We start from the raw sequence: 144,179 nt of genomic DNA, 5'->3' as shown, positions 1-144,179 counted from the left end.
TTGCATGGCACACAAGTATTTTATAGACTGTGTCACATCCCCATCCTTTCCTGGTTCTTTTCAATACTTCTGCTGGCTGTTAAACTGCATATAATGAATCTGCATATGCACACCCAGCTAGAAACTATTGAAAACTATTGAAAAGTATTTTCTAACTTCTGATATAGAATGATAGTAATATTAGTTTAGATTAATATTTCTGACTACTTAACCTTTATATACTTCTATTAACTTATGTTTTTCCTAATTTTTTCCATAGGAATTTACTTGCAATATGAATGACATATTAAAAATTAAAAATACAGCATTTTACAAGTTTCATATGTGACTATATTATTTTATTCATCTCTGGTAAAACAGATACATGAACCCCCACAGCATGAATGCCTATTAGAACACCACAGAAAAACACATATCCACAGGCTTCTCTTCTTAAATCTATAAGCAGCACTTTGAACTAATTGGCCTATTAAACTATTTAGTCTCCATAGACAGAACAGATCATTTAAGGTGTGTCCTAGTATCTCAAATAGGTTCTGACTTCGTTTTTTATTAGTAACTTTGTTTTTAAATGTTAATCAAAGAAAGGCTTTATAACTTTGCTAATGCTCAATAACAAGATGCCCATACAATTAGAAGTTTCACCCAATACCCAACCTAGATATACCAACTCTCTTTCACTGGTGGAGACAGCAGAAAATCTGCCTCCATGTTACCCCCCTCTCTCCTCTCCTAGCTCCTCCTCTCCTTCTCATCCTCTTCTTCTCCTTACTCCTCCCAAATTTGCACCTTCTACATATCACCCTTCCTGTTAAAATAAAACTCTTCTCTCAAAATACAATTAGGGTATAACTATACCAATTTGTATCAGTAAGATACAAGATAGACCTAATACCCAGTCTATCATTTTGTTAACTAAACAGAACCTCTGTCATGTCTCCTAACTAAAAGACTTAGATCTGAACCTGGCTTTTTTTTTTATTGGCTTTAGAATGAATGTCAGCTGAAAACCATCCTCTCAAGTCTTTTCTCTCAAAGTAAATAGCCAGGATTGGCTATAAGACTATAAGTCTTCAACCCTGTCAGAAATCCAGAATGACCGAATTAACTGAAATTATGGGAAGTACAAAGCATAGTTTCTGAAACTTAGCCAATTTATAGAGGCCACTGAACACATGGACAGTCCCTATACTACAAAATGTTGGAGCATCTGATCTTCAACCTTCTGGCCCAGGATCATCTGACAGACCTAGTAATGCAGAATTATTAAAGGCTGATTACTCTGTCTTGGAAGATATAATCAGTCGACTATTCCGCAAGTATGTCCTTTTCTGGACAGTAATTTGTCTGTAGATGGAAAAAGGCAATTCTTGTGTAGTGGCTGTCTCACCACAACTGGGGTAACTCCAAAGATGCTCAATTTCTTCTTAGAATCCAAGACAGGAAGCTGTCAGGAGCAGACAGCTCTCTAATCAAAATGGACATTAATACAGAAATGTTTATAACGTCAATTCTGTGGACTTCTGATATTTTGAAAACCAACTATCCATGTAAGGCAATATGGACTGTTGTATGTTAGCTCCTCTAACCTATTTCTAAATAAAATATAGAAAACACCCTAACAATAAACTCAGAGCCATGAATTTGCTATAGTCCCTTAACTCACAAGCTAACCATCTCAAATCAGTTAAAAAAGTTAAAGGACTGAGTCTAAGCCTTGTATTCCTAAATGTGTTATATAGGCACAATGCCTACGAAAGTAACAATATCCATCTCACTTTTATGTCAATAAGAAATTCATACCTGTTGGGGGCCGACTTTTAGCAGAAAGCAGCTATCAGCTTTGCAGCCATCTTGAGCCATATATTCTGACATGAGACTTGTATTACAATAGCCTACAACAGCTGAACATACTCTGATAACATCTTGCTTCAGATACCCAGGACTTTCCTTGGGTGTGTGAGATTAAAGGTGTGTAACTATTAAAGGTGTGTGAGATTAAAGGTGTGTGACTTAAGAGTGTGACTTAGAGATCAGATTTAGAGACAAGACCTAAGGGCATGATTAAAGGTGTGACTTAGAGGCATGGCTTAGAAGTTAGACATATAAAGGCTAGAGGCAGACAGAAGACAGATCAAAGAATCAGACAGTAGAGAGAATGAGACACTTTAGCAGACACTTCAGAGAGTACAACTTGAAGTAGAAATTAGGCATTAGGTAGCAGGCACTTGGAAGAGAACTTGGAAGAAGTAACTTGGAACTTGGAGGAACTAGGGAATAGGAATTTAGGACTTGGGACTTGGACTAAGAAGAAAGAGTGAAGAATAAATGGGATTGAATCACACTCTGTCTGGTCTCCATTTTTCGAGTCCATCCTCACTCTCTTGCTGAACCCTGACCCAAGGACTGGAGCGGCAGCTTGGGCTGGGATACAGTGGCTGCCCAAACACCATGCAGCCGGGGCCTCAACATTTTGCTCGGGCCTTGACACGTACCAATGAAAACCTTAACTTTGAAATCAAAGTAAATTTTGTACCATTTAAGAAATTATGACTTCATCTTAATAACAATTATACATATTTCTACCAATAGGTTATGGCTATGCAATAAATCCTAGATATTCCTCCCTGTTCCAATAAAACCACTACTTTTCCCTAGAAAGACAGCCCAATATTAACCACCTCAGTCCCCAAGCCCAGGGAATAGGGGCACTGACATTTCATTAACCTTTTCAAGCTGATCACAGGCATTGAGGTATTAGAAGAGGGGTGGGTGGAAGTGTAAATTGATAAGCCTCTGATGTTTGTGTCTTCACTGCATCCCGCTGAAATTCCAGGATATCAGAGGTTCTAGCAGGTCTGCTCAGTATGCTTGTTGAGTAGATACACCAAGGCTGTGTATTCTGCAATATACAATTCTCAAAACAAATTTTAGTATCAAGGTAATTTTTTGTTTGAATTCTGGAATCTAGTCTTCTGGCAGTCTTCCTCTGTCATGTCTAATTCATATAATTCTGGGAGTTTCTATGAGGGTGTGCTCCCACCCTCCTCCCATTTCCACCTCCCTGCTCTCAAATTCCCCAACACTAGGGAATCCAAACTTTCAGGCACCAAGACTGTCCACTTCCACTGATGCCTGACAAGGCCACCCTCAACTACCTATACAGGTGGAGCCATGAGTCCCTCCCTTTGTGTTCTTGGGCTGGAGGTTGTAGAATGGCTATTCCAGCTTGTTTCTTAGGATCATTTGCTTGAAAAATTGTTTTCCTGCCTTTTACTCTAAAGTAGTGTCTGTGTCTGTCACTGAGGTGGGTTTCCTGTATGCAGCAAAATGCTGGGTCCTGTTTATACACCAGGTCTGTTAGCCTATGGCTTTTTATTGAGTCCATAGATGTTAAGAGATATTAAGGAACAGATTGTTGCTTCTTGTTATTTTTGTTATTAGAGGTGGACTTATCTTTGTGTGGCTATCTTCTTTTGGATTTGTTGGAAGAGGATTGCTTTCTTGCTCTTTCTAGGGTATAATTTCCCTCCTTGTATTGGAGCTTTCCTGAGATTATCCTTTGTAATGCTGGGTTTGTAGAAAGATATTGTCTAAATTTGGTTTTGTCATGGAATATCTTGGTTTCTACATCTATGGTAATTGAGAATATTGCTGGGTATAGTAGCCTGGGCTGGCATTTGTATTCTCTTAGATGTCTATATGACATCTGTCCAGGATCTTCTCGCTGTTATAGTATCTGGTGAGAAGTCTGGTATAATTCTGATAGGTCTGCCTTTATATGTTACTTGGCCTTTTCCCCTTACTGCATTTAATATTCTTTATATGTTTTGTGCATTTTGGTGTTTTGATTATTATGCAACAGGAGGTATTTCTTTTCTGGTCTAGTCTATTTGGTGTTCTGTAGGTTTCTTTTATGTTTGTGGGCATCTTGTTCTTTAGGTTAGGTAAGTTTTCTTTTATAATTTTGTTGAAGATTTTTACTGGCCCTTTAACTTGGGAGTCTTCACCCTCATTTATACCTATTATCCTTAGGTTTGGCCTTCTCATTATGTCCTGGATTTCATGGATGTTATGGGTTAGGAGCTTTTTGCCTTTTGCATTTTCTTTGACAGTTGTGTCAGTGTTTTCCATGGTATTTTCTGCACATGAGATTATCTCTTCTATCTCTTGTATTCTGTTGGTGATGCTTGCATCTATGACTCCTGATTCCTTTCCTAGGTTTTCTATCTCCAGGGTAATCTCCCTTTGCGATTTCTTTATTGTTTCTACTTCCATTTTTAGATCCTGGATGGTTTTTTTAAATTCCTTCACCTGTTTGGTTGTGTTTTCTTGACATTCTTTAAGGGATTTTTGTGTTTTCTCTTTGAGGGCTTCTACCTGTTTACCTGTGTTCTACTCAAATTCTTTGAGACTATTATTTATGTCCTTCTTAAAGTCCTTTATTATCACCATAAGAAGTGATTTTAACTCTGAATACTGTTTTTCTGGTGTGATGGGGTGTTCAAGGCTCGTTATGGTGGGAGAACTGGGTTCTGATGATGCCAAGTAACTTAGGTTTCTGTTGCTTACATTCTTGCACTTGCCTTTCACCATCTTGTTAACTCTAGTGCAACCTGCACTCACTGTCTCTGATGGAACCTGCCTTTCTAGTTATCTTCTTGTGTCAGAACTCCTCAGGGTTCAGCTGTCTCTGTGATCCTGTGATCCTGAGCTCCAGCTACTCTAAGTACAGTGGCTTCTCTAGGATTTCTCAGGATATGGTGTCTCCACGGTAGCATACCAGCTTGGTGTCTGCTGCTTTGTTGGCAGTGTCTCCTCTAGGATGTTTCAGGATAAGGTGTCTTCACGGGAGCAGACTAGCTAGGTGTCCATCTGCTCTGAGTGTAGTGGCTCCTCTAGGATGTCTCAGGATATGGTGTCTGCTGCTCTAAGTGCAGTGGTTCCTCTAGGATGTCTCAGGATATGGGTGCCCGCTGCTGTGAGTGCAGTGGCTCCTCTAGGATGTTTCGAGATATGGTTTCTTCATGGAAGCAGACCAGCTAGGTGTCTGCCCCAGCCACAAGGACCAGACAAGGGGCAGAAGGGGAATGGTATTTTGCAGGGGCAGGGTTTGGATGCCTGGTGGGTCCTGAGTGCCCCCTGCTCCCAGTTGTAGCTCTGGGGCATAGGGCAGTGGGCAACTATTCTTACCTGCAGCTCTGAATACAGTGGCACCTCTAGGAAGTCTCGGGATACCAACAAACACATTTTAAAGCCCTGGATATTATCCCAAGGATATATAACAAACTAGAAAGTTTCTATTTACAGATATCACTATTCATTATGTGAGTAAATAAACAATTAATTTAAATTTATTATATGTTGCTAGGGTAGAAAATAAATTCTCTGAATAATATTTTATTTTCCATTTGATGTCTAATGTATTTTTTCCTAAACTTGTATGTGAGAGAAAAGAGTTTTTTAATTGGACAAAAAGGGGGAAATGTTGTGGATAGCCCTAGCCTCTTGTCATGGTAATTCCACTCCTGGGAGGGGCTGCAAAGGAGGAGTGAATCTTGTGAACCTTCTGTCCAATTGAATTTGTTAAATAAAGGCTAAAGCCAGTGATTGGGCAGTAGAAGAGGAGTGGGAGGAGCCAGAGGTAGGGGAGGAGCAAGAAGAGCCATTGGAGTAGTGGGCAGTTGGGGGAAGGACAGAAGATGAAGAAGATCATGATCTAGGAAACTGCAAGTTTGTAAGAGATCTCATAGCTGGGGAATAGAGTAGTTCAATGGTAAATCTGCCTAATCTAGGCTTGCAGCATACATTTGTAATTAATTGAGTTGTGTCTTCCTTGACTGGACTTCAATGGGTCGGAGATTTACCGCAACACTTGTAAACTAGTAGTATGTCTGAAAACAGCTCTGCGACTCTTAGAAAAAAAAATCTGTACTAGTTTGCTATTAACTTTAAAGTAATTCATATCTTAAATTATAAACTCACCTCAGTAGTATATGTGAAATGGTTTTGAAACCATAGAAACAGGTGAAAAACCATAGATGGCATTATCACTGGTACTTACCTGGTTACTGGTCTGTGTACTGGAGGCTGTTTGAGAAGATCTATGGATCTCTTGCACTGAAGGAACAGCCACAGAGTTGTGCTTTCTGAAGGGGAGGGGCAGTCAATCTTCCCTGGTGATGCTGCTCTGGAGTAGGCCAGTGCAAGCACGCAATGGTCAGCATGGTGGATAGGAGCCTAGGCCAGAGCTACCAAGCAGGAAGTGACTGTTATAGGCTTAGGCAGCTTCCAGCAATGAAAGCTTTGGGAAAGAACTCTCTTTCCCAAAAGTATTATAGCTGTTTTATGAAAGATGCTCCCAGAGGATCTTTAATAAAATAACTTTTTGCCTTTATTTCTTGTGGGCAGGATCTTAAATACATTTAGGGGTGGGTTGTGATGCTTTTCCTACATGACTGAGTATTATGGGCCTCTCCATGGGGTGCCATGGTCACATGACAGGAAATTGGTAGCTGAAACACCTACCATCTTCAGGTATGAGAGTACTGGGGTTTCTGAACTCACTTGACTTTAGCAAGTTTCCTGGCACAGTCCACTGCCCCATAACTGGTTGTTACTAACAATTGTTTTTTGCGTAGTTTGGTAGCTATTATGGTAAGATGTTTAGCAAGTTTCCTGGCACAGTCCACTGCCCCATAACTGGTTGTTACTAACAATTGTTTTTTGCGTAGTTTGGTAGCTATTATGGTAAGATGTTTAGCAAGTTTCCTGGCACAGTCCACTGCCCCATAACTGGTTGTTACTAACAATTGTTTTTTGCATAGTTTGGTAGCTATTATGGTAAGATGTGCATCTTCTGAAACTATTTTCCAGGCATGTATAAAGTACAGTAGGAACATAGTTAGAGTTTCCTCTGTGAACCTCTGAGACAGTCCTTCATCTGAAGGAGAGCACTTCTTGAATACTGCACAAGTAGAGGGATGAGGAGCTGATTCAGCTCCACCAAGCTACTCTTTCCAACATATCCATGTGTAGGTGCAGCTTACTGAGTGCATCCTCAATTATACAACTACTTTGTGTCTCTATTAGCTAAGGTTTCTGTTTCTGTGATAAAACACCATCTCCAAATCAACTTGGAGAGGAATTTATTCAGCTTGAGCGAATTCTCAGGTCATACTCTACCACTGAGGAAATCAAGGCAGGAACCTAGAGGTAGGAGATGATGCAAAGGCCATGGAGGAATGCTCCTTATTGGCTTACTTCCCTTGGCTTGATTAGCATGCTTTCTTATAGGAACCAGGGCCATCAGCCCAAGGAGCACTGCCCACAGCAAGCTGAGCCCTAAGACATCAATCTAGAAAATTTAGCTCATGCTTTTCCCAGTGGATCATTTGGTAGAACATTTTTTTCGCAATCAAAGCTTCCTTTTTTCAAATGACTCAAGCTTATATCAAATTGATGTAAAACTAGCCAGTATAGTGTCACTTAACAATAACAGAAATGGATATTAGGAATGTCTAAACACCTTAGCAGGCACTCAATAATTTTATAGAACAGTTAAATAAGTATTTCCTGTGTATAAAAACTCATCCTATTAAGGTGAGGAGACAGGAAACAATTGAGAATCTCCTAATTAAAATAAAATAAACATTGAGAGTATTTATACTATTATAAATAGTATAATAATAACTAATAAGGTAATTTATACTATTATAAATAGTATAATAATAACTAATAAGGTAAGGGCATGCCCAGCTGTTAATATGCAAACAAGTATTTTGCCCATGAGCAAAATCTACTGTGGGTAAAGATTTGGAGGAATCTATTATGATATAAAATACAATCATGTATTTGCTTTCTAATTGCATACCCACTTTCTTGATGGAGCCTTATAGCCATTTGGATGTAATTTACAAAACAGATAATAATCTAAACATCTGAGTATCCTTTACACTCATTCCATTGAAGAAGAGCTGTAAAACAGGCATAGGACCCTACATTTGGGGTTTTAATTATTAATAAAGCAAACCTTTTTAGTAGACTTGAAATAAAATGGTTTCATTCTTCATCAAACTCCATACTTTGAGTGTCAGTGACTCATAAACTTCTGTTAAACCAATGCTGTTATGGTTGTTAACATAAGCAGGGGTATTATTGCTTACTAGAGGATAGGCAGTTTAATGGTGGCTACACCACTTAATAACAATTCCTCCTCTCACCAGCTATTATTAATTGCCAATAGTTTCTCAGGTACTGGTGGGTTTCTAACAGCCTGTTCCCCTTTGTGATTAATCCAAGACTGATGGGTTCTATCTTCTGCAAGTCATTAGCCTACCACCAGTTCAGGAGGACAAGAGGAAGACAGTGTTTCTAAGCCCCATCTTTAGGGCTCTAACATTCTTTCTCCTCCTCTTTCCTATGATGCTCCTGGAGTCTCAGGGAGGGGTGATCTAGATTTCTAATTGAGAATTCAAAAATCAATGATTCTACTCAAAGCAGTTTGTCCAGTTATGAACCTCTGTATTAACTATATTAACAAAAGTAAGATTCTCTGTCTGAGATTGAGAGCAGAACTTATCTATAGAATAAACACAAAAATTTAGAAGGCATTTTGACAGCATGTCCATTTAGCAGAACAATGATAGGTTTTGCCCTAGGGATTACAACTTCCCAAGCCCTGGACCTTTGATCAATCTTACAGTCCCAGGCAAGAATTTTATCTTATGGATCAAACCTCAAATCTAATCACAAAGGAGTTGGCTATTCCCATTCCTACATGTCACTATTGGACCAATGGTTGTATCTTGCCTGTGTAGCTGGTATTTGATTTCATAAAGTTTATAGTAAAACAGTTTTAGTAAGAAAAATTTAACTGCTAAACTATGTGGAATATTTGAGAGTGTGAGCAGTAGATTGTTAAATCATTACTTCATCAGTTTAAACAAAATTCTTCCTATAACTGGCACATCCATATTCACTGGAAACAGCACAGCTGTTTGGCACAGTTCCAGCTGAGCCCAATGCTGCAATTACAGTCACACTGTCTCTCACTTTTGGGTTTTGGTCTCTGCATGTAGCATTCTTGGGGACTTTCTGCATTATGATTCATTTTATGCCTTTTCCAGAGACAAATTATGTCTGAGTCTTTTTAGAAAAGCTCCAAACTTAACTTTATCTGACTCTGTTTGAAAGGCTTCTTTATGCCCTGGAGATCATGATAAGCATAGATAATGAGACCCAACTCCAGGAATCTTCTTGGGGTGTCCACCAAACAGTGTATCTAGTGCAGGATAAACAGAGACAATTGACAAACTATGACTGGCCAGGGGAATTGGTTATGGATCCAAGGCCTCCCTTTCCAATATTCTTAGAGCTCTATGAAAATGTAGGTTAAAAAAGAGGGCTGTTGTAGTAATAAAAGAACTCAGTAAATAAGATAGAATGACTAAAATAAACTTTTCCTACTTTATAGTATAGTTGATTAAACAATATATTTAAAAGAGTTAGGAATTTGTTGAGGGTAATATTTATAATGGTGGCACCCAATCTGGCTTGTAGTTACTGGTCGCCATTTTCCCGACTAGGCAAGTCCTGAGGTCACAAGCAGCCCCGTGTTCTTGCTGCTGCTTGTCTCAGGCTGCCAGCTCAGGCAGGCCAGAAGCACTGGCACTGCCACCCATGAGACGCTATTGTGGGAGGTGGCTCTGCCAATCTCCCATACTATCTCTACAAGGCTTGGCTAAGCCCAGACTATCCCACCATCAATGCAGTACCCAGTAGAAATGAGACTCTAATGCTTAATATTATCCAAAGGCTTTATATAATTAGAAATGCTCAATAAACAAGATGCCCATATAATTGGGGTTGTAAACCAGTATCTAACCTTATGATATAAATCGTTACCCAGGACCATCCTGGATACAAGCCTGATTCTCCATGGCTCCTACCTTTCCATCTTTTGCTAGCTCCTCCTCCTCCTGCTCCTCCTCTCCTCTTACTTCTCCTTCTGACTCCTCACTCTGCCGCCTACCTCTCATACAGCCCAATCTCTGAGCTTTATACAAATGTAATGGGATGATATCCCACTACAGGAATTAATATTTGCTATTCATAAAAACACACCAATTCAGATATTTTCTGACTGTCTGGAGTTTAAACTTCAAATACTTCCAGCCTAAAAGCAGACTTTCATATATTGAATATGTTTACTTTGGAGAAGACATTCTTTAGATTTTTTAAATTGGAGTTATAAGGCTGATAATAAAAATAAAATCTGTTCTATTTGTACTTAATAATTGTGACTGAACTTGTTACCTGGACATGTAATGAAAAATCAACACAGAATCTGTACTTCTTAGATAATCATTAGTCTGTGTTCTGTGAAAGCTGTATAAATAATGATGTAATCTGATCGCTAGTCAGTCAGAGTTACAAGAGTCTCCTGACCACCACACCTATATCACTCCACTCTTACTGTCTCCTTATCTGCTATCTCAGGCTACCCTGTCAATGGGCCAGTGCTGGTCCCCCAGCTTTTAACTTCCTAACATAATACATATTTTCACTCACCTAGTTTAACAGATATAAAACTGTAGAGAATTTTATTTTTTTCCCTTCTGGGTGATAAAGACTAGTTCTAATTAATCCCACTTTTTGTCTTGCAGGCAGGAGACAACTCTGAAAAATGGCCCCAGAGACTCACATGCCAGACCCCATGTGCCTCATTGAGAATGTGAAAGGGCAACTGAGAGCCAATCAGAAAGCTCTGGAGATCCTGTCCACCATCACACAGCCTGTGGTGGTGGTGGCAATTGTGGGCCTCTATCGCACAGGCAAATCCTACCTGATGAACAGGCTGGCTGGGAAGAGAACAGGTGAGTGCCACCAACAAAGCTATACTGGGTCCCCTTTGTCTGTCACATCTTCAGCTTCTAGCATGAGAGTGTGAAGAACATAATATGTTGAGTTGTTTGTTTATTTGTTGTTTGTCTTTGAGACAGAGTCCTACAATCTTTGAACTCATGATCTTCTTGCTTCAGCCTCCACAGTGCCCGGGCTATTGGCATGCACCATCACAAGTGCCTCATAGTTTTCCTATTAAAAATATAAATCATTCCATTTCTAGATGAAAGCAGTAATATAAATTGCTAATTTATATACTAATAAACTTTAACACATTATTAAGATGTTTATATAAACTGGTATTTAAATGTAAAAGTTATAATCTACATTGTGTGAAGTTGTTTTTTGTATTATTTTAAAATATCTAACATAAAATTTACAACTATTGTCAAATACACAGTTTTGCCATAGTAAGTAAATTTATATTTTTGTGTAACTATCACCCCCATCTCTCTCTAGAACTATCTCATTTACCCCAGAGAAATGGAATCCATCAGTTGCCCAACTCCTACCATTATCTGAAATTCTGTGTTTATAAATTTAACTGCAATGGAAAAAAAAACCAAACAAGTGAAATCATTGTACGTGTCTCTTTGTAACTAGCTTCTTTCACTTAGCACAATAGTGTCAAGATTTAACATTACTAGAACATGTATCACGTTTTCTTCCTTTGTAGGGCTCAGTAATCATATGGGTATAATGATTTTGTTATCCATATATCTATACACAAAAACTTTCAGCTGCTATAACTAATGCTAATATGAACTTGGATGTAAAATCTTTTTGAGTTAATGCAATTATTTTATGTTGTATTCTGCTTAATGCTGTGATCAAATACCTGAGTGAAACAACTGTAGAAAGAAAGACTTAGCCGGGCGCGGTGGCGCACGCCTGTAGTCCCAGCTACTCGGGAGGCTGAGACAGGAGGATCGCTTGAGTCCAGGAGTTCTGGGCTGTAGTGCGCTATGCCGATCGGGTGTCCGCACTAAGTTCGGCATCAATATGGTGACCTCCCGGGAGCGGGGGACCACCAGGTTGCCTAAGGAGGGGTGAACAGGCTCAGGTCGGAAAGAAAGACTTATATTGACTCACAATTAAAGGGCTATCAGTTCATTACAGCAAGGAAGACTCGACACACTAGCTTCACCCATGGTGGCTGAAGCTTATTGGATTGTTTACATCACATCCAGGCAACAAGAAGTACAAAACCCAAGTTAGGGTCACTATTAGCCATCAAAGATCTTCTTCATCCAGCCTACCTCTGTTGTGGGAAATATTAAAAAAATGCAATTCACACTATGCTGGCAGGCCCCAGTGGGCTGGCCAGCCAGGCACTGGCTGGACTGTTCTCATCTTGTGGAGACTCTCTGACTCAGAGCTCCGAAATCTCTTCACCTAGCTTGCTAAGTTTCCAATGATGTATCACTACCACCCCAACACCATGCTTCCCATGGCCTTTTGGGGGTGTACTTTTTGCACCCATCCTTTGCCACCATACTTTTCTTTCTGGAACCCAGTTGAGCCACCTCATGAAGGAAAACACCACACAAACTTTGTTCAAAATCAATGGTAACTAAGTTGCTGGGCACAGCAACTTACTAATCTTGCTCATTAATCTTGTAAGCCATATGAAATCTAAATCGTCTGGTGGCAAATCCTGGCACTATCTAAACTGGGGGACACTTGTAGCTATATCTTTTCCTCTTGCTGTCCCTGTCTTAAAGCCTGTATCTTTCTCTTGCCTCTTCTCTTCCTTTCTCTGACCAGAAGTCCCATCTACTTCTCTAGTGATTAGTTTTTTTTTTTATTCATTAGAAGGGTCACATGAAATCCTGAGTCCTTGATTCACTCCTCATCCCAACCAGACTCTCTTAGAGCAGCTGAATTAACATCAAAATATAACAGCATCAGGGATATCCACAATATACTTCTGCCAGCAAATCTTCACTTTCTAAAGGTCCATACTTCCAAAAATTGGTGCTACCCACTGGGGACCAAGTATTAAAACATATGAACATATGGGAGACATTTAACACACAAACTACAACATTATGTGTCTAGGCCCTACTGGCTCATGGCTATCTCAGAATGAAAAATCCATTGACTTAAATTTCAAAAGTTCTCATAGTCTAAACTTCTTATAGCATATAAAAGTTTAATGTTTTTTCTGAGATTCAAGGCAAACTTTTAGTTGTGATCCCCAGGGAAATTAAAACACTAGTTACATGCTTCTAATATGTGACAGCACAAAATAAACATTCTCATTCTGAAGAGATAAATAGGTCAGAAGAAGAGACTATACCAAAATAAGAATAAAGCCCAGGCAAAAACCAGGCTGAACTCCACACCCAACATCAGAACAGGTGGAGGCTTCATAACCATATAGTTCATGTCAGGCTGGTTCCAGTCAGTGTTGATAGCTTTTCTCAGGGGATGCCACACAGTCCAGGTATCTCCTGCATCCTGGGTCTCTACTGCAACTTATGTTTTACTTTCATTGCATTCCTTACAGGAAATCAACTGTTTCTGCCACCTTGATGCAAGGCTTGATGAATGTGTGCCTCATGCATGATATATGACTGTTGAAATTTTGGTTGCAATTATTTGCCCTGGCCTTTAGTGTGCTAACTTTATATCAATATCTTGAAATACCTGCTACTAACTATATTCCTCTCTTCTATGCTTTGCAGGCTTCTCTCTGGGCTCCACTGTGCAGTCTCACACCAAAGGCATCTGGATGTGGTGTATGCCTCATCCCAGGAAAGCAGACCACACCCTAGTTCTGCTTGACACTGAGGGCCTGGGAGATGTGGAGAAAGTAAGAATAGAGGGGTCACTTTGCAGATTATCTCCTGATCTCTTGTATTAGATAGATTTTAATTCCATTTTATTTTTATTTACCTGATGGGGGCCTAAGTTTAGCTACCAGAGTTGAGGAAAAAATTTTACAAGATGGATCACAGATGAGTTACATACACATTGTTTACAAGACAAACAACAAGTGGCAAGTGGCACTACTAAGAATCATTATTAACAAACATGCATAAAATTACCTATATCTTTGCATAGTTTTATTTGAATTTGGATGTCTTGAATAGGTCATAAATATTGCATAAGATTTTCTAATTGTTCTAGAAACATTCTAGGTGATCATACTTTGTTACAGATGACCTGAAAAGTTACATAAAGCAAACATACCCATTTATGTTCTGACTTGCAGAGTGACAACCAGAATGACTGCTGGATCTTTGCCCTGACTATACTTCTAAGCAGTACCTTTGTCTACAACAGCATGGGAGCCATCAACCAGCAGGCCATGGACCAGCTACAGTATCCTTTTTTAGCACAGAGCATAAACACACACACACACACACACACACACACACACACAAGAAGAGGGGCATGCTAAGGACCATGTCATACACCCACCAATCAGTTGATAACTGGGTCAGAAGAAAGCAACCCAGGGTATGGGAGGGAATAGATGAGATCAGAGTGAGAATTTGGAGCCTGTTCATCTCCTCTTCCTTAGCTTCTTAGATATGTGACAGAGCTGACAGACCGGATCAGAACAGCATCCTCACCTCATAGTAATGACGTTGAGGCTTCAGCTGAGTTTGTGAGCTTCTTCCCTGACTTCGTGTGGACTCTGAGGGATGTGACCATAAGCCTGGAAGCAGATGGACAAACGCTCACAGCAGATGAGTACCTCGAGAATTCCCTGAAGCTCAAGCAAGGTACCTGAATTGTTTATTGGAAAATAGGCAGGATAATATCAGACATTTTTCATGTTTTAATATTCCCTCTTTTACTTTTTGTTTCTAGATTATTTCTAAATATAGTTCCTGGTATCTGTCTCAATATGTTAATTTCAATTATAGTGTTCCCTGATGTGGGAGGCAAATCCATTCTGTTCTGTGGGTTTTGATCTCTTTCTTAGGTCATGTAGAGATGCACACTGCCAAAAACTTGGAGTAGAAGGAACTTTTATTGGGAGAAACCCATAAGTTACACATGAACATAATTCTAGCTCTTTGGCTATAGCTCCTGGTCCATTTATCTGTCTATCTATCTATTTTTCTATATTTATATCTATATACCTATATATCTGTATCTGTATCTCTCTCTCTCTCTCTCTCTCTCTATATATATATATATATATATAGTGCCAGTGAAGAAGATAAAAATTACAACCTGCCTCGACTCTGTATTCGAAAGTTCTCTCTCTATATATATATGTTCATATCCATATCTATATATTTACTTTCACTAGGTGCCAGTGAAGAAGATAAAAATTACAACCTGCCTCGACTCTGTATTCGAAAGTTCTTCCCCAAGAAGAAATGTTTTGTCTTCTATCCACCCACTGACTGGAAGAAGCTCTCTGAGCTGGAGAGCCTGCATGACGATGAGTTGGATTCTGACTTTGTGAAACAGGCAGAAGATTTCCGTTCCTTCATCTTCAGCTCTTCTAAGGTTAAAACTCTGCCAGGAGGCATCAAGGTCAATGGAGCTCGTGAGTTTCCTGTTCAGTTCTTACTGAAAGCTTTAGAGAGAATTTTACACTGTTTGGTGGTAAATAACAACCACCTGCTTTTTTTTTTTTTTTTTTTTTTTTTTTTTTGTCTTTCGAGACAGGGTTTCTCTGTGTAGCCATGGCTGTCCTGGAACTCACTCTGTAGACCAGGCTGGCCTCCAACTCAGAAATCCACCTGCCTCTGTCTCCCAAGTGCTGGGATTAAAGGTGTGCGCCACCACTGCCCAGCCACCTGCTTCATTTTTGACAGTTCCCCCCCCCCAAATTCCAGATATCCTCAAGTAATACTTAAATTTTGATGTAAAAAATTCACTATTTTTAAAAAGTTTATTTATATCAAAGCAAAGAGATTCTATCCATATCATTTCCTTACTAATCTAGACTTACACTGCTCAATTAGCAAACAAAGACACATATATGACTATTTTGTTTAAATGTAAGTTGATCTTAAAGGATATAGATTCAATGCACATGCCCATATTTTGAAAGCTAACTAGCTATATAAGGCTAATACCTATGGATACGGAGAGTCACAGATTTAAAACATTTTATTTGCCTTAATGTTCCTCTGGAAAATACTGAGGTTGGCAAAGTTGGAAGTATGAAATTGCTAACAGGCTTCTGGTTAACATTTGTGCTATTGAAGGGTATACTGATTGTGGATATGCTCAGAACTACAAAATATGGATGCTACGTCACTCTAAATGAAATATCATTACCTGTTTTTTAAATGTAGGACTAGCGAAACTGGTGCTCACATACATCAATGCCATCAGAAGTGGGTATCTGCCCTGCATGGAAAACGCAGTCCTGGCCTTGGCCAAGATAGAGAACTCAGCAGCATTACAAAAGGCCATCATCCACTATGACCAGCAGATGAGCCAGAGTGTGCAGCTCCCCACAGAGACCCTCCAGGAGCTGCTGGACCTGCATAGGACCTGTGAGAGAGAGGCCATGGAAATTTTCCTTAGGACTTCCTTTAAAGATGAAGATCATTCATTTAAAAAAGATTTACTGGTAAATTTATGGCAAGTTTAAATAGATAGGGACTGTGAAATTCAGAAATCTATGAGGAAATGCTGGGCATTTATTTTGAGAAGCACTTGCTAATAGATGGTGACAGTCATCTGTTGATAATTGTTACAAAGGCCTTTCTCATTATGGACTCAAATTTCAAAGTTTTTGAAATATACAAATTTATAGTCTCATTGTAATTACACAGATGTAAGAGTTGATTGGAGGTCCCAAGTTCATGTCTCCTGTCATCATACTGGTTTACTGTCAAACTAAACAAAAGTAAAGAAACCTGGCCAGAAAGACACTGTATCACACATATTCCCTTTACAGTGATGACAGAATTGCTTTGAATTGAACCCATTTCAATCATGTGTTGTAAAAATAGCTGTGACAATGCTTAATAGCTTTCAGACAAAGAAAAGGCTTCATGAGAGAGTCCAGGGTGAGAGGAAGGATGAGGCTTTTCATAGAGAATTACTTCAGGTTCTGGGATAAAAGTGAGATTCTTGTTACTCTATTTTGCTCCCCGTTTTTGGATTAAAGGCTCAACTAGATAAGAAGTGGACTGGCATCTGTAATGAGAATATGAAAGTGTCATCTGCTCGTTGCTCAGAGTTACTTCGAGGTATCTTCAGCCCTCTGGAAGAAGCAGTGACAAAGGGCGCTTATTCTCAGCCAGGAGGATATCTTCTCTTTGTTGAGAAGAGAGACGAGCTGAAGAAAAGGTATCTTCAGGAACCCAAGAAGGGGATACAGGTAAACAAGCTTTATTTATCAATGCTGACAGGCTACTGGCTTTTTGGCTTGAAACACCTTTGTGACCAGATGGACTCATGGATATTGGGTTTTATATGAGCATCACTCAACAAATTACCAAGGGAGTCTATTAATGATACCAGATATGTACACGTGCTTATCAGAGGCAGTGCATTCAAATAACATGAATTATGAGGTAACTCACTCTGGGTTATAGCTGGATATTTGTTTTGCAGAGTACAGAAGTGCAATGGTGGTTGCTTAAGTAGAAATGATACTTTATGTTTAGGCTTCAAGCTAGCTTTAACAGAAACAGGATATAAGAATGCAAACAAGGTCATCTCTTCTTCTTGTCAGGTGTTACCCCTGCCTTCAATTCACTCCTTTCTTCCTCTGTTTAGAGTCTTCGAATTTGCCTTCCTCATGTCATCATTCTTGAGCATCTTTAAGCCACATAGAGCCACAGTTCTAGTGTCTCCAATAATGGACATCATTCTCCATTTGAATGGCAGCAACTCTCTGTTTCCATGTCTCTATAATTTCTTACAAGATCCAGAAAGTTTGATGATTGCTTTGGTGGCAGATGTGACAAGGAGACTTGAGCTCCAACACTGAAGGAGGGCAGAGACAGACAGAAATAAACACTTGCACCATTTCCTTCTATTAACCTGTGTTTTTGGGACCCTAAGGCTGAAGAGATTCTGCAGGCATACTTGCAGTCCAATGCAGCTATGGCTGAGGCACTTCTACACAGAGACCAGGCTCTCACAGTAATGCAAAAGGAGCTTGAAGGTGAGAATTGACCCAGGAAACTCTGTGTACTCTCTCTTAAAATTTTCAACATTCTCCACTAAATCAGTTATCATTAAATCAGAACAAGAAGACCAAGGTTGTCATGACTTCTGCAGCCATTGCTGAGCTTGGCAGATGCACTCATCAACACCATGGTTTACTCAAAGAACAAACAGTCCTGTTATGATTCCCTCTATAAAGTCCCACAGCTTGCTTTTCAGAAGTCACCATTAATCTCAAGGAGAGAGATTATAGTGAAAAGGTACTTACTTTTCTTCCTTTTTCCTCTTCAGTGGAACAAGCAAAAGCTGAGTCTGCACAGGCTACTGTAAAAATGTTGGAGGAAATGGAAAAGAAGCATGCACAGATGATGAAGGAGAAAGAAAGGTGTCATCAGGAACGAGTAAGGCAGTTGACTGAGACGATGGAGAGGGAGAGAGCTCAGTTAGTGGAGGAGCAAGAGAGGATTCTGACCCTTAAACTGCAGGTATTGAACTGTCTATCTCAGCTTCATCACCCACTGTCCTTAGCTGAAGGCACAGTGTAGGGCTAAATTTCACAGAACATCATAATCTCCTTTAATTTAATGAACTATTAATCCAAATTCAATCCACTTCATTAATCATTGCAGAAACTCATCCTGCCTGGACCATTAAAACATCTAAGATCTTGCAATTCTGTAGGGCTGTTTATCTGAGGGACTCAAGGCTTTCTTGTCTTTGCCTTGATAGTAATGATAGTGGCTTCCCTTGTCAGCTGTTGTACCAAGGACAGGTTCAGGTTGACTTTTCTTTCCTTCTTCTGTCCTTCCTTCCTTCCTTCCTTCCTTCCTTCCTTCCTTCCTTCCTTCTGTTCTCCCTCCCTCCCTCTCTCTCTCCCTGCCTCCCTCTCTGTCTCTCTCTTTCTTTATTCTTTGATTTTTTTTTACAGTCCAGACTTTACCATCCTCCCAGTCCACCCTTCAACTGTTTCACATCTGATACCTCCTCCTTCCTTCTCAAAGAGAGTGTCCCCAAGCCCACCCCACCAGACCACACCACTCCCTGGTCTCTCAAGGGTTAGGTAAATCTTCTCTGACTGAGTCCAGACGAGGCATTCCTCTGCTGTATATGTGTTGGGGACCTCATATCAGCTGGTGTATACTTCCTGCTTGATGGCTCAGTGTCTGAGAGATCACAGGGGGGCCAGGTTAGTTGAGACTGCTGGTCTTTCTATAGGGTCACCCTCCTTCTCAGCTTCTTCCAGTTTTTCTCTAATTCAACTACAGGGGTGACCAGCTTCTGTCCATTGATTGGGTATTGGTTGTCATTGACTTTTCTAATGTTAATGTTCCCCCAGGTAAAAGTAAACCTCTGAATAGACTAATATAGTCTGGTTAATTGCAATACTGGGTTGTCAATATTTAGGCCAGCAAATTCCCCTTTATTCTCTCTCTCTCTCTCTCTCTCTCTCTCTCTCTCTCTCTCTCTCTCTCTCTCTCCATGTGTGTTAAATAATGGAGCCTATAAAAGGGAGTTCTAGATAAAAGACTGCAAGTTACAATGACCACAGCCTATCTCAGAAGGCCAACATTAAGAACAACATTCATCTTGTTATTCTTGCAGCTTTATTACTCAATTTTCTTCTTAGGAACAGGAACAACTGCTCAAAGAGGGGTTGAAAGAGGAGAGTAGAATGCTGCAAAATGAGATTCAGCTTATGGAGAAAAGAAACAAGGAAAAAGGTACTTTGTCTACATCTTATCATAATTCATGAATCCACAGAGTTTTCTCCTCTATAGGTGTGCTAGGGCATAGATTCAAGAGCAACTTGAGGGCATCAGGTGATTGTCAATAAATAACCTCTTGATGCTTGCATATCTTGTTATACACCAAGTTTATAAAGATGAAACCCAGGTAAGAAGAAAAAGAAAATGTATTACTATACACAGAACCTTCAGTGAAACTTCATCCCAAGTTGAAATGCACTTTTAATTTTATATGTGAGATGCCATTTAAGATAGGCAGTTGCCTGCCAGAGTCTGGCCTACTGCCTTATACATACCATATTCTAGACATCTTCAGACCAGAGTTTTTCCTCAGAACCTTGGGATGTAACTGGTGTGTTTTACAGAATAAGATGGGACTGAACAATGTCTTTGGGTGCAGCTCAGGATTACACCTACTCTGTCATCAATGGTTATAAGATAGATGTCCTCATCTTCTACCAGTTAGGACAGTAAGCTGGCTTTGATTATAGACTATATAAATTCTCAGTTGGGTTAAGACTATATGGTATGTAGCCAGTAATCCACTGCCAGAAGTATTTCTACATCTGGGGAGCAGTAAAAGTGTTAGTAGCCAAGGATTAGCATCTACTGAATAAAAAAGCCCTTTGGCTAAGTACCATCTCTTTCTGTTGTTTAATATATAGTAATAGTCAAAGAACAAGCAAGGCAATAAACAAAGTCCTGTGATATATACATATGTACATACATACATACATATCTATAACTATATATGTCTATCTATCTATCTATCTATCTATCTATCTATCTATCTATCTATAGAGAGCAAAGGTAGTCTACAGTTTATGTAAGCATTCTTTTTTTTCCAACAATGATAATTTTAATCATCTGTTCTGTACCAAGGGTGAATTAGGTTCTTAGTGAGCATAACAAAAAAACCATACAATCATTCCCCTTCCCAAGGTCACAGGGAGTACAGTGATGACCAAATGCAAGGGAGGCTCACAAGGTGTCTAGTATGGCCCAGTGTGATTCTTAAGACAGCATTTATAGAGTTTATAAATATCCTTTCTATTTGAGCTATGTAATTTTCTTTTACTTGGATATTTTATTTATTTACATTACAGATGTCATCCCCTTTCTCCATTCTCTGCCCTCCAGAAGCTCCCTATCATATTCCCTTCCCCCTTTTTGCTTTTATACTATTTTAATTACATGCAAGTATTAAGGTCAGTTCTAGGTTGAGGAACTAGCAATATAATATATGCACATAGTCAAAGAACAAACAAGGCAATAAACAACGTTCTGTGATCACTCCCATGATCACTGTTTCTAAGGGCTTATAAGGATCATCAAAATACCTGAGCCTACTTCCCTGTCCTAGCCCAAAGTCATTTTCATGCCTGATGCCTACTTCTTTGTTCTCGCCTAAGATTTAGATTCCTTCCTGAAATTACTTCTTTGTTCTAGCCTAAGATTTAGATTTCTGCCTGAAATTACTTTGTTGTTCTAGCCTAATATCAGATAACTGCCTGAAGCCCATTTCCTTGACCCTGGCCAATGTCAGATCCCTGCCAAGTAGCCCCAAAAGCTCTCCACATCTCCCCATTTTGTATTTCATAAACAAGACTGAGCCTATCTTAGGTGGTTTTGCCAAAATGTCTTCCTTACCAATTGTGGAATATGCATTATCAACAGCAATGCACTTCTGTCTTAGGTTGGTAAGGCTGTATGCAGAATCTTACTCATTGTTGGCTTGCCAGCATGTTAAATTAATAACTCTGTTTAGGGGTCCATTTTCAGTTTCAAGTCATGTATTTGGCTGCCAACATGTTGATGTTGTTAAAGACAAGCTTTAACAGGACAGGCAGAAATAAAAGTATTCCCAGGACAAAAAAGGGCTAGCATGATCAAGCTATCTATGCCATTCTTGAAACTTGACCAATGTGTAAATACTGACCTCATGTCATGGATAAATTTATCAGCATTATCTGCTGCATCAACACTCAGGATAGCAGCATTCTTTAAATTCATAATCTCACTATGCAAAGTTAAAAAATCCAGAGAGGTGTTAGAATTATGCCAAATACCCTGCAAGTGACTTTATACTTTTTCCTAATAATGACTATTATTGTAAATTTTAGAAATAACATAACTCCGTTGGTATTTGACATGACACTCAAGATGGTTCCTTACTCTTAAACTCTGAGCCACCCTCCAATAATTTGCATAAGACACAGAGCATCAATCTGATGTTCCAAATGCCTATCTAAATCCTCTTGTATAATCAACACATTAGTAACTTTTTTTTTTTGCTAAATGAATAACCAAGGTAGCTGTCTTAATCATGTAAGCATGCTTGAGTAAGGCATAAATGCAGTCAACAGGCAACAGCAGTGGGACTATTTGGGTAAAAAAATGAAGGTGATAGAATTTCCTCTATGAAATAGCAATAGTGGTAGAAAGGAGCTGGCACAGTAATACTACATTAATTATATCATTAATTTTCCTTCTCAATGATACATAAAAAAGCTGAATCTGCCAAGGCTGCTGTGAAAATGTTGGAGGATATGTACAAGATGGACCAGAACAAAATGGCACAGAAAGAAGAAAATCATCAGGAACACATGAAGCAATTAACTGAGGAGAAGAAAGCGTCTCCTGAGCACCAGGTATTCCATCCCACAATATTCACAACAGGATAGGCAGAGAACACATAAAAATTAACACAGTATGCTGACTCCATGTCTCAAAGTAGGCTGATGTTGAATAATCTATTCGGTATCTCCAGTGAGATAGTAGGGTGGTTATTGCTCTACACGCTTGTCTTAGGATTTCTATTGATGTGATAAAACACCATGACCAGGAGCAGCTTGAAGAAACAGGGTTTATTTCAGCTTACAACTCTCACACCACACTCTATTATGAAGGGAAGTTAGGAAAGGAACTTGAAGAGTTAAGAACCTGGCAGCAGGAACCGAAACTGAGACCATGAAAAAGCTTTACTTACTGCCTTTCTCCATGGCTTGCTCAACCTTTCTTTCTTTCTTTTTAAAATTTTATTGGATATTTCATTTATTTACATTTCAAATGTTATCCCCTTTCCCAATTTTTTTCTCTGGAAACCCTTTATTCCACTCACCCTTCCTCTGCTTCTATGAGGGTGCACACCTACCCACCCACTCCTGCCTCCTCACCCTGGCATTCCCCTACACTGGGTCATGGAGCCTTCTCAAGGGCCTCTCCTACCATTGATGTCCAACAAGGCCATCCTCTGCTACATATGCATTAACCTGCTTTCTTAGACACTCCAGGACCACTTGTGCATCAACTGCTAATTAAGAAAACAAGCTTACTCATAGGTAATCATACATAGGTATTTGCTCAATTGTGGTTCCCTCTTCTCAGCTAACTCTAGCTTGTGACAGGTTGACAAGACAAACAAACAAACAATAGCAGGGCAATGAATCAGCTGAAAAACTGGGCTTAGGTGACCCAGGAATGGTGAGTAGGGGGTTCTCCTGTGAAGAGATGCTCACCTGTGCTTGGAAGCTTAATTTTGTCTTGTGGTTTGACTCTGCTTCTCAAGCTTCCAGAATACTTTGTTGACTATACTGTATACCCATGGAAAGACTGGAAGCCAAAACATATGTGCATTGCTTAGTGCTGCCTTAGGACACAAGGACAGAAAAAGCTTTCTGATGCTCTCAGCCTGTAGGTGTCCTTAAACATGTCTTTCACTGAGATGAAAGCAATAAACAATTAACTGTGATTCAGACATGGAACCATTATATCTTGATAGAGATCTCAATCATTCCTCTGTCAACTCTTTTCTGTCCACCTAGAAACAAAATAAACACGTGTATTGTAGTGAGAAATATTTAAAAAAAGCAATCCAAAGCTAATCTAAACCGGGGCCTCTTGTTAGCTACATATTGTCCTTCAAACTCTCCCCATCTAAAAGGAAGACAACTTTTTCTGCCTCTCCTCTTCCCCTCCCCAACCTGGAAATCTTGCCTACTCCTTGCTCATTGATTGGCTCATAGAAATCTTTATTCACTAGGGGAAGGTTCACAAGAAGTCACCTGAGTATGTGATTCACTCCTCATCCCAAGCAGCCTCTCTTGGGGAAGTAGAATCAGCATCAAAATACAAACAGTACCAGGGCTATTTCTCAAGTGATTTGGACAAAATCTATATATAAATATATCCTAAAAGCAAATAATTACAATTTTATAAATTCAGTTTAATCAATATCTGCCTCAAGAAGTAGGCAGCTTCCATTCTTCAGCTCTCTGCCTCAGAGAAGCCATCTTGCCTCTTTTCACAGCAGGGCACCTCAGAGCTCTCTTTCTTTGTTTCAAGGTTCCAGAACTTGAGTCATGTGACTCTGCTTCACTCGCCAAACCTCCAAATTTCTAACTACATTTCTAACTCAAAGAATCTTAAATTTCTAGCGGATTGTAGCCTGCCACATTGGACGTCATCTGTAGTGTGAAATATTAAAAAAGCAATCCACACTAACTTTGGCTACTTTCTGGCCTCGGTGGTCTCCCCACCTCCATGGCTAGCCCCATGTAGTGATCACCCATCTTGTGGTTCTGTTGTCAACTTGTGGAAACTCTCCGACCCAGAGCTCTGAAATCTCTCCACTCAGCTTGTTAAGTTCTCACTGGTGTGTTGCTGCCACACCAGCTCCATGCTTCCAAATTCCCACAGCCTTTTGGGGTGCACTTCTTGCAAACCCAGGCTTTGCTGCCATACCTTTCTCTCTGGAACCCAGTTGAGTCGCCACAATAAGGAAAATACCACTTGAACTTAGTTCAGAATCGACAGGTAACTCAATTGCTGGGTGCAGCAACTAGCATCCTAATTTTGTAAGCTGTCCTAAATATAACTCCTCTGATGAGGAATCTTGGTGGATCTGCCATCTAAACTGGGGGCCTCTTGTTAGCTACATATTGTCTTCCAAGCTCTCCACACCCAAAGCAAGACACCTTTTTCTGCCTCTCCTCTTCCTCTCTTCAACCTGGAAATTCTGCCTATTTTTGACCCAGTGATTGGTTCGTAGAAATCTTTATTCATTAGGGGACAGTTCACAGGAAGTCACCTGAGTACATGTTTCATTCCACATCCCAGGCAGCCCCTCTTTGGGAAGTAGAATTAGCATCAGCATCAGGTCTTCCACAACAGTGTCTCTTGATTAAGTCAAGCTATGCTTTCTCTGAGCTAGTATGGCAGTCTGTTCTGTACTATTGTGAGCTCCACTCATCCTTTCCCCTTGTGCTAGAGATCAATCACAGGATCTTGGGATGCAAATAATCTATCAAAAATAATCCCCCAACCTCTTCCTTGTTATCTCTTATTCCTTATTTTAGTCATTCTCCTCCATGCCAGCATGACTGGGGTCCCCATCTTTGTACTGTTTCAAAGTCACCAACTGACTCCAGTCTGCCTTATTCTCACCAAGGCCAACTCTAGCTACACGTCTCAGTTATCTCCGGATGTTATGGCAAAATACCATAGACTGGGTGGGGGTTAAATGTTCTTCATGTACCTCAGCTGGGCAAGTAGTTCATGATCAAGGTCTCATGAGAGTCAGTGTCTGGTTAGGGCACCCATCTTGGTCCACAAACTGCTGTGTTCTTCCCGTGTCTTCATGTGGTGCTTCAGAAAGCTCTGGTCTCTTTGTTTTCATATAAGGATACTGATCATCAGAACTCCTCCCATTCAATGTCATCTAAGGCTGGTGATCTGGGAAGGGCTCCCATCCACACTGAGTATCAGGGCTGCAGTATAGAAATTGCAAGGTATAATCTGTACATTACTGTCTGTAAGCAGGTGAGATAAAGTGAAATATAAGGCTTGAGCCTGTGATTGGGCAATGAAAAAGAGTGCAGGGCTAAAAGTTTTAAAGAGGTGACAAAATGACAGAGAGAAGGGAGAAAGATGGAGGAAGAAGATGAACTAGATCCACGTGGCCTGAAATAGTCACAGGTAGCTATGGATATCATGGATGATCAATAGAATAATATAGGGCATATTTGTTCAATTATAGGTGGGCAGCTTATATCTTTATAATCGAGTTTTGAGTTCTTTGTATGGGCATTTTGGAGGTTGATAATTTACTCTTATAAATCTGACTGATAAATTACAAATCTGTGGAGTCTTACTTATAAGGGCCTAGGGATTTAGAGCCAGCAGCCAGCAATCTAGTCAGGTAAGGAACAGGGGAAAGATGGCATGGGAAATGTGAGTGGTCAACAGCAGGACCATGGCTTACAGCTCCCAATGGGGGAGGGAAGAGCACATTGCTGGAGAGTAGCCAGTGTTAGCATAGATTGTTTTTTAATAATTACATGCAACAATAATCATCCAATATAGTCTCTACAATTTCACTATCAAATATTCCCTTTCCCTATTTAATGCTTTTTATGTGCACATATACATCCATATGCATATATTTAGTAGAAAAAGACTGAAAATACAACAAACAAGCTCACAAATGTATATTTTATTTTATAGTTATATACAATGTGTATTCACATATATATTTAAGGCATCACTGTTTTATGGCAGTGAGACTTTATGGCACAAGACAAGGATTTGCCTCTATTTTGTTCAAGACTAGATTCTGAACACCTAGAACTGTGCCCTGCATATGGCATTTCTTTCTCTCTCTCTCTCTCTCTCTCTCTCTCTCTCTCTCTCTCTCTCTCTCTCTCTCTCTTGCTCTCTCTCCTCTCTCTCCTCTCTCTCTTTCTCTCTCTCTCTCTCTCTTTTTCTCTCTTTTCTCTCTCTTTCCATTCTCCACCTCCCCCCTTTTTTTTTAGCCTTCCCTCTCAGAATGAAACAGGGCATATTTTTTATGGTGCCTAGAAGTAAGATGGAATTAATTTGATTCTCAACAAATCCTAGACATTAAACATATGCAGTCTTAAGTTGATGTGGGTCTCAAGGGTCAGGTCATCCTGCAAAGTTTAGAGATAGTGAAACTGGCCTGTGAATTGCAGGGACTTTCCATTTCCAGCTCTAGTGTCCTGGTTTGTCTGAGTAACAGCTACTGAATCACTCAGGAAAGCCAGTTGGAGTCATTCTGAATGCCCCCACCCCCACAAGCACATTTTAAACTTGTCAGTTGTTGAATATGCTACTTTCTGTCAGTTTAACTTCCATATCATCTTTACTCAATTTATCCTGTTTGTCTCTCAAACTCTTTAGCTTCTTTCTTAATTCATGTGTATTATACACATATATGCGGGCACATACATGTGTAGATTTTGGGTGTCCTCTTCATCAGTCTCTGCCTTATTCCCTTGAGGCAGGGTTTCTCACTAAAATTGGAATTAGGCTGGCATCTACCAAGCATCAGCCTCCTCCTGTCTCTAACCCATTATAGTTCTACATCTAGTGCATTTTAACTAGGTTCTGAGATTTTTAGTTCCTCTTGAATCCTCTCATTCCGTGAGCTATCTCATGATCTTTAACTCATTTTTCCTTTGACTTATACCTGACCACTTTCTTTTTTACTCCACTATAATCATATATATATATATATATATATATATATATATATATATATATGAGAGATAGCATTTATTTATGCACATGCAAAAATTACATATTGTCTTCTTTTTACTATATACCATGCGACATTTTTAACTAACTTGCCATAGACTGCTGTTTGTATTCCTGTACCAATTCTTTCTTTCTCTGGAATAGAATGCCTAGCTCAGCATTTTCAAAGAATGACTGTCTATGAGACCTAATTCTTGCAAATGGTTTATGAGTAGAAATGTGTGAAGAAAAATTCACCCAAGATCTGCCCTTCATGGGAGGAGACATGGACTATTTCCCTTTCTCTTCATCTTATGGATGGAATGCATATGATGTGGCTTATCCTCAACCATGGGGTAGCAGGAAAAAAGAGAGCTAATCAAAATTAAAATAGTAAGATTTCCCTATGGTGAAGCAGATTAAGTACTCTTCTTCTTGAGCCCCTGAAGAGGCAAATGGACTATCAAATGTACACAGTGTCCTGCAGGTAGTTCTACTGACCAACAGCAAGCCAGATCTTAGTTGGCAAATGTTCCCAGTTTATTTTGAAATTCTACATTGACTTTGACCATGGCATTATGATCACCAAACATGTAATAAAAAAGCAATTCAAGACTAGATGGAATTGGCTTATGTGTCTCTTATATGATATACAGTGAACCAAATTTCTCCAAGAAACACATGTGTTAAAAAAGCCTTTACATTCTGAAAACGTTTCAAGGTTTACAATCTGACTGCAGATAAACAGTTTCCATGGATATTATAGTAGATAGTCAAAGCACCTCCATGACTGGGCAATAAAGAGGCCTAGCAACTTTTCTCTCAAAAAAATTGTCATATGTAACTTTTATGAAGAAAAGGAATTTTTGACAGGTAAGTTTGTATAGTAGATAAGTATAGTAAAAATAAATGATTCTTCAAATCAGACTTCTCCATGCATGGACTGTAAAGTCTCTAACAAGTCATTTAGCCTATTGCTATACTGCTTTTTACCACCTACAATAAAGAGGCAGTTAAAAAAAAATTAATCTTGGGGCTTGAGAGATGGGTCAGTAGTTAAGAACACTGACTGCTCTTCCAGAGGTTCTGAGTTAAATTCCCAGCAACCACATAGTGGCTCACAATCATCTGTGATGGAATCTGATGTCCTCATCTGGTGTGTCTGCAGATAGCTACAGTATACTCACATATATAAAATAGATAAATCTTTTAAAAATTTAATCTTTAGGTTCCTTCTCAGGATCAGTAAAATAATGAATAGCAAAAAGGCATTTACATACAGATACACTCATTAGCTAGAATATTGTAGAAAAATGGGTCACTGAAGACTTGGGTATGGACTGAAGATTTGGTTATATAAAGCTTAGCACACATGTGGTATTCATGTGCTGTGATATGTTTGAACATTTATAACTATTTCAAGATGATGCCATCTTGGACTTTTAAGGTGAGGTTTTCATCCAGTAACAAGTGTCTATATCAGAAAGATGCAGAGAGAAAATTAACACACAAAAATAAAACCCAGGAAAATGGAGCTGGTAATGTCAATACTAATAGTAAATAGTAAAGAGAGGAGAAGAGATACAATAAACCTGAAGTTGAAGGGACCTCAAAGCATGAAGAGGTAACACATATGATTTTGTATGTGATTGATAGGAGAAAGGAAATTTCTGTATTTCAAGCCACTTGATTGGGCACTTTGTTGAGGTAGACCTAGAAATTAATAGATTTAACCACTGAAGTATGGAATGGTGCCAACATGAACTCTTAGACCCATAGAAGTAACTAGAAGTTATTAATGGTCAGAAACTACAAAAATTGTAAGAGGCACAGTAGAAAGTTGTTTTAAAGGAAAGGTTGGTAAAAATGCGGACACTAAATATTCTGTTGAGGGCTCAGAAGGAAGTGAAGAGGATGTCATAGGAAGCACCTATTATCCTAAGGAATACATACACTATCACTAATTAAATGGAAATGGAAAAGGGGATGGAAAAAAAGACTTTTGTGAAGGTACAGAAGAGAGTGAGGAGCAGGTGACTAGAATTGGCAAAGAGTCTTTTTATGCAGTAGTAAAAAACTTGGCTGAGTTGATTTGACATTTATGTAGGAGAGACATTTGCAAAGGATGAACTTTGATTTTAGCTGGGGTGACTTGAAGGAGAAGTCTGGCTTCTCCTTGCTGCTTAGAGGAAATGTGATGGGGACGAAATTAAATAGGAACCAGTAGGATACTTTTGACCTGCCCATACAGATTACAAAGGGTGCCACAGTGAGGAAATTCCTCTTGGGAAAGGGACAATGCAGAGAAAACCAAGTATATGGATAGAGAAACTTGTGTTGAGAGGTTGGGCATGTGATACATAGATTCTCTCGGAGAATTCCTCACAAGACCAAAGCAAAGGTGGGATAGTCATAAAAAGTCAGTGGTACATCTTCTTTGGGTTATGGTATAGATCCTTAGTGTGTACACTAAGGAAACATTGCATCAGCAGGATTTGAGATGATGGTTTAGATTTATTCAGATTTGAAATTTATGCATTCATGTTTATGTTAAAAAATGGAGCCAATGCCACTACTAGTTAGCAGTAGATACTCTGTGTATTTGAGGCAAATATGAACATCACATGTCCAAAATGCACCATTCAACAGAAATCCAGCTACTTCCATTCATGAAGTCTAAAATGGCGTCAGTGGATCACTCATTCCAACCTAGACTATGCTGTACGAAATAAAAGAGTGACTACCTTTCTGTCTTACAAATATGGGTTCCCATCCTAGACCAGAACACAGTTTCCCATGATGTCATCTTCAGATACATTTTTCAAAGAAATTGCATAATTAAATTATACATGTTAAAAGGAAACCATGTTGGACTTCTTTCTTTTGGGCATGTTTTTCTAATTGACTAATGTCAATTAGCAGAAGCAGAAGCCCAAGGAAATTTAAAAAAATACAGAAGTCAGAGAAAAAGGACAGGAAGTGTCAGTGAAATGACAAATACCAAGAGAAGCCCAACTCAGCTGGAACTCAGTAACAAGCATTCACTCCCATAGAGAACACATTCCCATAGAGCACACATTCCCATAGAGCACACTGCCCTGCCCTCTTACTGAACAGTTGGTTGGTTGATTCTATACAAGGAACAAGAAAGTATTCTTGTTTTAATGTGAAGTTTGTGTCATTGTGATTTGATGGAGGCCAAGGAAACCAGCCCAGGGTCACAAGCAGGAAGCTGTGATTTGCATGCCTTGAGTAAATACCATTCGAAATTCCTTCTGAATGAATGATTGGTCTGACAGCCTCTTTGGTTTGACAGATTGCCATGGCACCAGGAACTATGAAGGCCCCCATGTGTCTGGTAGAAAATAAGAACAAGCAGCTGTTGGTGAATCCAAGAGCCATCCGTATTCTTAACAATATTTCTCAGCCTGTGGTGGTAGTGGCCATTGTGGGGATGTACCGCACAGGAAAATCCTACCTAATGAACTGCCTGGCTGGACAGAACCATGGTGAGTGTGGTCATGGATAGAGGCCAATGCTTCATCTCTTTATGATTCAGTTTCTTATTAGTGATAGAGCCACATATGGAAAAACTAGCCCATCTTCTTAACCTTGAGTTAATCACAGGCATCCAATTATTTTTCTTGTTAGACTTCTGTTAATGAAATAGTTCAGGCTATTCCTCAGGATCCTACACCATTTGTTTTAACCTTTTTTTTTTAACCTGACTTCTGTAGCTGCATCTTTTCTATACTAAAAGATGCTTTAGTTTCTGTGTGGAACATGTCTATCACAGTAAGGTGACTATTTTTTTTTATCTAGAATGCAAGTATCCTTCTGGACTCAACATTGCACCATGAATATCCCATACCTCATTTACCAATTTTTAAAGTAAAATGCTATTCTTTCAGTTTCTTGTCTACTCCCTCATACCTTTATATGTTTCAAGTCTCTCCATCTTCTATTTTATTTGAAAATTTAATATAGCCATTTATTTACAGATACATTTCTTTTTTGAGTCTGGTTTCAAGTATCTCAGGGTAGCCTAGAACTCACTATGTAACTGAAAAATGATGTTGAATTGATTCTCCTGTCTCGACACTTTCTCAGTCTTTAAAGCCTGTTTCTTCAGACTTATTCTTGTCATCGAAGCCTTCACTTCATTTGACTCAGAAGATGATCTTTTATTTCCGCCTTGTACCCTTCCTTGGCATTGTCCATATGGCTGACTTCTTGGTTCCTGAAATAGATGTTAAATGATGCTAAATGCTTATGATGACATTGAGACAACACTATTTTAATTTTCAGGATGTTATGCCATGCTGAAATTATGATTTGAAGTTCCATAGTTGCCTGGTATGTGTGTGTATACATATACATATACATATACATATACATATACATATACATATACATATACATATACATATACATATACATATACATATGTGTGTGTATATGTGTGTATATATATATATATATCAGGAGAAATATATATGTGTATATATACACACACACATATATATATACATATATATGTATATATACACACATATAATTTATATATATATATATATATTTCTCATCTTCCCTTCAGGCTTCCCTCTGGGATCCACGGTACAGTCTCAAACCAAGGGCATCTGGATGTGGTGTGTGCCTCACCCAACAAAGTCACGTCACACCCTGATCCTTCTAGACACTGAGGGTCTTGGGGATGTAGAAAAGGTGAGTCAACAAGTGACAGATGAGGTTACTCTTGATTTCTCCTTGTAATTTAATAATCCCTTTCAATTCAATGTATAAGATGTAATCTCACTGTCTAGAAACAAAAATATAGAATATATCTTGAACTTGATACTTTTAACCACACTTCTATGAACAACAACAAAAAACCCCATCAAATATGGTGGTCTGTTAGATAAAGCATTTAATTCTTTTAAAGTGAATAATTAGGCTCTACTGAACCAATAGTGTTTTAGCAGCACAGTTTTCATCCCTTAGAATTAGCCCCAAGATAGTGGTAAAAAATAGGAAAGAGTCTGTTCTGAATACAGTTCCCATAGACCTATGTACCCAGTACTCTTCATCTACTACTGGTCTACAGAGTGAGTTCCAGGACAGCCAGGGCTATACAGAGAAACCCTGTCTCAAAAAACCAAAATAAATAAATAAATAAATAAATAAATAAATAAATAAATAAATATTGGCCATCTTCATTACATTCAGGTGAGAATAAGGACAGCAAAAAATATCTAGTTGACATAAATAACTGCTTGTTGTCTTTAGTTGGATATAATTGGAGACCCCAGTTGTGTCAAGCATATGGACAAGAGTCAAATATATGCTGACTGAATAAATGTATCACCCGCCACTGAATATCTAACTTTGTTCTAGAGACCATGTTTGGTTTTACAATAGGCAGTGTGTTAATCCATGTCATTGTAAAATTAAAGAATAAGAAAGAAAACAATTTAAAGAAAATATCATTAAATTTCTATTATCATAAAAATATAACAACAGTAACAACAAATCCTAATGTAATAATTAAAGGTGAAATGTGTGTTCATGTCCTTACAACTTGTTCCTCTGCAGAACTAATAGACTACCTGAAATAATAGGTGAAGACTCAAGTGTACAGTGATCAGGATGAGCTTTAAATGAGAGTTAAGGAAAGAGCTAGCTCACAAGACCCTTACCCATGTGCCTTTTAGGGTGACCCTAAGAATGATGCCTGGATCTTCGCTTTGGCTGTGCTTCTGAGCAGCACTTTTGTCTACAACAGCACGAGCACCATCAACAACGATGCCCTGGAGAAGCTGCAGTATCCTTCAAAGAGCCAAGTTTCCATCTTCTACTGAGCCACATTGGGGAATGAGAGTTTGGTGTGGCTGAGTTGCTACTGGTGGATCAGATAGAACAGAAAAACAAAATAAAATGTTTATGTTTAGTTTTTCAATAAAGGAATTGTGAATTGTGATTTCTTTTCCTTAGCTGGGTCCTGGTTATGTGACGAAACTCACAGAGCTCATCAGAGCAAAGTCCTCCCCAAGAACTGATGGGATAGAAGATGCTAGAGAGTTTGTGGGCTTCTTTCCAGACTTTGTCTGGACTGTACGGGACTTCACTCTGGACCTGAAGTTAGACGGTTGCTGCATCACAGAAGATCAGTACCTGGAGAACGCCTTGAAGCTGGTTCCAGGTATCAGAGCTTGAACAGGGTACAGAGTATCTTAATACAGGGGGGTGGGCACTGAGTATTACTGTCATGTCTGGAATAACCTTGGCATTTAAGGCTAGACTGAAGTCTGTAGAAGTGAGTACTGGGAGTTGGGTGAAAATGCTTAAGGTTAGGAGTTTAATCTCAAGAAGATCAGTCAACTTATACTTTACCCATCATGTACCTTAGCATCAAATGAGAAGAGAGGAAATGTTTTGAAGACCAAGCACTCTTCCCTGCTCCATTGGCTCCTCCTGCTTTTGTTGCTGAAAACTAGATTCCTATTTGTTACACCCAATATCTCAACAAAATGCTGCCTGTTAAAATAATCTATTTCACTTACTAAGTCTAATTGTTCCAAAGTAGAAATACAACTTTCTCAAACTCGTATTGCTATATTCTTCATAAAATTGTTTTATTTTTTTAAATACATGCAAAGAAAACCATCTCCTCAACTTATACCTTTTTATCTTTTCAACGTATCTAAAACCCATCGGAACAGCACGTTACCATCTCCATTATGGCTTCCTCCTCAACACAGGTTTTTGTTATAATTTCAAGCAATAGTTTCAATGTGTTTTACGCATCACAGCTATGTCACTGGTGAAACTTTCAAAGAAATACCAATTCTGTTTCACTTCTTCATTGTTTTCCAATCCTTTAGTTAGCAAACATATTGAAGCTGTTGTTTGAGGATAAGCAGGACCAACTGTTGTCCATTTCTATAAAGTCCTGATCTCAGAGTTTGAAGGGAAGTGGTTCATCTTCATATTAGTCTTAAAAGTAGTGGTGACATTGAGATTGTTCTTTGCACCCTTGTACTACAAAATAGCTTCCTATTTAAAACTCATTATCATAGTGGTACTGTCATGAACAGTACACTGTTCATGTACATGTACATATACATGTCATTGTACTCTTCCCAATCTTTCCCTCCTATCAACTTCTACATAAAACTGAGAATAATATAGATTTAAATTTAAATTTCACTTTTCAAGCAACAAGGCACTAATTCAGTAACCATCTGATTAAAAAAAGCCACTTACAGCTAGTGGTGGTGGTGCACACCTTTAATCTCAGCACTTGGGAGGCAGAGGCAGGCGGATTTCTGAGTTCGAGGCCAGCCTGGTCTACAAAGTGAGTTCCAGGACAGCCAGGACTACACAGAGAAACCCTGTCTTGAAAAACCAAAAGAAAAAAAAAGCCACTTACTACCCCAAACCACATCCGGGCTTAGAATGCTTAAAATTAGCACTAATTTTAGCCTCAGATACCTGCATAGATATTTCTTTGGTTCAAGTCTAATTTGCAAAGAAATATGGGTCATCAATTTTAAAAGGTGTAAATGTTATTCTAAAACATTGCATATGATAACATTCAAAAATAAATAAAAATACCCATATCCAGCAGTGCATGGCCAACATAAAATGAACTCTTGGAAGTTTTGGAAGTCTTTTTTTTGAGGGGCGGGGAGGAAAGTTTATTTCAGCTTACAACTCTCAAGTCACTATCATTGAGCAAAATCAGAGCAAAAACTCACACAGAAACCTGGAGGCAGGAACTGAGCAGAGGCCATGGAGGAGTCCTTAAGAAGTTGCTTCTCATGGTCTGCTTAACCTGCTTTCTTTCTTTCTTTCTAAAAAATTTTTATTTAATATTTTGTTTACATTTAAGATTCCTTCCCCTTTCCCCATTTCCCCTCCCTAGAAAACCCCTGTCCCATGCCCCCCTTTCCTTTTTGCTTTTATACAATTTTTAAAAATGTTAATCAAAGGATTTATAAGTTTGGTAATGCTCAATCAGAAGTGTAACCAATACCCAACCTAGATATAAAAACTATCTTTAACTGGTGAAGACATGTGAACATCTGCCTCCATGTCCCCCCCTTCTCTCTCTTTCCCTCTCTCTCATCACCTAGCTTTTTCTCTCTTTCATCTTCTCTCCTTACTCCATCACTTCCTCTCAATACTCCTTCCCACTTAGCTCCTCCTACATATCACTCTTCCTGTTAGAGTAAAACTTTTCTCTCAAAATACAATTAGAGCATACTTATTCCTAATTGTACCAGTGAGGTACAAGATAGTCCTAATACCCAGTCCATCATTTTGTTGACTAACCAGGACCTCTGTCATCTCTTGTAACTAAAACACTTACTTTTGATCTTGGCTTTTTTTTTTTTTTTTTTTTTTTTTTTTTTTTTTTTGGCTTTAGAATGAATGTCAGCTGAAAACTATCTACTCAGATCTTTTCTCTCAAAGTAAATAGCCAGGATTGGCTATGAGATTATAGGTCTTCAACCCCGTCAGAAATCCAGAATGACTGAGTTAACTGAAGTTATGGGAAGCACTAAACATAGCTTCTAATTTATAGAGACTGCTGAACACCTGAAAAGCCCCTATACTACCAAACGTTGGAGCATCAAATCTTCAGCCTTCTGGGCCAGAGTCATCTGACAGACCTTAGTGATGCAGGATTATTAAGGGCTGATTACTCTGTCTAGGCAGATATAATCAGTCGACTATTCTGCATGTGTGTCCTTTTCTGGACAGTGATTTGTCTGTAGATGGAAAGAGGCAATTCTTGCCTAGTGGCTGTTACCACACAACTGGAGTAACTCCAAGGATGCTCAATTTCTTCTTAGAATCCACGACAGGAAGCTGTCAGGAGCAGACAGGTCTCTAATCAGAATGGACATTAATATATAAATATTTGTAGCATCAATTCTATGGACTTCTGATGTTTTGAAAACCAACTATCCATGTAAGGTAACCTGGACTGTTGTCTGTTCACTCCTCTCAGCTATTTCTAAATAAAATATGGGAAACCTCCTAACAATAAACTCAAAGCTATGAATTTGCTATAGTCCCTTAACTCATAGGTTAACCGTCCCAAATCAGTTAAAAAAGTTAAAGAATGACTGGGTCTAGGCCTTGTATTCCTAAAGGTGTTATACAGGCACAATGCCCATGAGAGTATCAGTATTCATTTCACTTTTATATTAATAGGAAGCTCATACCAATGAAAACCTTAAATTTGAAATCAAAGTAAATTTTGTACCATTTAAGAAATTATAACTTCATCTTGATATTAATTATACAGATTTCTACCAATAGGTTATGGCTATGCAATAAGTCCTAGCTAATCCCCCCTGTTCCAACAAAACCACTACTTGTCCCTAGAAAGACAGACCATTATTAACCACATTAGTCCCCAAGCCCAGAGAATAGGGGCGCTGACTCTTCTTTAACTTCTTCAAGCTGATTACAGGTGTCGAGATATTAGAAGAGGGGTGAGGGGAAGAGTAAGTTGATAAGCCTCTGATGCTGTGTCTTCACTGAATCCAGATGGAATTCCAGGACATCGGAGGTTTGGGCAGGTCTGCTCAGTATGCTTGATGAGTAGATACAGCAAGGCTGTTTATTCTGCAATACACAATTCTCAGAACAAGTTTTAGTATCAAAAAAAAAAATTTCCTCCCAGGGGACTGACATTTTTTAAAGATGTTGGTTCTGACAACTTTTCTTTTTTTCCCTTTTTAAAATTGGTTGTAATATTTACATTTCAGATTTTATCCCCTTATCCTACTTCCTCCCACCACCCAGAAACCTCCTATCCCATCCCCACTTCATGCTTCTATGAGGCAGTGACCACACCTGCCCCTCACTATCCCCTCCCCACCCTCACATTCCCCCCCACTCTGTGTTCATTTTTTTATGGGACCAAGAAATTCCTCTCCCACCTATGCCCGACAAGGCCATCCTTCCCTACATATACCCTGGAGTCTTGGGTCCCTCCCTATGTGTTCCCAGGCTGGTGGTTTAGACCCTGGGGGACTCTGGTTGTTTTGTATTATTGCTTTCCTCCTGGGGTCACAAACACTTTCCGCTCCTTCAGTCCTCTCTCCAAGTTCTCCGTTGGGAAACCCCTGCTCATATCAGTGGTTAACTGTGAGCATCGTCCTCTGAGTGTGTTAGTCTTTGGCAGACCTCTAAGGAGACAGCTATATCATGTTCCTCACATTATGCACTTCCAGCCAACCACAACAGTGTTTAGCTTAGGTGACTGTTCATGGGATGAATACCCAGGTGGAATGGTCTCCTGATGGCCACTCTTTCAGTTTCTGTTCCATGTTTTGTTTCCATATTTGCTCCCTTGAGCATTTTTGTTACTTGTTCTAAGTAGAACTGAGGCATCCCCTCTTGGTCTCCCTTCTTTATGAGCTTCATGTGGTCTGTGGGTTGAGTCTTTGCTAATCCAAGATTTTGGGTTAACATCCGCTTAACAGTGAGTAAATACCCTGTGTGTTCTTTCGGGATTGGGTTAGTTCACTCAAGATGATAATTTCTAGATCCATCCATTTACCTAAAAAATTCTCGAATTCATTATTTTTAATAGCTGAGTAATACTCCATTGTTTAGATGTACCACATTTTTTGTATCCATTCCTCTGTTGAGGGACATCTTGGTTCTTTCCAGCTTCTGGCTATTATAAATAAGGCTGCTATGAAAATAGTGGAGCATATGTCTTTATTATATGTTGGAGCATCTTCTGGGTATATGCCCAGGAGTGCTACAGCTGGATCCTCAGGTAATGCTATGCCCAGTTTTCTGAGGAACCGACAGACTGATTTCCAGAGTGGTTGTACCAGCTTGCAATCCCACCAACAATGGAGGAGTGTTCCTCTTTCTCCACATCCTCACCAGCATCTACTATCAGCTGAGTTTTTGATCTTAGCGATTCTGATTGGTGTGAGGTGGTATCTCAGGGTTGTTTTGATTTGCATTTCCCTGATGATTAAGGATGTGGAGCATTTCTTAAGGTGCTTCTCAGCCATTAGAGTTTCCTCTGTTGAGAATTCTTTGTTTACCTATTTACCCCATGTTTTAATAGGGTTATATGGTTGTCTGGAGTATAATTTCTTGAGTTCTTTGTATATCTTAGATATTAGCCATCTATCGGATGTAGGATTGGTTAGGATCTTTTCCCACTCTGTTGGTTGCCGATTTGTCTTATTGACAATGTTCTTTACCTTACAGAAGCTTTGCAATTTGATGAGGTCCCATTTGTCAATTCTTGATCTTAGAGCATAAGCCATTGTTGTTCTGTTCAGGAATTTTTCCCCTGTGCCTAGGTATTCGAGGGTCTTCCCCACCTTCTCTTCTATTAGTTTCAGTGTATCTGGCTTTAAGTTAAGGTCTTTTATCCACTTGGATTTGAGCTTTGTACAAGGAGATATGAATGGATCGATTTGCATCCTTCTACATGTTGACCTCCACTTTAACCAACACCACTTGTTGAAAATGCTGTCATTTTTCCACTGGATGGTTTTAGCTCCTTTGTCAAAGATCAAGTGACCATAGGTATGTGGGCTCATTTCTGGATCTTCAGTTCTATTCCATTGATCTTCCTGTCTGTCTTTGTACCAACACCATGCAGTTTTTATTACTATTGCCCTGTAGTATAGGTTGAGGTCAGGGATGGTGATTCCCCCAGAAGTTCTTTTGTTGTTGAGAATAGTTCTCGCTATCCTGGGTTTTTTGTTGTTCCAAATAAATTTGCAAATTGCTCTTTCTATCTCTATGAAGAATTGATTTGGAATTTTGATGGGGATTGCATTCAATCTGTAGATTGCTTTTGGCAAGATGGCCATTTTTAATATATTAATCCTGCCAATCCAGGAGCATGGGAGATCTTTCCATCTTCTGAGATCTCCTTTGATTTCTTTCTTCAGAGACTTGAAGTTCTTGTCATACAGATCTTTCACTTGCTTGGTTAGATTCACTCCAAGATATTTTATTTTATTTGTGGCTATTGTGAAGGGTGTCATTTCCCTAATTTCTTTCTCAGCCTGTTTATCCTTTGAATAGAGGAAGGCTACTGATTTGTTTGAGTTTATTTTATATACAGCCACTTTACTGAAGTTGTTTATCAGGTTTAGGAGTTCTCTGGTGGAAGTTTTAGGGTCACTTAAGTATACTATCATATCATCCGCAAATAGTGAAATTTTGACTTCTTCCTTTCCTATTTGTATCCCTTTGACTTCCTTTTGTTGTCTAATCACTCTAGCCAGGACTTCCAGTACTATATTGAATAGGTAGGGTGAGAGTGGGCAGCCTTGTCTGGTCCCTGATCTTAGTGGGATTGCTTCAAGTTTCTCTCCATTTAGTTTGATGTTGGCTACTGGCTTGCTGTATATTGCTTTTACTATGTTTAGGTATGGGCCTTGAATTCCTAATCTTTCCAAGACTTTTTAGAATGAAGGGATGTTGTATTTTGTCAAATGCTTTCTCAGCATCTAGTGAGATGATCATGTAGTTTTTTTCTTTGAGTTTATTTATGTAGTGGATTACATTGATGGATTTCCGAATATTGAACCATCCCTGCATTCCTGGGATAAAGCCTACTTGATCATGATGTATGATTGCTTTGATGTGTTGTTGGATTCGGTTTGTGAGAATTTTATTGAGTAATTTTGCATCGATATTCATAAGAGAGATTGGTCTGTAGTTTTCCTTCTTTGTTGGGTCTTTGTGAGGCTTAGGTATGAGCGTAATTGTAGCTTCATAGAAAAAATTAGGTATTGTTCCTTCTGTTTCTATTCTGTAGAATAGTTTGAAGAGAATTGGTATTAGGTCTTCCTGGAAGGTCTGATAGAATTCTGCACCAAAACCATCTGGTCCCGGCCTTTTTTTGGTGGGGAGGTTTTTAATGACTTCTATTTCTTTAGTGGTTATGGGACTGTTTAGATGATTTATCTGCTCCTCGTTTAACTTTGGTACCTGGTATCTATCTAGAAAAATTTCTATTTCATCCAGATTTTCCAATTTTGTTGAGTATAGGCCTTTGTAGTAGGATCTGACGATCTTTTTAATTTCCTCTGTTTCTGTTGTTATGTCTCCCTTTTCAGTTCTGATTTTATTAATTTGAGTATTGTCTCTGCACCCTTTGGTTAGTCTGGCTAAGGGTTTGTCTATCTTGTTGATTTTCTCAAAGAACCAGCTCCTGGTTTTGTTGATATTTTGTATGGTTCTTTTTGTTTCAACTTGGTTGATTTTAGCCTTGAGTTTGATTATTTCCTGCAGTCTACTGCTCTTGGGTATATTAGCTTCTTTTTGTTCTAACTTTTTCAGGTGTGCTGTCAATTTATTAATGTACGTTCTTTCTATTTTTTTTTTTTTGTGGACACTTAGAGCTATGATTTTTCCTCTTAGTACTGCTTTCAGTGAGTCCCACAAGTTTTGATATGATGTATCCTCATTTTCATTTAAATCTAAAAAGTCTTTAATTTCTTTCTTTATTTCTTCCTTGACCAAGTTATCATTGAGTAGAGCATTGTTTAGTTTCCACGTGTATGTGGGCTTTCCATTGTTTTTGTCCAAGTCAAATACAAGTCTTAGTCCATGGTGGTCTGATAAGATACTAGGGATTATTTCAATCTTTTTATATTTGTTGAGGCCTGTTTTGTGACCAATTATATGGTCTATTTTCGAGAAGGTACCATGAGGTGCTGAGAAAAAGGTATATTCTTTTGTTTTAGGACGGAATGTTCTATGGATGTCAGTTAAGTCCAATTAGTTCATAATTTCTGTTAGTTTTATTGTGTCTCAGTTTAGTTTCTGTTTCCACGATCTGTCCATAGCTGAGAGTGGGGTATTGAAATCTCCCACTACTATTGTGTGAGGTGCAATATATGCTTTAAGCTTTAGTAAAGTTTCTTTTATGTATGTGGGTGCCCTTGCATTTGGAGCATAGATGCTCAGAATTGCAAGTTCCTCTTGGTACATTTTTACTTTGATGAATATGAACTGTTCTTCTTTATCTTTTTGACTACTTTTGGTTGAAAAACAATTTTATTTGATACTAGAATTGGTACTTCAGCTTGTTTCTTGGGGCCATTTGCTTAGAAGATTGTTTTCCAACCTTTTATTCTGAGGTAGTGTCTGTCTTTTTCACAAAGGTGAGTTTCCTGTATGCAGCAAAATGTTGGGTCTTGTTTATGTATCCAGTCTGATAGTCTATGTCTTTTTATTGGAGAATTGAGTTCATTGATATTAACAGATATTAAGGAAAAATGAATGTTGTTTCCTGTTTTTTTTTTTTTTTTTTGTTATTTGAGGTGGTGTTATGTTTATATAGCTACCTTCTTTTAGGTTTATTAGAAGATTACTTTCTTGCTTTTTCTAGGTTGTAGTTTCCCTCCTTGTTTTGGAGTTTTCCACCAATTATCCTTTGAAGGGCTGGATTTGTGGTAAGATATTTTGTAAATTTGGATTTGTCATGGAATATTTTGGTTTCTCCATCAATATTGATTGAGAGTTTTGCTGGGTAAAGTAGTCTGGGCTGGCATTTGTGTTCTCTTAGGGCCTGTATGATATCAGTCCAGGTTCTTCTGGCTTTTATAGTCTCTGGTGAGAAGTCTGGAGTAATTCTTATAGGTCTGCCTTTATATGTTACTTTACCTTTTTCCCTTACTGCTTTTAGTATTTTTTCTTTGTTTTGTATATTTGATGTTTTGATTATTATGTGACGAGAGGTATTTCTTTTATGGTCTAGTCTATTTGGGGTTCTCTAGGCTTCTTGTATATTTAAGGACATCTCTTTCTTTAGGTTAGGGAAGTTTTCCTCTATAATTTTGTTGAAGATATTTACTGGCCTTTCAAGTTGGGAGTCTTCACCCTCATCTATACCTATTATCCTTAGGTTTGGTCTTCTCATTGTGTCCTGGATTTCCTGGATGTTTTGGGTTAGGAGCTTTTTGCATTTTGTATTTTTTTGACAGTTGTGTCAATGTTTTCCATGGTGTCTTATGTACATGAGATTCTATCTTCTATCTCTAGTATTCTGTTGGTAGTGCTTGCATCTATGACCTCTGGTCTTTTTCTTAGGTTTTCTATCTCCAGAGTAGTCTCCTTTTGAGATTTCTTTATTGTTTCTACTTCCATTTTTTAGATCCTGGACAGTTTTGTTTAATTCCTTCATCTGGTTGTTTTTTCTTGCATTTCTTTAAGGGCTTCTACCTGTTTACCTGTGTTTTCCTCAAATTCTTTGAGAGTGTTATTTATGACCTTCTTAAAGTCCTCTAACATCATCATGAGAAGTGATTTTAATTCTGGGTCCTGCTTTTCTGGTGTGATGTGGTGTTCATGACTTGTTATGGTGGGGGAACTGGATTCTGGTGATGCCAAGTAGCTTTGGTTTCTGTTGTTTACATTCTTATGCTTGCCTTTAGCCATTTGGTTAGCTGTGGTTCTACTCACACTCACTGGTTCTGACTGGAGTCTGCCTTTCCAGTTATCTTGGTTGTATCAGAACTCCTCGGGGTAAGGATGACTCTATGATCCTGAGCTCCAGCTGCTCTGGGTTCAGTGGCTCCTCTAGGATATTTCAGGATATGGAGTCTCCACAGTGGTAGACCAGCTAGGTGTTTGCTGTTCTGAATGTAGTTGCTCCTCTAGGATGCTTAAGGGTATGGTGTCCCCTGCTCTGCTGCTCTGCGGGCCATGTCCTCACTAGGATGCCTGCAGCTCTATGGTCTTTGACCTCTCTTGGGTGACTCTGCAGCTCTGTGGTCTGTGCCTTCCCTAGGGTGCCTCCGGACTCAGTTTCCAGAGGGGAGCAGATCTGCTGGGAGACTGCTGGAGCCACCAGCAGTATCCGGGCCAGCAGCAGTATCTGGGCCAGTATCCAGAGCCACCAGCCCAGTATCTGGGCCAGAGTTGGAAGGGGAGTTGTTTTGGAAGTCTTATAGTGTTTTTTCTGTACATCTTTTAACTTTACACATCTTTTGCTTATGTATTATGGCTCCCAATTTTTTTGTATGTATCTTCTGAGTATGTTTCAGTGTTTATATGTGTTTCATGTGTCTTTTCTCTATTCTAGTTTTTCTATTTTATCATTATAATCATTATTATTATTATCATTATTATAGGTCTGTTTGTTTTCTAATGAGGGAGGAAAAGGAAGAGTGTAGATTTGGGTGAGTGAGAAAATGAAGAGAATCTGGGAGCATATGGGAGAAGGGAAACTATAATCAGAATATAGTGTAGAAAGAAAAATATATTTCAATAAATCACTACAATTATATTAAGTTATATAAAAATTATATATAAAAAGATTATATGTAAAATATAATTATATATTTATAATATACACAATTTTATTATATATTATAGAAATATACTATATTATAGATAGATATAATATATTTCTCTAATAATAAACAATGCAAATATTTTTATATTTATATATAATTTATATGTAAACTAAAAAATTAAAGTTAATATATTAAAATAAAAAGAACGCTAATCCTTATCAACTCAGTTAATGAAGTGATTGCCTAAGATATGGAAGGCCCTAGGATTGGTGTTCAGTACCTTCTAATCTATGTGTGCTAACACATACCTGTAGTTTCACACTCAGCAAGTGGTGGTAGACAGATCAGGAGTTTCAGATCATCCTTGGATACATAGTGAGTCCTGGGCCAGCCTAGCCTAATCTTCTATCCTTGTATGAAAACCAAAACCAACTAACCATACAACCAATCAAACCCCCTCCCCAAAAATCAAAACTATGACTTTTTTTTTGCTCCACTATATACACCTATGAGACTGTTTTTCCTTTTCCTCAGGGCAGGATCCCCAAACTGTGACATCCAACTGGCCCAGGGAATGCATCAGACAGTTCTTTCCCAGGAGGAAGTGTTTTGTCTTTGACTGGCCAGTGAGTGACCCGCAACTCTTAGCCAAGATTGAGAGTATACCAGAAAGCCGACTGAACCCTAAATTTCAGGAACAACTGAAGACCTTTAGTTCTCATATCTTCACCCACGCAGCTGGCAAGAGACTTGGAGAGGGGATCCTGGTCACTGGGAATCGTAAGTCCCTTTTGCAAAGCTCATGTCTTCTCTTTGTCAGTACAGGGTGAAGTCTAGGTTCCTGGCTAGAATTGTCAGTACTTTTACTTGCCATACAGAAATGTGGGAATGCAGAAGTCTATGTCATACATGGAAATCCACATTTCTTTAATAATATTTCTCTACTTAAGAAAGAGTGAAACCTGCTTAGTGGTAAGTCATGAAAGTTAATGGTTTCTTAAGAGAGATGTAAACCCTGTTTCATGATAGATGTTTTGATACACAGCTGTAATAGACACATAGGATGCTGAGGTAGTGAGGATCCCAAGTTTGATGCCAGCCAAGGCGAAAATTGTCTGAAGCTAATAAACAGGCAGAAGAATGGGGAGCTGAGTTCAGTAGAACAGCAAGTCCTTATAGTGGGTGGTGGCCCTGTCTCAGTCCCCAAAATCAGAAGAAATAACTAACCGACATACCAATTATATAAGTTGGCAAATAGATACAGAACAGAGCTGGTAAAACAGCTTAAGAAAATTCACTTACTCAGCATGCAAGGTAGGCCAGTGGTTTAATGCTCAGAATCACAAAAGCACATTAATAAATAGATAAAATTTATAAATATAAAGTGGGGCTGTGGATGTCATATCAAGTCGTAGGTTCAATCTTCAGTGTTATAGCCAATCACCAAGCCAGCCAAAGATTTCAGTTAATTTATTGGAGTCAGAAAAGAAACAGCAGGCCTTGAGTGCATGGTTAGTGAATGAGTGAGAAACAAATTTGACCTTAATCTTCCATACAGAGCAGACTTTCTAGACATGAGAACTCTACAGTAGCCCATAAAAAGACAGGCTTTATTATTATGTCTCACTGCATTGAAACTCTTGACTTTCTTAGACAAAGGCTCTGCATTTTCATTTGGAAACGGACTTAGAAATTAAAGAATTCATTCTATGTAATAGACCACTTTCATCACTAATGGGAAAGTATGCTGGAAATCCTTTGAAAAAGCTGCTTTAATCATTAGTTTAATTTTGTAGTGGGATGAAGAACAATAAAAACAAATAAATAAGAAAATCAACTGTGGTTTTTACCCAAATGGATTCATAGAAACAGGATGAGAATGATGACAAGAAGGAAGATAAAGGGAAGAAAAGAGAAGAGTGTATTCACTATGTGGGGCTTTTGAGAATGTGAGCTACCACATCTTGTAAAATAGAGAGTAAAAAATTTCCAGTGTACTCTACATGTTATGTTTGCCTAGGACTGGGAAATTTAGTGCAGACCTATGTGGATGCCATCAACACTGGGACAGTTCCTTGCTTGGAGAATGCAGTAAAAACACTGGCAGAGCATGAGAACTCAGCAGCAGTGCAGAAGGCAGCTGACCACTACAGTGAGCAGATGGGCCAGCGAGTGAGGCTCCCCACAGACACGCTCCAAGAGCTGCTGGATGTGCATGCAGCCTGTGAGAAGGAAGCCATTGCTGTCTTCATGGAGCACTCCTTCAAGGATGACCAATGGAAGTTCCAGAAGAAGCTAGTGGTGATGTACCTTAGCATTTATTCTTACTGATGCCCACTCTTCTGCCATAGAGCTACGACTCTGATGTTTGATTCTATGCTGCATCTTTATCATAAAGGAGCTCGGGTTTTTATTGGTAACAAGTTTTTTTTTTTTTTTTTTTCACCAAAAAACCCCCTTTCTCTATTAGATGCTTTTCATTTTTAATAGTTCTTTTTTTAAAGTATATGGGTGTTTTGCCTGTGCACCATAGATATGTGGTGCCTATGAAGGCTAGAAGGATGCATTGGATTTCTTGTATCTGGAATTACACCTGGTTGTAAGCTGCCACCTGGATGTTGGGAACTGAATCTTGGTCCACTGAAAGAATAGTCATTGTTCTTGACTGTTGAGCCATCTCTATAGTTCAAGTTCATTTTTATTGCTATAGAATAAGTTGATATATGATTAATGTGTTTAAAATTATGTACTTATAAGTCACAGTTTGTCAAGTCAGGTGTAGCATTGGTTGAATGGGTCCCTGCTCAGTGCATTCAAATCTTAAATCCTGTGTGAGAAGGACTTGGGTCTTGTCTAGAGGCTTTAGAATCCTTTCTGTTTTTAGTGTTTTGGGGGGCAGTCTGCCCTTGTCTTAGTTCTCAACTCTGTGAGTTTTCTTGTCTATAATCAACTGTAGAAAAGTGACTTTGACAAGTACCTATGGTTAAGTAAATACCATTTTTTTACCTTTTGAAAAGTTTAAATATGAACACCTAAGAATATTAAATGTTTATTTTCTTCTAAGTTTTCTAAACAGTAATGTGATGTCTGTCAGTCTCAGAACTGATAAATAGTTATTTCTCTTTAAAGTGTCACTATAAATTAATGAGTTCACATATCCTTCAGAGAGTTGACACACTGAAACCTTTTAGGTTATGACTGTTCTTCTTTGTTATGAAACTCCATCTTTTGAAGTCAGTCCATGCTCTGAAGTGATGTAGTCCCAGGATTAACATCCATCTTACTCCGAATGATGCAGGCTGTAGACGCACCTTGTGGCTTCATCCTTCTGCTGTCCAGAGACACTGTCAGTAATGTTTCTATATAACTCTGTCTCAGAATATTCTAAAAATTACAAACATCATCCACAGTAAGCAAAGAAGCGGGATTGTAATTGATAAGTATACATGGGTGTGAAGTTAAAGAACTCGAGTTTCTCTGACTTCACACCCTGCTTTCTCATTAAAGAAATTCATAAGGCACTCAATTCTCTGTTTTTCATAAACCTACTCAGAACTGGGAGGTGGTTTTTCTGTGTAGAGATTTTTATCTACCCCAAAGCTCATTCTCTAAGTAGGCTCAGTCCAAGCACATTGTATGTAGAACTCATTATTGATGCAAAGTACACCGTGCATCTTAGTAAGCAAACTGTACCAGAGTCCACTGCCACTCACCTTTCTTGTGTGCTATGAACCCGAGGCCAAGGAAATAACAGGTTTCCAGAAATCACTCAGGGTAATTCCTTGTTTCCAGAATTCAACATAGAATATCTTTCCTTGTTTCTCATTTCCCTAGTTTTTTTCTCTACAATCAACTATAAAAACTGATTTTCAAGGACTAGTGTAATTACAGAAGCTCAATGTATTAAAGACAGCCAGAGTTTATAAGAAAATGGCTGTTTATCATTTTATGGCCATCATTCTCAACCTGTGCATTATGACTCCATTGAAGACCAAATAAACATTCACAGGGTCTGCATATCATATATCCTGCACATCAGATATTTACATAACTATTCATAAAAATAGCAAAACTATACTTTCAAGTAGCAATAAAAATAATTTTATGGTTGGGGTCAATACAACATGAGGAAGTCTATTAAAGGTTCATAGAATTAGGAAGGTGGAGAACCACTGTTTTATGGGATTTTATGGCACAAAGATACCAAAGAAAGAAACTCTACTCACTTCCTCTTAATATTTCTATCTTCAATCTTTCTACCAACATCCTACAAGTAACAAGAATGTATTAATTCATACTGAAGAAAACATTTCTTTTGTAGTTCAAAAGTATCCACCTTAGCATCTTCGTCCTCTAACTTCACAGTCTTCACTCTCCATGAAGGAATCCATGAAGCACTAACTATTCTCTCTGTTTATAACAAACCTACTGAGAACAAACAGGTGGATTTTCTGTGCAGATATTTTGACCTACACCAAACCACATTCTCCTGAGAAAGCTGTGTCCCTTCCTGGTTGAACTTTGAACTCATAATTGATTTGTGGAAACCCCTTCATCCTAACAAATGAAGAAGAACACAGATGTCATGCCCACTCACTGCACTCACATAGTTATTGAGGCCAAGGAAATAAATGTTTACAGAAGTCACTCACAGTGACCGTAAGAGAGATAAACCAATCCCCCATAGATCTTGTCCCAGTCCATTCTGGGACTGTCACATGGCTCTGTCCTGAACAACCACAGAGCACCTTCCTTCTAACAGACAATTTGATTTGTCTTTCCGTACTTTCCTGGCAGGTCACCACTGAGGAAAGGAAGAAAACTTTCATGCAACAAAATGAAGCAGCATCTCTGAGACACTGCCAAGCTGAACTGGACAAGGTCTCAGAGTCCCTAAGAGAGAGCATCTCACATGGGGCTTTCTCTGTCCCTGGCGGATACAGTCTCTACCTAGAGGCCAGGAAGAAGGTTGAGCAGGACTATGAGCGAGTGCCCAGGAAGGGAGTGAAGGTGAGGGATGAAGGCAGGTGTGGTCCTACAGCTAGGGCACTAGAGCTGGAACTGCTGCTCTTGGTTTCTAAAAGCTCACAGGCTTTATGGAGAGAAAGCAGGGTAAATACACCATAGAAATTCTAGTCTTTAGATACACAAATTACTGCATAGTATTATATAACTTCTAAATATTTGTTTCCTCTGGAGATGAGATTTATAACATAAATCCAAGTGAAAGAGAACATTGACTTATTGAATAATCTGTTAATTTTTATCAGAGTATACATAATATTACAGGAAAAACTTTTATTGTCAGGAATCTTATGGTTTTTGTTGACATAGACAAATAGAGTATGCTTATTAAATATGTACTAATTATCAAACTTAAAGAGGTAGAGGCAGCAGTGATGATGGTGATTGTGGTGGTGGTGGTAATACTAATGATGCTGATGGTGATGATTCTAATATATTGAGAGCTCATTTCCTAAATTGAGTTAGTGTTATTTTCCTCATTGGAATATCAATCTAAAAACTCAGGGTCAGAATGAATTTCCTCTTAACGGTATCTCCATTTTGCAGTTGAGGGATGCAATGAACAGAGAAGCTCACACAGACTTACCTAGGCAGATGGGCAGCTTCATTCAGAGTGAAACAATCATATGGTTGAGAGAAAAGTCTACAGGCCACATCAACAGTGACCATATAAGTGAGGGTATTCAAATGACTGAAGTCCCACCCTGGGTCATATTGAGTGGATCTAAAAGAAGGCAGAGGCAGATACTACGCCTATAGTTTGTGTGGCTCTTTTCTGTGAAGGATAGATTAAGTCATGGATTCAATATCTCTAATGCACATGCCTTTCTCACACATAGTTCATCTGATTTTAATCATATGCATGCTCAACTCTGCATTTACATAAGATGCTAAGTGTGAGTATTTTTGATAAAAATTTAGTTGAAGGACAAAGTTTGACAGAAAGTACTATGCATGCACTAAATGCAACTTGGGTCCAGATTGGACTTTCTATTCTATTGGATGTATACATAGGTGATATAGTTGAATAGAACCTGTTGTGATGTGGTTGACTTGGGGTGAAGACATTTTTACTATCATTCAGAAGAGTGTATATGTGGTCAGTTCAGGAACACAGTAGGAGGATCTGAGGTGCTAAGAGCATTGGTTGAAGAGGATTATATGTGCATATTACATGCAGGTAAAGGAATCAGGCCAACAAGGGCATCATTATAAGAAAGGGAGGGATATAAACCCTAAATCAAATAAGGTCCAAGACTCCTAGTCTATTTCCTAATTCTACTTATGACTTATGCATCTGTGAAAACATGAGGCTACAAAGCTAGCAGAAGGCTTTTACAGAGGGTTTTATCCTTTGATCTCAGCAATTATCATAGACTTTGTTACAACCATAGAATTAAAGTACTCACCTGAGAACTACAGCAGGATTCAGTTACTGCAGAAAGAATAGTAATTTCAGGGAATGATAACTTTTTTTTCAGAAAACTACATCCTTATTTATTAAGGTTTTCTCTCTTTTGGTACCCAGGCAAGTGAGGTCTTCCAGAACTTCCTGAAGTCACAGATCACTGTTGAGGAGACCATCTTGCAGTCAGACAAAGCTCTCAGTGATGGACAGAAAGCCATGGCAGGTACAGAGAAGGGCTCAGATCTCCCAAACTTTCTATAAAGCCCCATGGCTGACAGATAGGGAGATCCCCCAGACAAGGACCTTCCTCCTGCATCCTCTTCTAGTTCTGAAAACTTTGGGGCTGGTGTTGAATGCTAGCCCATCAGAGCATTTCTGTCACATAGGGCATCATTGCATAGTGATTTGAAGTTGCACAAAGTTTTCATGCTAAAATCAGCCTGATCTCTGAGATTTGGAGGGGTAGATCTCAGTTCTGCCTATTTTTCCTTTTTTTTCTAAAATCCTTGTGGTACAGCTGAGTTGGCCAAGAAGGAGGCAGCTGAGAAGGAACTGGAGTTAATGAGGCAGCAACAGAATAAGAAAGAGCAAGAGATTGAGGCTCAAATGAGAAGCTTCTCAGAAAACATGGCCCAGCTGCAGAAGAAGATAGAGATGGAAAGGGAGAACCTTCTGAGAGATCAGGAGAGGGTTCTGCACCACAAGCTGGAGGTGAGTTTTGATGGTATGGAAACATGACCACACATGGCTCCCCTAAGAGGAATTGTATGACATTGTCAAAGAAATAATGATCCCAGAGTAAACCTCCAATGACATATGAACATGAAAACCTCAGATCCACTTCAATCCTGGTGAAGTCCTTAGTGATAAAGACACACCACCTTCAGTAGTGTTAGTAACCTATGTTGGAGAGAGAAAAAACAAACAAACATTCCCCAGGGACCACTCTTTAGAACAACCTTATTTTACTTCACCTGAAAAAATACCTCAGCTCACCACTCCAAGAATTTTTAGCACAACAGTTAAGGCTATCAGTTTGAAATGATCAGTTTAGTCAGTATATGACTCTGAGGCTCTGAATCCTGTAGTGTGTGTTTCCAAAGGTTGTTGCTGTATTCTACAGATCTAGAGCCCAATACAAATGCAATCTATCTCCCATCCCTGAACTTGACAGCTCCACTCTAAGGACAATGGTTAGTTACCATCATTTGTTAGACAGATGGAGTTGGCTCACCTCAGTGAAGCTGAGACTGGGTGTGTGTTAAACCCTCAGCCCTCTCCCAGACATTGTACTTTAGTCTATAGTTCTCAGGGTTGTAATGGCCCCAAGCCTCCTTTATCCCAGAGAGATTTATAAACAAATAGAAGCCATAGCTACTCTCACTCTTCAGGTGAAAAGTTTGAGGTTTGGACAAACATGCCAAATTTTATTTTTATACGATGGTGGAAATACATGCTCAGCTGCTGAAGCTCTTATCATGAAAGACCAGTAATGTATATTCTGAAAAATGGACTGTCTGTTTTTGTTAGGTCCTAGAAGAACTACTTCGTGAAGGAGTTGAGGAGAAGTACAATGATTTAAAAAGAGAAATAAACCTAAGAGGTGAAGAGATTAAAGCCACGAAACACAGTTCAATTCAAAGTATCCTTGAGATTGCTGGCAATATACTAACTGAAGTACTTCCTGTGTTGTGTAATATAGGGGTGCAGATTTTTAACTCATATATAGTAGGATGAGACATCCAGTAAAATATAGTAAGAAGACCTCATATTTGGTAGCAATCCTGTTATACACATCTTTGTAATATATATGTTATCATGGATTCATTCAACTGCAGTTTTAAATTAGAGAATTATCAAAGAATGTCAGAGACCAACAGCTCTTCCACAAAAAATAGAAAAGCAACTAAACTTTTTATTAGATCAGCAGAAATAGTTCATGAAAATGATTTAACTGAGATATAGAGGCAAATGGTTCATCCATAAACTCTAATCAACATTATTGCCTATACATGAGCTAAACCAATACAACAAGAAACAAGCCAAAGTGGACAGAAAAAGCCCACGAGGCCTCTACCTTACAAAAAGGACTACAAGTAACTAAGTGATACTGATAACAGGAGAAATAATATTCTCCAATTTAAAATAATGGATTTTCATTATCAAATGCTCAGCACTGAAAACATATATACAAGTATCACTATATAGGCAGATTATCTTATATTTAGGAATATCTATATATGTATCTGTATCTCTATCTATCTATCTATCTATCTATCTATCTATCTATCTATCTATCTATCTATTTCTGTGTGTGTGTGTGTTTGTGCTATAACAATTAATGAAAAAAGAGTCCAGGAATTAAAAGAGAGCATGCAGGGGTATACTGGGAGGATTTACAAGTAGGGAAAAGAGGGGATAAATGTAATTCCATTATAATCTAAAAACTTTTTAACAATGTTAAGAGAAGTAAATGTTTGCAATGCCTATTTCAATCCTGTGTGATACTTATCACCAGCTTTTTAAGAAGAAACTACCAACTATATTTTAATAGGCATAAATGTAAGAAAATGTATATTTTGATTAAATAAAATCCTACAAAATATAGCTAGCAGGTTGATGTTTTATTTGTATAATGAGCAAGAAAGAAGCATATTAGCACATCATGAGTTTGGTCCGGCTTACAAGAGTTGACAGCCTCATTTTTGGTGGTAAGGAGGGATGTGTTGAAATTATATATCAAAACTTAACTTGCATGTAGCTCTAACCTGGAGAATCCATACCTAGGAATTCCACATATAGGTCATTTACCCAGGTTAAATGACACTTGTAGTGAAAGATATGTCACAGGATTATTGCCTTGTTAAAATGTGTGATAACTTTAATGCTCCTTTCTTAGCTTTTTGTGGTGAACATGAGTGGAAAGGGATACTCTACATCCACCCAAGCTTTGTACTAATGTGAGAAATTGCCTTAATAACAGATCTTCTCCTGTCACCACAAAATAACCTGCCTACATCTATAAATACTGTGTAAACTGGCTGCCTGGCACACTACTTGAGAAATACCAGAAAAGATAGATTGTTACAGGTCTCAAGGAGGGTACTCCCTGTGAACTTCAGTCATTGTGTTTTAAAATGAAAGGTTTTTTTCAGCTAAGAAAATGCAAAAGAAAAAAAAAACAATAAAAAACCTTTTTTGGTTTCTAAATTTTGGCTTTTCTGGGCCAAGGTGGATGAAATAGAAGTATCTCAGATGACTATATTAAATAAGCAACATCAATGCAATCCAATGAGAGAAAAGTGTTTGCATATACAGTTTTTTATAGTTTTGAGTACAAATAAGAGAAAATAGTCCTTAGCTACTGAGGACTTGAAATCCCCTCAGGTCAATGAAAAGTTACTGGAAATGTATGACCCTTCATTTGTTGTCCACATGCCTTCAGAAACAAAAGGTAAAGAACTACTTATGTAGTGGGTTCACATCTTAGAAATCTGCCCTTTTCTTATTGGAGCAAACCAGAAACTTGCTTTTTAAAATGAAATTCCTAGAAGGACTTACATATTCAACGTCTGTAGTCATCATGGAAATGCACATCAAAACAACTATGAGATTTTATCTTATACCCATCAGAATATCTAAGATCAAATATTCAAATAAAAACTCATGCTGGCAAGGATGTGGAGCAGGGACACTCCTCTATTTCTGTTGAGAGTACAAAGTTTGTACAACCACTTTAGAAATCGATGTGGTGATTTCTCAGAGAAGTGGGAATCAATCTACCTCAAGACACAGCTGTACCACTCCTGGGCATATAACCAATAGCTCTTCCACCATCTCACAAGGACACTTGCTCAACTATGTTTATATTAACTTTGTTCACAATAGCCAGAAACTGGTAAGAACCTAGATGTCCCTCAACTGAAGAATGTATAGAGTATCATTTACACAATGGAGTATTGCTAAACTAATCAAGGACATCATGCAATTTTCAGACAAATGGAAGGAACTAGAAAACATTATACTGAATGAGGTAACCCAGACTCAAAAAGACACACATCGTATATACTCAATTGTAAGTGGATATTAGCTTTAAAGTCAAGGGTAACCATGCTAATATCCTCAGATCCAAAGAAGTTAAATAACAAGGAATATTCAAGGAGACATATGAATCTTACTGAGATGGTGTGTTGGTTTGAATATTCTTGGCACATAGGGAGTAGTACTGTTAGGAGATGTGTGGTCTTGTTGAAGGAAGTGTGTCACTATGATATCTCTTCACAGCAATGAAACCCAAATTAAGTGAGAAGTGGAACTAGAATTGTGGGACTGTGGAAGGTAGCTTGGTTCCTGCTTGAGCTAAGGCTTGAAACCCCAGAAACCCTGAAATGATGGTAGGCATTTCATCTGTTTCCAGGTCCCTGGCCCCTATCACTAGCTGCAGCCCTCCATAGATTTGTGGCCATCAGTCACATAAGGGCAATGCCACAAGCCTCTCCATATGTAGAGGACATGACCTGTGGTCACGTAGGCTCAAGGTTGATCTCCACTTTAATGAGGTACCTAAAGGCCTAGAGAGCTTAATCAATAAGCTTTCCTTCCCAGAAGTGGGGTATGGTTTTACTCATCTACTTTCCACCATGACAATAAATGTCTTAAAACCACAGACTGCCTCTTTTCATCTGGATCTGCCTTGGGGATCCACAGAGAAGGCCTTTGCCTATAGAGCTGCCACCTATTCTCTTGTAGAAGGCCTCTCTGTATTCCCAGCCATGGCCATCACCAAACCCAAGCTCAAGCCAACCATCCACAATCCAAGGACTCTCTCCCCTGTGGGACCAGCTGGAGCTGCTCTTCTTTTCCCACCCAGCCCTGAGCTAGATTCAGCCAGCAGACCCCCATTCCATTCTCAGCTCTACAGCAGCTCCCAGGGGTGCCTGGTGTCCAATATTCTGACATTCCTAATGGCCTCACCCTTCTAGCAGGCCCAAGAATTTTTTTATACTTGAGAAAATAATGACTGGACTTTATTATAATACACAAGTTTGAGAAACTTCTTCATATTATTGACAGGGACAATAAAGATAAAAAATATAAATATAGAAAAGATTTCACTGGATAGTGGTCTCACAAGACTTTATTTTCATCACAAGTTGGGTAGAGGTAGGAGGACAGATCTCTCATAGTTCAAGACCATCTTGGTCTACAGAATGAGTTCCAGGACAGCTAAGGTTACACAGAAAAACCTTGTCACAAACAACTAAAAACAAAACAATACATAACAAAACAAAAGAAAAAAGAAAAAAAAAGAAAAAAATAGAAAGAGAGAAAGAAAGAAGAAGAGGAAAATGAAGAAAGAAAAGAAAGAAACGGTTTGTATGGAAACTTACCCTGGTTAACATTTTTTTTTTAAAAAATCACTTTATTTATCTTAATTTTCATCTTAATATTTGTATAAACATATATACTTATACATGTATACACATATAGATACATATATAAACAATAATTAAATAATAAGATGTATTTAAAAAGTATGGGGGGTTGGGAAGAGTGGGAGGAAGGAGAGAAGGGAAAATTATGTAAATACAGTGTTCATATATGAAATTCTCAAGAAGGAATCCAGTTTTTCAAAATGTTTAACAGATTAAGTAGCATTTTACAATATGAAAATAAATATGACCTATAATTATGTTGAAGGACATTTTAACTCACTGCAAACTTTGAAGTTTAAAATGAGATCAATAAAAATTATTTTACCTAGCATACTAACAAAAACCACAATAGTGTTTTATAATTCAAAGTATTTCTGGGAACAAGAAAATAGATTGTCAGGAGCTAAGTCAGCAGAACCAGGGGTACACTGTGTGTGTGTTTTTTAAATCAAATCATAATTTTTACTTTTTAACACAGGGGTTATAAACACAAAAAGGCAGGATGTAGGGAAGGGGATGACACAGGAGCATAGGTGTTCAGGGGAGTACAGATATCTTTCAGAACAGGGTATCAGCTGGGTGAAGGTTCAGCGGTGAGGTCACTATGACTTTGCCTATGATTCACTTGTCCTTATCTAATTTGGTACTATCTGCCATAGGCTGCCTATTTACAAGGTCTATGACTACTCAGGCTGGTAGATTTCCACAAAAGCTGCCTGTTTACAATAGTTTATAGCCCTCTGTTTCAGTGTTTTTTCCATAGAGACCCAAGACTTTGTGTTAGCAGGCATGTGTGTCAAGCCTATTGCTGATTTTAGGCTTATGGCTGATTTTAGGCCTTCAGTATATAAGCAGGTTTCCCCTTGACATCTCCTCCCTTCTCCAAATATAGAAGGGTTGTGGCGATTCTAATCTTGCCAAGGCAGGGATAGAGGCCTGACCTCCAGTAATTGAAGGGGATCTTGTAATGGCTTCAGTTCTCCTATCGTTGTCCAGTGAGGCATGAGGGCCATACCTGTCCAGATGTCTTTTTCCTAGAGAGGGGATACTTTTGACATCAACCCCTATGCAGTCAGGCTTGTTCCTCAGGGAACCCAGAAACATATTTTTAACTTTTATTTATATTCCCTTGCAGTGCTTAGCGTCTCAGCCTAAGCAAGAATTCAGATCGCCAGACAGAGGGGGTTCTGGGTGGTCCCTCTCTGCTTGGTCTAGGGGCAGAAGTCCCCTCTTTTAGGTTAGGTGGAGATGGGACTTGGGAACACCCTAGATAGAGTAACATCCTCATCTAGAGTCTTGTGGTCCTCCATAGCTAACATATGATAATGTATCTGAATAGATTTTGCTATCAGATTATCTATCTGTTGTTTCACAAAGTTAGTCAGCCTATTTAAGGCACAGGGACCAAAGGAAATAAGCAAAAATAACCCAATTAATGATCCCAAGATGGAAGGAAGTAGGGTTAACAATCATGGAGAGGTTGAAGACCAATTCTTGTACAAGCTCTCCTTTTTATCTTTCTCTCTCTGTCTTTTATCAAGACCTTCTCTGGCCTTTTTCATGCTCTCTTTAATCATCCCTGTTTTGTCTATGTAAAAGCAGCATTTTTCTTTAAGGGCTGTACATAGTATAGAGCTGTACACAGTCTTTTCTATTGTAAAAGAGAAAATCAGGTCTAATAAAGTCCTTTGCAATTTTTGGGGATGGCATCAGACAGTGAAATGAGGGATTTCTTCAGATTAGTGATGTCAATCTATAGCTGTTTGATGTCCTTGTCAAAGGCCCATTGGAGGTCTGAGTAGTATATGTCTGGAGGCCAGCATCAGTATTAGAACTCCTAATATGCTCTAAATGTATTTTGAGAGAAAAGTTTTATTTTAACAGGAAGGGTGCTATGTAGGAGGAGCTAAGGTGGGAGGAGTACTGAGAGGAAGAGAAGGAGTAAGGAGAAGAGAAGAAGGAGAGGAGAAGGTAGGTGATGAGAGAGAGAAAGAGGATGGAGACAGGGAGGCAGATGTTCATGTATTTCCACCAGTCAAAGATAGTTGATATATCTAGGTTGGGTATTAGGTTACACCTCTGATTGAGCATTACCAAACTTATAAAGCCTTTGATTAACATTTTTTAAAAAGTGTATAAAGGCAAAAGGAAAAGGGGGCATGGGATAGGGGTTTTCTAAGGGGGGAATGGGGAAAGGGATGGCATCTGAAGTATAAATAAAATATCCAATAAAAAATGAAAAAAAGAACTCCTAATAGCAGATATCACAGGTGATTAATTTTTACCTGGAAGAGAAAAAAAGAAATTCTCAAGGAAATTTCTCTTCCCTGGATGTCAATTGTTATTCATCTTATTTATAATTGAGGCCCAAGAATTCTTGAGCCAGCTGCTGCTGTCCCATGCCTCAGATTGTGCTTGCCCAACCCCAAGAAATGTTTCTGGGCTTCACTAGGCCCAATACCCACCTGGAATACCCACAATACAACTCACAGACCATATTGAAGCTCAAGAGGAAAGAAGACCAGAGTGTGGATGCTTCAGTCCTATTTAAAAGAAGGAACAAAATAATCAAGGAGGTAGACAGTGGGAGGGTCTTGGGAGAAAGAGAGGAGGAGGAGAGAAAAAATGGGGGAAAGATGAGGTATAGGAGGAGATGGGGAGATGCATAGAGGATCAGGAAATTAAACAGATATGTAGCAAAGGGAGATGGGAAACTGGCATAACCACCAGAAAGTCCAAGATGTCAGGAAAACAAGAGGCTCCAGGACACAGTGGGAATGATATTAGCTTAAATACACAACAAATGGAAGGGAGAACCTGAAAAGACCATATCCAGAGGTTAGGCACAACCTTTGGTTGAGGGATGGGGTCACCCATCTTCAAAAATTTTATCCCAGAATTGTACCTGTCTAATAGAAGGAAATATAGGGACAAGGAATAGAGCAGAGACTGAAGAAAAGGCCATCCAGAGACTGCCCCACCTGGGAATGCATCTCATATATAGTCACCAAATACAGACACTACTGATGATGGCAAGAGTCACGTTCTGACAGGAGCCTGGTTTAGCCAAACCCTGAGATGCTCTTCCAGAGCCAACACAAATGAAGATACTTGCAGCCAACCATCAGACCGAGCATGGAGACCATATTGGTGAAGTTAGAGCAAGGACTGAAGGAGCTGAAGGGTTTGCAACCCCATAGGAAGAACAATATTAACCAACCAACCACATCTCCCAGGCTCCCAAGAACCAAATCTCTGTTGGCGGCCAACTTTTAGCAGAAAGCGGTTATCAGCTTTGCAGCCATCTTGAGCCATATATCCTGACATGAGACTTGGATTACAATAGCCTACAACAGCTGAGCACACTCTGATAATCTTGGTTTAGATACCTTGGGTGCGTGAGATTAAAGGTGTGTGAGATTAAAGGTTTGCGATTTAAGAGTGACCTAGAGATCAGATTTAAAGACAAGACCTAAGGGCATGATTAAAGGTGTGACCAAAAGGCATGGCTTAGAAGTGAGACATATAAAAGACAGAGGCAGACGGGAGAGAATCAGACACAGACAGAGAGAAGACAGAGAATGAGACACTCAGAGGAAGAGAGACTGAAGAATAAACGGGATTGAAACACACACTGTCTGGTCTCCCTTCATCGAGTCCGTCTTCACTCTCTCTCTTGCTGAACCCTGACCGGACCGGAGCAGCAGCTTGGACCGGGATAGAGTGGCTGCCAAACGCGGGGCAGCCCGGGCCTCAATATTTTGCTCGGGCTGCAACAAATCTCAAACCAAAGAGTACACATGGAGGGACCCTTGGCTACAGCTGTATATGTAGTAGAGGATTGTATTATCTGGCATCAATGGGAGGGTGCCCTAGGTCCTGTGAAGGCTCAATGCCCCAGCATGGGGAATGCTAGGGAAGTGAGGCAGGAGTGGGAGGGAGCACACTTATAAAGCTTGAGGGAGATAGGATTGGGAGTTTGTGGAGGGAAAACTGGGGAGGAGGATATGTAAATAAATAAAATAACCAATAAAAAATTAAAAACAAAAACAAAAAAATGGAGACTACAATGGCAGAAGGTACTCAGACCCCATATAATTTCATTTTAGTTGCTGCAGTTGTGAAATTAATTACAATATGTTGAGTAATGTTCACTATTTTCTGTTTCCTTCTCTAAGAAGTCAAAATAAAGTAAACTTAATAAAGGAAAGGACTGAGGAATTGATTACTGAATTGGAGCCATAAAACAGAATAAAGATTCTTCAGAAGAATCCAATCTGTAACCTACAGTGACAGTAAAAATGGTAATTCCAGATGAAAAAATCCACAAAGGTTTGAGGAATTAGAATGGCAACCAGAGAGATGCAATATACTGAGTTAAAAATATTGATTCTATTTATTGAAGTCACCTTAGAGCAGTGCCATACAATAGCTTATGTGTTTTATTTTGCTGAGTTTGTAATTTTAAAATATGTACATATGTTAGTACATCATACAGTTGATGCATATTCAGAATTCCAAGGGGCTCCTGCTTTGAGTTCTAAAAGTAATGATTCTGAGACTGCATACTTATTAGATATGGTGGCTATCCTAGAGATGCCTTTGAAGATTAAAGCTAGTGATGCTCAGACACAGGTATCCTGTAGAATGTATATGCATGTGTATGTGTATATAATATGTATATATTATGGCATATTACATGTTATAAACATATCTTACAATCCTACAAGTTAAGCATTTATAGAGAGATCTAACAGGGTTTTAAAAATACGCTCATAGAACAGAAGAGAAATATAGAATCTCCCAGATATCAATTAAATATGCTTTAATTTTGATTTGTAATTAATTTTAATTAATTAGTTTAATTGATCAAATGTAATTTCAAAATTTGTTGTTAAATGTAATTTAGCAATAAAATATTAAATGCTCGATTGACTTTAACTTTTTAAAATATCATAAAACAGGTAACACAGCTGTTAAATTACACCAGTTTCAGAAAGTACTGATGAATTAGATCAGTCTATATGTCATAATCTAGAATGGAGGATGGAAATGTGTTATGTTGGGGAAGAGGTTTCATTTTTGTTTCAACAAGAGAAGAAAAGCTATGGATTCTATCAAAATTAATAAAGATTAGATTTGATTCAAGGAGAGCTCCTGAAAATCATGACTGAAGTCACAAAGGAAGAAAACATGAACCACAAAAAAGGTATAGTATATGCTGATCCCTCTACACAAAAATAGCTGTGAGACTGGCTGAAACATGAATATCTCCAGCCAGGACATCAGTTAAGCATAGCAAATTAATCTTGTTGTCCCCAGATTCCTCAGGACATATCATGCCATCATTTCAAATTGTATGGATGGAAATTTATACTACAGTTTGCTTATATTGTCCAAACCAACTTCAAAAGAAAGACAGATACCTTACCTGCTCAAACAGAGAGCAGAGAATCATTGTAGCTGAACTGTGTACATTGCACATTCCATTCGTCTGTTAATGCAGAAATGGTTTTTATTTTTGAAAGTTTATATGTTCACAGAGAAGAAGTACCAGACACCAGTGAAGTTCAAGCAGCCCTGTCAAGTTTCCCTATTGAGGATGCTAAGAAGAATGCTGAGACACTAAGTCATATTAATTTCAGCATCCTACATGATCCTACCTCAGACCCTTCCAGTCAGGACCCGTGTTAAGCTCTGCACTTTCCCACCACACAGAGACTACAATAAATGTTACAGTTGGTTTTCTTAAGACTGGACAATATCCCAATTTTTTTAGTGTCCCCAAAGAGACATCATCCCCAAACACCAGGAAGCTATTTTAAGAGAAAAGTGCTCCATTCCCCCCAAAAACTGGGTGGATGGTTTTTGATCATTTGATGAGTGATGGGTGTACATTGTCATTTAGGCTGGTTGGTTACATGTTGGTGGTGGTCTTTGTCAGGGAGCAAACAAAATATAGTAGTTTACATTCAGGGATCTTTTTCCTCTTTCTTTTTCTTTTCTGTATCCCTCTTTCTCTTCTATCTAGTTTTAGAAAAGGAGGAAGGGGTGCAAGCAAAAATGGGTAATTTAGAAATGATAAGATAAAAGCATAGTTTATTTATTCTACTTTTATACTAAAGAGCACTAACAAGCCAAATATTTTATATTTGGTATGGACTTTGTATATTGATATAGATTTAGGATTACAACATATTATGTATATATGGTTCAACTTTTATTTAAAGTATTTTAGCTATACAGCTAATTTTAAAATGCAATGTTAAGTTCTAGTCTTTGTGAAACTTCTATTACAAAGTACTTTGAATAATTATGAAATGCAAATACTAATAAGTCAATCAGACTTGTGTTCATGTTGGGTAATAAGTTAGTTAATTACAAAAGTAAGCTTTATTTTCCTTCCTGTAGGTGTTTTCAAAGTAAAACGGATAGTAGATAGCTAGAAACAAACAATGTTTGCTTATTCAGTTATACTATAGATATTTAGATACTTAGATATTTAGATAGATAGATAGATAGATAGATAGATAGATAGATAGATAGATGATAGATAGATAGATAGATGATAGTGGGATATATGGATAGATAGATACATACATAGATAGATGGTTTTCAAAAGCCTCAGAGATGTACAGAATATGAAATTTTTTTATTAGATATTTTATTTACACTTCAGATGCCATCCCCTTTCCCCATTCCCCCCTTAGAAAACCCCTATTCAATGCCCCCTTTTTCTTGTTGCACATATACATTTTTTAAAAATGTTAATCATAGGCTTTATAAGTTTGGTATTGTTCAATCAGAGGTGTAACCTACTACTCAACCTAGATATATCAACTATCTTTGACTGGTGGAGATACATGAACATCTGCCTCCCTGTCTCCCCCCTCTTTCTCTCTTTCATCACCTAGCTTCTCCTTTCCTTCTTCTCTTCCTCTTCTTACTCCTTCTCTTCCTCTCAGTACTCCTCCCACCTTAGCTCCTCCTACCTATCACCCTTCCTATTAAAATGAAACTTTTCTCTCAAAATACAATTAGAGCATAATTATGCCAATTTGTACCCATGAGGTACAAGATAGTCCTCATACCCAGTCCAACATTTTGTTGACTAATCAGAACCTCTATTGTCTCTCCTAACTAAAACACTTAGTTCTGAACCTGGCTTTTTCCTTGGCTTTAGGATGAATGTCAGCTGATGACCATCCACTCAAATCTTTTCTCTCAAGGTAAATAGCCAGAATTGGCTATGAGGCTATAAGTTTTCAACCACGTCAGAAATCCAGAATGACTGAGTTAACTATAATTGTGGGAAGCACAAAGCATAGCTTCTAAAACTTAGCCAATTTATAGAGACCTCTGAACAACTGGACACTCCCTCTACTACATAACGTTGGAGCATCTGTTCTTCCTCCTTCTGGCCCAGGATCATCTGACAGACCTTAGTGCTGCAGAGTTATTAAGGGCTGATTACTCTGTCTAGGCAGATATAATCAGTCGACTATTCTGCAAGTGTGTCCTTTTCTGGACAGTAATTTGTCTGTAGAAGGACAGAGGCACTTCTTGTCTAGTGACTGTTTCACCACAACTGGAGTAACTCCAAAGATGCTCAATTTCTTCTTAGAATTCAATATATGAAGCTGTCAGAAGCAGACATGTCTATAATCAAAATGAACATTAATACAGAAATGTTTGTCATGTCAATTCTGTGGATTTCTGATGTTTTGAAAACCAGCTATCCATGTAAGGTAATCTGGACTGTTGCCTGTTAACTCCACTCAGCTATTTCTAAATAAAACATAGAAAACACTCTAACAGTAAACTCCAACCCATGAATTTGCTGTAGTCCCTTAACTCACAGGCTGACCATCTCAAATCAGTTTTAAAAAGTTAAAGAAGGACTGGGTCTAAGCCTTGTATTCCTAAGTGTGTTATACTGGTACAACGCCTATGAGGGTAACAATATTCATCTCACTCTTATATCAATAAGAAGCTCGTACCAATGAAAACCTTAAAATTTGTAATCAAAGTAAATTGGTGCCATTTAAGAATTTATATCTTCATCTTGATACTAATTATACAGATTTCTACTAATAGGTTATGACTATGCAATAAACCCTAGCTAATCCTCTCTATTCCAACAAAACCACTACTTTTCCCTAGAAAGACGGCCCAACTTTTACCACCTTAGTCCCCAAGCCCTGGGAATAGTGGCGCTGACTCTTCATTGGCTTCTTCAAGCTGACTATGGGCGTTGAGATATTAGAAGAGGAGTTGGGGGAAGAGCAGATTGATAAGCCTCTGATGCTGTGTCTTCACTGCCTCCAGATGGAATTCCTGGACCTCAGAGGTTTGAACAGGTCTGCCCAGCTTGCTTGTTGAGTAGATACACCAAGGCTGATCATTCTACAATATACAATTCTCAAAACAAATTTTAGTATCAAGATAGTTTTTTTTTTTTAAAGAGGGCTGACATTTTATTAAGGATGTTGGTTCTAACCGCTTTTCTTTTTTTCCCCCTCTTTTATTGGATATTATATTTGCATTTCAAATTTTATCCCCTTACTGTATTCCCCCCACCTCCCTGGAACCCCTTATCCTATCCCCCCTCCTCCTGCTTCTATGAGAGTGTTTACCCACATACCCCCCAATCCCCCTCCCCACCCTCAGATTCCCCCCCCTCAGTGCTCAGCCTTCAAGGTACCATTGACCTCATCTCCCACCTATGCCCAACAAGGCCATCCTCCCCTACATGTACAGCTGGAGTCATGTGGCTCTCCATATGTACTCCTAGGCTGGTGGTTTAGACCCTGGGGAGCTCTGGCTGGTTGGTATTGTTGCTCTCCTCATGAGGCCACCAACCCTTTAGGCTCCTTCAATTTACTCTCTAACTTCTCCATTGGGAACCTTTGATCAGATTAATGGTTAGCTGTGAGTATCTGCCTCTGGGTATGTCAGACTCTGGGGGACCCCAATGAGACAGCCTTATCAGGCTCCTGTCAGCTTTCCCTTCCTGACATCCATATCAGCGTCTATTTTTGGTGACTGCACATGGAATGAATACCCAGGTGGAATGGTCTCCATATAACCTCTCCTTCAGATTCTGTCCCACACTTTGTCTCCATATTTGCTCCCTTGAGTTTTTAGTTACTCCTTTTAAGAAAGACCTAGGCATCCTCACTTGTTCTTTCTTCTTCATGAGCTTCATGTCATCTGGTAGTTGAATCTTTGTTGTTTCAAAATTTGGGCTAATTTCTGCTTATCAGTGAGTAAATACCATGTGTGTTCTTTTGTGATTGGGTTACCTCACTCAGGATGATATTTTCTAGTTCCATCCATTTACCTAAGAATTTCTCAAATTCATTATTTTTAATAGCTGCGTAATATTCCATTGTGTAAAAGTACCACATTTTTTGTATCTGTTCCTCTGTTAAAGGGCATCTGGGATCTTTCCAGCTTTTGGCTATTATAAATAAGGCTGCTATGAACATAGTGGAGCATATGTCTTTGTTATATGTTTGGGCATTTTCTGGGTATATGCCCAGGAGTGGTATAGCTGGGTCCTCAGGTAGTGCTATGTCCAATTTTCTGAAGAACCGTCAGACTGACTTCCAGAGTGGTTGTACCAGTTTGCAACCTCACAAACAATGAAGGAGTGTTCCTCTTTCTTCACATCCTCGCCAGCATCTACTATCACCTGAATTTTTGATCTTAGCTATTCTGACTGGTGTGAGGTGGTATCTCAGTGTTGTTTTGATTTGCATTTCCCTGATGACTAATTATGTTGAACATTTCTTAAGGTGCTTCTCGGCCATTCGTGTTTCCTCAGTTGAGAATTCTTTGTTTAGCTCTGTACCCCATTTTTTAATGGGGTCATTTTGTTGTTTGGTGTCTAATTTCTTGAGTTCTTTGTATATATTCTATATTAGCCCTCTATCGGATGTAGGATTGGTAATGATCTTTTCCAAATCTGTTGGTTGCTGTTTTGTCTTGTTGACAGTGTCCTTTGCCTTATAGAAGCTTTGCAATTTGATGAGGTCCCATTTGTCAATTCTTTATCTTAGAGCATAAGCTATTGGTATTCTGTTCAGGAACTTTTCCCCTGTGCCTAGGTTTTTGAGGGTCTTCCCCAACTTCTCTTCTATTAGTTTCAGTGTATCTGGCTTTATGTGAAGGTCCTTTACCCACTTGGAGTTGAGCTTTGTACAAGGGGATAAGAATGGATTAATTTGAATCCTTCTACATGTTGACCTCCAGTTGAGCCACCACCACTTGTTGAAAATGCTGTCATTTTTCCACTAGATGGTTTTAGCTCCTTTGTCAAAGATCAAGTGACCATAGGTGTGTGGGTTCATTTCTGGGTCTTCAATTCTATTCCATTGATCTTCCTGTCTGTCTCTGTACCAATACCATGCAGTTTTTATCACTACTGCTCTGTAGTACAGTTTGAGGTCCGGGATGGTGATGCCCCCGGAAGTTCTTTTACTGTTGAGAATAGTTCTCACTATCTTAGGTTTTTTGTTATTCCAAATGAATTTGTAGATTGCTCTTTCTATCTCTATGAAGAATTGATTTGGAATTTGGATGGGGATTGCATTGAATCTGTAGATTGCTTTTGGCAGGATGGCCATTTTTACTAAGTTGTTCCTGCCAATCCAAGAGCATGGGAGATCTTTCCATCTTCTGAGATCTTCTTCAATTTCTTTCTTCAGAGACTTGAAGTTCTTGTCATACAGATCTTTCACTTGCTTGGTTAGATTCACTCCAAGATATTTTATTTTATTTGTGGCTATTATGAAGGATATCATTTCCCTAATTTCTTTCTCAGCCTGTTTATCCTTTGAATAGAGGAAGGCTACTGATTTCTTTGAGTTGATTTTATATCCAGCCATGTTGCTAAAGTTGTTTATCAGGTTTAGGACTTCTCTGGTGGAAGTTTTAGGGTCATTTAAGTATACTATCATTCCATCTGCAAATAGTGAAATTTTGACTTCTTCCTTTCCTATCTGTATCCCTTTGACTTCCTTTTGTTGTCTAATTGCTCTAGCTAGGACTTCCAGTACTATATTGAATAGGTAGGGAGAGAGTGGGCAGCCTTGTCTAGTCCCTAATCTTAGTGGGATTGCTTCAAGTTTCTCTCCATTTAGTTTGATGTTGGCTACTGGCTTGCTGTATATTGCTTTTACTATGTTTAGGTATGGGCCTTGAATTCGTGATCTTTCCAAGACTTTTAACATGAAGGGATGTTGAATTTTGTCAAATGCTTTCTCAGCATCTAGTGAGATGTTCATGTGGTTTTTTTCTTTAAGTTTATTTATGTAGTGGATTACATTGATGGATTTCCGAATATTGAATCATCCCTGCATTCCTGGGATGAAGCCTACTTGATCTTGATGGATAATTGTTTTAATGTGTTGTTGGATTCGGTTTGCAAGAATTTTATTGAGTATTTTTGCATCAATATTCATAAGTGAGATTGGTCTGTAGTTCTCTTTCTTTGTTGGGTCTTTCTGTGGTTTAGGTATGAGTGCAATGGTAGCTTCATAGAACGAATTGGGTAGTTTTCCTTCTGTTTCTATTTGATGGAATAGCTTGGAGAGGATTGGTATTAGGTCTTCCTTGAAGGTTTGAAAGAATTCTGCGCTGAAACCATCTGGCCCCGGACATTTTTTGGTGGGAAGATTTTTAATGACTGTTTCTATTTCTTTAGGAGTTATGTGACTGTTTAAATGGTTTATCTGCTCCTCCTTTCACTTTGGTACCTGGTATCTATCTAGAAAATTGTCCATTTCATCCAGATTTTCCAATTTTGTTGAGTATAGGCCTTTGTGGTAGGATCTGATGATTTTTTTAATTTCCTCTGTGTCTGTTGTTATGTCTCCCTTTCCAGTCCTGATTTTATTAATTTGAATACTGTCTCTGTGCCCTTTGGTTAGTCTGGTTAAGGGTTTGTCTATCTTGTTGATTTTCTCAAAGAACCAGCTCCTGGTTTTACTGATATTTTGTATAGTTCTTTTTGTTTCAGCTTGGTTGATTTCAGCCCGGGGTTTGATTATTTCCTGCTGTCTACTCCTCTTGGCTATTTTAGCTTCTTTTTGTTCTAACACTCTCAGGTTTGCTGTCAAGTTTTTAATGTATGCTCTTTCCAATTTCTCTATGTGAGCACTTAGAGCTATGATTTTTTCCTCTTAGTACTGCTTTCAGTGAATCCCACAAGTTTTGATATGATGTGTCCTCATTTTCATTTAAATCTAAGAAGTCTTTAATTTCTTTCTTTATTTCTTCCTTGACCAAGTTATCATTGAGTAGAGCATTTTTCAGTTTCCAAGTGTATGTGGGCTTTCTGTTGTTTTTGTCCATGTCAAAGACAAGTCTTAGTCCATGGTGGTCTGATAAGGTACTAGAGATTATTTCAATCTTTTTGTATCTGTTGAGGCCTGTTTTGTGACCAATTATATGGTCTATTTTCGAGAAGGTACCATGAGGCGCTGAGAAGAATGTATATTCTTTTGTTTTAGGATGAAATGTTCTATAGATGTCAGTTAAGTCCAATTGGTTCATAACTTCTGTTAGTTTCATTGTGTCTTGGTTTAGTTTCTGTTTCCATGATCTGTCCATACTTGAGAGTGGGGTGTTGAAATCTCTCACTATTATTGTGTAGGGTGCAATGTATGCTTTAAGCTTTAGTAAAGTGTCTTTTATGTATGTGGGTGCCCTTGCATTTGGGGCATAGATGTTCAGAATTGTGAGTTCCTCTTGGTACATTTTTCCTTTGATGAATATGAAGTGTCCTTCTTCATCTTTTTTGATTACTTCTGGTTGAAAAATGATTTTATTTGATATTAGAATTGCTACTCCAGCTTGTGTCTTGGGACCATTTGCTTGGAAGATTATTTTCCAACCTTTTACTCTGAGGTAGTGTCTGTCTTTTTCACAAAGGTCAGTTTCCTGAATGCAGCAAAATGTTGGGTCCTGCTTATGTATCCAGTTGATAGTCTATGTCTTTTTATTGGAGAATTGAGTCCATTGATATTAAGAGATATTAAGGAGAAATGAATGTTGTTTTGTGTTATTTTTGTTATTGGCAGTGGAGATATGTTTTTGTAGCTACCTTCTTTTATGGCTTTTGGAAGATTACTTTTTTGCCTTTTCTAGGTTGAAGTTTTCCTCCTTGTGTTGGAGTTTTCCATCAATTATTCTTTGAAGTGCTGGATTTGTATTGAGATACTGTGTAAATTTGGATTTGTCATGGAATATTTTGGTTTCTCCATCAATAATGATTGACAGTTTTGCTGGGTATAGTAGTCTGGGCTGGCATTTGTGTTCTCTTGGGGTCTGTGTGATGTCGGTCCAGGATCTTCTGGCTTTTATGGTCTCTGGTGAGAAGTCTGGTGTAATTCTTATGGGTCTGCCTTTATATGTTACTTTGCCTTTTTCCCTTACTGCTTTTAGTATTTTGATTACAGTGGTACCTCTAGGATGCCTCAGGATATGGTGCCTCCAAGGTAGCAATCCAGCTAGGTGTCTGCTGTTCTGGGTGCAGTGTCTCCTCTAGGATATCTCAGGATATGTTGTCTGAAGCTCTGAGTTCATTTGTTCCTCTGTGGATCTGGATTGAGTGGACCTTTCAGTATGTCTCAGGTGGAATCCGGGGTCCCCACATCAGCAGACCCGGCAGAGGTCTGGTCCAGGAAATTTAAAGATTTTAATAAAAGGCTTTTCAGGATAGTGAGATGTCTATGTCTGTAAGCTCCCCTAGTCTACTTCAAAGATGATAATGAACATTAAAGAATCCCCTTGTGGAGTTTGCTTCCAATGTGGAAAAGTGTCACTTGGGAAAAAAAAAAACCTTCTCTTGCCCCAACTACAGTATGGTGTTCAAGCTGTCGACAAAGAGGATGCAAAGAGGTTGATTCCCAAGCTTTGCCTATACAAGGTGGGGAGTTTTTTAATATTCCTACTTCACAGAATAGTATGTCAGATATTCTGGGCCAGGAGGCCAAAGACGGTGCTCCAATTTTGCAGAGAAAACTTTGGCAACTGTTCAGGTAGCTAGAAACCTCTGTCATTTTTGTAGTTTTGTAAACTGCTTGCACTGTACTTCCTATATTGTCAGGCAATGCTTATATTTCTCAGGTCTCTGATGGGAATGAAGTTTAGATAGTTATAATCTCACAATTAAGTTGTTTCGGATTTAAGAAGATATTTTAAGGTCTAAGAATATATTTATAGGTTTATAAATGCAAGTTATGATAGAAAATTAATTAGATATAAAACTTTACACTCACTGAGATAAGATAGATAGTAGAGTACTTCCTCTAAGCTTGTCAAATGCATATGGACTGGACACTGTGAATGTACTCCTTATCTGGTAGTTCTCATAATTTTTCTTTATTGAATATAGTTTATTGATGTTAGAGAAAGAGTCTTTTATTGGACTAAAATTGGGATATACATAAATAATCTCTCATGTACTGTGTGGAAGCATTACCTGTCAATAAAAATCTGATGGCCAATAAGCTGAGACAGGATTAAAAGGTGGGACACACACACACACACACACACACACAGAGAGAGAGAGAGAGAGAGAGAGAGAGAGAGAGAGAGAGAGAAAGAGAGAGACAGAGAGAGACAGATTGACAGAGAGACAGAGAGAAACAGAGAAAGAGGGAAAGAAACTGTAGGGGGAGGAGCTGATATAAAATCTGGTTACCTATATTGTTTCTTATTCATGTCAATAAAACCAGCAGAAGACAAATCATTGGGTGAAAGAAAAAAAGATGGGATTTTTGAGTCCCAGGAGGAAGAGGAGGGGACAAGAGAGAGCAGGGTGGGGGGGGTTGGCCATGCTTTTGGAGAGAGGAGCACATACACCATGTCAGGTCTGGGGAGCAATTAGGTGTGGTGGTGGCCTCCACACCTGCCGAATTCTGATATAGGATAGCTGATGAGTTTAGAGCAATAGATTCTTCACCCAGCAGTTGTGCTATCTGGCAGGTTTTACAATATTAAGGCTGTCTGGTGTTTTCCATCCACAGCATCTCAGCTGGGGAGGGCATTAGCTGAGCTAGCCTCAGGGAGGTTGCTCAGCAGAGAGCTTTCCCAGCTCCCAGCATTTGTGGGAATTCATTGGCTGGCAATTGGTGGAGCTAGCCATGAGAAGTTGAGGGAACACATTTCCCTGTGAAGGGACCAGCTAGCCATTGGCAGAACTATGCTGGGAGTGGGGTCAGTGGAAATGAGGTCTTAGAGCAGAGCTGAGAGGGCAGCCCAAGAAGGAGCAAGCATAGTTTTTAACACTACATGCAAGAGAGGATCTCTGAGAAATAGTGAGGCACAGGAAATGTTGCCTGGGGCTCTAACTCAGAGGAAGTCAGACATATGGAACTGAGGAGAGATAATGAGCCATATAGCCTTCATAGAATGCTATAAACATTTCAAATGAGTTATCAACTAGTAAGAGCAAGCCTAGCTTATGACCTAGGCAGTTTTTAATAAATAATAAGCCTCTGATTCATTGTTTGTGAACTGGGTGAAAAAGCCAGAGGTTACAGAGAGATTCTTTCCTCCTTCTGGGTTGCCTTGTCTAGCCTCTGTAGGACAGAGTGTGTCTAGTCTTATTGTAACTTGATATGCCATGGATAGTTGATATCAATGGGAGGCATTCCCTTTTCTGAAGAGAAAGTGGGTGCAGGGAGAGGCATGAGGAGGGACTGAGGGGGGACTGCTGTTGGGATAATAAACTAATTACTTAATTGCAAAAACAAAAAATGAAATTTCATTGCTTATTTCATAAGAAGCATCAGAGGGGCACTAAATACACCACACTTACTGAATGTTGAGGAAAATATTCCATGATTACACTACACTAACTCTATGCAACATTCTAAACCATAGACTAAATATGATGAAGTCTGAACACTTATCATTCGATGTAATAGTGAATACGAGGTTTGAAAGGTGCTGATTTCTAGGACACTTGATCCTGCAATTATGAAGAAAGTATATTTACTAGTAAGGGAAAAGTAAGGGTAGGCTTAGAACAAGGTGAATGTAGGTTATGAGGTCAGGAGTCCAGTGAGAGAGCACACTACTAACACATCTAATGAATGGCAAAGGTCTCAACATGAACATGGAAGAGATGGAGAAGACATGCCATTTTAATTCCAGGAAACTTCTTGTGTATTGCATGGATGCATCTCCTGTCAATTAAAAAGTCTATGGCCTATGGCTTAGGCAGGAAATGGAGGTGGGACCTCTCAGAGGGAAAGGATTGTGAGAGAGAACCATTCTGGTGATCAGCCTTGGAAGATGTAACAAGTCAGAATCATGATACCTGAGCACAGGTGACCAGCCTTGTGGCAGAACGTAGGCTAGGATAAATGGAATATTTTAAGTTATATCTAGTCAGAGAAGAGTCTAGGTATATGAGCAAGGTATCTGCAAATATATTTGAGTCTAAGTCTTATTTCTGGTAGCATGGGGTTGGAAGTAAGAACCAGGATCTACCATCAACAGAAACCAAAAAAAAGCCAGTGGAGTGATTCAAACATGTGTGAAGAACTGAGACTATAAGTACTTGGGTCTAAACTCCCCGCAAAAGGTGTATGTCTGAAGCAGTATGGAAGACACAAGGCAGAGAAAATCAGTGTCTGAGCTGGGGTTTGTATTGCTGTGAAAGACACCAGGACCGAAAGTAAATGAGGAGGAAACATTTTATTTCATGCTGTAACTTTCAGGCTGTACTCCATTAATGAGGAATGTCAGGGCAGAAACTGACAGCAGGAATCTGGAGGCAGGGACTGATGCTGAGGCCATGAACCAGTCCTGCTTACTGGCTTACATCACATTTTCCTCAGTGCCCTTTTAATCTCTGAGCTGAGTACGTTTAATAGTAGTTCACGGCAAAAATCTAGAGTTCCACCAAGAAGACTTCTTTTTCATGGCTTTGACATTTTCTTCTTTTTTAAAACTTTTTTATTGGATATTTTATTTACATTTCAGATGCTATCCCCTTTCCCTATCTCCCCTCCCTAGAAAACCCCTATCCCATGCCCCCTTTTCCTTTTAGCTTTTATACAATTTTTTGAAAAAATGTTAATCAAAGGCTTTATGAGTTTGGTAATGCTCAATCAGAAGTGTAACCAATACCCAACCTAGATATATCAACTATCTTTGACTGGTGGAGACACGTGAACATTTGCCTCCATGTCCCCCCCTCTTTCTCTCTCTTTCTCTCTCTCATCACCTAGCTTCTCCTCTCCTTCTTCTCCTCTCCTTACTCCTTTGCTTCCTCTCCATACTCCTCCCACCTTAGTGCCTTCTACATATCACCCTTCCTGTTAAAATAACACAGAATAAAATAACTCAGAATATCCGTTACTGGCATTTCATACTAACAGCTTCAGCAGCTGAGCACATGTTTCCTATACCTTGTAAAAAATAGAATTTGACAAGTTTGTCCAAACCTCAGACTTTCACCTGAAGAGTGAGAGTATCTATAGCTGAGCTTCACTGAGCTGAGCCAACCCCATCTGTCTAACAAATGATGGTAGTTAATTGTTGGCCTTGAGATTGGAGCTGTCAAGCTCTCGGATGGGAGATTAACTTCATTTGTATTGGGCTCTAGCTATGTAGAATACGGCGACCAGCTCTCAAAACAGACACTACAGGATTCAGAGGTTCAGATTCAGAGCTTCAGATTCATATCCTCACTAATCAGATCATTTCAAACTGGTATCCTTGACTCTTGTGCTAAGAATTCTTGGGGTGTTCAACTGAGGTGTTTTTCTGGTGGAGGAAAATAAGGGTGCTCTAAAACATACACGTTTTATGGAGAATAACTATTTTTTACTCCTGAGATGGCAAATCTTTTAAGTTTAGACTCCATTTTAGAGAACCTGACCTCAGTTTGAACTCAGATAAACTAACAGGCTGTTACCTAGCATTAGTTTCCAAGTTGTACCCCAACAAACCCTAAGCCTAGCTCCAGTCAGTCTCTAGGCTAATCCCCAACAAGACCAGCTTTTCCTGGTTACACCCTCAACAACATCAGTGTCTCCAGGTTATTCCCCCAACAAACCTGTACCCCCAGGTTACAAGCCCACCCCCCTGCCTAAGGACTGTATATGCAGAGGGAAGCAGAAATTAAGCTTATGATATGATTCTCAGAACCAGCCAATTATGTCAAAGGCCACAGTAGCTATTCAATTAGATGTTTGCACACTTCATTCCCAGTGGCTGCTTACTACAAAGCCTTGCCTCAATAGACATTCAGTGCTCCTCCACTACCAAAACCAGCCTCTGTGATAGTGGTGTGATGGGGGGCTGAGCTAGCTCAAATAGAATAAAAGCCCTGCTGTGAGTTGCATCAGATTGGCTCCTATCTGTGTGTTTTGGGATCATGAACATTTCCTTGGCACTAGACTCACACATCATTCACTTTACTAATACTACAGTAGGTGATGTGTCTTTAGAAATAAGGGCATTACCAGGGTAGTGGTAGATTTCAGGTTTCCATGGACACATGTCATTGGGGGTTCTCTCTGGGATCATGATCTTCTTGACAATGTCATACTGTTCCTTCCAGGGGAGCCATAGTCAGTCATGTACTACCATTTCATCAAGACTTACCTTCATCTTAAGGTCCAGAACCCTCTCCTGATCTCTCAGAAGGTTTTCTCTTTCCATCTCCATCTTCTCCTTTATCTGGGCCACGGTTTCTGAGATGCTTATTTTTAGAGCTTCCATCTTTTCCTCATTCTCCTTTTGTTGCTGTCTAATTACCTCTAGTTCCTTCTCAGCCACCTCTTTCTTGACCTTCTCAGTTGTCCCACAAGGTTTTAGAGAATTAAGAAAGAATGATCAGAACTGAGAGCTACCCTCTTGATCTCAGGGATCAGGGTGATTTCATCACTATGCACTGATGCCCTATGTGATGGAGATGCACTACTGGCTAGGCATGCAACTGCAGTCCCAATCATAGTTTTCAGATCCAGAAGAGGACAAAGGAGGGAGGTCCTTGTCTGGGGATCCCCCTATTCATCAGTCATGGGGCTCTACAGGAAGTCTAGGAGACTTGAACCCTCTTTTGTACCTTCCATAGCTTTCTGACTTTCAGTGAGGGCTTTATCTGAATTCAAGATGGACTCTTCCATAGTGATCTGTGACTTCAGGAAGTTCTGGAAGACCTCACTTGCCTGGGTAGGAAAAGAGAGAAAGTCTTAAGCAGCAAGGATGTATTCTGCTGATGAAAGGGTTATCATTCCATGAAATGACTCCCCTGACTGTCGTATTTAAATCCAGCTTTAGTTCCCATGTGAGTCATTTGGTTCTTTGGCTATAACAAACCCTGTGCTCTTTGCTTAGATAAAAACACCCTCTATAGCAACTTCCTATAGCTCTCCAGAAATGTCACCCACTAGCCACTCCAGGTAACACTTCCATCCAAATTTGTTTGCAATTCCACAAATATATATGTGACAGACAGACTTAGGGGTAGATTAGTAGTCTGAGACCTTATTGGGTTTAGTGTTTACATCCTTCCCCTTCTTGTAATGGTGCCTTTGCCAGTCTGATTCTTTTACCTGTATGTAATATGCACATATATACCTCTTCAAATAATGTTCCTAGTACCTCAGACCCTCCTGTTGTGTTTCTGAACTGACTATACATATGCTCCTCTCTGAATGATAGTAGAAGTGTCTTCACCCATAAGTTAATCACATCAATACAGGTTCTATTTAACTGTTTTACCTAAGTATACATCCAATAAAATAGAAAGGCCAATCTAGACTCAAGTTGCTTTTAGTATATGCACAGTGTTGTCTGGTAACTTTGTCCTTCAACTGAAATTTTGTGAAGAATACCCATACTTAGCATCTTATTCCAATGTAGAATTGAGCATGCACATGATTAAAATCAGATGAAGTATGTGTGAGAAAGGCATGTGCATTAGAGATATTGAATGCATGACTTAATCTATCCTTCAGAGTAGTGAGCCATACAAACTATGGCCATAGTATATGCCTCTGCCTTCTTTTAGATCCATTAAATATGATCCAGGGTGTGACTTGGCCATTTGAATACCTTCACTTATATGGTCACTGTGGATATGGCCAGTGTACTCCTCTCTCATCTCTATGATTGCTTCACTCTGAATGAAGCTGCCCATCTGCTTTGGTAAGTCTGTGTGAGCCTCTCTGTTTATTGCATCCTTCAACTACACAATGGATATACTGTTAAGAAGTAATTCACCCTGACCTTGAGTTTTAGACTGATATTTCAATGAAGAAAATAACACTAATTCAACTTAGGAAATGAGTTTTCACTATGTTAGTGTCATCACCATCAGCATCATCAGTATCACCACCACCATCATTATCATCTCCACTGCTGCCTCTACTTCTTTAAGGTTGATAGCTAGTTTATATTTAACAAGCACACTCTATTGTCCATGTCATCTAAAACCATAAGATTCTGACAATAAATGCTTTTCCTGTAATAATATGTATTTTGGATCAAAAATTAACAGATTATTCAATAAATCAATGTTCTCTTTCTCTTGGATTTATATTATAAATCTCACCTCCAGAGGAAACAAATACTTAGAACTTATATAATATGATGCAGCAATTTGTGTATCTAAAGACTAGAATGGCCATGAGGTATTCACTCTGCTTTCTCTCCATAAGGCCTGTGAGCTTTTAGAAACCAAGAGCAGCAGTTCTAGCTCTAGCTGTGCCCTAGCTGCAGGACCACACCTGCCCTCATCCCTAACCTTCATTCCCTCCCTGGTAAGTGGAGAGGGCTAAGTCTATTTGATACCACATTTTTGTTTGTGGTATCAAATATCAAATGAGCAGAAACTCACACACCCTTGCTTCACCTTAAACTTAGAGCTAATAAACTGCATATTTTCTCAAGGTATTTAGCACATGACAGCTTGTTTCATAGCATTAAAAGTAAATAAAATTCTGTTGTTTTGAAGAAAGGGCACATTCTAGCACAATGAATCATGTTTCTATAAAAATTCTAATGAGAAAGATGCAGATCTTGAGATAAGGAAAGTTATGTCCTCTCAAAAAGTGCACGGATCAGGAAAAAAACACTAAGATGTATTACCACCAGCCTCTTCTGGAACTCCTGCTCATCATCCTTGAAGGATTGCTCCATGAAGACAACAATGGCTTCCTTCTCACAGGTTGCATGCACATCCAGCAGCTCCTGGAGTGTGTCTGTGGGGAGCCTCACTCGCTGCTCCATCTGCTCACTGTAGTGGGCAGCTGTCTTCTGCACAGCTGCTGAGTTTGTACACTTGGCCAGGGTTGTCACTGCATTCTCCAGACAAGGAACAGTCCCACTACCAATGGCATCCACATAGGTCTGCACTAGAATTCCCAGTCCTGATGAGACATCATATTTAGTATATCAATTTCTATTTTATAAGGTTTTATGGTCTGCATTCTTAAAAGACACATTATACTGAAGATGATGTTTTCTTTTTTCTTCTCCTTATCTTCCTCTTTGTCCATGTACATCTTATTCCTATGAATCTTCTTTCACAAACTATCATAACCTTCTTTCTTCTTCATCTATTCTTTTGATATTTTTTAATTCATTACATTTGAAATTAATTAATGATTCAATTATTATGTTCAGATGTTCATTGAAAGAATACTTTGCTGCTGAAACTAACTGTGGCCTATGTTGTACACTAAATGCTTTAATTTGTGAACATCCTTTAGAAATTGGACCCCACGTATCAGAATGTCTAGAATTTTAGGTTAATGTAGAATGAACTTGAAGTGACAGAGGGTAGGAAGAGACCAGAATGCGACCTTCAACAGACTGCATTATTTTCAGTAGCATGCACAGCAAGGTGCAGCATCTTGAAGAGGAAAATTGAGGAGTCTTCCAGGGGAGAAAGCTACTTGTGACACTTTCTAGGGGTGTGGTGAGAGGCTTGGAGTGAGGAAAATATTGCGCTCAACCATACATTTCTCTACAGTAGTCTCAAGGTTGAGACAAATTGTCTTGGGAGACAGGTTGCATTTACTAACAACTCTTTCTGTGCTGACTAATAAAACTGAGCAAGTTCACCTGTAACTTCCTACAAATCCTGTTTTACCACATAGGCAGTCTCTCTGGACACACTATATATGGACTCTGTGATACCACAGGGGTCCAGTTTTTACACATCCAGCTCTGCACAAAGAGTGACTCTACATTTTACTTTGAAGTACTCACTGGATTCACATAGCACTCATGACCTGGTGTATTTCCCACTGATAAAAAATAACAAAACAGCTCTGATTGATTTTTGTTATTAGCAACCAAAGCAAGGTTCTACATGCATTGCATGCCATTGGAGGCAAGTGATCTCCACTTGAAGTGCACCTCACCTCTGGTTTGTATCTGTTTGTTGATGTAATTCATTTTATTACTAGTTGATTGGCAGTTGTGGTTCTCCGTATTGGACAGGTCTTTGCCTATTCTAAGCACCTACACTATCTCAGAGCCTTCACATTAGCAAGATACTCAGGCAATTTGCCTATCCACCAATGGCTAAAATCCCCCTTTGTATATAATAAGGCTGGGTTTATGGAATATGTATTCAGCTAGTCTTAAGACTCTTAAAAATGAAATTCTATCTTTATTAGTGTATTATCTAGTCAATGGACACTGAGTTTGTTGGGAGTCACTTATATGAGCAGCGTATGACACAATCCAAGTTAATGGATGGTGTTGCTTAATTTAATCAAGCTCAGTGTTGACCAGTAGTGACTTCAAATGAAGAACAGATTTTTATGCCTATGATTTCCATTATTATTGGCACCAGACTTACATGAATAGCTACTGAACAATGAAAGTATGTACATCACCTGAACTTTTAAATTTAATTAAATTACATATAATTAAATATATATGATACGTGTCTTTTGATGCCAAATTGGATAGTTTAAATATTGGATACTCATTTCAGTTAAGTGCAGTAATATTGAAGATAAAGTCTCTATTCTTAGATCATTATAAAGGCATTATACTGAATTATAAAATTCCATCTGGAATGTGGCAAAATTATTGAAACTGGAGTTTGGTGGATATTATATACCCAAAGAGCATCCAGTCTAAAGCAGAGAGAACTGAGCAGAAAACTCAAGAGCTCCATTGACCTTGATGCCTCTTGGCAGAGTTTTAACCTTAGAAGAGCTGAAGATGAAGGAACAGAAATCTTCTGCCTGTTTCACAAAGTCAGAATCCAACTCATCGTCATGCAGGCTCTCCAGCTCAGAGAGCTTCTTCCAGTCAGTGGGTGGATAGATAGACAAAACATTTCTTCTTGGGGAAGAACTTTGGAATACAGAGTCGGGGCAGGTTGTAATTTATATCTTCTTCACTGCTACCTGAAAATATATATCACAGTAATAGTATGTTCAGGTGTAGCTTATGGATTCCTCTCCAAGTTTTTGGTGGTATGCATCTCCACATGACCTTGAGGGAGATTAAAACTATATGATTACAGCACAGAGTGAACATTTCTTTCTACCAGAGAACATATGAATTGAAATTGACAAATCAAGACAGATACTAAACATGAATCACTTCTTAGAAACAGCCTAAAAATCCTAAAGAGAAAAGCAAATCTGAACACCTGCATAAAGTGTAAAATCATGGAATTTCACCTCTCTGTTCTCCAGTCATGAGTCCCTGTACCTTTCTTGAGCTTCAGGGAATTCTCCAGGCACTCATCTGCTGTGAGGCTCTGTCCATCTGCTTCAAGTCTCAGTGTCACATCCCTCAGAGTCCACACAAAGTCAGGGAAGAAGCTCACAAACTCAGCTGAGTCTTCTACCCCATCACGGTGGTCAGGTGAGGATCTTGCTTGGATCCGACCTGTGAGCTCTGCCACATAGCTGAGTAGCTAAGGAAAAGTGGTGAATGACCAGGGCACCAGTCATCTCCTCCATCCCCACACATGATTTCCCATGTTCTGACTCAAGTGTGAGTCCATGAATGAGTACATGGAATCTTGCCTTGCACTGGGACTATTGTGTCTTCTATCTGCCAACATTGACTACAGCATTCCTAGAATGAGATGTTCTCCATCAGAAAGGATACTGCAGCTGGTCCATGGCCTGCTGGTTGATGACTCCCATACTGTTCTACACAAGAGTGCTACTGAGAAGTATAGCCAGGGCAAAGACCCAGCAGTCATTCTGGTTGTCACCCTGAAAGTCAGAACAGTTCTTTATAGATTAAATGTGCTCATGATGTTTTAGTTTGGTTTATTTTTTGTATTTTTGAGTAAACTAGTTATTTCTAATTAGTTTTTACTAGTTTGTTTGATGTATACCTTCTCATCATGCTAGGTCTTTTATGTCCATTGGTGGGTAATTTCAATAAAACAGATTGGTGGAGATTCCAAGTTCTTACAGACTCACAGAGCTTCCCTTCATGTAAGGTTTAATTGCCTTATATAACAGTAGTAATACTTAAAAATTGAGAAACTATTACATATATAAGGCTTTAAATTTAACTCACTTTTAAATTGAATCTTTTGGGGGATATGTATTATTCTTACCCTCCCTTGTCCCAGTCCAAGCAATCTTCCTCCTGGCTACAGAACATTGATAGTCTTACTAAATGCACAGTGCTGTTAAGTCAGAAAAAAATCTATCACATTCAATTTTCTAAACAGCTGAGTGTACACCTGTGGGGACGAAATCTTGCGGGCGGGGGAAGGGAATCCGGCGACAGAGTCTCAGGGCGGTCCGGCACCAGGGCTTCCTGCACCACCAGCAGAGGATCCCACATTCACGCAGCTGTTGGTGGGCGGGCCAGCCAGCGGCTGCATCGGCAAGGTTCCAGGGTTCCAAAAGCTGGGAATCAGGCGGAGAGACCATGGACATGTGGAGTCCAGTTTTCCAAAGCTTTTATTGTTCATGGCATGGTGAATGGATGTAGGTGTTGTGCGCTTCCCCCGCCAAAGGCCAGGGGAGACCAGTCTTATAGGGAAGGGAGAAAGGGGAGGGAATAACTTAATTAGCTACGCCCCTGGCCTTTTGATAATTCATTAATATTTAAATCTCTGGAGGTAGAGACTTGTTAATCACGCCCTCTACCTGTCCTACGTGACTGAAATTAACAGGTTAAATGGAGTTACCTTATCCAAGGCCCAACATCCCACCCTCTTTTCTTTCATAAAAGGAGGGGCAACTCTGTTAATGAGAGATGTGGACCATGTGGAAGTAGTCTGGAGTCCCAGAGAGCGGGGAGATAATATGCCGTCCCTGACAGGCAATGTCCTGTTGGGTCTCCTGGCTATCTCAAACCCAGCGCTCTATCAAGGGGGCCTAAGAACAGGGCTAAACATCCTACCGTCCCTAAAAGGGTCTCCGGGGTTTAAAGCCCGTTCAACCAGGCTATGTCCAAACCATGTCTTCACGGCCCAACATCTCACTGTTTTTAGTGAAAATTTTGGATGAGGTGGTCAAAATAAAACACTATGTAGGCCAGAGGGTGTAGCATAACTAAGTCAAGGGTAATGGGAATTGAGGGTAGGGTTTGGAAGGCAGGGAATCATTGAAACAATTAAATACAGATTGTACAGTTTGAGGGTAATGACATCTGATTAATCTAAATAGACATTATGTTTTCCTCACTAACATGTAACTTTAGCTATGTGACTTTGGCAAAAGAGTTCATTTGCAGCTGGAAGGTCTGGATCTGTCTTCTGTAGTGAGCATCTCTGGGTTCTGGCGTGCATCTCTGGAGCCTGGTGTGGGTCTCTGGATCTCAGCATGTTCTGGGGTCTTCAGTCAGATGAGATGGCTGGAAGAAGGCAGCTTGGCAGGTTCCAGGAGGTGGCGCTGTCTCTGGATCTCAGCGTGTCTCTGGAGTCTGCAGTCAGATGAGGTGGCTGGGAGGAAGCAGCTTGGTATCTCAGGCAGGTTCCAGAGGATGGCTGGACTCTGTTGGATCTGTGGGTATACCTGTGGGATAATCACAGCAGGGAAGGAGCATCTCCAGTAGGGAGATGTCTGTAGGCTGGATATGGAGCATTAAATTGCTTGGGAACAAGCACCTTATGGCCTGTCGTTAAGATCCTGGAAAAGCAAAGGTGTTTGAGGAAATTTAGTCTTAGAAGGTATCTTGGATAGCTGAGGGAGAAAAACAATGTTAATTTTGTATCTGGGATTGGCAGCAACAGTTTGCCTGTAAAAGAAATTAGTTGTTAATTAAGACTCAAGATATGGTGATCAGCACGTTGACTTAAACTGTGGAAGGAAATTAGATGGCTTTTAAACCTTGAAGAAATTATAAAGGTTGAAAAATAATGTTGGACATCTATCACAAGTATTAGAGAGAAAAGGCAGCATTAAAATAGAAAAAATAACAAATTTTTGGTTGAAAAAACACAAGCATTGTTGTTCTAGGTGTTCCTGTTAGGAAGAAAAGGAAACGTTTAAAAATTTTGGTTGAAAAACAGGAACGTTTGTTGCAGGTCCTCCTGTTGGGGAGGAGCAGTAATGGCGGGTTTAGAAGCAGTGGGGGGAGGGGCCTAGCTCTGCCATGTGGGGTCTGGGTGCACTGGCAGAGAGGTTCTGCATTCCCGCTTTTCTTTTTCTTAACTGGTAAATTTTAAATGTAGATAAAAGTAAAGGCCAACTTTGAAGAAAAGTTTAAGGCAAGCAAGAAGTATTGGGGAGGGCTAAGAGTCAGAAAGAGTGAGAGTCTGTGTCTATGGGAAAGACACGTGGAAGCTGGATTGGAGTCAGCAGCTTTGAAAGAAACTGGCAGGCAGCACAGGGGGCAAAGGGTGTAGGCAGGATTTTAGATCTGCTGCTTCAGGCAAGCTGGCTGAGCTAAGTAGCTTTAGTCAGCTGCAAATGACTGAGGGTGAGGGGAAGCATAGGCTGGCTAAGGAACACAGGGCTGGGTAGCAAGCAGGGTTCCGCCCTGTTGCTTCAGGCAAGCAGGTTAAGCCAAATAGCTGTAGCCTGTCGCATATGACGGGGGAGTAGGGAAAGAAGCTACCTGGCAGGGCGCTAGGGGCTAGAGTTTGGAGTTGGCGATTTTGAGAGAAAGAAAGAGAGAGAGAGAGAGAGAGAGAGAGAGAGAGAGAGAGAGAGAGAACGGTCTCAGCCGCGAGAAGGAGTCTCTGAGCCAAGGGAATCTTAGAAAGAGGGTTACAGCAGGTGCTGTGGCTTGAAAGACAGCTATTAGCTGTGAAGGAACCCCCTCTATGGAGCTGGGGGGAAGGGAAGAGTGGGGGGCTAAGAAGCCGCCGCCATCTTGTCCTTGAGCTGAAGAACACGTGGGGAGAGAGACCTAGTTCTTTTGTATTAGGCAGGGGTTAGACTATAGCTAAGAATCAGAGAAAGAAAGAGGGGGTAGGGTGGACAGAGAGAGAGATGTTACTCACGGTTTTTGCAGATACCAGCGGGGGGCGTTTGTGGAGCTGGCTCTGCGCACGTTGTCCACCACCTGTGGGAAACAATGTAGGCCCGTGTGTGAGTGCACGAGTGTGGGTCTCTGTCGCTGGTCTGCACCGTCCTTTGTCAGAGATAGGGCTATTGTAGAGGAGCAGGGGCTAAGCAGGGCACTCACAGTGCGCAAAGCAGACTCTGCGGTAGGAGTCTCTCGGTGGGAAATCTCCGTTTTGGGCCCAAGCCTCGGCGATGGGTGGGCGCGGCAAAACGGGAGAATGTGGGGGTCGTATGGGCAGCAGATCCATATGCCGAGATTGGCCTCCATCTGGGGTCTTGGAACTCCGGCAGAATGGAGGCAGGGAGCGCGCGGGGTGCGCTGAGAGAGGACCAAGAGACTTCACCTCTCGCAGGAAGTATATTTGCTTAGCAGATTCAGCCAGGATTTTTCTTGTAGACGCGTGGGTGGTCGTGCCCCACGTTGGGCGCCATCTGTGGGGACGAAATCTCGCGGGCGGGGGAAGGGAATCCGGCGACAGAGTCTCAGGGCGGTCCGGCACCAGGGCTTTCTGCGCCACCAGCAGAGGATCCCACATTCACGCAGCTGTCGGTGGGCGGGCCAGCCAGCGGCTGCATCGGCAAGGTTCCAGGGTTCCAAAAGCTGGGAATCAGGCAGAGAGACCATGGACATGTGGAGTCCAGTTTTCCAAAGCTTTTATTGTTCATGGCATGGTGAATGGATGCAGGTGTTGTGCGCTTCCCCCTCCAAAGGCCAGGGGAGACCAGTCTTATAGGGAAGGGAGAAAGGGGAGGGAATAACTTAATTAGCTACGCCCCTGGCCTTTTGATAATTCATTAATATTTAAATCTCTGGAGGTAGAGACTTGTTAATCACGCCCTCTACCTGTCCTATGTGACTGAAATTAACAGGTTAAATGGAGTTACCTCGTCCAAGGCCCAACATACACCTAACTTGTATGGCTTGCTAAAACCACAGTATCTGTAAGGGGCATAACTGTTCATTAAACACAAAGCCTCAGTACTTCAGTACCTAAGCCCTTAAGCAGCATTTTCTGTGGGGAAACACTCAAGAGAATGATTCTACTAACAACATCTTTAAGTATCTGTGTTATCTGGATTCCCTCACTTAATGATGACAGCCCTGTTCCCTAATGCTCATGGTCCCTCTAGAACTCAGGCTTCTGACTGTTTTCTGCCACATTATTTACCAGATTTCTTACCAGTAGATAGAAACAAAAGATATGTTGCAATTAAGGGTGAACTCCTAAGTATTTCAGAGATCATTGAGAGTTAAAGGGTTTAATCCAAAACAGCACTCTCCCTTCTTACTTTCTCCACATCTCCCAGGCCCTCAGTGTCAAGCAGAACTAAGGTGTGGTCGGGCTTCTGGCGATGAGGCACACACCACATCCAGATCCCCTTGGTCTGAGACTGCACAGTGGAGCCCAGAGAGAAGCCTACAAAGAGCAGAGGAGGGAAAAGTGTAGAGATTTTCTAGCAGGAGTTTCTGGAAACTGAAACAAAAGTTCATGTAAACCAAGGTAAAAACATGGTGTCATCACCTCCAGAATTGGTGTACATAGGTGAGGTTGTAAAAAGTAAGAACAAAACCAATAATTAATGAAAAGAAAGAAAAGTAATAGAAAAGGGACCTGGAATACTCCATTTGCTTTGGAAGTTTTCTGTCATCTCTGTGGCCAGGAGTCCCTCACCCTTGATTCATGAATTACTAAATAGTTTGTTACTTTGAAATATTTGTATAGTAAAATTCTCTATTCTCTACTCTTTTATTCTACAAGGCAGAAAAACATTACACTTTTTAAATTGGTAGTTAAGATAAATCAAAGAAATGTCTAACTTTTCTTTCTTTGATTAGCATAAGGAGAAGCACATAAAACTGATTTGGATTTTTTTGCCATAGACAACTTATAAAGCTCTTTAAAATGAATTAATCTTAAACATAATTTCTCTCTCTCTCTCTCTCTCTCTCTCTCTCTCTCTCTCTCTCTCTTTCTCTCCACTATATAGTACCAACTACCTTTGAGTATCCATCCTTGTCTTGAACTTTCTGTTCTATCTCCCTGTGCTGAAACATGATGGTGAGGATGGACTCATGGGAGCCAATATAGATTTGTTGGTGGCACTCACCTGTTCTCTTCCCAGCCAGCCTGTTCATCAGGTAGGATTTGCCTGTGTGGTAGAGGCCCATGATCGCCACCACCACCACAGGCTGTGTGATGGAAGACAGGATCTGCAGAGCCTTCTGATTGTCTACCAGTTGTTCTTTCACATTCTCAATGAGGCACAAAGGGACATCTGATGCCATGACCACTGGAATTCCTTGACTGAAGAGGGAAAAATGGGATTAATGAGAATTCCAGGCTTTCAGCAGAGCTAGCCCTTTCAGCAGACAGGCTGCTTAAAGAATGCTATGAAATTCACCATGCATTAAGCTGGGAAACAAAGAGATATAAGATGGATATTTGCATAAGTTTATAATGTCATATAATACTTCAAAGTAGTCAAGAGCTAAATATTTTTATGAAAATGTTTTGTCTTCATTAAAGGATTCTAATAACCAAACATATTCAGGTAACTTATGGTAAAAAAGAATGTTTTCTTTGACCATTCTCATGAACAGTTTACAGTAACCATTAAGCAGAAAGTAGAATATCTTTTAGTCAAATTCTTTACTTACAATCTATCTATACTACCTATTTTTATATTCATATAAAATATATGTGTGTTTGTTCCTTTATTAAACTGATTTTTTTTATTTTTAATTTTATGTATATGGGTGCTTTGTCTGCATGTTTCTTGGTATATCACTTCCGTGTCTGAAGGCAACAGACCAGAAGGCACCAGATCCTCTGGATCTGTAGTTACATGTGGCTTCAAACTGCCATGTAAGTAAGTGCAAGGAATTGAACCTAGGACCTTGGAAGATCAACATATTCTCTTAGCCACTGGGCCATCTCTAGCCACTGCAATTTATTTTTGTATGTTATCTTAGGCACCCAGGCTAGATAATTGGCTCCTGACTTCAATGAACTATTTAGATTCATTGATGACATTACAAGCTTAAGGCAAACCTAGGATATTTGAAACCTTGACTTTAAACAACAAACCAATCTTAATTCATACCAATGATTGTTGTTTACAGATATTACTTTATTTTCTTAACAGTTGTCATGAAGTATTTTCTGGTAAAACATGGCTCTCATTTTCTTTATACATCATGCTGTTTACAAAGTGTATATAAATATCTTACTCTTGTATTAATGTAGCTTTAAACACTTGTAAACTCTGAGGTTAAGAAACAAGTAAGGTTCATTTGGTAGAGCTTTAAATTCCATTCCCAATTTGCTTTACTGTTCTGTCTTTACTGCTTTGACTTTGGTAGCAAAATCTTAGTGCTGTGGACTCTGTTTTAGGAGACAAAGTTAAAAATCTCTTGAGTTCATATTGGTAGATTTTTCCTTTCATGAGTATGAAGTGTCCTTATCTTTTTTGATAACTTTAGTTTGAAACTCAATTTTATTTGATATTAAAATGGCTACTCCAGCTTGTTTCTTGGGACCATTTGCTTAAAAGATTGTTTTCCATCTTTTTACTCTGAGGCAATCTCTGTCTCTGTCACTGAGGTGCGTTTCCTATATGCAGCAAAATTCTGGGTCCTGTTTAGGTATCCAGTTTGTTAGTCTACATCGTTTTATTGGGGAATTGAGTCCATTGATGTTAAGAGATATTAAGGAAAATGATTGTTGTTTCTTGTTATTTTTGTTATTAGAGGTGGAATTATGTTTGTGTAGCTATCTTTTTTTGGGTTTGCTGGAAGATTACTTTCTTGCTTTTTTTAGGTTGTAGTTTCCCTCCTTATGTTGGAGTTTTTCATCTATTATCCTTTGTAGGGCTGGATTTGTGGAAAGATAGTTGTAAACTTGGTTTTTTTGTGGAATATCTTGATTTCTCCATCTATAGTAATTGAGAGTTTTGCTGGGTATAGTAGTCTGGGCTGGCATTTGTGTTTTCTTAGTGTCTGTATGATACCAGTCCAGGATCTTCTGGCTTTTATAGTCTCTGGTGAGAAGTCTGGTGTAATTCTTATAGGTCTGCTTTTATATGTTACTTGACTTTTTTCCCTTACTGCTTTAAATATTTTTCTTTGTGTATTAGATGTTTTGATTATGTGACAGGAGGAATTTCTTTTCTGGTCTAGTCTATTTGGAGTTCTGTAGGCTCCTTGTATGTCCATGGGCATCTCTTTTTTTAGGTTTGGGAAGTTTTCCTCTATAATTTTTGAAGATATTTACTGGCCCTTTAAGTTGGGAATCTTCACTCTCATCCTTTGGAATTGATTCTGAACCAATTTCACTATTTGCAGATTATATGATAGTATACTTAAGTGATCCCAAAACTTCTACCAGAGAACTCCTAAGCCTGATAAACAACTGTACCAAAGTGCCTGGGGTATAAAATTAACTCAAACAAATCAGTAGCCTTCCTCTACTCAAAAGATAAACTGGCTGAGAAAGAAATTATGAAAATGACACCCTTCACAATAGTCACAAATAATATAAAATACCTTGGTGTGAATATAACCAAGCAAGTAAAAGACCTGTATGACAAGAACTTCAAGTCCCTGAAGAAAGAAATTGAAGCAGATCTCAGAAGATGGAAAGATCTCCCATGCTCATGAATTGGAAGGATCAATATAGTAAAAATGGCTATGTTGCTGAAAGCAATCTACAGATTTAATGCAATCCACATCAAAATTCCCACTCAATTCTTCACGAATATAGAAAGAACAATCTTAAAATTAATTTAAAATAACAAAAAATACAGGATAGCAACAACTACTTTCAAAGATAAAAGAGTTTCTGGGGGAATCACCATCTCTGACTTCATGCTGAACTGCAAACCAATCGTGATTAAAAACTGCATGGTATTGGGACAGAGACAGGCAGGAGGATCAGTGGAAAAGAATAGAAGACCTAGAAATGAATCCCCATACCTCTGGTCACTTGGTCTTTAACAAAAGAGCTAAAATCATCCAGTGGAATAAAGCGTTTTCAACAAATGGTGCTGGTCCAACTTGAGGTTAGCATGTAGAAGAATGCAAATTGATCCATACTTATCTCCTTGTAGAAAGCTCAATTCCAAGTGGATCAAGAACCTCACCATAAAACCAGATACACTGAAACTAATAGAAGAGAAAATGGGGAAACGCCTTAAACACATGGGCACAGGGGAAAAGTTCCTGAACAGAACACCAATGGCTTGTGCTCTAAGATCAAGAATTGACAAATGGGACCTCATAAAACTGCAAAGCTTCTGCAAAGCAAAGGACACCAACAACCAACAGATTGGGAAAAGATCTTTACCAATCCTCCATTTGATAGAGGGATAATATCCAAGGTATACAAAGAACTGAAGAAATTAGTCTAGACAATCAAATAACCCTATTAAAATTGGGTACAGAGTTGAACAAAGAATTCTCAACTGAGAAAACTCAAATGGTTGGGAAGTACCTAAAGAAGTGTTCAGCATCTATAGTCATCAGGGAAATGAAAATGAAAACAGCACTGAGATTCCACCTCACACCAGTCAGAATGGCTAAGATCAAAAACACAGGTGGCAGCAGATTTTGGCGAGGATATGGAGAAAAAAACCACTCCACCATTGTTGGTGGGATAGTAAGCTGGTACAACCACTATGGAAATCAGTCTGGCAGTACCTCAGAAATTTGAACATAGCGTTACCTAAGGACCCAGCTATACCACTCCTGGGCATATACCCAAAAGATGTTCCAACATACAACAGGGACACATGCTCCATTATGTTCATAGTAGCCTTATTTATAATAACCAGAAGTTGGAAAAAAACTCAGATGTCCCCCAACAGAGAAATGCATTCAGAAAATGTGCTACATTTACACAATGGAGTACTACCCAGCTATTAAAAACAATGAGTTCATGAAATTCTTAGGCAAATGGATGGAACTGGAAAATAAGATCCTGAGTTAGGTGACCCAATCACAAAAAACACACATGTTATGCACTCACTGATAAGTGGATATTAGCCCAAAAGCTCACAATACCTAAGACACAATGCATAGTCCACATGAAACTCAAGACAAAGAAGGAAGACCAAAGTGTGGGTGCTTTGGTCCTTTTAAAAAGGAGTATTAAAATACTCAACCAGAGCTCCCAGGGTCTAAACCTCCAGCCTGAGAGCACAAAGGGGTGGGATCATGGTGCCACCTGTATAGGTAATTAAGGGTGGCCTTGTCAGGTATCCATGGAAGTGGAGGGCCTTGATCCCCGAATGTTGGGGGCCGACTTTTAGCAGAAAGCGGCTATCAGCTTTGCAGCCATCTTGAGCCATATACCTTGACATGAGAATTGTATTACAATAGCCTACAACACCTGAGCACACTCTGATAACATCTTACTTTGGATACCCAGGACTTTCCTTGGGTGTGTGAGATTAAAGGTGTGTGAGATTAAAGGTGTGTGACTTAAGAGTGTGAGTTAGAGATCAGATTTAGAGACAAGCCCTAAGGGCATGATTAAAGGTATGACTTAGAGGCATGGCTTAGAAGTGAGACATATAACAGGTGAGAATCAGACACTTTAGACAGTACAACTTGGAGAACAATTTGGAGTAACAGAGATTCAGACACTAAGAGTAGGAGTAGACATTAGACACTCAGAAGAGAACAAGAGGAGTACAACTAGAAACTAGAAGGAATACAACTAGGAACTAGGAACTAGGAACTCAAGACTTGGGACTTGGACTAGGAAGAGAGAATGAAGAATAAACGGGATTGAATCACACTCTCTCTGGTTTGCATTCTTCCAGTGCGTCCTCACTCTCTCTCTTGCTGGACCCTGACCCACGGACTGGAGTAGCAGCTTGGGCCAGGAAACAGTGGCTGCAAGCGCTGAGTGGAGAGGGCCACAACATTTTAGGCCACCCAAAGTGGGGCAGCTCGGGCCTCAACACCCAAAAGTTTGGATTTCCCTATTGTTGGGGAATTTGAGAGCAGAGAGGCAGGACTGGGAGGGTGGTGGGAGCACACCCTCATAAAAATAGGCAGAAGGCATATGGGATAAGGGGTTTTGAGGGGGAATGGGAGAGGAGGTAACATTGAAAGGTAAATAAGTAAAATATCCAATAAAAAAACAGACACTGTGTCTGGCCAAAAAAAAAATAGTTTACTTATTTCAAATTATTTTCAAAAGTTTCTAGGAGATGTTAATTGGCTAAGATCTTTTTTTTAAATTTTATTTTATATTTTATTTACATTTCAGATGCCATCCCTTTCCCCAATTCTCCTCCCTAGAAAACACCTGTCCCATGCAGCCTTTTCCGTTTTGCTTTTATACATTTTTAAAAAAATGTTAATCAAAGGCTTTATACGTTTGGTAATGCTCAATCAGAGGTAACCCAATACCCAACCTACACATATAAACTAACTTTGACTGGTGGAGACATGTTCTGAGCCCCTCCTTGTCCCCTTTGCCCGTGAAAAAGGACACGTGAGGCAATGTTCGAGTGGTTACTACAACGAGGCTTTACTTCTTGTATAAGCAGAAGTGGAAAGATGGAAAGCCCGGAAGAGGCACTGCTTAAATACACCCTAGAGTGACGTGTTCACTTCTGATTGGCTGTTCACTCATTACCCATAATGCGCCCTGGGATGGGCAGAGACTTTTGGTGAGCTTTTTGCCTTTTGCACCTGCGCAGTCAGTTGTTTACTAGTGGGAGGACAGGATGCCCGCGCCATCTTGGAATGGCAGAATGTATCACGCTAACTGCGGTTTCCTACAGAGACACCTGAACATCTGCCTCCATGCCCCACTCTCTTTCTCTTTCTTTCTCTCTCTCATCACCTAGCTTCTTTTCTCCTTCATCTTCTCCTCTCCTTACTCCATCTCTTCCTCTTGGTACTCCTTCCCACTTAGCTCCTCCTACATATCACTCTTCCTGTTAAAGTAAAACTTTTCTCTCACAATACAATTAGAGCATACTTATTCTTAATTGTTCCAGTGAGGTACAAGATAGTCCTAATACCCAGTCCATCATTTTGTTGACTAACCAGAACCTCTGTCATCGCTCCTAACTGAAACACTTAGTTTTGATCCTGGCTTTTTTCTTGGCTTTAGAATGAATGTCAGCTGAAAACCATCTACTCAGATCTCTTCTCTCAAAATAAATAGCCAGGATTGGCTATGAGACTATAGGTCTGCAACCCTGTCAGAAACCCAGAATGACTGAGTTAACTGAAATTATGGGAAGCACTAAACATAGCTTCTAAAACTTAGCTGATTTATAGAGACCGTTGAACACCTGGAAAGCCCCTATACTACCGAACATTGGAGCATCAAATCTTCAGTCTTCTAGCCCAGAATTATCTGACAGACCTTAGTGATGCAGAATTATTAAGGGCTGAATTCTCTGTCTTGGGAGATATAATCAGTCGACTATTCTGCAAATGTGTCCTTTTCTGGACAGTAATTTGTTTGTAGATGGAAAGAGGCAATTCTTGCCTAGTGGCTATCTCCCCACAACTGGAGTAACTCCAAAGATGCTCAATTTCTTCTTAGAATCCAAGACAGGAAGCTGTCAGGAGCAGATAGCTCTCTAATCAAAATGAATATTAATATATAAATGTTTGTAATGTCAATTCTGTGAACTTCTGATGTTTTGAAAACCAACTTTCCATGTAAGGTAACCTAGACTGTTGTCTGTTAACTCCTCTCAGCTATTTCTAAATAAAATATGGAAAACATTCTAGCAATAAACTCAAAGCTATGAATTTGCTATAGTCCCTTAACCCATAGGCTAACTGTCCCAAATCAGTTACAAAAGTTAAAAAAGGACTGGGTCTAAGCCTTGTATTCCTAAATGTGTTATACAGGCACAATGGCCACGAGAGTATCAGTATTCATCTCACTTTTATATCAATAAGAAGCTCGTATCAATCAAAACCTTAAATTTGAAATCAAAGTAAATTTTGTACCATTTAAGAAATTATAACTTCATCTTGATATTAATTATACAGATTTCTACCAATAGGTTATAGCTATGAAATAAGTCCTAGCTAATCTTTGCTGTTCCAACAAAACCACTACTTTCCCCTAGAAAGACAGACCATTATTAACCACCTTAGTCCCCAAGCCCAGGGAATAGGGGCGCTGACTCTTCTTTAACTTCTTGAAGCTTTTTTCGGGCATTGAGATATTAGAAGAGGGGTTGGGGGGAAGAGTAAATTGATAAGCCTCTGACAATGTGTCTTCACTGCATCCAAATGGAATTCCAGGACATCGGATGTTTGGGCAGGTCTGCTCAGTATGCTTGATGAGTAGATACACCAAGACTGTGTATACTGCAATATACAATTCTCAGAACAAGTTTTAGTATCAAGAAAAAAAAAATTCCCACCCCCAGGGGGCTGACATTTTTTTTTAAGATGTTGGTTCTGACAACTTTTTTTTTTTGCTTGTTAAAATTGGTTGTAGTATTTACGTTTCAGATTTTATCCCCTTACCCTACTTCCTCCCACCACCCAGAAACCTCCTATCCCATCCCCCCTCCTCATGCTTCTATGAGGCAGTGCCTGCACCTACTCCCCACTATCCCCTCCCCACCCTCACATCCCCCCCCCCAACTCTGTGTCCATTTTTTTATGGGACCAAGAAACTCCTTTTTCACCTATGCCCAACAAGGCCATCCTCCCCTACATATACCGCTGGAGTCATGGGTCCCTCCCTATGTGCTCCCAGGCTGGTGGTTTAGACCCTGGGGGGCTCTGGTTGTTTGGTATTATTGCTTTCCTCCTGGGGTCATAAACCCTTTTTGCTCCTTCAGTCTTCTCTCTAAGTTCTCCATTGGGAAACCCCTGATCATATCAGTGGTTAACTGTGAGCATTGTCCTCTGAATGTGTTAGTCTTTGGCAGACCTCTAAGGAGACAGCTATATCATGTTCCTGACAGCATGCACTTCCAGCCATCCACAACAGTGTTTAGCTTAGGTGACTGTACATGGGATGAATGCCCAGGTGGAATGGTTTCCTGATGGCCCTGCCTTCAGTTTCTGTCCCATGTTTTGTTTCCATATTTGCTCCCTTGAACATTTTTGTTACTTGTTCTAAGTAGAACTGAGGCATCCACTCTTGGTCTCCCTTCTTCAAGAGCTTCATGTGGTCTGCAGGTTGAGTCTTTGCTATTCCAAGCTTTTGGGCTAACATCCGCTTAACAGTGAGTAAATACCATGAGTGTTCATTTGTGATTGGGTTAACTCACTCAGGATGATAGTTTCTAGATCCATCCATTTACCTAAAAATTTCTCGAATTCATTATTTTTAATAGCTGAGTAATACTCCATTGTGTAGATGTACCACATTTTTTGTATCCATTCCTCTGTTGAGGGACATGTTGGTTCTTTCCAGCTTCTGGCTATTATAAATAAGGCTGCTATGAACATAGTGGAGCATATGTCCTTATTATATGTTGGAGCATCTTCTGGGTATATGCCCAGGAGTGCTACAGCTGGATCCTCAGGTAATGCTATGTCCAATTTTTTGAGGAACCTCCAGACTGATTTCCAGAGTGGTTGTACCAGCTTGCAATCCCACCAACAATGGAGGAGTGTCCTGCTTTCTCTGCATCCTTGCCAGCATCTACTATCACCTGAGTTATTTATCTTAGCCATTCTGATTGGTGTGAGGTGGTATCTCAGTATTGTTTTGATATGCATTTCCCTGGTGACTATGGATGTTGAGCATTTCTTAAGGTGGTTCTTAGCTATTCAAGTTTCCTCTGTTGAGAATTCTTTGTTTAGCTCTGTACCCCATTTTTAATAGGGTTATATGGTTGTCTGGAGTCTAATTTCTTGAGTTCTTTGTATATCTTGGATATTAGCCCTCTATTGGATGTAGGATTGGTTAAGATCTTTTCCCAATACGTTGGTTGCCATTTTGTCTTATTGACAATGTCCTTTGCCTTACAGAAGCTTTGCAATTTTATGAGGTCCCATTTGTCAATTCTTGATCTTAGAGACTAAGCCATTGGTGTTCTGTTCAGGAACTTTTCCCCTGTGCCTAGGTATTTGAGGGTCTTTTCCACCTTCTCTTCTATTAGTTTCAGTGTATCTGGTTTTAAAATAAGGTCTTTTATCCACTTGATTTGAGCTTTGTACAAGGAGATATGAATGGATTGATTTGCATCCTTCTACATGTTGACCTCAAGTTGAACCAACACCATTTGCTGAAAATACTGTCCTTTTTCCACTAGTTGGTTTTAGCTCCTTTTTCAAAGATTAAGTGAACATAGGTGTGTGGGTTCATTTCTGAATCTTCAATTCTATTCCATTGATCTTCCTGCTTGTCTCTGTACCAAATACCATGCAATATTTTATTACTATTGCCCTGTAGTATAGTTTGAGGTCAGGAACAGTGATTCCCCAAGAAGTTCCTTTGTTGTTGAGAATAGTTCTTGCTATTCTGGCTTTTTTGTTGTTCCAAATAAATTTGCAAATTGCTCTTTCTATCTCTATGAAGAATTGATTTGGAATTTTGATGGGGATTGCACTGAATCTATAGATTGCTTTTGGCAAGATGGCAATTTTTACTAAATTAATCCTGCCAATCCAGGAGCATGGGAGATCTTTCCATCTTCTGAGATCTTCTTCCATTTCTTTCTTCAGAGACTTGAAGTTCTTGTCATACAGATTTTTCACTTGCTTAGTTAGATTCACTCCAAGATATTTTATATTATTTATAACTATTGTGAAGAGTGTCATTTCCCTAATTTCTTTCTCAGCCTGTTTGTCTTTCAAGTATAGGAAGGCTACTAATTTGTTTGATTTGATTTTATATCCAGACACTTTACTGAATTTGTTTATCAGGTTTAGGAGTTCTCTGGTGGAAGTTTTAGGGTCACTTAAGTATACTATCATATCATATCGTCTGCAAATAGTGCAATTTTGACTTCTTCCTTTCCTATCTGTATCCCTTTGACTTCCATTTGTTGTATAATCCCTCTAGCTAGGATTTCCAGTACTATATTGAATAGGTAAGGTGAGAGTGGGCAGCCTTGTCTAGTCCCTGATCTTAGTGGGATTGCTTCAAGTTTCTCTCCATTTAGTTTGATGTTGGCTACTGGCTTGCTGTATATTGCTTTTACTATGTTTAGGTATGGACCTTGAATTCCTAATCTTTCCAAGACTTTTAACATAAAGGGATGTTGTATTTTGTCAAATGCTTTCTCAGCATCTAGTGAGATGATCATGTGGTTTTTTTTTCTTTGAGTTTATTTATGTAGTGGATTACATTGATGGATTTCCGAATATTGAACCATCCCTACATTCCTGGGATAAAGCCTACTTGATCATGATGGATGATTGCTTTGATGTGTTCTTGGGTTCGGTTTGTGAGAATTTTATTGAGTATTTTTGCAACAATATTCATAAGAGAGATTGGTCTGTAGTTCTCTTTCTTTGTTGGGTCTTTGTGAGGCTTAGGTATGAGCGTAATTGTAGTTTCATAGAATGAATTGGGTATTCTTCCTTCTGTTTCTATTCTGTGGAATAGTTTGAAGAGAATTGGTATTAGGTCTTCCTGGAAGGTCTGATAGAATTCTGCACTAAAACCATCTGGCCCCAGACTTTTTTTGGTGGGGAGATTTTTAAATGACTGCTTCTATTTCTTTAGGGGTTATGCAACTGTTTAGATGGTTTATCTGCTCCTCATTTAACTTTGGTACCTGGTATCTATCTAGAAAATTGTCCATTTCATCCAGATTTTCCAATTTTGTTGAGTATAGGCCTTTGTAGTAGGATCAGATGATTTTTTTAATTTCCTGTGTTTCTGTTGTTAAGTTTCCCTTTTCAGTTCTGATTTTATTAATTTGAGTACTGTCTCTACGCCCTTTGGTTAGTCTGTCTAATGATTTGGCTATCTTGTTGATTTTCTCAAAGAACCAGCTCCTGGTTTTGTTGATATTTTGTGTAGTTCTTTCTGTTTCAACTTGGTTGATTTCGGCCCTGAGTTTGATTATTTTCTGTCGTCTACTCCTCTTGGGTATATTAGCTTCTTTTTGTTCTAATGCTTTCAGGTGTGCTGTCAAGTTAATAATGTATGCTCTTTCCATTTTCTTTTTGTGGGCACTTAGAGCTTTGATTTTTCCTCTTAGTACTGCTTTCATGGAGTCCCACAGATATGATGTGTCTTCATTTTCATTTAAATCTAAAAAGTCTTTAATTTCTTTCTTTATTTCTTCCTTGACCAAGTTACCATTGAGTAGAGCATTGTTCAGTTTCCATGTGTATGTGGGCTTTCCGTTGTTTTTGTCCATGTCAAAGACGAGTCTTAGTCCCTGGTGGTCTGATAGGATACAAGGGATCATTTCAATCTTTTTGTATCTGTTGAGGCCTGTTTTTTTGACCAATTATATGGTCTATTTTTGAGAAGACACCATGAGGTGCTGAGAAAAAGGTATATTCTTTCATTTTAGGATGAAATGTTCTATAGATGTCAGTTAAGTCCAATTGGTTCATAACTTCTGTTAGTTTCATTGTGTCTTGGTTTAGTTTCTGTTTCCATGATCTGTCTATACTTGAGAATGGGGTGTTGAAATCTCCCACTATTATTGTGTAGGGTGCAATGTATGCTTTAAGCTTTAGTAAAGTGTCTTTTATGTATGTGGGTGCCCTTGCATTTGGGGCATAGATGTTCAGAATTGTGAGTTCCTCTTGGTACATTTTTCCTTTGATGAATATGAAGTGTCCTTTTTTATCTTTTTTGATTACTTTTGGTTGAAAAACGATTTTATTTGATATTAGAATTGCTACTCCCGCTTGCTTCTTGGGACCATTTGCATGGAAGATTATTTTCCAACCTTTTACTCTGAGGTAGTGTCTGTCTTTTTCACAAAGGTCATTTTCCTGAATGCAGCAAAATGTTGGGTCCTGCTTATGTATCCAGTCTGATAGTCTATGTCTTTTTATTGGAGAATTGAGTCCATTGATATTAAGAGATATTAAGGAAAAATGAATGTTGTTTCCTGTTATTTGTGTTATTGGCAGTGAAATTATGTTTGTGTAGCTACCTTCTTTTAGGGTTGTTGGAAGATTACTTTCTTGATTTTTCTAGGTTGTAGTTTCCCTCCTTGTGTTGATGTTTTCCACTAATTATCCTTTGAAGTGCTGGATTTGTGGGAAGATATTGTGTAAATTTGGATTTGTCGTGGAATATTTTGGTTTCTCCGTCAATATTTATTGAGAGTTTTGCTGGGTATAGTAGTCTGGGCTGGCCTTTGTGTTCTCTTTGGGCCTGTTGATATCAGTCCAGGATCTTCTGGCTTTTATAGTCTCTGGTGAGAAATCTGGTGCAATTCTTATAGGTCTGCCTTTATATGTTACTTTGCCTTTTCCCCTTACTGCTTTTAATGTCTTCTCTTTGTTTTGTATATTTGATGTTTTGATTATTATGTGACGAGAGGTATTTCTTTTTTGGTCTAGTCTGTTTGGGGTTCTTTAGACTTGTTGTATATTTAAGGACATCACTTTCTTTAGGTTAGGGAAGTTTTCCTCTATAATTTTGTTGAAGATATTTACTGGCCCTTTAAGTTGGGAGTCTTCACCTTCATCTATACCTATTATCCTTAGGTTTGGTCTTCTCATTGTGTCCTGGATTTCCTGGAAGTTTTGTGTTAGGAGTTTTTTTACATTTCACATTTTCTTTGACCGTTGTGTCTATGTTTTCCATGGTATCTTCTGCACATGAGATTCTCTCTTCTATCTCTTGTATTCTGTTGGTGATGCTTGCGTCTATGACTCCTGATCTTTTTCCTAGGTTTTTTATCTCCAGGGTAGTCTCCCTTTGAGATTTCTTTATTGTTTCTACTTCAATTTTTAGATCCTGGATGATTTTGTGTAATTCCTTCACTTGTTTGGCTGTGTTTTCTTGCATTTCTTTAAGGGCTTCTACCTGTTTACCTGTGTTCTACTCAAATTCTTTGAGAGTGTTCTTTATGTCCTTTTTAAAGTCCTCCATCATTATCATGAGAAGTGATTTTAATTCTGACTCCTGCTTTCCTGGTGTGATGTGGTGTTCATGGTGGGGGAACTGGGTTCTGGTGATACCAAGTAACTTTGGTTTCTGTTGTTTACATTCTTATGCTTGCCTTTCGCAATTTGGTTAGCTGTAGTTCTACTTGCACTCACTGGTACTGACTGGAGTCTGTCTTTCCACTTATCTTGGTTGTGTCAGAACTCCTCGGGGTACGGATGACTCTATGATCCTGAGCTCCAGCTGCTCTGGGTTCAGTGGCTCCTCTAGGACATTTCAGGATATGGTGTCTCCATGGTAGTAGACCAGCTAAGTGTTTGCTGTTCTGAATGTAGTTGCTCCTCTAGGATGCTTCAGGATATAGTGTCCCCTGCTCTGCAGCTCTGTGGGCCGTGTCCTCTCTAGGATGCCTGTAGCTCTAAGGTCCTTGATGTCTCTTGGGTACCTCTGCAGCTCTGCAGTCTGTGTTTTCCTTAGGGTGCCTCTGGACTCATTTTCCAGAGGGGAGCAGATCAGCTGGGAGACTGCTCCAGCCACCGGTATCTGGGCCAGGGGTGGCTAAGCTCTTATTTTAAGCTCTCCACCTAAGAATTTAAATCTCTGTTTAATATTCTCTAGAGAGATGCAAATCCTAATTTTCATCAACAATTAATTGATAAAAGAAGAGTAATTTTACAAAAAGTAGAAGCTATTATTAATCAAGATATTATGTAGATTGATTAGTTGTTGGCTGTTTTATAACCATCCTTTGATAAGAGAAATTATTAATATTGATTTATGTTTCTTTAAATAGTGTCTTTATAATTCTCTGAGTGTGGGAGGAGTGGCTACTGGAGCTTCTGCCCTGATTTTACAAGAACTCTGAAAAATTGACTTTAAAAACCAAAGAGGGGGAACTGTACTCCCAGAAGGAGTCACCCAGAAATAATCTCCATCATGCCTTGTTCACTTTTAATTTTTTAAATCTGAAATCTCATGGCAAATTAGCTGCTAACTGCCTCTGGTATTGCTGAAACCAATAAAAACTATGCCGCATCTATGTGGAAGGACCCTTGTACCCTTAAATGGAATGGCCCGGATCAAGTTCTCACATGGGGCTGAGGATTGATATGCCTGTTTGATACCACAGAAGGCACAGCTAAATGGCTGCCAAAAAAATTAATGAAATAAATAAATATTCCCACAAAGCCAGGCCCAATTATAAATAAGATGAATAACAATTGACATCCAGGGAAGAGAAATCTCCCTGAGACTTTCCTTCTTTTTCCTTCCCAGGCAAAAATGAATCACCCATGGTGTCTGCTGTTAGAAGTTCTAATCCTGATGCTGGCCTCTGTACTTAAACTACTCAGACCTTTGATGGGCCATTGACAAGGACATAGAACAGCTAGAGATTGACATCCCTAATCTGAAGAAATCCCTCAATTTGTTGTCTGAAGTGATCTCAAAAATTGCAAAGGACTTTATTGGACTTCATTTACTTTTTTTACAGTAGAAAAGACTGTGTACATCTCTAGACTGTATCCATCCCTTAAAGAAGAATGTTGCATTTACATAGACAATACAGTAATGGTTAAAGAAGGGTCAGAGAAGGCCTTGAGAAAAGACAGAGAGAGAAAGAGAAAGATAAGAGCTGGTACAAAAATTGGTCTTTAACCTCTCCATGGTTGTCAACTCTACTTTCTTCCATCTTGGGACCATTAATTGGGTTATTTTTGCTTATTTCTTTTGGTCCCTGGGCTTTAAATAGGCTGACTAACTTGGTGAAACAACAGATAGATAATTTGATGGCAAACCCTATTCAGATACATAATCATAAGTTAGCTATGGAGGATCATGAGCCTCAAGATGAGGTTGTTACTCTATCCAGGGTGATTCCAGAACCCATCTCCACCCAACCTAAAAGAGGGGACTTTCTCCCCTAGCCTAAACAGAGAGGGGCCACCCAGAATGCCCTCTGACTGGAGATCTGAATTCTTGCTTAGGCTGTGAGGCTAAGCACTGCAAGGGAATATAAATAAAAATTAAATATATCTTTCTGGGTTCTCTGAGGGAAAAGCCTGACTGCATAGGGGTTGATGTCAAAAGTATCCCCTCTCCAGGAAAAAGACATTGGGATGGACATGGCCCTCATGCCTCACTGGGCAACGACAGAAGACCAGAGCCATTACAAGGTCCCTTTTAATTACTGGAGGTCAGGCATCTATCACCACCTTCGAAAAATTAGAATCACAATAATACTTGGAGAAGGGAGGAGATGTCAGGGGCAGCCCTGCTTATACACTGAAGGCCCAAAATCAGCCATAGCCCTAAAATCAACAATTGGCCTGACATACATGCCTGCTAACACAAAGTCTTGGGTCTCTTTTGGAAAAACACTGAAACAGATGGCTATACGCTATTGTAAACAGGCAGCTTTGGTGAAAATTTACCAGCCTGAGTAGTCATAGACCTTGCAGATAGGTAGCCTTGGCAGATAGTACCAACTTAGACAAGGACAAGTGAATCATAGGCAGAGTCATAGTGACCTGTCCCCTGAACTCCTGAACCTTCACACAGCCGATACCCTGATCTGGAAGATATCTGTACTCCCCCCGAACACCTATGCTCCTGTGTCATCCCCTTCCCCACATCCTGCCTTTTTGTGTTTATAACCCCTGTGTGAAAAGTAAAAATTACAATTTGATTTAAAAAAAAAAAAGAATATAAAACAGAGACTTCTCTAAACGAGACACAGATACCTGAGACATACAGAAAATAGGCTCTGTGTTATTTTGCTTTGTTATTTTTTTTGCTTTGTTATTGTTTTTTTTGTGTGTGTTATTTTTCCTGCAATTTAATGTTGTTATTTATTATGTAAATGTAGAGTACAGCTTGGAGGGACTGCCACATGTCCATCAGCATGGCTACATTTTGACAAAATTGATTTACCAAATGTTGGTGGACATATGAAAGGTAAATTTTTGATACACTGTTCATGGAAATGTAAAATGATACAATTTGTATCATGTAAGATAGTTTGGCTGTTTCCTAAAAATTTAAATACATATTTTCTCTGAAAAAAAAAAGGATGGAAGCCTGAAATTTACAACTTCAAGAACTGATCGCTGCCAAAACCTGGTGGAACCTAGTTGTGGAAGCTTCCCAAGGGCTTCCTGATAAAAGCCCAGCCACCAAAACCAGAGCAAAAGCCTGACAGACCTAGCCCACGGGGCTGCAGCAGTCCTAATACATGGACTTTGTGATAAGCCACTATAGACACTGGAATTTCTTTGATAAAATAAAAACTTACACAAAGAGATATTTTATGTACTTTCAAATTACACAAATGCCTGGTAATAAAGTCTTAATAATCTAAAAAAAAATTCCACAGTTGTCAATTCACCAATAAATATGGCATCCACAATTAAGGTGCCATCTGGTTTAGTTCTGGTCAGGGTTGCATGCACGTCGATGAGCTTACCAGCAATCACTGGCTCTTTGTTCCTGTTCTTATTTGAAATTAGCTGCCATTCTAGTAACTCTATAAAGGGTTTTTATAATGATCTGTAAGTATGGTATGTAATTTATCTACTGTGCAAACATACCAGTTAGAAGCTGTGTCCGAGTGTTGTCCCTGGTTTGTGGGATTAGAGGCATGTGCCACCACTACCTTATTCAATGTAACTCCAGAATTTATTAGAAACAACTAGTTTACATAGATCTGCCTATCTCTGCTGGGATTCAAGGCCTGGGCTACCACCATGCTATTCAAATATGTTATCTTAGCTCCAAATAGGGAGAGTATAAGACTTACCTTTTGAGAAAACAGGTTTGAACTGTAGTAATATAAAAACTGTAATTTTTTGAATTTACTCAAAATACTTTAAATCTCTTTGTTTTTGATACCAAAACAACAATAAAATCCTTTTTATTTAAGAAGAAAACTGAAAAGCTAATGTCCAAGATGGTGTGGGCCATAGCATTCATATGATGTAATATCATACATCTACAGTCTAACATTTTACATGAAATAAAGACACATAGTTTAAGAAAACCCATTTTTCATCTCTTGCCAGTAAGACAAGTGTGCCTTTTGTAAATTATCCTTCAAAATTATTATCATTTTTTATTTTTACTTTTTAAATGCCTGATCACATAAAATGTACTTGTTAGTTTTTATAAGTTAGTTTGGACTGAATAGCCAAGCTGTCTGATCAACTATCACCTCTCCTTACTCAGGAAGTCTCTCCTGTTTGAATCTAATCTTTACCAACCTTGATGGTATCCACAACATTTGTTCTCCTGTGTAAACAAAGACAAAACCTCTTCCCCAATGTAACATATATCCCAGTTTCCATTCTGGGTTCAACACATCTTTGAAATATACAGTCTGATTTTAATTATCCAATGTCTTCCCACAGCTGTTGTTCCCTTCTCATTAGCATTTAAATAGGAAATTTGATAAAGCACTGTATAATCTGTCTCTGAGGGTCTTTATTACCCATTTCAGTTTATTAAGCATATATTTTAAAGTGTGACTAGATCTTTCTATAAGTGCTTGTTCTGTAGGCCTGTGTGGTATACTTGTAATATCCTTTATATTATATAATATGTTAAAAAGTTTCATTTTACTAGAAACATATGCAGAGCATTGTCAGTCTTAATTTGTATAGGTATCCCCATAATAGCCATGACTTTTAATAAATTTATGGTTAAAGAATCAGCCTTTTTAGAACTTAAAGAAATTGTGCACTGAAATCTGAGTATTTATTTATGGTATGGTGCACATACATAAATTTTCCAAATTCTGCAAAGTGAAACAAATTCATTTGTCAAATTTTATTTCTTTGGGTACCTTTTGGGTTACTTCCTGCAGGTAATGGAGTTTGGTTATAAAAAGAACAAGTAGGATATTTTCTTATAATTTCCCTGCCTTCTTGCCAAGTGAGAGAAGTATCTTTCTTCAAATCTTTGTTATTAACATGATGGTTTTTTAAATAAAATTCTAAGGCTTCTAGCACATTTCCTGTTATTAATTCATGAATTTCATCATTACCTCGTGTTAGAGGTTCTGATATGTTTTATATATGGTAGATAATTTCTATTTTTGATTGCTTGTTGTAGTTGAATGAATAGAAAAGTTAATTCTGAGTCATCCAGGATATGCTCAGCAGTTTCAACATGTGAAACAACACTTTCTGCATATTGTGAGTCAGTAACTCTATTGAGAAATTTAGGAAGATCTAATGATAATGTAAGAATGGCATATAGCTTGATCTTTTAAACTGAACCATAAGGGCTCTGAGCCACTTTACATATTTTTTCTTATTATAACATGCTTTTCCTGATTTATTTGCAACAGTATTGAATGTAATGCCTCTAGAACTTGATGTCCTTTTTTATTATATTTATTATATTTATTAGGAAGGATCCAATTAGTTCTTCTCATAAACTGAAGTCTTTCGAATTACATGTATGTGCTAAGGTTGAGCCACACTATAACTAGAAATAGGTTTTTCCAGTAAAAAATTTAATCTTTGTGTTCACAGTGTGAGCAATATCCTTCAACACTAGCGTGTACACAGCATATGAGGAAATATTTCTTCCTGTGTGCAAGCAGGAACAGCACACATTGAAGCAATGAGTAACTAGGCATTAGAGAGTTCAATTCAAAACCACAATGCACGGAGAATGAGGAAAGGGGATGGCATCTGAAGTGTAAATAAAATATCCAATAAAAAAATGAAAAAAAACCCCAAATCACAATGCAATCTCTCCCATGCTAAGATAACTGCACTAAAAAACCTCACAATGATGTAACTGAAGATGCAAAGAAATTGAAACACATTCATCAGTGAGGAAGATATAATGGTACTGGCACTTTAAGACAGGCTTTTGGTTCCTGGAATTACTACTAACTTATTAATTGCATTCCTAGGTGTGTACTGAAGAGAAATAAATGTGTCCACAAAATCCCTGATGAACATCTGTGTAAAATACTGTCATAATAGTTAAATGGTGAACATTAGAGCAAAAAATGAACTGATAAATGGGTAAACATACCATAGCATTCATATGATGTAATATTGTTGGTCAGCAGAATAAAGAATTAATATATGTGAGTGTTACTGAAACTCTAAGCTGTGCCAAGATTACATATATAGAGAGAGTATATGCTTTATCTTTTTATTTATATAAAATAGAATGAGCAGATACAGTTATAGAGTTGGGATGCATACTAGAATTTTCCAGATAGTGGGGGGAGAGAGTGAACAGAGACTCTTAATGGCTTGGGGGTCTGGTTGTGGTAATCTTTCTGGAGTAAGCACTCTAACACCAATGAGAGTAGAAGAGAGGCTCAGTCCAAGCAGTGTGTTCACACAACTGGGGTATGGCTCTCATTCCATCCCTTCATCTGAGGAAATAAAAGCAACATTTGCTTTTACATACAAGCATCACTTTAAGTAAATCTCCTTGTTGGTCTTCTCAAACTTATTCAACTTCACCTCTATCTAGAATACTGGAAAAAATAAAACTAAGGAGCTGTGACAACGCATAACATTTCATGCCAAGTGATCAAGTTTATCTTTGAATTAGTTTCAATGATATTTTTTATGTTGTCTTTATTATAACATGGTGAGTTTTACAAACCTAACATGAGGAGGCTGATTGGAGTGGTCCAAGAAGATCCCTGTTTGCACACCATTTGTCTAGCTAGTTAGTCACGTGGAGCTTCTCTAAAATGATCACCTTCTCTGTTTACATTTCCAAAGGACTGACCTAATTAGGTTCAGGTCTAGGAAACTGCAATGGAGAAATAGTACTGATGCCCTGAAAGGCACCTCCTGATGCTCTGGGATGTGCCTTTCAGATTTTCACTGAATCACATGACTTCCTATGACTACCTTGGAAATGGCAGAGTAACTTGTTTAATGTTGCTCATCACAATCTTTCAGGACTGTGTAGTTCAGGGTACAAATGAACACATTGAAAACCCATGTTATAACTGGGATGCTCTAAGAGCAACATGGTCAGATTTACAATAGAAAAAGGTGCTCCCTGCTGGTACCAATGTTCTGGATTAGTTGCTTTTCTCTTTGCTGCAACAAAATATTTTCAAAAGCAACCTAAGGAATGGAAGGGTTTTTTTGTTTGTTTTTGGGTTTTTTTGTTTGTTTGTTTTGGTTTTTTTTTTTGGCTCATGGTTAAAGCGTATGGTCCATCATGGAATAAATATGATGGTGACAGGAGCATGAGGTAGCTGGCACCTTGTCTTTGCCATCAGGAAGCAGAGACAGATGCATGCAGTGTTCTGTCCACTCACCTCTTTGGATTCATTCTGAGATACAAGCCTATGTACTGGCACTGTCCACATTCAGTGTGGATCTTCTCAACTCAATTAGTCTTGAAATGCTTTCACAGACATGCCCAGAGATTTGCTTTCTATGTGATCTTACCACGTTGACAAACAGTATTAACCCAGAGACAAAGTTGATAAAATTTGTGAAAATCATGGAACATCATCTTGATCAATAACTAAAATATTTCTGTCATCTCACTCTCCAGTAGAACTTGAGATAGATAGGTATATATATATATATATATATATATATATATATATATATATATATATATATATATATTCCCTAACCAAATATGTGAGGTACTGTGCTTATAGTTAACCCTCTCTCAGCATTCCCAGGGCAACAGCCTGTAATGGGAAGATACCTAGAGTTTCCTTTTACCATGAACTTTTTCTATTCCTCTGCTCATTTCTGAGTCTCTGTGAAATCCCAATGGTGGCCAGTCTTCCACTATCTGAGACTCTGACTGAACCAGCACCCCATGTCTTCTCTGCATACTCTTCAGTTATTTGCAGTTTCCTCAGAGGTCAACTAAGGCATTCTGAAGTCTACTGTTGTATATTCTGGCCTATAAGCAGTAACTGTTCCCACCCCACAGATGTGCACATGCCCTGCTGATCAGTATGTTCAGTCTGTGATGTTGTGTTAAGAGAGAATAATCCTGAGTATGGAACCCCTTGTTCTGTTACTCTCCATCAAGGGAGGCAATCTGAGCTTCAGTGTTCGTACATTCTGGAGTTTAGACAGAAACTCTCTGAACTGAATGCATGGCTCACAGTGCCTTCATTCTACTTCATCACTACCAGCAATACATTTTGTAAAGATGCCAGGAGCCTCCTGCATTCTTCTTTGAAAGGAACTTCAGCAGGTTGTAGCTGAGCCCACTGTTTTCCCTGTTCTCACTGAATGACTAGTGGGAAGTTCAGATTGTCCCTGCTCATAGCACTTACCCTCAGATGCATGTGTTCTACCAACTGAGACACATCACCAGTCCTTCAATAAACACTTTTGAATAAAGGAAAGCGTTGGTATGTGAGTCAACTTATAAACTTCAGTCAACTGAGGTTTCTGTTTCCCAGATGTAGTTCCCAGTGCTAAGTAGTCAGCTTTCCTGTGGGACTACCCACTGAGTAGCATTGCCAACAGCTTGTAAATAGAAACTTTTAAGTTCTTGATACAGCCATCAGGGGAAATGCAATTAAAACTATAATGCAATTCTATCTTCAGTTCCAATCACCATTACAGAACAAATAACCATCATGTGTTGTTGAAAATGTAGAAATAAAGAACTGCTTATGTATTATGAATGGGATTGTACATTAGTATAGCGCCATGGGAAACAGTATGACGATTTTTCAAAACCCCCAAACTATAGCTATCAAATGAGGTATGTGCTTCCTGTGTGTGTATCTGAAGAAAATAAGTAGACAAAAGTGACACCTATATAAATATGTGTGTTTTGACATTAGTTGAAAACCCAAAAAATGGAACCATAGGTGCTTGCCAACAAGAGATGACAAAAAAATGTCTGGGAAGTGAGGAGAGACCAGCAAGGGAACATGCATAGGACAGTAGGTGAAGTGATCAATACACAGGTTAAGCATGTCAAAATGTCACCATGAACTCTATTACTCTGGGTAATTAATGTGTTAATAATTGTAACTTTAAAATAAATAAAATGAGAGTTGTCTGCTGTGAAAGAAAACAAGAATGTTGTATTTAAAACTTATATGACAGATTTTAAAATCCTTTATATTTCCCAGTGTCAGTTGGTTTTGTCATTTTCAAGTCATGGTAAATATAATTTGAAGACAGATAAGATCTTTTCATACCAGTTCATGTTTAATATTACTGCCATTTTGTCCTGATGACCATCCCATGGGTTCACATAGGAAAGAAAAATTGGGTTTAATTTCTGCTTATTGTTGTTCAAAATTCTCTGGTACTATATATATCTAGGTCTACCCTCCAAATTTAAAAATGTGATTATTCCTTACATAATAGCACACAAATGAGACATTGTAGCATTTCCACCAAATTGCACGTGGACATATTAGAGTGATGCAAATTGGCAAGAGGGAATTACATGGAGAAAATTATGAAAGGGCATTAACATCCATGTTCTCTTCTGTTTCCTTGCAATCCAGATGGGACCATGTGAAGTTGTTACTTCTCACTCCCTTTGCAAGCTAAGGAGAGCTGCAGGTTTCTGAGGTCCTCTTCAAAGCTGTTAAATGCATCCCACAATATATGGATGCTAGTAGTAATACTCTGAACCATAACATCAGAGACTTGGTGGTTGTGGTTGTTGTGAAGCAGAAGAGATAGGCATTTTGAGGGCACACTTCCTCCAAAGTATGGCTAAGCTTGTGCACGTAAGGTGTCTCTTGATAGACTCCCTGGGATTTCTCGACCTGCATGTTCCCAAGAGAAATGATTGAGCTACATCACCAGTCCTGTAATACTGCTCCACTCATAAACCCTTATTTACTGAGGCTCTGTTCCCACAATGTCTCCAGTGCTAAGTAGTCAACTCTCCTGTTGTGCTAGTCATCAAGGAGCACCTTGAAACCTGCATCTGATCTAACAGAGAAACACACAGGATTCCTGATTCCCTAGCTGTAGATGCTGAGACATTTCTATCAGCACAATTAGTGCTGACACCTTGGATTGAAATGTATATCAAGAAAAAATTATGTGTATGTGTGTTATTTCTGAGAGTTAATGTTTAATCAAAGTGCATTGCCACAGTCCTGGGTTTGATATGAGCACCAGCCAAAAATGCACATACAAAAACCATTTTGTTTCTGTGTTTTTGTGATAAGACCCAAGACTTCAACATTATCATTGGTTGGTGGCATTATTCTTATGAAATACAGAGTAGGCACTTTAACATCCTGGAGATAGGCACCCTGGATACTACCTAATGATATAAAAATTAATAACGTTTTAGTTTGTTATAATATTCTTTTATTTCCAAAATGAACCACAAATAATAATACATATTTAGAAACATTACAGTGGGATATTCATTTTTATTAACTCATGGTCTTGCAAGACATCTGTCCTGAGAAGTTTCAAGACAAAATGTCACAGTGGGGAGATAGGGTTTTGGTTTTGAATCATTGTAGTAAAATAGCCTCAGAGAAATGAAACCAAATTCATTTTACAAGTCAGTTAAATTTTGCTTACTCGGTGATTGCAGAAGTTTACTGTAGGACAGAAAAAAAACCTTAAGATTATACAGGAGAAAGATGTAGCTGGCAAGAGGACCTATAAAACACAGATGCCTGAGCCTCCACTCATACATGCATTCTGTACACAGAACTTCCTCTGGCATTGCCCAGTGGTCAGACAGTGACCCCAAACTGGAGTTGCATGTGATTGATTTTGAACTGAGGTGAATCGAGTTCCATAACAGTTGTTTCAAAGCCAGAGGTGCTCAGTCAACAAATTCTGTGATGAAGAAAGCTTGGCAGAGAGGTTTGGGCCTCAGACCTTCAGAGTATGGTACATTTCCCAGACGATTGCCTTTTCTTCATATAATCAATCTCTTGATGAAGTTTCTTGCTCTCATTCTCAAATCCGTCCCTGAGAAGTTTTTCCTGTTCCTAAAACAGAAATAGAAGCTGAATTCTGATCATGTTCTATGATCCCCAGTGTCTCACAAACTCTCCATTAGTCTCACAGACTGTCCTTCAGTCCACTAAATCCTTGAGAATTTTGGTGTATTTCTTAAAGCTTTTTCCACTTTCAACATTGCCCTCCTCCTCCTCTTCTTCCTCCTCCTCCTTCTTTTCTCTCTCTCTGCTGTCTATATATCTCTCTGTCTCTGTCTCTCTCTTGTCTCCTACAAAAGCTTATGAATGTTTTCCTTTGCTCTCTCCACCTGTAGAAATTTAGTCTAACATTGATAAAACACCAATAGCCAACAACCATCATGTCCTGTTCTTACACCTTTTGACTCATGTAAAACACAGTTTTCTATCAAATCAACACCAGCTTGCCTGTTCTTTCTTGCCTCATCTCTGAGCTGTGCAGACTCTCAAACACATGGAAGAAAGTGATAAAATGAGCTCAAACACAATGGAAGGTCACTATCTGAATCAGGGCATGTGTTCAAGCAAGAAATTTAGTACATGCCCAATATGTTAGTGACAGAAACAGGTGACAGAAATACATCAAAGCAACTGGGATCTGCAGTTCTCACAGGATATTCTGGACCATCCTGGAGATTCAGCTCACATGTAGAGGAATGCAGAATACTGCAAATGTCGTACTTAACCCATGAGCTTGAGTAGATAGATGGCTAGGGATGCTTCCAGAGACAAGGTCATCCCAGGTGTAGCAGAAATGAATTCCCTTTGGGTTCCATTCAGTAGAGAAAATAAGCTGCATATTGTGTTAATTAGCTTACATCTCATGAAATTACAATGTCCCCATATGGCATACACACACACAGATAACAGTCTAGAATTATGAAATGGATATAAGTAGAAGATGCTTAAGCAATTCCTAGCCACTGTCTATGGAGAGTTTATAATAAAGAGTTTCAGCCATAAACAGCTCCTACTCACTAGACAGGGCTGGACTTATGCAGTGACAGGACGAAAATGTATCAGTTTCTGAACCATTTACTGTACTGCAGGAGTCTTCATTGCAAAGGTCTTACTTCCTAACCCAGGCTGACTGTGAACTAGTCATGCTCCTGCCTCAGCCTGCTGATCAACTTGCATTTTGATTTTCACAGTTGACTTAAAGATTTATTTATGTTATTTTAAGTGATGAGTGTTTTGCTTGTAATGTATGTAAATTTACGACATATATGCAGTGCCTGCAGAGGCCAGAGGAGGAGGTCCAATTTCCTGGAAATAGAGTTACAGACTGTTGTAAACCACTGTGTGGATGCTGAGAACAAGACATGGGTCCTCTGTAAGACAGATAAATGCTCTTCACTACTGAGAATTTTTGATTGGGACACAGGAATGTACTGGGATGATATGGTGGATTACCTGAAGTTTAAGAGCTATTATTTTGTCCTGTTCTGCTCTTAACCTTTGTTGTTCCTCCTTCATCTTCTCTGTCAGCTGTTTCACATGCTCCTGGTAACTCTGTTCCTTCTCCTGCATCATCAGCTCAAACTTCTTCTGCTTTTCTTCTAGCTCTCTGTTTGCAGCTTCAGCAGCTTCAGCCTTTATACGTTCCGCTGAGGAGGAGAAGCAAAGAATATGAAGATTAAATTTTATGAGTTTCTTTTGATTTTTAGCTCCTTTAAAAATTCTCTTAACTTGGACAAAATTTCATGTGGCAACTTCTGAATGGAATAACCAATGAATAACAGATAACTGTGTATGCCAGTTAATAAAAGAACACCACAAATTATGCTTGAAATATTTCGCCACAATTGATAATTCCATATGGATCAATACTGCTAAATGTGTCAGGAGCTTCCACCATCTGGAGTGTCTTGAGCAGCTCTCACCTTCGACCTCCTTTGCTGCCTCCGTGAGTGACTGATCCGTCTTTAGAAGTGTTTCAACAACATCTTCCTTGGACTCAAAGTACTTTTTCAGCATTGCTTCTGCCTAGTTGTATAAAATAAGTTGGAGACAAGCCAATGTATTTGTTAACTGTAGCAGTAAAATTTAAAACAGCGGCACCCATCTTGGCTTGTTTTTATGGGGCTACCATGTTCCCGACTAGACAAGGCCTGACACCAAGAGCAACAGTGTGCTTTCTCCACTGCTTGGTTCTGACCACCACTCAGGTTAGCCAGAAGCACCAGTCCTGGCACCCACCAGATGCCAGCATGGGAGACGGCTCTGTCAGTGTACCACACTGACTCCACAAAGGTTGGCTAAACCCACAGTAGAATGAAGACTCTTATGCTTAAAGATTACCCAATGTTTATATATTTGGAAATACTCAATTAACAAGATGCCCACACAGCTAGAGTTGTTAACTAATACATAACCTTAAGATATAAATCATCACCCAGGACTTTTCTGGACCCATGCATGGTTCTCCATGGCTGCTACCTCTCTCATTCCTCCTCCTAGCTCCTCCTCTTCCTTCTCCTCCTTCCACTCTTTGCTCCTCCCACCTTAGCTCCTCCCAAATTACTGAGCCTTATTGTAAAATGTAGAGGGTGAAATGTTCTGCTACAGTTAACTATCATTGATGTTAATTGATTTCAATCATTAATTGAACTGCTATGTAGCAATCCAAATAGCTTCCTAAGTTTAATGGACCTAAAACTGACTTAGAGACTTCCACACCCTCAAATCTGATCCTTTCACAGCCCCATCTTTTAGTATCTCATAAACTGTATTGAACTAGTTTGTGTCTTTGATCTCTTTTCTTATCTGCTTCACATATCTCATGTAACTCTGAGCTGATTGTGTCAGTTTTTGCTTCAAAAATGTAACATCAGCCTTTTGCTTATCATCTGTTGCATCCAAATCTCACATGCCTAGACTAGCCTCTGTTTAAACTACTGCTCCAGACTATTTATCTTGGACTATCTACAACTTTGCCATGTCACTTTGAGAAAGCTTCTATTGCTCAAATGCTCAAAGATGACTTTATAGTTCATCCAAAAGGGCATCAGGCATTTTTCATTGTCCTCCAGGATGCTCCTTGTGTGGATTGTGATCTTCTTTATATCTTCCTAATCTCTACTTTATCCATTACCTCCCAGAATATCAGGTCTCTTGCTACATCTGAAATATGCATTCAATTACTTTTATGGACTATTTTTGTTGTTTGAAATTTTCATCCCCTATATAGCCACTGGTCTTTTTTTTAACACATTTGAACAATTTGCTAAATTTTTTCCATATAGACTATCAAAACAGTAAATTATAGTATCTCTTAAAAATCTGGAATATTCATTGGATTAAATTCATATGAAAATTCATATAAAAATCATATGGAAATTGTTCATCAGAAAAGTCATGGTGCATCTTCAAAATCGTAAAAAAAGTTCGTGCACCATTCTTATGTCCTTTTGTTCCTCCTTTTTGTTTTGGGGTATAAAATTGAAGTAGAGCCTGACTTTCTTGCAGCTATCTTAGAGCATGGATTCAGCCTGGAGATGGAGTTACTGAATTAATGTTCTGGTGGAGAGGAGAGGAAGAAACCTGGGAACAAGTAGGTGGTAGATCCATCACAGAGGCACTGTGTTCTTCCTACCTGACTTATTGACTAGAAGTAAAAGAAGAAATACCCAGTCATTTAAAATATTGTTATTTGTAGATAATACAAAGTCACACCCAATGTTAAATTCTATTACCCATGTACAATAGTTTAGACCTGATGAATGTAGATGATGCTGTCTGGAATTGTACTCATTGGCATGTATGCTCATTGGCAATGAGACTTGTGCTTACTATGCCTCATTTTCTGTTTCAATTTATATACACACTAATAATAATGCATAGTTTGTGGGGTGATGTGAGAATTAAGAGACAGAGTTTCTGAAACACAATGAGAGCAATCTAAGTCCTAACTGCTATTACCACCATCATTACTTTTAATCATCTTGTCTCTTACAACCCAAGAAGGTCTTGATTCACAAGGTCAAATAAATCATTTCAGACAATTAGATGACCAAATGGTTGAGTGAGTGAATGAATTCTACAAACATTTCTCAGAGGTCTAGTTGTGTTTCCAAGAAGAAATGTGGTATCTGTCTCACAGTTGGCTGTCTGCCTAGATGAATGTAAGACAAGTCCACTCTCCATCAACACCATTGCATTTTTCTCATTCTCATTGGCATTTGGAAGAGATTCCTCACCAAGCCCTCAAAATGGTACCAACTTCTCGATTTACCTGGAGCCCCTTCCCAGGAGCCTGGTTATACTTTTTCTCTAACTCCTGTTTCTTCTGAAGGAAGTGGTAGTAACCTCCTGGTTTAGAAAATGTCCCTTGTTTTACTTCTTCTTCCAGAGGTCCAAAAATATCCTCCAGCAAATCTGAGCACCGAGCTGACGACACGTCCATGTTCTTCTTAACAAAGGCATCTCGCTTGGCTACCAGCAGGTTCTGTGTAAGGACAAAATCACAAGGATGGTTGAGAGAAGAGAGATAACACATCAGACTACTGGAGAGTGTCTAAGTGGGGCCAGGCTCTTCATCTCATTATGAGAATTTCCCTGAGTAGGGTGCTGGCTATAGAAACTGAAACTTCAAATTTGATTTCCTAAGGGCCTTTATCCCTGTTTTCCTGCTTCAGAAACATTTCCAAAGCACAGGTGTTGCTTCTCAGGAGGGAAGCCTTTCTCTAGTTGAGTCTTTAATTGAACTAACTTTTAGAGCTAGACAGGCCTGTGTAGACTTCCTGAACTCTCCAATTTTGGGCTTCGTGACCTTGTGATTAGTGAACTAAAGTTTTCTTGTCTATTAGGATGAAGAAACAACACCAGTCTTGGAGGTCTCTTGTCAGACTGTGTGAAGCTCTACAGAAATACCCAGGAAAGGGTAATGGGCTAAGTAATACTCTTTAATATGGGGATATTCCTTTGTATTTCCTCGTCATATAGCCAAGAAAATACTGAAGATGATGTAAAGTGCATGCTAGTGTTTGAAAAGCATAGCAGAAGAGCAGTCTCTCCAAATGACATGAAGCACATACCGAAATGGCAGCTCTTTAATCTCCTGTAGATTAGAGAGCAGTAAGTTTCCTGTTCACATTGACTATTATGTTTTTCAGAACCTCTGAATGAAACCACATGTCCTTTGTAAACTCCTGCTTTGGTAATCTGAAAAGCATTGCCACTGGTCAAACAGCAAAACATCTTATGATTGGTTTATCATTACTAGCAGGAAACACAATAATGATGTTTTTTTTAAGAATTAAAAACTACCCTAAGTTGAATATGACAAAATCTTGAAGAACAAAATAACATATTATGAAAAAACAGATAAATGATCCTTTGTAAGTGCACTTGTGCAATTCCCTCAATGGCTAAAAACATGGCTCCCAGAAGAATCAAATCTTTCAATAATCACTGTAAATATTTGTAAAAATGCATCATCGAGTGTCACTTGTTGACTAAAAAAACCACTCATCCCCCAAAGTGTCCATGTTTTCATTGTCTTATGATTTTGGGTACTACACCTACCCCTAGTTCTGTCTGGAACTTTTGGTCTACATCCTTGAAAGAATTCTTCAGGAAGACATGAATGGCCTCACTCTCAATAGGCCTGTGCAGGTCCAGCAGTTCCTGGAGGGTTTCTGTGGGCATCTGGACCTTCTGATTCATCTGTTCCTCATAGTAGGTGATGGCCTTTTGTACTGCTGCTGAGTTCTCTATTTGGGCCAAAGTCAGGACTGCATTCTCCATGCAGGGGAGAGTCCCACTGCTGATGGCACTGACATAGGTCTGCACCAGGCTCTTTAGACCTACACAAGACAAAGTTAAAAAAAAAATGGCTGTCAGTTGGTAGAGAGATCACTCTACATACAGTTTTTAGAATTCTCTAGGAAAAAGTAGCAATATAATAGCTTATTAACCATAAAGTCCAGAGGATATTAAATCCTTTGCTTGTTTGGTTGCTTGGTTTTTGGAATGCCTTCATTTGTTTGAAAGACAGATGTTGGATTCAGTGGCTTCTAGTACTGGGGAAGGAGAGCTACGATGTTAAATCCGGGTTCCTTTACTCCCTCTCCTTCCTCTCTCCCCATTTCTTTTCTTTCCTCAAATTCATTTGTCCTTTCATTTTTAATCAATTAAAAAAAAAAAGCCAAAGTGAAAGCTTTGCCATGTTTGCTGACTTTATTGTTGTAGTTTTTTAAAATGATGATTACTTCAAGTCCTATCTCTGGCACATATAATGGATCAACCCAGAAGCTCTCCCACAAAGCTGTACATTGATGAGGAAATCATCTAGGTTTTCTCAGAGCTTTGTTGATAAATTAAAAACAGCACACTCCAGGTTTGGAGTACCACAGCATGTTGTATGCAGAGCACTCAAGGAAGCTATGCATGTAGACTAGAAAGTTTTACCTTGTCCCCCTCAGATTTCCTGCCTGCCAAACCTTTATAGAGCTTAGAACCAATGATGATGTCCTGAAATCATGTCCCTGTTCTTTCAGGACATCATCCTTCCACACTTCTTCAATGGGACACCCTCTGTCATCTACTTTCTTCTTTCAGTCAATTGACTCTTACTTTCTTGAAGTTGGAAAGTTGTACTCCACTGTGTCTTCTTCTTCTATGTTAGTATATCAGCTCTTACCTTCTGTACTTCTAGGTGACGTCTACCCATTTTCATCTTTCTCTTACCCATCAGCTTAATAGAAGAGAATACTCTGCCCCCAAGTACTGAAGTCCCACTGGCCTAGACCCCTGACTCCCAAATAAGAGCTCCTTATGTTTTATTAATTATGTGAATTGTTATTTATCACTGTGAATTTGGGGGTTTCTTTTTTTGTTTGTTTCTTTTTTAAGTGACTTTTGGATGTGTTGTGTTGGAAAGATGATGGAAATCGCATCTGTTTACTCCTCATTATACTCAATAATTGACTCTTTAAAGTCATTATTAAATATTTTGTTTGTACAGGAAAGTAGCATCCCAGAGTGACAAACTCCATAAATATGATATTTCTCTTGACTTTTATTAATCCTTTATATACATGGAAACAATGAGTGAGAGAAAAAGGGTTTTAGGGTTGAGTTAGGTTCTAGTTATTTTCTCTTTTGCTATTACAGACATGAGATGGTGAGAAATGGCTTTAGTTCCCCAGTAAATTCCATCATGTGATGTTTGCATGGTACACTTTCAGTGACATCAACTAATGATGTTTGGTCTGGTTGAAAGTAGCTCCCTGCTAAGGTGGGAAGAGTACTGAGAGGAAGAGAAGGAGTAAGGAGAGAAGAAGATAGGTGATGAGAGAGAGAAAGAGAGAGAAAGAGGGGGGAGACAGGGAGGCAGATGTTCATGTGTCTCCACCAGTCAAAGATAGTTGATATATCTAGGTTGGGTAGTGGGTTACACCTCTGATTGAGCATTACCAAACTTATAAAGCCTTTGATTAACATTTTCAAAACGTGTATAAATGCAAAAAGGAAAAGGGGGCATGGAATAGGGGGTTTTCTAAGGGGGGGAATGGGGAAAGGGGATGGCATCTGAAATGTAAATAAAATATCCAAAAAACCAAAAAAACCAACCAAACAAAAAAGAAGGTAGTTCCCTGAGTATCCTCTACAGTTAGAAGAAGGAAAGTCAAGGTCAGGAGTAAAAGAATGACTTACGTGGCCCATTGACTATGATGCCACCAGACAGAGTCTTGACAGCAGAGTAGTTGAAGATGTAAGAGGTGAATTCTGCAACTTGTTCTACAAATTCACTATACAGCTGCTCCTCTGGCAGAGTCTCCAGTTTGCAGAGTTGCTTCCTCTGAGCAGGCCTGTCAAAGATGAAGCACTTCCTCTTTGGAAAGAACTTCCTGATGCACAGTCGAGGCTCATTAAATCTTTTAGTGTTCTTATCAGCTCCTGCCAGTTAGAATTAAATGTAGTAAACTTCCAAAGAATTATTTCTAAATATGAAACTTTCTAGTTCCACAAGTTTCACAAATCCTACATAAGCTGGAGAATATATAATGAAAAATGAGTGATAGAAAAACATAAAGGAATGGGAGAAAACACCCTTTCTCTAAGATGTAGCTTGTGAACTTTCAAAAGGAGTCCAAGTGATTCCGCTAAGTTGTTTTTTCATTTTCTATAATAGTTACGACAACACAGCTACAAACTACAGACCTTTGCCAACTGGGCAGAAATGACATTTATGAAATTGTTTTCCATTTGTTTCTGACCATTCTAAAATGTCCAGGTACCTTTTTTCAGGGTCAACGAATGCTCCAGGTATTCATCAGCAGTGACCAGTTTTCCATTAACTTCCAGCTCCAGGGAGAAATCTCTCAGAGCCCACACAAAGGTTGGAAAGAAGCCCACAAAGTTAGCAGAGTCGTCTATCCCACTCTGATCAGGTGAGGACTTTGACTTGATAAGATCAGTCAGCTCTGTCACATAGCTGGCATGCTCAGTTAAGAAAAGTACAGAAAGAAGTTTATCATTTTATGATAAATATTCTACCAGTGCCTCCCCAAATTAATGTGGTTTTCTTGTTTTTTTTGTTTTTTTTATTTTGTTTAGCTGTGTTGGTCAGTTTTTATCAATTTCACAGAACTAGAAACATTTGGGAAGAGTAATTACCTCAACTGATTAACTCCTCGATGAGAAGTTACCTCTATAGGCAAGGACTGTGCATATGTCTGTGGGGACATTTTCTAAATTACTAATTGATGCAGAAAGGCCCAGCACACAGTGGGTGGTGTCAACCCTATGCAAGTAGTCCCAGGCTGTATAAGAAAAGTAGCCTAGCAAGCACATGAAGCAAGAACCAATCTCTCGAGATCTTTGCTCCAGCCTCTGCATCCTGCTTTCTACATTGGTTTCTTTGATGATAGACTGTAACATATAAATCAAACATACCCTTTCATCTCCAAATTGTTTTGGGCCATAATTTTCATCAAAGAAACAGAAATCAAGACATTAGCTTATTCATTCACAGAATTCAGCCATTCAGCAACATCTACTGAGCCTCTACTGTAAATCATGCAATTTCAGGGAATAAATTATAAAATTAATGAAAGAATCTACCAACATAGAGTTTATGGTGTAACAGTTGGAGACAGAAACAAAAACAGTAAGTAAATTATTTCAAAAATCTCAGATATTTACTACCATTTTGGTGTAGCACATTGCCTCAGCTCAAAGGCTAGAGAATAAGTCTAATTACTGAGAGATCTTCATGGGCTTTCTGTGGTACTTGGTAGCAGAAATGTAAAAGAATTAGAGGAACCATCCATGAAAGCCCCAGTGGAGAGTCTGGAGTGAAGGGTCAGTGGTTAGGAGCAGTTAGTGTTCTTGCAGAGGACCTGAGTTCACTTCCCAATATGCATGTCCAGTAGCCTACAACTTGGTGAAATTAAAGTTTCAGGAAATATGATCCTCTGGTCTAAGCAAGTAGCTCATATGCACCAACACAAACACACACACACACACACACACACACACACACAGAGAGAGAGAGAGAGAGAGAGAGAGAGAGAGAGAGAGAGAGAGAGAGAGAGATGTTGGGGTCTAGGAATTGCCTCACAAACCACATGAACACCAATCTCAGTCAGACAGTAATAGTTTATGGAGCACACACCCCAGGACTGGTTGGCCAGGAACTGAACCATGACATTGAGTTCAGATTCTACAGGATTTTAAGCCAAAAATTTACAAACCTCTCTGTCAAGCTGTTTTACCAACCAAGATTTAAGGAAAGGGGAATTTCTTTAGGAACATGTCATTGCTGCATACTTATCCTTCTCCCATTGGTTGTGATATTAACTGTGCCAGGGGACATGCCCTGTCTAATATTCATGTCTTAATTTGTCTACCAGGATGGTACTTGTCTAACATTTATTTCTTAACTTGCCAATCAGGATGTGTTACCCACGTACAGGTCTCTTTCTGCCAAGTAGGATGTCATGTCTCAGGGAGGTCTTGGGAGCTTATACTTTAATAGACCCTGATTCAAATTGTAAGTCTTATTCCAAATAGTTTCTTATATTGGTGCAGGTGTCTCTCTTATTTTGGAGTCCAAACCCAGGGCAGCTTATAAAGGCAAATACCATAATAGGTTATACATAGGTGCAGGAAGTACTATTGGGCGGTTGGTTCAGGTGCAGGCTTAATGTGGGTAAATATACAAAACAGTTCGACCAACTTTTATCATAATTGGTTTCTAAGGGCACAGAACATAACAGAATTTATAATTAATCTTGGCATTCGAAAGTTTTTTAGTAACAGCAGAAACTAATGAGAAAGTTTCCTTATAATGGTAGACAATCTAGGTAACAGTTACCTAGGCCTTAACAACACACTTAATACTAATGAAATGAAACATCTGAAACTTTTATTTTGGTAACATTTCAGATAGTAGTCAGAACTCCTGTGATAGAACAATATGAGTGTATCTAACATGTGTATGAACTCCACTGCATAGAGCATACACATTATGGAAATAAGTGGCAGGACATATAAGTTTGAAGGCTAAAGTAAGAAGTTTCAAGTTTGTTTTCTACTAAGTAGGAAGCCAGTGGTATATTTTGAAAGTAGAGGAGGTAGATATGGCAGTATTTCATAAGGGCACACTGTTAGAATTCCAACTGGCAGTTGAGACTGTCAGGAAAGAGTATTAGAACTAGAGACAATGTAGGCAAGATAGTGAGACTGGTCTAGGGAAATAGGTGTGTTGATAAGAGCTTTAAACATCTGTGAGTGAATACTTTCTAGGATGTGAAGATGAAACCTATCAAGATGAGGTTTTGAGCATGGCAAATTTGTGGAACATGTGAGAATGTGCTATAATGGGAAAGGTTGGAGAATGTTTTTTTTTTTAATTTTGAGATGAAATTATCTCTTAAAGATCTACATAAAGATGAAAAAATGAATGCTGTCATGGTTTTAAACAAAAATTTGATGGTGACTGAAATATAGCTGCTCAGAAACCCATCAGACAGAGTAATACTGCCTAGGGACTAAGAGGAATGAATGAAGAAAAGTGCAGGAAGTGATGAACTATGACATTCAGAGTCCTCCAAGGAAACAGACCAGTTAGCCAGAGAGGGAGGTGGAATATTAGGAAATGATGAAATGCTAGATCAAGAACCAATGGTTCTGAAGAGAAAAGAATTGATACTTGAAATGTTGCTGAGGGAATCAGATAATCTGACTTCTGGTTGAGCATAAGGATACACAAAAAAGAATGCAGCATGATACCTGAGGTTAAGTTCATGGACTTGCTGGTGGCATTGATAGTAACTTAGGGTTGGTAACTGGGAAGGAAAAAGAAGGATCGATACCAGGAGGAAGAACCAAGAGAGAATAGTGAAAGTCAGTGTCTATTGTTTACCAGTCTCCACACAGCAAGGAGTAAAATCTTCAGCATGAAGGTGGTGTGGACTAGGGGTTTGGTAAAAGGAGATAGTGTGGTTTGAGGGCACTGGATTCAAAGGATGTCATGTGTCCAATGGCAAAGAATAAAAAAATTACAGAGCTGTAGATTGGAGAACCATTGATGACTGATACTGGAAGTGCAGGCTAAAGAGCAATCACCAGCTCAGATCCCTTGATGAATTGCAAGATAAATATTACCTATAGTATCCAGAGGGCAGTCGGGATATTACTAACATTTAGAGATAATGATAATACTGATTATTGAGAAAATGGGTTCTGAATCATGTTGAGTATTTGGACAATATTTGGACTAATATTGATGCAGACAGGGATTCTCTCAGCAGTGTACCACTCTGTCTATGGCAATGTATGATTTAAGAAGTTTGAGATTGTTCTGGAAAGTGAGGCAAACTCACATGATGAGTACATCAGGGGATTTGTTAATGAGAGACTTAATACTATGGTTCTTGCCTACCCATCCATATACCTGACGTAATATCGAAGCTATTCTTTCTAGGTTTAGGACTATGTTAGACAAGACCAAAAGGATACTGCAGTTGGTCCATGGCCTGCTGATTGATGGTTCCTATGCTGTTGTAGATGAAGGTGCTGCTGAGGAGGACTGCCAAGGCAAAGATCCAGCAGTCGTTCTGGTTGTCACCCTACAGGTCAGTGAGTGAAGAAGAGTGACTAAGAGACTGTCCATCAACTCAGGTAGGCAAAGAAGGCCTTTGTCTGTACCCCAAGAGCTATGACATAAACGCAAGTCATTCACACTACATAATAATTTTCTAGCTGTACAATGATTATATGAATCTTCAACTCATATTGTATAATTCAAATATGACAGTATACATCCATGTATGTGAGAGCATGAAGCACATTCACACTTAAAAGTCATAATGTTGGTCAGTTACTAAAATCTAAACTTGCATGCTGGATTTCACTCACAGAACATGTTGTGTATGCTAAAGGCCATTTGAGTACTCGTGATAGTAAGGCCTTTCAATAAGACTTTTATTTGTCTCAGACTGGGCAGAGTAGTAACTCATCTTCCTCCACAAACACTGATGTTGTTGAAGATCTTGCACTGTGGTCCTCTTACGTTCCTTTGTGGAACCATTTTTATAATATATTTTAAAAATGACCATTTTTAAAATACATTTTATGAATTCTTTGAGAATTCAAAACATTGTACTTTCATCATGGTCCCACATTGAACAGTCAGTCATATTTCTACCACATACAGTTTAAGTTCAGGTTCATCATTAGAGTCTCAACCAAAATATTCTATTTTGATTAGACAGAAAAAATTACTAAAATATCATGAGCTGATAGTCTAAAGATCGATCCACAATTTTTGGCTCTTAGACAAACTTGAAGAATAACATATTCATCAGATTTTTCAGAAGCATAAATCCAGGAGTTGGGTGAATAGTGCAAGGTTAATTATTGACAAGCTATAAGTAGAATTGAAAGATTTTTTTTTACCTTCTCAACATCTTCAAGGCCCTCAGTGTCAAGCAGAACTAGGGTTTGCCCTGCCTTTTTGGGGTGAGGCACACACCACATCCAGATGCCCTTGGTGTGAGACTGCACAGTGGAGCCCAGGGAGAAGCCTGCAAGGCAGAATGAGCATGAGATGGGAAGGGGAGTAATGAAGGTGCTTCCTGATATTGAGTTAAAAGTTAGCATAGTTACATTTGATAGAGTAGAATGACTTCAAATATTGATTGACCTACTAGCCTAGAAATAGCAAATTTGTAATATCTAATGTTGATCAATGAATTCATTTCTTAGAGCAAGATACTTGCTCCTCCTATGTGGACAGTCTAGTCAATGTTTTATAATTAATCACTAAGGAAGTTAGCCAAGTGGTGGTGCACACCTTTAATCCCAGCATTTGGGAGGCAGAGGCAGGAATATCTCCGAGTTCAAGGCCAGCTTGGTCAACAGAGCAAGTTCCAAGACAGCCAGGACTACAGAGAGACCCAGTCTCTAAAATAAAATTTTTAAAAAACGAAGTTAACTTCCTCAATGAATGTATTTGTTCTTTCTCTAAAACACACCTGCAATAACTTTCAGTTGGAAAGCAAAGGTACTGTTTAAAAACCCAGTGGGTGAAGATGGCTCAACAGTGAGAAATTCCACTGGTGGACAGATGGTATCCTTTCCTAGTCCTCCATATCTCTGACACTCTTTCCTCACATTTGCTTTTAGGATGCTGGTTACCTGAGTGAACGGAAGGAACCCAGCACAGCATTCTTGGTGGCACTCACCTGATCTCTTCCCAGCAAGCTTGTTCATCAGGTAGGATTTGCCAGTGCGATAGAGGCCCACAATCGCCACCACCACCACAGGCTGGTTGATGGCAGACAGGATGCTCAGAGCCTCCTGGTTGATCACTAGCCTCGCCTTAGTGTTCTCAATGAGGCACATGGGTTTCAACATGTGGATCTCTGAGGCCATGTCCAGAGTGTTCTTTTCGTCTCTGAGAAGAAGATAAAATGAACCACAATTTGAAGTTCATAGATGACCAGAAAAGTTGTGTACTGAGTTCAAAGTGCTGTAAATACTATTTACTCAGCTTTGTCCACTCTGGTAACCTAAATACCCCGACTGTAGTGGCTGACTGGGTTTGCAGCATTTTCACAACACCCCTAATGAGGCTGTATACCTTACACCTCTTCTGTTTCTTAAGTCAAGTTTTTACTAAGGCTCCTTCTCTGCTACCTAATCTAATCCAGGATCCCTGCTTTATCCTCACGTCTCTTCAGCTTCTTCTCTTCTTCAGTAGATCCTTGATCTTCCTTTATCCTCCATTCCCTTACATCTTAGAGGAGTATATAGCAGTTGTTTTGTAGAGTATCCTTCAATTAGATAATTTTTTTAGTTTTTTATTTAATGTTATCTTGAATTTCTACTGGTATATACATGGCAAGAAGGTTCCAGAACTGATATTATGCAATCGTTACTGATAACATCAGAGCAGGAATGATGTGGACATGACTTGCTCTGATAGTACTCTTTTAAACATGGTCTCTTGATTAAGGGGCTACCTGCCAAGAACTATCTACTGTTTTGTAATCAAATTTACCACTTGAACAGCAAATACTTAGAAAAAATGTCTAGGGTTTAACCACCAGGGAAATGCAAGTGAAAAATGCATTGAGGTTCCATCTCACCCCACTGGGAATATTCTGCATAAAGAAAACAGATGGCAAGTGTTTCCAAGGGTGTGGGAAAGAGAGTCTTATGCATTGTCTGTGGGAATGTAAACTGCTGTGGCCACAGTAGAGGGTAGTACAGAGGAGGTTCCTCAGAAATGATTAGAACTAATAAATGACCAAATACTACTGTACTATTACTACTACTACTACTTCTTCTTCTTCTTCTTCTTCTTCTTCTTCTTCTTCTTCTTCTTCTTCTTCTTCTTCTTCTTCTTCTTCTTCTTCTTCTTCTTCTTTCTCTCTCTCTCTCTCTCTCTCTCTCTCTCTCTCTCTCTCTCTCTCTCTCTGTGTGTGTGTGTGTAGGCATAGATGTATGCATGTAGGGGTGATATTTAGAAAACTGTACCCTGTAGAGCTTGTTCCTGGGCAGCTACCATGTTCCTGCTGCTCCTTGGCTCTGACTAGATGCACAGGCCCTGGCACCCATAAGATGCCAGCTTTGGGGATGACTCCCCCATGCTGCATCCACAAAGCTTGGCTGAACCCCAGACAGTATCTGCGATGATCACAGTACCCGGTAGAAAGGAGACTTTTAAAGCTTAATGATTGGTAATGATCTTTTCCCAATCTATTGATTGCCATTGTGTCTTATTGACAATGTTCTTTGCCTTACAGAAGCTTTGCAATTTTATGAGGTCCCATTTATCAATTCTTGATCTTAGAGCATAAGCCATTGGTGTTCTGTACATGAACTTTTGCCCTGTGCTTAGGTATTCAAGGGTCTTCCCCACCTTCTCTTCTATTAGTTTCAGTGTATCTGGTTTTATGTAAAGGTCCTTTATTCACTTGGACTGGAGCTCTGTACAAGGAGATAAGAATGGATTGATTTGAATCCTTGTACATGCTGACCTCCAGTTGAGCTAGCACCATTTGTTGAAAATGCTGTCCTTTTCCCACTGGATGGTTTTAGCTCCTTTGTCAAAGATCAAGTGATCATAGGTGTGTGGGTTCATTTCTGGATCTTCAATTCTATTTGATTGATCTTCCCACATGTCTCTGTAAATACAATAGATGGCTAATATCTAATATATACAAAGAATTCAAGAAATTATGATCCAGACAACCAAATAACTCTATTAAAAATGGGGTACAGAGCTAAACAAAGAATTCTCAACTGAGGAAACTCGAATGGCCGAGAAGCACCTTAAGAAATGCACAGCATCCTTAGTCATCAGGGAAATGCAAATCAAAACAACCCTGAGATACCACCTGACATCAGTCAGAATGGATAAGATAAAAAACTCAGGTGATAGTAGATGCTGGCAAGGATGTGGAGAAAGAGGAACACTCCTCCATTTTTGGTGGGATTGCAAGCTGGTACAACCACTCTGGAAATCAGTATGGCAGTTCCTCAGAAAATTGGACATAGCATTACCTGAGGATCCAGCTATACCACTCCTGGGCATATACCCAGAAGGTGCTCCAACATATAACAAGGGCATATACTCCACTATGTTCATATCAGCCTTATTTATAATAGCCAGAAGCTGGAAAGAACCCAGATGTCCTTCAACAGAGGAATGGATACAAAAAATGTAGTGCATTTACACAATGAAGTATTACTCAGCTATTAAAAATAATGAATTTGACAAATTCTTAGGTAAATGGATGGAACTAGAAAATATCATCCTGAGTGAGGTAACCCAATCACAAAAGAACACACATGGTATTTACTCACTGATAAGTGAATATCAGCTTAAAAGATTGAAATAGCCAAGATTCAACTCACAGACCACATGAAGCTCATGTAGAAGGAAGACCAAGTGTGGATGCATCAGTCCTACTTAGAAGGAGTAACAAAATACTCAAGAAAGCATATGTGGAGACAAAGTGTGAGACAGAAACTAAAGGAGGGGCTGTCTGGAGACTATCCCACCTGGGTCTCCATCTCATGTGCAGTCACCAGAAGTAGACACTGACATCAATGGCAGAAAGTGCATGCTGAGAGCTAAGGTAAGCATTAAAAACTAAAGTAGTTTAACTCTCTGTAAGTAACTAATGATGAATGTTTTCATTGTCCATTCTGCTTCTGTGCAGAGGGTTGTTTTGTTTTGTTTTTGTCTTGGTCATACTAGGAATTAGATCAAGGGCTTCCTACATGCTAGGCAAACACTAGCACTGAGTTATACCCATAGTGTCTCAACTATGTAGCCCTGGCTGGCCCAGAACTCACAGAAGTTTGCTTGCCTCTGTGTGCAGTTTCTTAGTTTAGTTGCTTTATTCATTGGTCTCCTTAAGAAATGAATGTATGCCAGTCCACTGTCCAAATTATTTATTCTTTTCATTACTTGCTATTGCAAATAAAATGATTTTATTGATTGATTGATTGATTGATTTTTTTGGATGTCTGACTTTTTTTGTTTTGATTTTGTGTGTGTGCACACGTGGGTGTATGTCATAGAGTTTGTAGACTGCAGACCAACTTTCTGGAGTAGGTTCTGTCCTTCACACTCTTTGGGCTCTGTAGATTGAACTCAGGTCTTCAGTCTTGCCAGCAAGGGAGTGCCTTTACCCCTGAGCCATCTTACTCGCCTAAAAATTATTGTTTGAAATTGAAATCTAAAGATACCATGCCTAGCTGTGGTTGCACACGCCTTTAATCCCAGCACTTGGGAGGCAGAGGCAGGCAGATCTCTGTGAGTTTGAGGCCAGACTGGACTACAGAAGTTCCAGGACAGCCAGAGCTACACAGAAACATTGTCTACCAAAAAAACCAACAACAACAAAAATAAAACAAAACAAAAAACACACAAAACAAAACAAAAACAACTAACTAATCAAACAAACAAAAAACCACTAAAGATAGTTAGATATTGTAAAACTTGAAAAAAATTATCATGAATATTTATGATTTAATGTGTTTCTAGAAGTCAAAATATTACTCCATTTTCAACTCTTGTAAGATTGACTTGACTTTAGAGAATTAATCTGTTACTAGAATTATACATAAATCTACCAACAGAAAATCACTTATAGTTTTCAACTTTTGAGGTAAACTGTGGCATATACAAAGAAACTAGATGTATTGAGATCAAAGCTGTTACTAGGTTGGTCCTCCTGTCTTCCTATAAAGTAGCACATGGATTTTAGCATGTTTTTGTTACCAATTCTACAATAAATTTGTTTGTTATGCACTTAAAAAAAAGAAAGTGCATGCTGTCAAGAGCCTGATAGAGCTGTCTCCTTAGAAGTCTGCCAGAGTCTGACACATTCAGAGGCAGATGCTCACAGCTAACTACTGATCTGATCAAGGAGTTCCCAATGGAGAAGTTAGAGAGAAGACTGAAGGAGCTGAAAGGGTTTGTGGCCCCATGAGGAGAACAACAATACTAACCAACCAGAGCTCCCCAGGGTCTAAACCACCAGCCTGGGAGCACAAAAGGAGGGACACATGACTCCATATGTATATGTAGGTGAGGATGGCCTTGTAGGGCATAGGTGGGAGAGGAGATCCTTGGTCCCATGAAGGCTGAACACCTAGTGGGGGGAATTCAAAAGTGGGGAGGGGGTAGGGGTTAGGTAGGTAGGGGCACATCCTCATAGAAGCATGAGGAGGGGGATGGGATAGGAGGTTCCTAGGTGGTAGGGGAAATGGGATAAAAAATAAAATCTGAAATGTAAATATAATATCCAATTTTTAAAAAGCTTAATGATTATCTAAAGAATTTATATATTTAGAAATGCTCAATCAACAAGATGCCCACACAATTAGACTTGTTACCCAATAGCTAACCTTTAATAGAAGTTGCTAACCAGGACAGCTTTCAACCCATCTGTGGTTCTCCATGGCTGACAACCTCCTTCTTCCCCTCCCCTTCCTCTATTTCTCCCCACCCTTTCCTCTAATCCTCCCCACTTCTTCTTCTTTTTCTCTCCCAGCTCCACCTCCTTTTTTACTCTAATTACTGAGCTCCACTGCAAATACAATGTAGCAGAATAAATATCCTACTACATATACATATGTATACATAGATGTACAGACACATGTCTAATGAGCTCTCTCTATGTATCTCTCTATCTATCTCTATACCTACATCTATCTATATATACAGCTGCCTTCAGAAAGACACTCAGCACATACAACTTCACCGTACTTCATGTAGTTGCATCACTACCTTCAGCATTTACTAACAATTCAAGCTTACAAATTAACCACTGTAGCATTTGCTTAAAGATGACTGTCTACACTTTTCATGCCACATATATATTAATGGGGGGATCAACAGCAAGTAGGAGTATTGCTCCTACTTGCATTTATTCCTTCCTTTCTTCCTTCATTCAATTGCATTAGTGTAGACTGCTAAGTACTTATTTCATTCCGTGTGCCTTAGTACTTTGTGACCATTCCTTATTTTATTGCCTGGCTTGGTCCCTGTGTTCCCTGATGCTCCTTCAGCAGGATCCTGTGCTTGGCTGGCAGACTTCCAGGACATACCCAGTGCTGTGGTACTTTCTGTGACCACATAGTCTTCCAGACGCAACTCATACTTTTCCTATGTTGCCCGAGAGTTGAGAATTCCTCCCAAAGCTTTGGTTCCTTTCAGTGCACAGTGGCATTTATATTGAAAATATCACATATAATATATTCATCCCTTTAAGGTGAAACAGTATTTTCTGGAACATGATATGATCATTGAACTCAGGAAGTCACAGTACCTGTGGCTGCCTATTGAAAACCCACACAAAGCTGAGTGGTTGGTGGCACACACCTTCAACCCAACACTTGGGAAGCACAGGCACATGGATCTCTGAGTTTGAGGACAGCCTGGTCTACACAGTGAGTTTGAGGACAGCCTGGTCTACACAGTGAGTTCCAGGACAGCCAAGGCTACAGAGAGAAACACTATCTTGAAAACAAAACAAAAGAAAAAAGAAAAGCTGCATAGAATCCAGCAGTCAAAATTCCACCATAGATCAGTGAGAGGCTCGGGAAGCCCCATGCATAACTGAGGTGATTTTGGCAGTTAATGGCTGGGTGAGAACCCAGGGTGAGTTTTCTTGAATGATATGGCTCCTGGCAAGTTACCCAAACTCCACTAGGTGGCCTTAGTTCCACGCCTGAATGAGCTGCAGTAACTTGACTCAATAAGGAAATGAAACTGGGGAGAAGATAGAGTGGGGCTGGGTAGGAGAAGATGGAGGAAAGAATAGGAATATATACAATCAAAACGCATGACATTATGATGTTCTCAAGGAATGAATTATATATATTAAATATATATATTTGAATGTATATTGAAAATATATATGTATACACACACACACACACACACACACACACACACACACACACACATATATATATATATATATATATATATATATATATATATATATGTATTAGTATACACAAAGATTTTATAGCTCCCTAGATTATCAACGGGAAAATTGTCTCTGTTTACAAATTCCAAGCAGCCTAACTTACTTAGGTAGACACTGGCAACAAGTTCAATGATTTTGTCTGAGTTTCATTAGACAGTAAAGTTTATCTAAAATCATACTGAGAAAGCAGTATGAACCTTAAAACACTTATGCCCTCAGTGTGAACTCTTCTTTACCAGAGTTTAATTAATTTGCCATAGTAGGGACAGGGACATTTAGGGTAAAGGCTGCCTCTCTCAACCAGCTCTGCCCCTGCTCAAATCTGTCTCTGTTTCAGCCTCCTCTTGTTAGAGTAAACCAGCAGCGGTCTGGCAAACACTTTTCCACCCCTGCCTCTGTCTTACCTGAGGTGAAATCCTTTAGAGAAGAAGCAGCCTTTCAATGCCTGACAGCAGTGCTTCAGGGTCTGGCTGCAGAGTGCTCTGTCCTCTCTCACTGGAGCTGTGACATGGCTCCTGTAGTATCCCAGGAAGTTCCAGAATTTCCCCAGAGAACTTGTGAGGAGGCAGCTCTTTAATAGAGCAATGCTTAAGAGGATGAAAGTGAAACTAAAAAACTTCTAACTGGGGTGGGGGTGGAAGAATTACTCAACCACCATGGAGGAAGGGAGGGTTATGCTCCTCGGGGGAGGATCTCAGGGATTTCTCAAGCAGAGATTAATAAATGGTACAGTTTTATGCCACAGTTCTTGTGGGTGTTGAAAAATGCAAGGTGATGTGCTTACTGAAGAGGGTTTGGTTTTAAAATCATTCTGTTATGTTTCTGTCCTTTTTTGTTCATTAGTGTTGGTTTTGTGAAGTTTCCAGTCCCACTCTGTTATACAAAGTTAGCAAGAGATTGTGCAATTCAGAAGTGAACATGAATCATTTAAAAACCATTTCTCTTTACTGTGAAAGAGTAAAGATTGTAAGGAAAAAGGTTAGAATCAGAGGGAACAATGAGGGAGGAAGGAAAGGGGGGGGGATACCAAGAGAGGGAGAGAGGGAGAGAGGGAGGAATGGATAAAGGAAAGGAGGGAAAGAGGGAGGGGCAAAATCACTGAAAGTGAAAGTGAATCTGAGTTCCTTTAAACAAACAAATGCTGGGAAATCAGCTGTCTGGTTTTTTGTTAATTTGTCTTTTGAAGTAGAATAATCTCTGTTAACATTTGTGTCAGGAAATTTTGCTCAGTCTTCTGTCAAGTCTCTCTCTCTCTCTCTCTCTCTCTCTCTCTCTCTCTCTCTCTCTCTCTTTCTCTCTGTCCTCTTCTATCTCTCTCTCTGCTTCTCTCCTATTTATCCTTCAACTCTTCCCTTCCTCATTCCCTTTGTGGTTCAAATTAAAAAGTAATGAGAATAAGAGAAATTTGGAAGTGTACATATATCCAAAAACACAAATGCTGTTGTGATCTCTTACTTTTTAACTCTTTTGATCTTTTCTTTCTAATTATAGTCCTTGAGTTTTTTCTTGTCACATTTTTTCTACTCTTGCTATTCTTCCTCACTGTCAAAAAATACAGCCCTTACAATGTCCTTTTATATTTAGGATTGTAATGTAATCACATCATTTCTCCCTCCCCTCATATACTCTTCCTCCCTCTCTTTAAATTTCATGTTCTTGCCATGTGGTGGTGGTGTATGCCATTAATCCTAGCATCTGGAAGATGAAGGCAGGCAGATGTCTGTAAGTTTGAGGCCAGCCTGGTCTACAGAGGTACTTCCAGGACAGCCACAGCTATACAAAAACCTCTCTCAAAAAACCAAACCAAAAAAAAAAAAAAAGAGAAAGAGAGAAAGAAAAAATGAAAACAAAAAAGAACCCCCAAAAATAATGTCCTCTCTTTTTCATTTATTGTTGTTACATGCATATATCTAAATGCATATATTTATAAAAATATTCCTAAATATAACCTGCTCAGTCTGTATAATATTGTTTGAATGTTTCTGAAGCTTTGTGATATCTTATCATATAAAAAGACCTACAACTGTGATTCTTACAGATTCTTATGTAATCTGCATAAATGGTGTCAAAACAGGAGAAAGAACAGTGTCATAGTTCTTTGGTAATTACTAAAATTAGCTTGGTATGGATTTGAGGTAAATTGTGATAAGCCAAGGAGCCCAGGCAGGCATAGAGAAACCATAAGAATATAACTGTGAAGACTAGACAGTGCTCCACTGGTGAAGAAGACCTTGGTGTGGTTCCCAGAAAATATTCCAGGCAGTTCACAACTATCCATGGCTTCAGCTCTAGGGCATCCAATGCCTCTTGCTTCCATGGACCCAACATTCACAAGTGTGCACATGCTAGCACACCTGCAAGTGTGCGTGCGCGCGCACATACACACACACACACACACACACACACACACACACACACACACACACACACCAGTAACAATATAAAGTAAACCACTTTTTAATTTAATCTTTTATTTATTTATTTATTTATTTATTTATTTTTTACACTCCATATTTTATCCCCCTCCCCATCTACCCTCTGACTGCTTGACATCCCATACCTCCTCCCCACACCCCCTGTCCCCACCCAACGAGACCTCTAAACTACCTGGGGCCTCCAGTCTCTCAAGGGTTAGGTGCATCTTCTCTGATTGAATCCAGACCTGGCAGTCCTCTGCTGTATATGTTTTGCTGGGCCTCATATCAGCTGGTGTATGCTGTCTGGTTGGTAGTCCAGTGTTTGAGAGATCCCCCCGGCATCCAGGTTAATTGAGACTGCTGGTCCTTATAGGGTCACCCACCTCCTCAGCTTCTTTCAGCTATTCTTTAATTCAACCACAGGGGTCGCAGCTTCTGTCCATTGCTTGGGTGCAAATATCTGCATCTGACTCTCAGCTGCTTGTTGAGTTTTTCGTAGGGCAGTCATGATAGGTCCCTTTCTGTGAGTGCTACATAGCCTCTGTAATAGTGTCAGGCCTTGGGGCCTCCCCTTGCTCTGGATCTCACTTTGGGCCTTTTGCAGGACCTTTTTTTCCTTAGGCTCCTCATCATTTCCATCCCTACAGTTTTTTCAGACAGGAACAACATGTCAGAGTTTTGACTGTGAGATGGCAACCTCCTCCCTCACTTGATGCCCTGTCTTCCTGATGGAGGTGGGTTCTATAAGTTCTCTCTCCCTACTGTTGGGCATTTCATCTAAGTCCTGAGAGTGTCTCACCTCCCAGATCTCTGGTGCATTCTAGAGGGTCCCCCCAAGGTCCTACCTCCTGAGGTTGCCTGTTTCCACTCTTTCTGCTGCCTCTGAGGGCTTCAATCCTTTTCCTTCACCCAACACTAGATCACATTCCCCTCTTCACCTAGATCACCCCACCCCAGTCCACTTTCTTTCTCAGGTCCCTTTCTCTCTCCCTGCTTACTTATGATTGCTTTCTTCTCCATCCCAAATGGGACTGAAGCTTCCTCACTTTGGCCCTTCAGCTTGTTGATTGTTTTGAGTTCTGTGAACTGTATCTTGGGTATTCTGTACTTTTTTTGGCTAATATCCGCTTATTAGTGAGTACATGCCATGCATGTACTTTTGGGTCTGAGTTACCTCACTCAGGATGATATTTTCTTGTTCCACCCATTTGCCTGCAAAACTTGAGATGTCCTCATTCCTAATAACTGAGTAGTATTCTATTGTGTAAATGTACCATATTTTCTGTATCCATTCTTCTGCTGTGGGACATCTGGGTTGTTTCCAGCTTCTGGCTATCAGAAACAAGGCCACTATGAACATAGTGGAACTTGTGCCCCTGAGGCATGGTGGAGAATCTTTTGGGTATATTCCCAAGAGTGGTATTGCTGGGTCTTCAGGTAGATCTATCTCCAATTTTCTGAGGAACCTCCAGATTGATTTCCAGAGTGGTTATACCAGTTTGCAATCCTACCAGTGGTGGAGGAGTGTTCCTCTTTCTCCACATCCTCGTCAACATGTGTTGTCACCCAAGGTTTTGATCTTAGCCATTTTGATTGGTGTAAGGTGGAATCTCAGGGTAGTTTTGATTTGCATTTCTCTGATCACTAAGGACTTCAAACATTTCTTTAGGTGTTTCTCAGCCATATGTGTTTCCTCTGTTGTGAATTATCTGTTTAGATCTATATCCCATTTTTGATTGGGTTGTTTGGTTTTTTTGGCAGTTATCTTCTTGAGTTTTTTATATATATGTTGGATATTAGCCCTCTATCAGATGTGGGTTAGTGAAGATTTATTTTCCCAATCTGTAGGCTGCTGATTTATTGACTATGTCCTTTGCCTTACAGAATACTTTCTAGTTTCATGAGGTCTCATTTATAAATTCTTGATCTTAGAGCATGAGCCATTGGGGTTCTGTTTAGGAAATTTCCCCAATGTGCCAATGAGTTCAAAACTCTTCCCAAATTTCTCTTCTATTAGATTCAGTGTATCTGGGTTTATGCTGAGGTCCTTGATCCACTTGGACTTGAACTTTGTGCAAGGTGACAAATATGGGTTAATTTTCATTTTTTTTACATACAGACAGCCAGTTAGACCAGCAACATTTATTGAAGATGCTTTCTTTTTCCCATTGTATATTTTTGGCTTCTTTGTCAAAGATCAAGTGTCTGTAAGTGTAGTTTTATTTATGGGTCTTCAATTCTGTTCCACCGATCAATATTTTTGTCTCTGTACCAATGCCATGCAGTTTTTATCATTATTACTCTGCAGTAAAGCTTGAGGTCAGGGATGGTGATTTTCCCAGTCATTCTTTTATTGCTAAGAATTGTTTTCTCTATTCTGGTTTTTTTTTTTTACCTTTTCAAATGAATTTGAGAATTGTTCTTTCCATGTTTTTGAAGAATTGTGTTGTTATTTTGATGGGGGTTTTATTGAATCTGTAGATTGTCTTTGGTAGGATTTTTACTATATTAATTCTGTCAATTCATGATCATGGGACATCTCTCCATTTTCTGAGATGTTCTTCAATTTCTTTCTTGAGAGACTTGAAGTTATTGTCATACAAGTTTTTCACTTGCTTGGTTAGAGTTACTTCAAGATATTTTATATTTTGCGGCTATTGTGAAGGGAGTTGTTTCCCTAATTTCTTTCTCAGCCTGTTTATCATTTGTATAAAGGAGGGCTACTGATTTATTTGAGTTAATATGATGTCAATACACTTTCCTGAAGTTATCACCTGGAGAAGTTCTCTGGTAGAAGTTTTGGGGTCACTTATGTATACTATCATATCATCTGCAAATACCTTTATTTCTTCTTTGCCAATTTGTATCCCCTTGATCTTTTTTTTTGTTGTCTTATTGTTCTAGCTAGCACTTCAAGTACTATATTGAATACATATGGGGAGAGTGAGCATCTTTGTCTTCTCCCCAATTTTAGTGGGATTGCTTCAAGTATGTCTTCATTTAATTTGATATTGGCTGTTGGTTTGCTGTAAATTGCTTTCATTATGTTTAAGTATGAGTGTTGAATTCCTGATCTTTCCAATACTTTTAACATAAAGGGGTGTTATATTCTGTCAAATATTTTTTCTGAATCTAAGGAGCTGATCCTCTGATTTTTTTCTTTGAGTTTGCTTATATAGTGGATTACATTAATGGATTTTCATATATTGAACCAACCTTGCATCCCTGGATGAAGCCTACTTGATCGTGGTGAATGATCATTTTGATGTGTTCTTGGATTTGGTTTACAAGAATTTTATTGAGTATTTTTGCATTGGTATTCATAAGTAAGATTGCTCTGAAATTCTATTTTTTGGTTGAGTCCTTGTGTGGTTTAGGCATCAGAGTAATTCGGCTTCATAGAATGAATTAGACAGTGTTCCTTCTATTTCTATTTTATGGACTAGATTGAGGAATATTGGTATCAGGTCTTCTTTGAAGGTCTGGTAGAATTCTGCACTAAATCCATATGGCCCTGTTTTTGGGGGGGGGAAGGTTGGAAGGTTTTTAATGACTTCTTCTATTTCCTTATGCGATATGGGCTTGTTTAAAAAGTTTATCTGCTCTTGATTTAACTTTAACATGTGGTATCTGTTTAGAAAACCATCAATTTCATCTAGATTTTCCAGTTTTGTTGAGTATAGGCTTTTATGGTAGGATCTGGTGATTTTTTTGAATTTCCTCTATTTCTTTTGTTATGTCTCCCTTTTCATTTCTGATTTTGTTAATTTACATACTGCCTCTGGGTCCTTTAGTTAGTATGACTAAGGGTTTATTTATCTTGTTGATTCTCTCAGAAGACCAGCTTTTAGTTTGGTTGATTCTTTATATTGTTCTCTTTGTTTCTATTTGGCTGATTTCTGCCCTGAGTTTGACTATTTCGTGCTGTCTACTCCTCTTGGGTGAGTTTGCTGCTTTTTGTTCTAGAGCTCTCAGGTGCGCTATTAAGTTGCTAGTGTAAGATCTCTCCAGTTTCTTCACTAGGACACTTAGTGCTATAAATTTTCCTCTTAGCACTGCTTCCATTGTGTCCCATAAGTTGGGGTATGAAGTGTCAATATTTTCATTAAATTCCAGGAAGTCTTTAATTTTTCTTTATTTCTTCTCTGACGAAGTTATTATTGAGTAGAGAGTTGTTCAGTTTCACATCTGGGCTTTCTGTTGTTTTTGCTGTTATTGAAGACCAGCCTTAGGCCATGGTGATCTGATAGGATGCACGGGATTATTTCAGTCTTCTTGTATCAGTTGAGGGTTGTTTTGTGATCAATTATATGGTCAATTTTGGAGAAGGTACCATGAGGTGCTATGAAGGAGGTATATTCTTTGAATGTGTGAATGTTTGGCAGATATCTGTTAAGCACATTTGGTTCAAACCTCTATTATTTTCACTGTGTTTCTGTTTAGTTTCTGTTTCAATGACCTGTTTATTGGTGAGAGTGGGGTTTGAAGTCTACCACTATTATTGTGTGGTGTTCAATGTGTGTTTTGAGCTTTAGTAAAGTTTTTTTTCTGAAGGTGGGTTCCCTTGCATTTGAGGCATAGATGTTCAGAATTGAGGCTTTCTCTTGGTGGATTTCCCTTTAATAAATATAAAGGGTCCTTCCTCATCACACTTGATAACTTTTGGCTGAAAGTCTATTGTTTTAGATATTAAGATGGCAATTCTAGCTTGTTTCTTGGGACCATTTGCTTAGAACACCTTTTTCTATCCTTTTACTCTGATATTGTGTCTGTCTTTGTTGTTGAGGTGTGTTTCTTGTATGCAACTAAATGCTGGATCTTGTTCATGTATCCAGTCTGTTAGCTTCTGTCTTTTTATAGGTGAGTTGAATCCATTAATATTAAGAGATATTAAAGACAGATGACTCTTGTTTCCTGATATGTTTGGTTTTGTAGGTGGCTTTATGAGCATATGGCTCTTCCCTTTTGGCTTTGTTGGGAGATGCTTAATAATTTGTCTTTTCTTTAGTGTAGGTACATTTTTTCCATTGGCGTTTTCCTTCTAGGATCCTCTGTAGGGCTGGTTTGGTAGATAGATACTGTTTGAATTAGGTTTTGTACTGTAATATTTTGTTTTCTCCATCTATGTTCACTGACAGTTTTGCTGGGTATGGTATCCTGGGCTGGCATTTGTGTTCTCCTAGAGTTGGCATGACCTCTGATCAGTCTCTTCTGGCTTTCATAGTCTCTGTGGAGAAGTCTGGTGTAATTTTGACAGGTCTACCTTTGTATGTTACTTAGCCCTTTTCCCTTGCAGCTTTTAATATTCTTTCTTTATTCTGTGTAGTTAGTGTTTTGATTATTATGCAACAATAGAATTTTCTTTTCTGGTCCCATTTATTTGGTGTTCTATAGGCTTCTTGTACATTTATGGCCATCTCTTTCTTTAGGTGGGGAAAGTTTAATGATTTTGTTGAAGACATTTTCAGGTCCTTTGAGCTGGGAATCTTTGTTCTGTCTTCCGATTATTCTTAGATTTGGTCTTTCCATTGTGTCTGAACTTCCTGAATGCCTTGGGCTAGGAGTTTTTTATGTTTTGAGATTTCTTTGACAGTTTGTAAATCTCTTCTATGCTATCTTCTATACCTGAGATTCTCTCTTCTGTCTCTTGTATTCTGTTGGTGATACATACATTTGTAATCCCTTACCTCTTTCCTAGGTTTTTCATTTCCAGGTTTGCCTCCATTTGTGTTTTCCTTATTGTTTCTACTTCCACTTTTAGGTTTTGAACTGCTTTACTCAAATTCTTTACTGTTTGATTGTGTATTTCTTTAAAGGATTAATTGGTTTCCTTTTTAATAGCTTCTACCTGTTTACCTGTGTTTTCCTGTATTTCTTTCAGTGAGTTATTTATATCCTCCTTAAAGGACTCTATTATCTTCATGAGATAGGATTTTAGGTCAGCTTCCTGATTATCAGATGTGTTTGTGTATTCAGAGCTTGCTGTGGGGGGAGAACTGGGTTCTGATGATGCCCACATATATTGACTTCAGTTTCTTATGGTCTTGTGCTTGCCTCTCACCATCTGGTTATCCCTGTGTTTTTGCTAGTCTGGGTAACTTTATCTGGAATCAGCCTCTTTTGTCCCTGGGTTGCTTCAGGTCTCCCAGTAGGCCCTCGGCCCTGGCTGTAGCAGACCACCTGTGGACCTTCCAACTGGGGGCCCTTCAGAAGGACAGAGAAGCTACTGATGTGTTGTCCTGGCTTGAGTAGATCTCTTGGGAGGCCTTCAGACTATTGGGTCTTCAGAAGAAAAATCAAGCTGTTGTCTTTTGTGAAGATGTTCTGGGGGATCGGGAGGTATGGAGTGTTGTTTCTGTTTCCTTGTGTGCAGCAGAACTCCCAGGAGGCTTTCAGTCTATTGGGTCAGTTGGCCAGCATGCCATGGAGACTCTGCAAGGTCCTCAGATTATGGTGTCTGTGGCCCAGTTGCCCTGTGTACAGAGGAGCTCCTGGGGTACCTTCAAGCTGTGGTGTCTTCAGGAGAGCAGACAAGCTGGCAATCAGTTGCTCAGTTTCCCTGTGTACAGCAGATCTATCTCCTGGGATGCCTCAAGCTGCAGTGTCAGTTAACTGACTGCTCAGAGTGCAGCAGATCTTCTGGGATGGCTCAGGATATGGTGTTTTCAGGGGAGCAGACCAGCTAGCAGTCTGCTCCAGCAGAAAGGACTGGGCAGAAGGGGAGTGGCATCAGATGGCAGGGGTTTTGATGGGTGATGGGTACCAAGTCCACTGGGAGCCCAGCAGCAGACATGGGTCTTTGGGGGATTCTTACAACTGCTCTGAGTGCAGTGGATCTTCTGGGATGACTTAGGGTATGGTATCTTTAAGGAACCAGACAAGCTAGCAGTCTCAGTAAGCCACTTTTTAAAAAAATGAATATAATCAAAAATGATATCACAAAGAAACCACAATTGTAATATTACATAAAAATAAAACACCATCCACTTCAGACAAGAGCAGAAAGTGAAGGGTTACTCAAAGAATAAAACATACATGAGTAACACAGAAATAAAGAAAGTGCACTCCACAGTAGTGAATTTAACAACACACAGTAAAAGTAACAAAAAGGGGGGGTTCCTGAAAACCCCCACAGCGTCTCAACATCACTTAAAAATAATCTTTGCAAACATGAGAATTAATAAGTATGAGAGAAGAATGTACTGTTCACCCAAGGAAACCACAATATAATCAGCATCCTTGTATGAGAGACAGAAGATCAGATTCAGGCACAGGGCAAGCAGCCAGCTAAAGGTGGAGGTAGAGACACTGGGGAACTGAAAGCAAAGGAATGCTGACAGCCCTGGTGCCTGGAAGGAATATGTAGTAGAACTTTTCTTGCCCAGAAACATGGAGGGAGGGCAACTTGGTGACATCTTAGCTTAGCTAAAACATTCTGCTGAACTGTAGGAGGATGAATTTTCTGTTTTAAGATACCATGTTTGTGATATGATTTTATTAACTATTTTATTTCTTGGGATTTGAACTCAGGTACTCACGCTTATATAGCAAACACCTTTATTAACTCATGCATTTCTCCAGACGATGTATATGCTTATGTATATATCATACATACATACATACATACATACATACATACATACATACATCATGCAGAAATGGACACTTCATACTCACCAAAGGAAAAATGTACCAAGAAAAATTCTCAATTCTGAACATCTATGCCCCAAATGCAAGGGCACCCACATACACAAAAGAAACTTTACTAAAGCTCAAAGCATACATTGAATCTTACACAATAATAGTGGGGGATTTCAACACCCCACTCTCAGCTATGGACAAATCACGAAAACAAGAACTAAACTGAGACACAATGAAACTACCGGATGTTATGAACCAAATGGATTTAACTGACATCTATAGAACATTTCATCCTAAAAGAAAAGAATATACCTTTTTCTCAGCACCTCATGGTACCTTCTCCAAAATAGACCATATAATTGGTCACAAAACAGGCCTCAACAGATACAAAAAGATTGAAATAATCCCTTGAACTCTATCAGACCACTATGTTCAAAGGCTGCTCTTTAATAACAACAAAAAACAAAGGAAAGGCCACATACACGTGAAAACTGAACAATGCTCTACTCAATGATGACTTGGTCAAGGAAAATTAAAGAAAGAAATTAAACACTTTTTAGAATTTACTAAAATGGAGGACACATCATACCAAACCTTGTGGGACTCCATGAAAACAGTACTAAGAGGAAAACTTATAGCTCTAAGTGTTTACAAAAAAAAAAAAAAAAAAATGGAGAGAGCATACACTAAAAACTTGACAGCACACCTGAAAGCTTTAGAACAAAAAGAAGCTAATATTTCCAAGAGTAGTAGATGGCAGGAAATAATCAAACTCAGAGCTGAAATCAACTAAGTAGAACTATACAAAATATCAACAAAACCAGGAGCTTGTTCTTCGAGAAAATCAACAAGATAGATAAACCCTTAGCCAGACTAATCAAAGGGCACAGAGACAGTATCCAAATTAGTAAAATCAGAACTGAAAAGAAAGACATAACAACAGAAACTGAGGAAATTAAAAAAATCATCAGATCCTACTACAAAGGCCTATACTCAACAAAATTGGAAAATCTGGATGAAATGGACAATTTTCTAGCAGATACCAGGTACCAAAGTTAAACAAGGAGCAGATAAACCATCTAAACAGTTGCATAACCCCTAAAGAAATAGAAGCAGTCATTAAAAGTCTCCCCACCAAAAAAAGTCCAGGACTGGACAGTTTTAGTGCAGAATTCTATCAGACCTTCCAGGAAGACATAATACCAATTCTCTTCAAAATATTCCACAGAATAGAAACAGAAGAAACAATACCCAATTCGTTCTATGAAGCTACAATTACGCTCATACCTAAACCTCACAAAGACCCAACAAAGAAGGAGAACTACAGACCAATCTCTCTTATGATTATTGATGCCAAAATACTCAATAAAATTTTCACAAACTGAATCCAAGAACACATCAAAACAATCATCTATCATGGTCAAGTAGGCTTTATCCCAGGAATGCAGGGATGGTTCAATATTCGGAAATCCATCAATGTAATCCACTACATAAATAAAGAAAAAAAACACATGATCATCTCACTAGACACTGAGAAAGCATTTGACAAAATTCAACATCTCTTCATGATAAAAGTCTTGGAAAGATCAGGAATTCAAGGCATATACCTAAACATAGTAAAAGCAATATACAGCAAGCCAGTAGCCAACATCAAACTAAATAGAGAGAAACTTGAAGCAATCCCACTTAGATTAGAGACTAGACAAGGCTTCTCATTCTCACCCTATCTATTCAATATAGTACTGGAAGTCCTAGCCAGAGCAATTAGACAACAAAGGGAAGTCAAAGGGATACAAATAGGAAAAGAAGAAGTCAAAATTTCAGTATTTGCAGATGATATAATAGTATACTTAAGTGACCCTAAAACTTCCACCAGATAACTTCTAAACCTGATAAACAACTTCAGCAAAGTGGCTGGATATAAAATCAACTCAAACAAATCAGTATCCTTCCTCTACTCAAAAGATGAACAGGCTGAGAAAGAAATTAGGGAAATGACACCCTTCACAATAGTCACAAATAATATAAAATATCTTGGAGTGAATCTAACCAAGCAAGTGAAAGATCTGTAGGACAAGAACTTCAAGTCTCTGAAGAAAGAAATAGAAGAAGACCTCAGAAGATGGAAAGATCTCACATGCTCCTGGATTGGCAGGATTAACTTACTAAAAATGGCCATCTTGCCAAAAGCAATCTACAGGTTCAATGTAATCCCCATCAAAATTCCAAATCAATTCCTCATAGAGATAGAAAGAGCAATTTGCAAATTCATTTGGAATAACAAATATCTCAGGATAACGAGAACCATTCTCAACAATAAAAGAACTGCTGGGTGAATCACCATCCCTGACCTCATGCTGTACTACAGAGCAGTAGTGATAAAAACTGCATGGTATTGGTACAGAGACAGGCAGGAATATCAATGGAATTGAATTGAAGACCCAGAAATGAACCACACACCTATGGTCACTTGATCTTTGACAAAGGAGCTAAAACCATCCAGTGGAAAAAGGACAGCATTTTCAACAAATGGTGCTGGATCAACTGGAGGTCAGCAGGTAGAAGAATGCAAATCAGTCCATTCTTATCCCCTTGTACAAAGCTCAAGTTCAAGTGGATAAAGGACCTTCACATAAAACCAGATACACTGAAACTAATAGAAGAGAAGGTGGGGAAGACCCTCGAATACCTAGGCAAAGGGGAAAAGTTCCTGAACAGAACACCAATGGCTTATGCTCTAAGATCAAGAATTGACAAATGAGACCTCATCAAATTGCAAATCTTCTGTAAGGCAAAAAACACTGTCAATAAGACAGAACAGCAACCAACAGATTGGGAAAAGATCATTACCAATCCTACATCCGATAGAGGGCTAATATACAAGATATACAAAGGATTCAAGAAATTATACTCCAGACAAACAAATAACCCTATTAAAAATGGGGTACAGAGCTAAACAAAGAATTCTCAATGGAGGAAACTCGAATGGCTGAGAAGCACCTTAAGAAATGCACAGTATCCTTAGTCATCAGGGAAATGCAAATCAAAACAGCCCTGAGATACCACCTCACACCAGTCAGATCGGCTAAGATCAAAACTCAGGTGATAGTAGATGCTGGCGAGGATGTGGAGAAAGAGGAACACTACTCCATTGTTGGTGGGATTGCAAGCTGGTACAACCACTCTGGAAATCAGCCTGGCGTTTCCTCAGAAAACTGAACATACCATTACCTGAGGATCCAACTATACCACTCCTGAGCATATACCCAGAAGATGCTCCAACATATAACCAGAACATATGCTCCACTCTGTTCATAGCAGCCTTACTTATAATAGCCAGAAGCTGGAAACTACCCAGATGTCCCTCAACAGAGGAATGGATACAAAAAATATGGTACATTTACACAATGGAGTATTACTCAGCTATTAAAAATAATGAATTTGAGAAATTCTTAGGTAATTAGATAGAACTAGAAATTATCATCCTGGGTGAGTTAACACAACCACAAAAGAACACACATGGTATTTACTCACTGATAAGTGGATGTTAGCCCAAAAGCTTGGAATAGCAAAGACTCAACTCACAGACCACATGCAGCTCATGAAGAAGGAAGACCAAGTGTGGATGCATTGGTCCTACTTAGAAGGAGTAACAAAAATACTCAAGGGAGCAAATATGGAAATAAAATGTAGGACAGAAACTGAAGAAGGGGCCATCTGGAGACTATTCCACCTGGGTATCCATCCCAAGTACAGTCACCTAAGCTAGACACTGATGTGGATGGCTGGAAGTGCATGGTGACAATAACATGATATAGCTGTCTTCTTAGAGGTCTGCCAGAGTCTGACACATTCAGAGGCAGATGCTCACAGCTAACCACTGATCTGATCAAGGGATTCCCAATGGAGAAGTTAGAGAGAAGACTGAAGGAACAGAAAGAGTTTGAGATCCCATGAAGAGAGCAACAATACCAACCAACCATAGCTCTTCAGGGTCTAATCCACCAGCCTGGGAGTACATAGGGAGGGACCCATGACTCCAGCTGTATATGTAGGGGAGGATGGGCTTGTCAGGCATAGGTGGGAGAGGAGATTGTTGGTCCCATGAAGGATGAACACTGAGTGTGGGGAAATGTGAGGGTCGGGAGGTGGGAGTGGGGCCGGGCGGTAGGTGGGGGCACAGCCTCATAGAAACATGAGGAGGTGGGATAGAATAGGAGGTTTCTGGGTGTTTGGGGGAAGTGTGTTAAGGGGATAAAATCTGAAATGTAAATATAATATCCAATTAAAAGAATGAAAAAAAAAAGAACTCCCAACTATGAAAAGAATGTTCAATATTTCTAGTATTATTATGGAGTATTGACTAGAAATAAACTCTTCTAGTCAACGAAAAAAATTAAGTTTTCATTTCCTGGAATTACTACTAACCTATTAATTTTATTCCTAGGTGTGTACTGAAGAGAAATAAATGTGTCCACAAAACCCCTGGTGAACACCTGTGTAAAACACTGTCATAATAGTTATATGGTGAACATCAGAGGAAAAAGATGAACTGATAAATGGGTAAACATAACATAGTATTCATATGATGTAATATTGTTGGTCAGCAGAATAAAGAATTAATATATGTGAGTGTTACTGAAACTCTAAGCTGTGCCAAGATTACATATAGAGGGAGAGTATATGCTTTATCTTTTTATTTATATAAAATAGAGTGAGCAGATACAGTTATAGAGTTGGGATGCATACTAGAATTTTCCAGATAGTGGGGGGAGAGAGTGAACAGAGACTCTTAATGGCTTGGGGGTCTGGTTGTGGTAATCTTTCTGGAATAAGCACTCTAACACCAATGAGAGTAGGAGAGAGGCTCAGCCCAAGCAGTGTGTTCACACAACTGGGGTACAGCTCTCATTCCATCCCTTCATTTGAGGAAATAAAAGCAACATTTATTTTACATACAAGCATCACTTTAAGTAAATCTCCTTGTTGGTCTTCTCCACCTAAACTTCAGCTGTATCTAGAATATTGGAAAAAATAAAACTAAGGATCTATGACAACACACAACACTTCATGACAAGTGATCGATTTTATCCTTGAAATAGTTTAAATGACATTTTTTTATGTTATGTCTATTATAACATGGTGAGTTTAACAAACCTAACATGAAGAGGCCGAATGGAGTGGTCCAAGATAATTCCTGTGAGCACAC

At 39.1% G+C, this 144,179-nt stretch overlaps 4 protein-coding genes and 1 long non-coding RNA gene across 5 annotated transcripts; 2 read left to right on the top strand and 3 right to left on the bottom strand.

The window, feature by feature from the left end:
• Positions 1-10,687: 10,687 nt before the first annotated feature.
• Positions 10,688-20,228, top strand: LOC117707454 (guanylate-binding protein 1-like). The gene is made up of 10 exons (XM_076933468.1): positions 10,688-10,877; positions 13,596-13,723; positions 14,438-14,642; positions 15,179-15,421; positions 16,179-16,459; positions 17,003-17,215; positions 17,905-18,007; positions 18,301-18,494; positions 19,637-19,730; positions 20,155-20,228. Exons 1-10 carry the CDS (start codon positions 10,688-10,690, stop codon positions 20,226-20,228), a joined length of 1,725 nt encoding a protein of 574 aa, XP_076789583.1.
• Positions 20,229-22,265: 2,037 nt separating this feature from the next.
• Positions 22,266-53,144, top strand: LOC117707453 (guanylate-binding protein 3-like). The gene is made up of 11 exons (XM_034500840.2): positions 22,266-22,405; positions 30,607-30,799; positions 31,888-32,015; positions 33,002-33,111; positions 33,293-33,489; positions 44,135-44,380; positions 45,621-45,901; positions 48,398-48,610; positions 50,154-50,256; positions 50,551-50,744; positions 51,564-53,144. Exons 1-11 carry the CDS (start codon positions 22,292-22,294, stop codon positions 51,768-51,770), a joined length of 1,986 nt encoding a protein of 661 aa, XP_034356731.2. The 5' UTR covers positions 22,266-22,291; the 3' UTR covers positions 51,771-53,144.
• A 26,036-nt stretch (positions 53,145-79,180) lies between these two features.
• Positions 79,181-79,707, bottom strand: LOC117707452 (uncharacterized). Its single transcript, XR_013110159.1, has 2 exons — positions 79,589-79,707; positions 79,181-79,383 (listed from the first exon to the last, which is right to left on the bottom strand). It is a non-coding gene; the product is annotated as an uncharacterized LOC117707452 (long non-coding RNA).
• A 731-nt stretch (positions 79,708-80,438) lies between these two features.
• LOC143442147 (uncharacterized) lies at positions 80,439-83,573 on the bottom strand. The gene is made up of 2 exons (XM_076933321.1): positions 83,081-83,573; positions 80,439-82,957 (listed from the first exon to the last, which is right to left on the bottom strand). The coding sequence occupies exons 1-2, from the start codon at positions 83,493-83,495 to the stop codon at positions 82,845-82,847; spliced, it is 528 nt and encodes a 175-aa protein (XP_076789436.1). The 5' UTR covers positions 83,496-83,573; the 3' UTR covers positions 80,439-82,844.
• A 24,901-nt stretch (positions 83,574-108,474) lies between these two features.
• On the bottom strand, positions 108,475-129,844 carry LOC117707161 (guanylate-binding protein 2). The gene is made up of 11 exons (XM_034500564.2): positions 129,317-129,844; positions 122,640-122,851; positions 121,852-121,979; positions 120,913-121,022; positions 117,186-117,382; positions 116,602-116,844; positions 114,469-114,749; positions 113,177-113,389; positions 110,826-110,928; positions 110,356-110,549; positions 108,475-108,954 (listed from the first exon to the last, which is right to left on the bottom strand). The coding sequence occupies exons 2-11, from the start codon at positions 122,827-122,829 to the stop codon at positions 108,844-108,846; spliced, it is 1,770 nt and encodes a 589-aa protein (XP_034356455.1). The 5' UTR covers positions 122,830-122,851; positions 129,317-129,844; the 3' UTR covers positions 108,475-108,843.
• Positions 129,845-144,179: the final 14,335 nt, after the last annotated feature.

Source organism: Arvicanthis niloticus, chromosome 4 (assembly GCF_011762505.2).
Source record: "Arvicanthis niloticus isolate mArvNil1 chromosome 4, mArvNil1.pat.X, whole genome shotgun sequence".
NCBI classification, from domain to species: domain Eukaryota; kingdom Metazoa; phylum Chordata; class Mammalia; order Rodentia; family Muridae; genus Arvicanthis; species Arvicanthis niloticus.
This window is presented reverse-complemented; position numbering and strand designations above follow the sequence as displayed.

Bases quoted from the DNA above. Each gene is read 5' to 3' on its own strand.
- LOC143442147 (XM_076933321.1), bottom strand. From the start codon at position 83,495: ATGTGGGATCCTCTGCTGGTGGCGCAGAAAGCCCTGGTGCCGGACCGC. The intron at 82,958-83,080 runs GTGAGTGCCCTG...TGTTTCCCACAG, and splicing joins CAGAGTCTGCTTTGCGCACT to GTGGTGGACAACGTGCGCAG.
- LOC117707161 (XM_034500564.2), bottom strand. From the start codon at position 122,829: ATGGCCTCAGAGATCCACATGTTGAAACCCATGTGCCTCATTGAGAAC. The intron at 113,390-114,468 runs GTAGGTGTAGTA...GTCCTTACACAG, and splicing joins AGTTCCAGACAGAACTAGGG to AACCTGCTGGTAGCCAAGCG. The intron at 108,955-110,355 runs GTAATCCACCAT...TTTCTGTTTTAG, and splicing joins TAATAGCTCTTAAACTTCAG to GAACAGGAAAAACTTCTCAG.
- LOC117707454 (XM_076933468.1), top strand. From the start codon at position 10,688: ATGGCCCCAGAGACTCACATGCCAGACCCCATGTGCCTCATTGAGAAT. The intron at 14,643-15,178 runs GTACCTGAATTG...TACTTTCACTAG, and splicing joins TTCCCTGAAGCTCAAGCAAG to GTGCCAGTGAAGAAGATAAA. The intron at 19,731-20,154 runs GTACTTTGTCTA...CTTTGGGTGCAG, and splicing joins GAAAAGAAACAAGGAAAAAG to CTCAGGATTACACCTACTCT.
- LOC117707453 (XM_034500840.2), top strand. From the start codon at position 22,292: ATGTTGGAGGATATGTACAAGATGGACCAGAACAAAATGGCACAGAAA. The intron at 48,611-50,153 runs GTGAGGGATGAA...TTTGGTACCCAG, and splicing joins TGCCCAGGAAGGGAGTGAAG to GCAAGTGAGGTCTTCCAGAA. The intron at 50,745-51,563 runs GTGAGTTTTGAT...TGTTTTTGTTAG, and splicing joins TTCTGCACCACAAGCTGGAG to GTCCTAGAAGAACTACTTCG.